This window comes from Phyllostomus discolor, chromosome 5 (assembly GCF_004126475.2).
Source record: "Phyllostomus discolor isolate MPI-MPIP mPhyDis1 chromosome 5, mPhyDis1.pri.v3, whole genome shotgun sequence".
In the NCBI taxonomy this organism is placed as follows: domain Eukaryota; kingdom Metazoa; phylum Chordata; class Mammalia; order Chiroptera; family Phyllostomidae; genus Phyllostomus; species Phyllostomus discolor.
In genome coordinates, this window is record NC_040907.2 from 20,179,604 (window position 1) to 20,286,307 (window position 106,704).

Here is a 106,704-nt window from a genome sequence, read left to right on the forward strand (position 1 = left end):
TTTTGTCTTTTAAATCTCTCCTGGATGTGGAGTTATTGTATCCTTTTCATTATTGTTGTTTTTTTTTTAATCCTCATCCGAGGATACGGTGTACCTGCCAATGTTCCAAACACCCGAACCACCTGGCCAGGGCTGGTTTCCATCCTGAATATTTATTTACCTGTGCCTTTTCTATTTTTATATAAATCAACCTGAGGGGTGTGACTGTTTTTATTCATCTTTTCTGAGAACTAACTTTTTGCTTCATTAATTCTCTCAATCGTATCTTTGTTTTCTTTTTAAAAACTTTTTGTTCTTATCGTCATTTCTTTGTCCTACATTCATTGGGTTTATTTCATTGTTCTCTTTTCTTTCCTAAGTTAGAGTAAGATACTGAAATTTTCAGCATCCCAATTTATAATTGCCTCAGAGGTAACCACCATTCTGACTTTCATCACCACAGATTGATTCTGCCTGCTTTTGAATTTCATGCAACCAAAATTACAGAATATTTTCTCTTTCTGACTTCTCTCACTCAGCATTCTGTGTGTGAGTTTCTCCTGTCTTGTTGCCTGTTACCATAGTTGTTTGTGTGTGACTTATTTTGATGTGCTGTATCCTATTGTATGAATATACAACTTATTTATCCCTTCAACTGGTGATGAATATTTAGGTCATTTCCGGAAGTGTGTCATTAAATTTCCACACATGTACAAATTGTTTGTTGTCACCAGTTCTTAATTGCTCTTTGCTCAGAGAGCCTGGTGTACATGACTGACTCTTGGCAGTAAGACTTGCCTTGTGGCCCGATACGTGGTCGGGTCAACGTTTGTCCTTGTGCCACGTATGCTTGGGAAGAGGGTGTTGGGTGCTGGCTTCTCCTTGTGTTAATAAATCAAGCTTGTTAATCGTGTTGCTCAAATCTTCCATATCTTTCTTATTTTTTCATTAGAAACATCAGTCAATAATGACGAGAGGTGTTTTGGACTATCTCACTTGAGACTGTGTATTGTCGATTTATTGTGATTACTCATGATTTGGTTTTCTGTACCATTTTACCTTCTGCTTTCTATTCATCCCACTTTCGCTCTGCTTCTTGCTGTCTTTTCTTGCAAGTGGACTGACTTTCTGTCTGACTACTGATGTGGAAGTCACTGACTCCGCTGCCCTGGCTCTCTTCTCAGAGTGCCTGCCCTGAAGGTTTGACAGCGCACGCTCAGCCAGGCCGGACCTCAGTGTCCCAGCCCTCCTTCCAAACACACGAGAACCTCGGGGCACTTGAACTCCAGGGGCTGCTGCCTGTCCCCTCGCATTCATTTCAGTCTGTCCTCGTAGCCTGCAGATTTGTCATTGTGATTGCTGTATCCTATAGTGTGTGTTTAGATTTATCTACGAGTTCGTCATTTTCTTTTCTCAAAAATCCTCGCATCTCGGACTTGTCTTCTTCGATCATTTTTCTTTCTTCAGAAGTACATACTTAGAAGTTCTTTTATTGAGGTTTGTTGGTGGTGATTTCAATTTTTTTTTAGTTTAGTGATCATTGTATCTGAGAGCTGGGGAGAGCCACTGGCCTGGAGCCACTTTAACACACTTCTGGGTCCCTGTTCGGTGTGGGAATCTCGGGTGCAGGTCCCCCGACTTGCTGTGGGCCCCACCGGTGCCCCTGATTTCTGTGCTGAGTATCTACTGCTAGATAGGCCTTCTCTCTGAACGTGGATCTTCGTAGAGATTTCACTCCTGGAAAACTAGCAGTAACATTTTTAAGTTATGGTTTTGTTTGTTTTTGTTTTTGTTTTTTGTAGCATCTGGTTCTTTTGGAGAGGGAGGGCTTTTCTGAGTCCCTGTCCACCATCCTACCGGAAGCGGACACCTTCTGGATGCGAGTTTGTATAGTTTCGCTCCTCTTGTGCGTATCCTTGAACAGTTAATAGTATTGTTTTGCCTGTTTTAGAACTTCATGTAATGCTATTATATGGTACATATCCTTCTGTCTTTTATGTTCCATATGATGTGTGAGCTTTGTCCATATTAACACACGGTACCTCGCTTGGACCCTGGCCCTCTTCCACGGGTTAAGAAGTCAATGCCCACCCTGACCCCCTCCCTCCCTCTTCTGAAGCATGGTCTGGGTCCCAGAACCCTGAATTCCCTTCACGCAAGGGCCCAGAATCTGTTTCTAAAGCCAGAGCAGTCATTTCCCTAGGGTTCCTCTCTGGGGGACCACGAAGCCACACACACTTAATCCTAAGGCGGGGACAGGGGTGCCTGTTTGTGACAGATGGGTAAGTGGACAGGGTTTGGACAAATGGGCTGAAGTGCCCACAGGCCTGCCCCTAATATTTATGAGGATCAAGGCAAGAGTAATCTGGAGGCTCAGGGCCCATCTCCTCCCATCTGGCTGCATCCCACACAGTGAGGGGCCTCCGTGTGTGCCTGACCTTTGCTGCAGGGGGACACGCTACCTTCATCATGCTGGACAGTAAGCAAGTCTGCCTCCTGCTCCAGAAGGAGACACTATGTTCTGAAGACAGTTGACATACATACAAACATCCTTGAAAAGACTGTTTTAAAAAAGTCCAATGTAAAAGGGCAGTTAGAGTCTCGGCAAGGCATCCAGAAATGCAGTAGACCCATGAAAATTTGCCTTTTAATATGAATCTTCTCAGTACTTTTACTGGTTTTTCTGTAGAATCTCTTAATTTTCTAGGTAGACAATCACATGATCTACAAATATAGGATGTTCATTTTGTTTTTTTTCCTTTTCAGTGGTTTATAGCATTTTTTTTCTTTTTCTTATTGCACAGGCTAGGAAATTCAACACATCTTTGAACAGAACCAGAGACAGTGAGCACCTTCTTTTTAGGTTTCTGCCATTAAACGGAATGCTTTTAGCTTTTACCATTAAGTTGTATGTTTACTGTAGGTTTTAGAAAGATACCCTTTATCACATATCACACTGAGAAAGTTCCCTCCTATTCCTAGTTTGCCAAGAACTTTTATGAACTGCTTAATTTTATCAAGTGCTTTTTCTCCATCTGTTTTTTAAAAATATTTATTTATTTATTTATTTATTTATTTATTTATTTATTTATTTATAGAGAGGGAGAGAAACATCAATGTGTAGTTACCTCTCACACACCCCACACTGGGGACCTGACCTGCAACCCAGGCATGTGCCCTAACAGGGACTCAAACCAGTGACCTCTTGGTTCACAGGCCGGCTCTCAATCCACTGAGCCACACCAGCCAGAGCTCTCCACCTGTTTTATATGACATTGGATTTTTGTGTCTTTTAATCTGTTAATATTGAGACATGACAATTTTCTAATGTGGAAATATTCTTGCATTCCTGGAATAAACCCAACTTGGTCATGATGCATTTAAAAATATATTTCTGTATTTGGTTTGATATTATTGACTTTGAGTCTACGTCCACAGTTGAGAATCGACCTAAGATCCTTCCGTCTTAAACTGCCCTTGGCTAGGTTGAGTATTAAGCTTCCACTAGCCACAGAATATGCGAGAGGTAGTTGTCCTTCATCTTCTATTATTTGGAGCAATCTGTGCAAGATATGAACAGCCTGCTTTCTGAGTGTGCACCTGAGCCCGAGGTCAGTTGTCACAGCCACATGCTGCCACAGTGGGGGTGGGGGGGGCTTGACCGAGACCAGGAGCCACTGCGTGTGAAACAAGCCAAATCATGTTCTCTAGCGGTTGGTGATGGCCGTAATGGAGTCTCACTTAGCAGATGCTTCAGCTCTTACCCTCAGCCAAGGCCTCCCCTTTACATCATCAACAATAAAAGTGGTATTTTATCTTCCATAATCAGTCTTTTACTTTATTTCCGAGCATGTCAGAATCAGGCTGTGGAGGAGAAGGGCTATTTAAAGGAGACCTCCTTGGAGGCCTAGACTGTCAGGTACACAGAAAAAGCTCAGGCAGTTGATTAGAGGGTAATTAACACAGTATTTAATTAAAGACATATTCCCCAAAGTATGATACGTGCGCCACTGCTGTGGATGATATTTGGTGTAAATAAAAAACACTCTGTTATCTTAGGAGTTATTTGTTTATTTTAATATAGATTAGGAAATATAACTACATAGTTGCAAACAATAAGAGATATAATTAGAACATCACACTTGCAACTTTACAAATGTAGTGTAAGACTAGGATAGTCAACTTAAAGAAAAATATTACCATAAGTAAATGTTAACACAGGTAATAAGAAGATATGGCAAAAATTGAGATGACGGCATGAGAATAACCAAAGTTTGGAAAATATTCAAATAAAACCCTATCTAGTGAATAAGAAACCAGCATCTGCCACCAACTTTTCCCAGCAAACACACACACACCAAGAAGACATAGAAAGGGGGAGAGATTAAAAATGAGAGAGAAATACTTTCCTAAGAAACTGAGTGATCTTTCTCAAAAGGACAGGGTGCCTACTCAGAATGGTGGTGTCTAGAGTAAATACCTCCTTATCTTGGCCCAGGGTGGACGGGGGTGGGGGGAGCATCTGCTTGCCTATCTGCACCCCGTTCACACACCCTAAAGCAAAGCTTGCTGGTTGACCTCCTCACTGGGTGAGCAAGCGTAAGGGCAAATTAAAGACATTTTCAGACATGCAAAGACTCAGAAAGCTTTCCCTCCTGCACTCCTTTAAAAAATGCTATTTGAAGATATACTCCAACAAAACAGGCCCAAAACCCAAGGAAGAGAAAGATAACAGATTCGTGAACCAGTGGAATTAACCCAGGAGTGCAATGAATAGAAATACCAGCGGTTCATAAAAACATCAGTCAAAATTAGAACAGGAAGTCAGAGGGTTTGGAGAAGAATGTTTTTAAGAAGAAAATGGGCTTCATTCAACCAATAATGTAATTAAGAAGCTGGAGGATTTTAATGACCTGATTTAAAAGGCATGTGTTTCTTTTCTCAAAAAGAAGAGAAAAGCAATGAGAAACTCCAGTGGGACAAAAAGTTGTATAAGAAAGGCAGGCTGCAAGTATGAACCAAATTAAAATTTAACATGGCTCTGAGTATTTGAGAGAACATAGGAAAATACACTTGAACTTGAGGCCTGAAACATTCCCCTATAAGCAGTAGCATTTAAACCATAAGATACAGTTCCTTCTCCATGGGTCTCAGAGTGCTAGTTAGCTCTGCAGAGAATAATGTTTACATAATCATAATTTTAAAACATTTTTTGGAAGATTTTAGTTCTTTTTAGAGAGAGGGGAGGGAGGGAGAAAAAGAGGGAGAAAAACATGAATGTGAGAGAGAAACATTGATTGGTTGCCTCTCACACGCCCCTGGGGACCTGGCCTGCAACCCAGTCACGTGTCCTAACCAGGAATCGAACCAGTGACCTTGTATTTCCTTTTATTTCACAGGCCAACGCTAAATCCACAGAGTTACACTATCCAGGGCTACATAACATAATTTTTTAAAACGATTGATTTTCAAGTTTTAAAATTCAGAGATAGACAACATGCAAAAACAGGACATTTTAATTATGTATACAAATGAGATGCAAATGAAATGACTTGTTGAGAAGAGTTAGGAGGAGGAAGGGCCAGGGGATAAAAGTGCTCTCATCTTACCCAGTAGGGAGTCAAGAGGTCGTGCTTTAAATTAAGGGCGCAAGAAAGAAGAGCAGGAAAACCCGTATCTATTCCAGTTCTGGAGGGAAGATCCCTTTGCTAAACTTCTCATCTTTCACAGCAGAAAATGTTGCCGGACACTGTTAGTTCAGTACCCACCTCTTCCGCTTCCTTTCGTCACTGAACCCTTACACATTTCACTGAGGCACAGAGCTATTCACACACACGCACGCACACACGCACACAGAGCTTTTTCCTGGCTTCCCTTGCAGCTCAGGCACTTTTCTAAGTGCTCTGGGCACACGTACTGAGGATGTGTGTCAGTTTCCTATTGCTGTTGTAATAATTACCACAAACTTAGTGGCTTAAAGCAACATAAATGTATTCCTTCATAATTCTGGAGGTTGGGAGTCTAAAATCAGTGTGTCGGCCAGGCTGCTTATTTCTGGGGACTTGGGAGAAATCACTTCCTGGCCTTTCTGGCCTCCAGGGGCCACCTGCCCCTTCGGCTCATCACTCCTCCCTCACACCCCTGTAATCTCTTGCTTCCACCTGACGTACCCTATCACGACTTGACTTCCTGCCTCCTCCTTAGAAGGATGCTCGTGATTATACTGGGCCCACCTGGGAACCACCGGCTACCATCCCCATCTCAAGACTCTTCCGGCTCTTATCGAAGCCGCAGCTGCTTCCACATCACTGCTGAGGTCAAAAAGCCCGGAGTGACAGTTTTCTTTGACGGTCACCATTCTATTTGCTTCACTGATCTGCAACATTTCAGGAAAAACAGGGTTTTTTTTTAAAAAGACTTCATCGCTTCTGCAGAGTCCTTTTTGCCATATAAAGTAACATTCACAGTTTCTAGCGGTTAGGACACAGACATCTTTGGGGGAACATGATTCCCCCTATCAGACTGGTCCCAAATTATCCTCATTTTACAGATCATGAAACTCAAGCACAGAGCAATTAAGCAGGCTGCCCAGGGTCACACAGCTCCTAACTGGCAGACACGTGATGTGTGCCGGGCCCTGTGCTCACAGCCGTGATACCCTTCTGTCCTGGCAGAATTCGGCTCCCTGACAATTGCAGAGCCACCTTGCTGGCCCTGGATGGTCTGAAGAGGAAAATAAACCTCCGTCTTTCTAAGCCACTGTCGTCAGGGGAGTCTTTATTACAGTAGCTGTATTCTGACACAGAAGTCAATAGCTACTCTACAAAACTAAAAATGATAATTTTACTTTATTTTATTTAGAGTGGCTTGAATCTTTTACAAGGAAAACATACTCTTAATTCATTTCAAATGTCTTTGAGTTGGAGGGCAGCAGGGCTGCCAACCCGCCCACATCGCACTCACTGGCTCAACCTTCCGTGCCCCGCTCTGCCTTCGGAATTCAGCCCAAGATCCTCAGTCCAGAGTCAAGGCCAGCCCTTCACCCGCCTTCCTGTTTCTCATTGCTCCTCCTCATGGGGGCACCCTCAGGCCAAACTAGCGTTTACTGTAGCCCCAGAGCCGCCCTTTGCCATGCCCACCCCTAGCCTTTGCTCATGCAGCCCCCTCAGGATTCCATGCCTGGAATCACACCCCGTCTTCCTCTCCCACTCCTGCCTAGCATGAGTCACTCAAAGCCCATCTGCGAACTCCTCTTCATCCCTCAAAACCCAGCCCAAGTTGCCTCTGGAACTTTTGTTCTGCTTCCCTTGGTCTTTGTCTGTCCTGCTGGAGATTTTCCTCAGATGTCTGGTGACCCAGGTCATAGCTAGAAACCCACCAGCACACACACACGCCTCCCAGGCAAGTCAGGCCTCTCCTCCTTTTCCTTCCGCTTGGGTGCTTCTGTTTCAAAATAAGCACACCGCATCATCATGTATTACTAATGTTGCTTATTATTTTATGATTTAGATCCTTAGCCGCCTCCTATACCTTATAAACTCGAAATAAAGGCAATACCAAATGACGAGATGAGCATAAGAATGTCTGACGAAGTCCTGATTCCTCGCATGGTATGAGCACTCTGAGTTTGAAACGGCATTAAATGGTTTTTACGATAGCACGTGCACGGACGTGTGAGCCTCTGCCTTCGGGTGCCCGGCACCTGCCGCCCTGCACACCTGCCGTTTGCATGAACCCTCACCCAGCTCGACGGGGCCGAGGCTCTTGTGGGTCCTGTCTTAGAACCAGTGAAAGGAGACACAGAGAGGCCGCACAAGAGCCTAATGGCTGATGTTAACAGATTTTCACAAACTTAGTGGCTTCAAACAACACAAATTTTTTCTCTTACATCCCCAGAGGTTCGAAGTCTAGAATGAGTATTATGAGGCTAAAGTCAAGGAATTGGCAAGGCCGCAACGCCTTTTAGAGGCTCTGGGACAGAATCTGCTCTTTGTCTTTTCCAGCTCTGAGACGTGCCCACACCCCTTGGCCTGTGGCCCCTTCCCTCACTGGCGTCATGGCAGCCCGGGCCCCACCCTCACGTCCTCTCGCTCACCCCCCTGCCTTCCTCTTACAAGGCCCCTATGATTACAGTGGGCCCCTGGGTGTAACCCTGGATAATCTCTACACCTCAGGATTTTTAACTTACCCACATCTGCAAAGTCCCGTTGGCCATGTGACATGTTCACAGGTCCCAGGGGTCAGGATGTAGACATCCTTGGGGGCCGTTACCCAGCCCACCACAGAAGTGAACTGACTAGTCCAAGATCACACAGCAGGAAGCGGCAGAGCCCGGAGTCTAACCCAGGCCTTTCCGGCCCCAAAGCCTGTGCCCCTGACCTCCTTTCAACACTAGATTAACAGACAGGAGCGATTGACTTGTTTTTGCTTTGGGTTCACACACACTATCATTGTTGGTCTCAGTCCCAACCTGCTCCCCGCCCCCGCCTGGCTCCACAGGCTCCCACCTTCATGCATTTCATATCCACCCCAAGCCAACTGCTTACATGGGGTCTCCCAGCCTAACCAGCAGGGCCCCCATCTCCACAGCCCACCTGCCAGTGTTTGTTGAATGAAGATCTGATTGGATGAAAAGACAGAAGACTGCTGTCTTCAGCCCCTTCCCTCTTGCCCCTCAGAATCCCCCTCTCCAGGCCCGTAGTCTAGTCACTGCTGGCCCCCCCCCCCCCCCCCAACACCGCTGTCTGCCTTCCACCTCTGTTCCTCTGAGAAGCACCTCTGCCCTGCCCAGGGACTTCCCATCCATTAGCAAGTTGAAAACCCAATTGCATTTCAATTACTCTAGTCCCAGCCAGACAGGGGTTACTGTAAGTCATGGTGGAATTGGAAGGGAGAGGGGATGGTACCTGGGGCCAGTGTGGGGCTGACACTCAGAGATGGATATGACAGGGATCTGTGGCTCAGAGGGTCAGGATTAGATCAACAAGAGGTCATGTGGCCACCGGGTGACAGGCAGCTCTGGCAAACCTCCCTGGGTGGAGGAGGAGCTGGCCTGGAGAAGGAGGACATGCGGTTCCTGGATCCCTCCATGGACTGGCACCTGCCAGGAGCACCCAGAGGCCGGTGCTGTGGGGCCCAAGGACCAAAACACCCCAGCTCCTGGTGGGTCTTCCGCAGCATCACTGCCCCTCCCCCACCCCAGGGCTCCAGGTCTCCTCTGAGCATACCCCTGGGTTCTCTCCCTTATGCAGTCCAGGCCGAAAACCTGGCTGAGCTCACCCTCAGGCCCAGAGGGACCTGGGGGAACAGAGCCCGGCCAGGGTCTGATAGGGGAGAAGGAAGGATCCACTGCCTCGGGGTAGAAGGAATCGTTCATGATGCTTTGTCCTGGGGAGCAGCCATCTCTGGGTACCAGGGGGTGAATGAAGGAAGGGTTTGGCAATGGGGTTCCTCCTTAAGGAGAGGTAGGAATTCTGTAAAAGCGGATATTGCGGGTGAGAGGGTGGATTCTCAGCCATGACTCCTTCCCCACACAGACACGTGCACCCCCATGTGTAAAGATTTGGGGGGACCTGGGGAGCCCCTTGCTCACTCCAGCCCAGGGTACATAACTCGTGCACCCTCGTGCATAGCTCTGATCTGTGGACTGGGTTCTAAGCCGGGCTGTGCTGGGCTCAGCTGGCGCCCTCCGCCCACGCAGACACACTCAGGCTGCACCTTCCGCATCACAGCTATACCTCGTTTGCTGCAGCTGGTCATTTGAGTGTCCTGCACCGCCTGCCTCCCATGCCCCACCCCCTGCAGCCCCCTCCCCAACCCCGACATAGCCAATAGTCGAGCAGCTCTAGATGCGGGGGACTAGTGTGGGGAGATCAGATGAGTCATCTCTGTGTGGGCAGACATACGAAGTCCACATACGCACACTCACAGAGCCGTGGACTCAAGGCATGCCCACGTTCCCACTCCCACCCTCACCAGGAGCACACCGGGAGGCCAAGGTTAGTCTAAGCCACAAACGCACATCGAGACACACAGAGACAGACACCTCCACACACACATTCCCTGCAAATGCAAACACCAACACACCAACACACCAACACACGGAGACCCAACTAGACGCATCCCAGCCAGGGAGACTCCTCAGTCATCAACCCAGAACCTGTCCCCGACCCATAGGCACCCTCAGAGGCACAAACACACACACACACAGGACTCCTCCAGGCACACACTCACAGCCCTTATTTAAACACAGACACACACGTATGCGCAAGCACAAGTGTGGGGACAGGTACACACACACACACACACCAGCCAGTCCTCTCTGGTGCTGCTTCGACTATCCCCCTACCTCGGCCAGCACCTTGGGCGGGCAGGACAGAGCTTTGCAACCAGAGGGACGCTGGGACACATCGTCCACGGCGCGCATGCCATGCCCTCCCGGACAGAGTCGGCCTGGGGGTTACCTTCACTCCTCCCCCTGCTCTGGAGAGGCGAAGGTTACTGGACAGTCCCCCTGTGCTGCCCGAGCACTCCTCCCACGCACTATGCGTAACAGCACCACCCCAGGTCCTTTGAAAGGGGGCTGTGGCTGCAACAGGGAAGATGGAGGTTACGTCTCAGGCATCACCTCCCAGGAGGGAGGGGCGAGTCTCCGAAGGTGAGAGAGGAGGGTGGCTCTGATGTGACAGGAAGCCCCTAACTTGAGGCAGGGGATGGCCAAGGTGACCGCCTGAGGCCCTGGAGGTCACCCTTCACCTCCCTGTGTTTCCGCAGAAGGCCTGACCCCCACACCTTTGCACCTGCTGTTTCCTCCACCTGGAATTCTCTTTGCTGTTACCACAATCCCCTTGCAGGGCTGTGTTCTCGTTCTTCAGGTCTCCATGAAGAGGGTCCTGCTCTGGGAAGCCTGTCCTGATGCTCTGGCTAGATCAATCTGTCCTTCTGCGCCCCATGCCCCCCTGCGCCCCCTCACAGCTCTCCTCACACCACAGAGGACTTGCCAGGCTGGGAGCCCGCCTGCCTCCCGCCGCCAGCCTGGGCACCTTTGTCGGGTGAGGAGGCTGAGGGACCTGGAGGGAAGTGCAGGCTCAAATCCGAGCTGTGGCTCTGCCGTGTGACCTTGGGCAAGTCGATGAAACAGTGAGTGCAGTGTTCTCATCAGTAAAATGGGGACAATAACAACCACCTTCGACTGATTAAATGAGATCATGCATGGCCAGGACGATACAAATGGCAGCTGTATTATTGTAGCTGATTGCCTGGCACGCTGCCTAGTAAAGGCTTGTTGAAGCAACCCGCTCTTCTGACTCCCAGCTTCTTGCCCCCACCTACCATCCCTGTCTTGGGAGGGGGAACGTAGGTATAAACAAAAAGGATGGGGTGGGGCAGATAGAATGGGGCTGGGCAGGGCCACAGGGCCCCTGGCATCGCTGGGGACTAGCAGCTGCAGTCGCAGCCAAAGCTTGGCCAGAGGCGGTGCAAGCGTCGTCCCTTCATCCCTGTAACCCACCTGTGCCATCCTCCTCCTCAGCTAGGTGACAGCGAGGAGGGGTGCAGCTGGCATCCCGTCTGCACTGTGACTCTCCGAAGCTGACCAGCAGGGCCCACGGGCACACAGTAGGTGTGCTCTGAATGCAGAGGCTGAAATGTTGAATGAATGCGAAAGGTATGAATGAACGGATGGACGCATGAATGGAAGTAGGATGGAAGCGTGAAGTGGGCGGCGAGGAGGAACCAGCATCTTCCTCCGCCCTCCGGGTCTCGGGTCTGGAAGCTGGGAGACGTGAAGAGGAGACCGGCTGGGGGGCTCCCCTCTCCGCCCTGCCCCTCCCGCCCCGGCTACCCCGCCCGGCGGCGCGCAGCCCAGCGATCCCGCGCCAGCCACAGCCCGCTTCGGAGCCACAGCACCCTCAGGAGCCCGGCCTTCGGGGCAGGGAGGCGAAGTCTCCGGTTCACTGTCCGGGGAATCAGCAACCGAGGACGCCGGCGTCCCGGAGCCAAGAGGTGCAGGGCAGGGCGTGGGGGACCCCAGGCCCAGGGTGGGGGTTTCAGACGACCCCTCGGCGAAAGCCAAGAGTCTCGGGAGATAATAACCTGGGCGCAGGGAAGCGGAGTCCCCAGGAGGCTTTCCTCCCGGCAGGCTCCTGCAAAACCCCTAAAGCCTCGCTCTCCCGTACCCCCGACCCGCCGCTCCACAGCCCCTCACAGCTCGGGAGGTGCAGGGAGGTCCCGCGCAGGGAGTGGGTCCGCCGACGCTCCGTGGGGTCTGAAGGAGTCCCCTCCCTCTCTCCCAGGGGTCTCCAGGGCCGGGCAACCTTCCTACACGAGTCCGGGGTCGTCCCTGCCCCGGCGGGGAGAAGGAGGGGTCTGAGCCAGAGTGGAGGGGCGGGGAGCGAGGCCGGATTTGTGAATGGAAGGAGCGTCGTGCGCACCGGCCGCCAGCGACCCCTGGCGGCCTGCGGGGGGCTTCGCGGCCCGGGGGTGTTCAAGAGGGGCTAGCCCGGGGGTTGAGCGGTCCCGCCCGCGGCTGGGCCTCGGGCTCTCTCCCCACTTCCAGAGACAGCGTCAGTTCCTCCCCGCACCCTTCCCCCACGGCGTGTGTGTCCCCACGGGGGAGGGTCTGGCAGCTCCGGTGGGCGGGCCTGTGTGTCTAAAGCCTCTCTTCACCTTTTTTTCAACCAAATATTCAGGCCTATGAACTGATATTTAGGGGAAAATATTTGCAATCGGATGACTTCCCCTCTCAAATCTGTGATGTTTGGTGGATCCAGACAGACCTGGAAGAGTAGCTCTGTGACCTTGAGCGAGGGATTCAACCTCTCTGAGCTTCCACCTCCTCCTCCGCAAAGCAGGGTTCTCTGATAATGGGGAGGCTAGCTTCCGGCGCCAGCTTCTGGGTAAAGCACTAGGCACGCCTGAGAGCCCATTACCCCCCACGGAGGTCCTGTGAGGTAGCTATGGTCATCACTCCATTGAATAGATGGGGAAACTGAGGCCGAACGGGGCGAGGTCTGTCCCTCTCCACTGTAACCCACAGCACAGAACTGTGAGAACTAAGAGGGAGTTTCTATGCAAATTTCCTGGCACTCTCCCTAATGTCTCCTTTCTTCCCCCTCCCTCCCTTCCTTCAGGAGCTTTGGGGCTGGAACCCCAAAAGACCTGGTTCAAGACTCCGGGCTCCTTGAGGGCAGTGGGCTGAGGCCCCCCTGGCCCAGCTCCCTCCCTCCCCAGAGCCCAGGATGCCCCTAGGCCTCCGCGGCTCCTGAGCTCATGGAGCCCTCGGGCACCCCAGGGACCCAGACGGGAGTCCCCACTGGCAGCAGGGACCCGTCCCCAGTGCCTCCCGACTACTACTACGAAGACGAGTTTCTCCAGTATTTGTGGCGAGATTATCTGTATCCGAAGCAATACGAGTGGGTTCTCATCGCAGCCTATGTGGCCGTGTTCCTCGTGGCCCTGGTGGGCAACACGCTGGGTAGGTTCCTGTGTCCCTGCGGGACTCCCCTGGTGACTGGCAGGAATCCTGGGCCTCGCCTCTCTCCCCTGCTCCCCAGCCTCCGCCCTGGGTCCCTGGGTAGAGTGGGGTGGGGGCTCGATGGGGGGGCATGGCTCTGCCACTGGCTTCCTCTCATCCCCACCCCGACCTGCAGTCTGCCTTGCCGTGTGGCGGAACCACCACATGAGGACCGTCACCAACTACTTCATCGTCAACCTGTCTCTGGCGGATGTGCTGGTGACAGCCATCTGCCTGCCAGCCAGCCTGCTGGTGGACATCACTGAGTCCTGGCTGTTCGGCCATGCCCTCTGCAAGGTCATCCCCTATCTACAGGTGAGCTCTGCCGGGTGCCCCTCATCACCCCGTTGTCATATCAAGTACAAAACCCCTGGCCTTACAGAAGTCTCAGTGACCCTCAGACTTGCCTTTCAGACAGGACATGGTGGCTCAGTCAGCACCTGTGTGGTGTCATCCTGTAGTGTCAGCAAGGGCAGGCCATCCAGCCCTACACTGGAGGCCACTGACACAGCCTCACATACTCATACAGACCCCCCCCCCCATCACACGTGCAGACACAGACAGCCACGTGCGGACACATGCACAGTCACCTCCAGGCACACGGCACACAGTGGAGGAGAGAGGCACAAGCGCACAGTGACAGACACAAATGCACACGAGGCCTGCTTCCTGATCCCAAGGGAGGCAGAGCTGAGAGGCCCTGCTGGAAAGTCTCTTCCCTGCCCCCACCCCTTGCCAGGGCCCTCCCAGCCCCCAGTGGGAATCAGGATGTTCAGGTGGGGTTGGGGTTTGGGTGGAAAGAAGGTGGCCTCGACCCCCTCCCTGTAACCCAGAGGGTGGGGGCTCTCCTGGAGGAGGTGCTCACCACAGACCTCAATGCATCCCTGCCTCCCAGAACCAGGGCTGTTTCCCAACAGCCTGGGGAAGGGATGGCCTCCCGGGGCAGAGAGAAATGCCTCTTGAAGTCCCCGCTGTTTTGAGGTTTTCCACTCAACTGATTAGCACTAGCAACCCCAAGAATAAAGACAGGCAGCAGAGAAAAATCACCCTGGGTGAGGTATTTAACCTTCCTGTGCCTCGGCTTCCTCATCTGTATCATGGGGTGAGAGTCCCCGCCCCATGGCGTGGTTGTGAGGGTCATGAGAATGAGAGTGTCTGGTGTGCAGGAAGTTCCGTGAGTGTAGGCTATTATCCCCAGCAGGGAACACCTACTCTGTGCTGGATCTCGAGCTGGACATTTTCTCTCCGTGGTTGCATTAATTTTTATGGGGCTCCCGCAGGTGAATGGTGTATTCCCACTCCGCAGGTGGGGCTGACAGGGTGAGCGATTTGCCCAAATCGACACGGCCAGTAAGTGGAGCCAGTGTGTGCACTGCACCTGGCTCCCAGCACCTCGGGGCTGTGGGCCCCTCACTCACTCCACGTCTCCGGGTGGCCCCCAAGAGGACTGACACGGTGTCTCCACGGGGCAGGCCGTGTCTGTGTCAGTGGCAGTGCTAACTCTCAGCTTCATCGCCCTGGACCGCTGGTATGCCATCTGCCACCCCCTGTTGTTCAAGAGCACCACCCGGCGTGCCCGCGGCTCCATCCTGGGGATCTGGGCTGTGTCGCTGGCTGTCATGGTGCCCCAGGCTGCTGTCATGGAATGCAGCAGCGTGCTGCCCGAGCTGGCCAACCGCACCCGGCTCTTCTCAGTCTGCGACGAACACTGGGCGGGTAGGTAATGGCGCCAGCCTTGGGCAGGCCCTCCTGGAGTGGGCACCTCTGGGACGCATTCCCGTGGGGCAGGCATCTGTCGGGACACCCAGGGGGAGCGTCTCCTGAGAGGACACTTCAGAGCGGGCACCTACCGAGGATACCTTCAGGGCGGGTCGCACCTCTAGTATATGTAGACTTCTGCTGGGGGTCCCTCCAGGATGGATGCCCTCAGACTGGGCAACTCCAGGGTCTCTCTGCCGTGGTGCCTAGAAGGGGCCCAGCTGCTTGCTTTGGCCCTAGCTGGGGCCGGGTGGCACTGCTAAGCAGGACAGGCTGGGGGCCCAACCTCTGCATCTCTTGGCCCCTGCAGATGACCTCTATCCCAAGATCTACCACAGTTGCTTCTTCATTGTCACCTACCTGGCCCCGCTGGGTCTCATGGCCATGGCGTATTTCCAGATCTTCCGCAAGCTCTGGGGTCGCCAGGTGAGGCCCACACTGGTGTCACTGTCTGGGCTGGGAGGGGATAGGGCACTGGTCGAAGGAGCAGACAGCCCTCTGCCTTCAGGACATGCCATCCTGGTTGCAACCACGGAGAGACAAGGCCCAGGGACTTTCAAACTCAAGGCCAAACATGCTAGAGCTGACCCCGGAACTGAAGAGTATCAGTAGCTGCCATTGACTATACCACGTACTTCCAGCTAGTCTTGCATCCTCTTAACCACCACGTATTACCCCCCAACTTGATACATGAGAAAACAGGCCCAGAGAGGCAAAGCAACTTCCCCACGCCCCTCAGCCAGGGAGGGGATGGTCAGGGACTCAAACCGAGATCGGTGGGATCCAGTGGTCAGTTCAATGCCGAGACGCCACGGCACCTCCCTGTTGCTTGCCAATCACGCACTTGGCTCACAATGTTTTCACAACTATCTCACCAAAGCAGCGATGTTACCAACTTTACAGATGCCGAGTAACGGCAACCAGCTTGCCACAGCCAGACAGCGGCAGAGCCTTTCTGGCTCCAGGGCCTGCTTGCTTTATTACGCACTGACCCACGGCCGGTTTTGTGGGATGTGTTGTGGGGCGGGGGCTGTGCAGAGGCCCTCGGCCCTGCAACAGTGAGCCCCGGGCCAGGGCCTGTGCAGCAAGAGCATGCAGGCCAGAGCGTGGGCAGCCCCGTGCCCACCAGCATGCGCACCTGCTCCTCACAGCCCCCGGTCAGAATGGCAGCAGTCCCTCTCCTCATCCAACAGGCAGGGAAACCAAGGCTCTGAAACAGAAAGTGAGCTGACCAAGGTCACATGGCTCATGAATGGCCGAGCTGGCCCTAGACCTCAAGTTTCCCGGACTCTAGCCTCATGCCCTCTGTCATGGGGTGATTCAGGTGTCCAGTGGTGGGAGAGGCTTCGAGGAAATCTGTGGCTGCTCCAGGAGCCTGGACCCATCACAGGCTGATGGGACCAAGCAAGGCCGGGACCTGTGCTCTGAGGCCCAGGCCCTTCCATGTGCTCACCTGCTCACCCCTCACCGAGCCTTCCCCACAGGCACGCATGGGCCAGGCGGAGGCACAACTCGCCCCCACCCTGCCCTCCCTCCCCCCACCCCGGCCATGGAGAGGGTGATCTGGGCACTGGGAGGATGCTACCAAGGATCCCCTGCCTCCCTGGGTTTCAGCTGCCTCAGCTGTCACTGAGGGCTGGTGACACCTTCCCCAAAGGCACACTGTGGGTGGTCTCTCAATGAGCTAATGGAAAATGAAGGTAGGTTGTTCACCCTCAGTCCAGAGTGTTGGTCTCTATCACGAATATTAGGTTCCTTCCTATTGCAAGGGTTTCTTCCCTTTGCCCCCCCTCTGCCAGCCCCGGGGTGCAGCCCGAAGTGGGTCCCAGCAAAGGGGACTGACCTCCCGCGGCGTTCCTCCCACCACCGCTGCCTGTGTCTCTGCTGGACAGATCCCCGGCACCACATCTGCCCTGGTGAGGAACTGGAAGCGGCCCTCAGACCAGTCGGGGGAGCAGGGGCAGGGCCAGGGCGCAGAGCCCCCGCCTCGGGCCCGGGCCTTCCTGGCCGAGGTGAAGCAGATGCGCGCTCGGAGGAAGACGGCCAAGATGCTGATGGTGGTGCTGCTGGTCTTTGCCCTCTGCTACCTGCCCATCAGCGTCCTCAATGTCCTTAAGAGGTGAGAGCACGCAGGGAGAGGTCCCGGGTGACGGGGTGGTGTGCGGTCAGAGGAAGGAGCTCTCTCTGCTTTGGAGGAAGACCTGGCTCCACCCCAAGGCAGGTCACTTCTCTTCTCCGAGCCTCAGTCTCCTCACCTGAGACATGTGAATATTGACAGCCCCGGCCTCCCAGGGCTACTGTGAAAACTCTTCTATCCAGCCGCTCAGGTGTCAGATGGGAGGGCTGGGAGCACAGACAGCCCGAAAAACAGAGTCCCCGCCACACGGACCACACGGGGTCCACTTCCGGGGGGGAGGAGGAATGAATATACATTAGAATGCCAGGCAGTGGTAACTGCTATGAAGACAATAAAACAGGGAACATAGGTAGGCAGTGACAATGACAGGGGCTGATAGGTTGTTTTAAAAAATCTTTTAAAAATATATAATGGGCTAAGAAAAAAAGCCTCTCTGAGGCAGTGACATTTGGCAGAGACTGCAGGGAGGGGCCGAGCCCGCAGGAGGAGGAGCAGGCTGCGTGTTGGGGGCCTCGGGGTGCAGGGGAAGAGCAAGACGGTCCCGGCGTGCCTCTGTACCGGGCCACTGCCCGGCTCAGCGATCGTGGGCCCGTCACCTGAGCTTCCTGTTTGAGGAAATGGACAGTGTTTGTGACTCACCGCATTGCCCTGAGGCCGGACGAGAACTCGATGGGGATCAGAGAGCAGGTGACTGCGCAGATGTGCCCCATGCCTGTGCCCAGGCACACCCGGGTCACACTCTGTGCTCAGGAACCCGAAACTGTGGTCAAGACCCCAGACCCAGAGGCCCGGGTGGGTGGAGGGGGCAGTGGGAGCCCCTGTACTTTACAGCCCTGCGTCTTGAGTTCTGTGAGCAACGCCGCATAAATACACACACGCACCTGCCCCATTTCTTTTCTTTTTTAAAAAGATTTTATCTCTATTTAGACAGAGGGGACGGAGAAAGAGAGGGAGAGAAACATCGATGTGAGAGAGAAACATCAATCTGTTGTTTCTCATAAGTGCCCCAACCGGGATCAAACCGGAAATCCAGGCCTGTGCCCCAACGGGGAATCGACCTGGCATCCCTTTGAGTTTGCGGGATGACTCCCTATCAACTGAGCCACACTGGTCGGAGCTGTCCCTTTTCTGACTGTCCTCCCCCTCCCGCTCCCAGGGTGTTCGGGATGTTCCGCCAAGCCAGCGACAGAGAAGCCGTCTACGCCTGCTTCACCTTCTCCCACTGGCTGGTGTACGCCAACAGCGCCGCCAACCCCATCATCTACAACTTCCTCAGCGGTGAGTGGGCGGGGCAGGCGCACTGACGGAGGGCAGCAGCTGTCCCCAGGACACCCGTCTCTCCACCCCCAATACAAGATGGTGGGGGGACCAGATAGGTGCTCCTTCCTGGGAATCCAGGCTCCACTCTGGTAACTCCCACTCAGGGGGAAGACGTAACCCCGCCCCCAGGAGCCCTGGTCTGAGCGGGAGGCCGGCCACACCCCCAGCTGTGGCCAAAGGAAACTGACCGGAACCTAGGCTCCAGTTTTGCAGATCATGCAGACCAGTGAGTGGGTGGGAAGGGCGGCAGCTAGGCGGGCTCACCTGCACCCCTGCCAGGTACATGCACCGCAGGGCCTCCCACCAGCCTGCCCAGTCAACACAGGCTCCTGTGGGAGCCAGGCCTGAGGGGTGACCGCAGAATGGAGGCATCCGGGCTAAGGGAGAGTGCCCGGCAGAGGCAGCCCGGCAGGGAGAGGGCTTCCCCATGCCCAGCTAGACACACACTGGCAGAGGGGCCAGAATTTGGGGTCTCTCACGAGGTCTGCCTCCTCCAGCACCAGCCCCACCACTGCCCTCTCTGGAAATCCGGCCCTCCTCCCTGCTATCCCACAGTTCCCCCCACTTCCCTCTACCTCCGTTTCAGGGTGGTCATGCCCCCACCCCCCAGCAGCCCAGCAACAGTGTGGCTCACCAGATCTCTGACTTGGACAAGGCCTGAAGAACAGTTCCAGCCCACTGTTCAAGCCTAGACACAAATGATCTTCAAGAAACGTTGAAAGGGGTCAGGGGTCAATATTACAACCCTCAGTGAGGCGCAAGAATTATTCAGCGAAGGCTGGCTAGGGGTTTCCAGCTCGGAGGAGAGAACAGGAGAGATGAGCTCTGCAGCAAAGGACACGCTACATTCCTCTCTTTGGTCTGCATTCACTGAGCGCCTACTGTGTGCATGGCCCTCTGCTGGGCACTGGGCAGCTGATAGGATGCTGGAACATGAAGTTTCAGTTCCAGATAAAATGTTTCCCTGCTCTCCTTTGGTTCAGCAGGGAGGCTGTGGTAGCCCTGCCCCCCCACCTCTCTCCCTCAAGGGTTTCGGTGTTAAAACCAGGCTGGGTTAGAACTTCTAGCTGGGTGACCTTGGGCAAGCCACCGTACCGCTGTGTGTCCCATCTCTGAAGTTAAGATGAAGGACCGCAGCTTCTCAGGGTGTTGAGGCACCCGGCACGGTGCCTGGTGTGAGGGCTGCTGGCATGTTCATTGCCACAGGACAGAAATGGGGACAGCCTAGGTGAGCCCCAGGCCACTCCACCTACTCGCCAAGGAGGGCAGAGGTGATCTGAGGCCCCTGAGCCAGACACCACGACTAGAGCCGCTGGGCTCAGCGCCAGAGTGCAGTCAAGGAATCAGATACAAATCGCATTTCTCCTGGGGAACCTGCTCCGGGGCCTCTGTCCTCTCTCCCTGGCGGTGACAGGGTGGCTCTGGGGCTCTCTCCCTCCAGCTCTGCCTTTCCCTCCTGGCCCCTCACAGGCAGCTTGGCTTGAGCTGCGTGGGCGTCCCCGGGCCCAAGGCCCCTTCTTGCTGCAGTATTTGTCTCCTTACGGCTGTGTCTTCTGTCTCCCAACCAAGGCAAATTCCGGGAGCAGTTTAAAGCCGCCTTCTCCTGCTGCCTGCCCGGCCTGGGTCCCCGTGGCTCTCTGAAGGCCCCCAGCCCCCGCTCCTCCGCCAGGCACAAGTCCTTGTCCTCGCAGAGTCGGTGTTCCGTCTCCAAAGTCTCAGAGCACGTGGTGCTGACCAGCGTCACCACAGTGCTTCCCTGAGCCAGGGCCACCCTGGCCGCTCCAGGGGGTGCAACCCGTCCCCTGCCCGGGTTGCTCCTCTGGCTCCTGGGGCCCAGCCCTGACTCCTTGTGGGGACTGCTGGATGCAGCGTGAGGCCAGGGCCCCTGCCCTGATTTTTCACCTGTTTGACTCCAGGCAAGTAATATCCCTTCTCTGAGCTGTGTCCCCTAAACAGGACTGATGTAGAAGGGTTAAGCAGGCACAAGAAAGTAGAAAGCTCTTTGTAAATGGTAGTGTTGTGGGCAAGATTATCACTGTACTCCTCTCACTGGGCTACACCTCACAGAGCATCCATCCCGGTCATGCGTCCAGAGCTTGGCTTTCTTCCCAAAGACCCCTCTCCTGCCCAGCCACAGGCCTCCCCGGAACCTGCTGGAAGGGCCCAGCAGCATCTCCATCTGGCCCAGTGGCTCCCCAACACCCAGGCTGCCCTCAGCCAGCCCTGCTCTGCCACCCGTGTAAGGAATCAGGGCTCAGCCTCCCCCGTCCCGGGTGGGAACACAGCCCCACCCCCACCAGGTGCCGAGTGCCCGCACCGCAGACTGGATCCCTTCGGCTGTGTGGTGTGATAAAACCATCTTCCTGTGACCACTTGGTGTGGAGGCCAGCAGCCCAGAGCAATTGTAATTAAAAGCCTGGCACTGAATGTTCTCTTTCCTTGTCATTGCACAAAATCTGTGCTGCTTAGGTGAGGAGCGAGGAAGGTGGGGAAGTCGGTGTGGGGGCAGCGAGGCAGCACTGGAGCGCTGTTGTCTGCTGACTGCTCCCACCTCCCAACCCCTGCGCTGGGTCCCAGGCGGGCTGTGCGCCAGGCCTCGGAGCACACGAGGTGCTGCTTCCTGAGGCGGTGCCAGTTCTCCGATGCCCAGGACCTCAGTTCTGGACACGGTTGTCTGCTCACGGGCCCAGGCAGGTGGGGGAGGGTGGGCAGACAGCGGAGTTAACAGGCTGCCTTACTAGTATCTTCACCTTCTCGGAAATCAGGGCTCGCATTTGTTCTCTGTGAACTCACAGAATAAAAAGAGAAAGCCACAGACTTGGCGAGATGTGCTTCGTCTGTCTGCCGCTGAGATGCTCAGGGGGCTGCCAGAGGCCCTGATCCTCGTTGCCAGAGCAGGAGGAACAGTCTGAATCACTGCTCTGCTGAGAGGAGCGAGACATCTGGCAGAGGCCAGCCTGCTGCGCGCACCGGCAGGACCCCTTAACCTGATTAATGAAGCTTCAGGTTCACTCTGACCTCACCCGGCAGAGGGCAGGAAGCAGGGCAAAACCCCGGTCCTGCCAGGAGCCCAGCCCAGGAGAGCGCAAGCGCCCCTCCTCGTAAGCACCACCAGGGCAGGTGTAAGGTGTGCTCCGTTGCCCTACTCTCCGGATGACTCACCAGCCCTGCTGTCATGGACATTTCCACAGACATGCAGGTATAGCCAGGTGGGCTGGCCCGGCCTGCCCATTTCACACTCGGTTGGCCTCAGGACCCAACGCTGTTGTCAGGTTTGCAGCCAGGCTCAGAGGTGCAGTGTGCAGAATGAGGGGTGAGGGCTGGCCCCAAGCTCAACCAACGTGCCCACAAGGACCAACCCAGGTCCTGGGCTCCCCAGCCCCAGCAGACCACAAGGCTGAGACCATGACAGGCACCGTTCTAAAGGTGGGTTTCCAGAGACGCTTGGCTCAGTGGCAACAAAGAAACAGCAGAAGCTTCCCCTAAGGGCGACAGTTGAACCCCGGGCCACAGTGAGGCTCAGGCCTCCACGTGGCAGACTCAGGTGAACTGCAGAAAATCCTGGGGAGGTGACCAGCGTGACAAGGGGAGAGGTGCTCAGCGAGGAGCCGCTGAAGAGCCCAGGAGGAACTGGGGGGGGGGAGTGTGGTGGCAGATCTCCAGGGGTCTAGTGGGTTGGCATGCAGAATGGGTTGCCTGGAAACACACTGAGCTCTTTGGCAATCATTGGAGGTTGTCAAGCAGAAGGTGTACTCACAGTGGGACCATGGAAGGGACTCCAGCTCTGGGTGGTGGCTGGCCTCTGGGAGCTGATTCCACACAGTTCCAAGGCCAGTCTGCAGAGGATGGGACTGACCTGCTGGGCCCGACAGCCGCTGGGCCTCAGGGAGCTGCAGAGCAGCCGGTTTCCCTCCCCAGCCAGCCTCGGCTTGGGGTCTGGAGTTCCTCCCATCACCGCAAAAGCATTATCACACTGTTACCCGTCACAAGGCCCCCCACCCCCGCCCCAAGAACCAGAACGGCTGGTGTCTTCGCTTTTGTCAGCTCGCGAGACACGCAGAGTGGACTGGCTACCACGCTGGCCGAACAGCAGCAGGCGGGCAGGGTCCGTGCTTGCTGACAGTGGGGGGAAAGCCGTGCAGCTCGTCCGGACGGCAGAACTAGGGCCTGAGATTAGGGAAAGGCCAGACTTCTGGGATGGCTGCTTCCGGCCCAGGATGCCACCCCTAAAGCTGTTATAAAACACACAGTCAGGTCCTCGGGCTGAGCCCAGCCCCCCACCTTCCAACTTCCCCCTAGTAAATGACAGCAGCCTCATGTCCCCCTATCCCCCCCTTGGCGGCTTCTTTCCGCATGGCGTGGCACATAGTATGCACTTACACATTTGCTGAATGAAAGAATAAATGGGCAACTGAATGGATGAGCATATAAGCCTGTAGCTGGGAAGGCAGAGTGGAGAATATGGGACAGAATTTTATCCTTTTATTGAAGCTTACAGTTTCACTGAACTTTTGGCCCCGAATGAAAAAAAAAAAAAAGACAAGAAAGGCATTGGCAGTGGGAGGTGGCATCTGTGCCCTGGGCACTGCAGCCAGGCGGAGCATGGTGGGTGGTGAGGGTCCCAGCCGCAGAGCACAGGAGCCTGGCCCACGATGCCCAGAGAACAGACCGCCCAAGCTCCCTGAGCAGGACAGCCCCCGGCAGCTAAAAGGTAACCCGCACAGACTTGTGGGCCTGGGGGGTGGAGTCCAGGCAGCTGGTCCCTTGGGCAAATCTCTTTCATTCCTGGTCAGAGTCCACGCTGAAGAGACTGGCTTCCTCTGACAGGACAGCGTGGGAGAGGGCACACAGCTGCTAATGATAAGAGGCCGAGGGACACCTACCGCTGGCGTCAGGGCACCGGGGAGAAAGCCAGAGGCTGGAGCCTGGCCAATTTACTTGGACAAACTCTGTTACAACAAGTGGCATCTCCTGTACCAAGGCTGTGCCACTTAAATGCTCAGGGCTGTAAGGACATTTAATTTCCAGTCCTCTCCTAGGTCAGGACCCTACCTGGGTAGCCTTGGCCCAAGACCCCACTATTTGGTGGCTGTGACACAGTCCTCTTTGGGGAGCAGTGCTGCGTCAGGCAAGGGAGAATCTTTTTCTACGAGGGGCAGGAAAAAACGAGAGGCCCACGGGCTCCTCCCACTCTGAAGAGCCAGGGGAGGTCCCCTGGAGCAGCCCACTTTCTACACCTGCTGGGTCATAGCAGCCGAGAAGCTGTCATGGTAACAAAGTCCTCGAAGCTGAGCCGGATGTTGCCCTGCACGGCTGTGTCCTTCTCCCGGAAGGCCTCGGTCAGCACCTGCAGCTGCGTGCACACCTGGATGAAGCGGTCCAGCTGCATGGCGGGATTGGCGGAGCGCGGGCAGTAGCGGGAGACCAGGAGCTGGGTGAACTGCGGGCTCAGGTTGTAGCCCATCTGGGACAGAGCTGGAGAGGAAGCACACAGAGCAGACACAAACCTGTCATGAGCACTGCCGTCGGCCAGCTCCACAGAGCACAGCACTTCAGGGGACTTTGGGGGAGTGACACCGAAGCAGGCAGGGGACAGAAGTCCCAAGGGCCTGTGCAGGGTGGCACAGTGCAACAGGGCTCTGTCTGGATGCTCCTCTGGGTGGGAGGGCCTCATCCCTCTTTCTCCAAATCTCCCTCACTGCCTGTTCAGGCAGGGGCCCCAGAAGGACACCGGGCCGCCCACGCTCACCTGACTCGCCTGCATCACGGAGAGAAGTCTGAGCCCCACTGAGCACCCTGACCGGAGCGGACAGCGGAGGCAGCCTGGCACAGGGGTCCGGAGGCCTGCTCTGGAGTCAGCACAGCCCCTCGGCGAGCTGCGGCAGCTCGCTCATCCTCTGACTTATCACTGCTAAGTGGGAACCATACCTACCTGGGGGATTCGGTAAGGACGAAAGATCACGCACGGCCCTTGGCACAGTGCCTGGCACGCACCAGGCACTCGGTAAGTGTTGCTCCAATACGTGAAATCATCCTCATCTCCCCGGGCGGGGCTGCCAGGCAGTTCCAAGGTTACAGCCTACGTGCCACCACCGATGTCCCGCCCCGAGAGGCTTCCTTCCTCCCTCCCAAATAATCCACCAGCCTAGCCTCGTCTCATTTCCCCCTGTGCTGGGTGCCCTGAGGACATGTTACGTAGATCAAGCCTCGGCTTTCTCATCCATAAAAGGACAATCGCAAGGAACCCTTCATCTAAGCAGGGGCTGGGGGGGGGGGAATGAATAATAAATAGTATCTATCAAGCAGGGAGAATGAATGATGTGACACATTAGAAGTCTTACTACAGTGGCTGGCACACAGCCAGTATTCATTAAGTATTAGTTTTGTTGTGATAATATCCCCCAATCCACGGCCTGGACAAGGGGCTGGGTTTGCTGGGGAACCATCTCCCTCCCAGGTGGCAAAGCTCCGTGTCAGGATCTCATGACCCCACTCACCACCCATCCTCCACAGTCAGAGCTGGAGGCAGACCTGGGACCGAGGCCTCAGGTCCCCCTCCCGGTCTGCCATACTTAGAGTGGTCTGGGTCCCAGCGTCGGGAGGGCACTCCCTTCTGGCAGAGACAGTAACAGAGGCCATCTTTCTGAGCCCCTGTATGGGGCTCTTTCCATTCTGCATGCTAGAAACCAGAGCAAAAAGAGTCCCCCAGACCCTGGGCTACGACATTTTCATCCCTGAGGCTCCCCGCGGGCCCGGCCTGTCTCACCCAGCACTGCCAGGGCTCCCAGCACCGGGAGTCCCACCCTGGTCCTGGACCCAGGTGTCCCCTTGCCCGGGGTCTTGGTTCAAAGCCCCAGCCAGGGCCCAGAAGGGGCGGGCAGCAGGCCTGTCCTATGGGCAGCGTTTTGCAGTGCCACTGGCATTTGGTGGTCAGAGGTGGGAGAAGAGCCCTTGCTCTCCCTTAGGGAGTCGAGAGACACTCTGTGCACCGCGTCCCTGCCACGGCCCTCACCTTGCTGCAGCTCTGTGTAGCTGATGGAGCCCGAGCGGTCTCGGTCGTACTGCTGGAAGAGGTTCTTCCACTGCTGGATGAACTTCCACAGGGCTGAGAAACCATAGACGTCGATGCGGCCTGACCTGGTCTTGTCAAACATGTCTTGGGGAGAAAGGAAAGGAGGGCAGGCTTCAGGACTGTGGGCCAAGGGTCCTCAGGTAGCCCTTCTCCGTGGAGGCAGCCCTTCTCCCCAGGCTCATGGAGCAGGAGACTCCACAGGCCCACAGCCCGCAGGCCCATACCCGAGACATACCCTCATCGAGTGCCACACCAGCCCCCTCCCTGCCCCCCTTTCCAGAACTGCATCTTCTCTGTGGGCTTGGCAGGTGACCCCCCCCACCCCCGCTGTCTCCTCCCGGAGCATGCAGTCCCATCCTGCAGAATGGGAAATGGAGTTGGCCTGCGACTCCGCAGGAACTAGAACTTGGGAAAGGATCTCGGGAGAAGAGCTCTCAGTCTAGATCTCACCTTGAACCCAGACCCCTGGCTGAAATCCTCCCTGGCCAAAAGATTTTCCCCCAGAATGGTCGCCCACCGGCCTGCTGTCAGCCCTCAGGGGGCCCTGCCCCCAGCCCCGCAGTACTCACTTATCATCATGAGGCACGTCTCGTCGTTGAACGAGGACCAGTTGGAGTTGACCAGGGCCTGCTTCAGCTCCTTGATGGAGATGTAGCCGCTGTGATCGGAGTCCACTGACTGGAACCAGGAGTAAGCCTCGGGGTCCACATTGGGTGGGGCGCCACCTGCAGGAAGGGCCAGTCCAAGTGCCGCCCTGACTACGGGCTGGCCCTGCCCACAGTCTCACGAACCCACCCCCGTCTCCCACCACCCAACACCCTGCCTCCGATGGAAGAGGACCTTCCGTGCACACTCCGGGGGTTCGGTCGCCCTCCACTCGGAATCCACCGGCTCTCCCTGCAGGGCTCCAGTCACCTCTCTACTGGGTTTGCAGTTTCTGAGGAACAAGGACCTGTCCAGCTGATTAAGAACTCTCTGAGCAGAGGGATTATCTCTTTCTCACAGACTGGAGACCCAAAAATGTTTGCTGGGCACCTAACACGCACAGCCCGGACACAAGTATTTAGAAGTCCCAGCAGCAGGGAGCCCAGAGGTGGGAACGGGGGCACACGGCCCTGGCACCCAGGAGAGCAGACAGTCTGTCAGGAGCTGCCAGAGGGCCGGCGACCACAGAGCTCCACCTCTCTTCCTTCCCCATCACCTCTGGTGTGCGACCGGTGCCCCCATCTGCCCCTGGAGACATCTCATCCCACACGTCCAGAGAGCTGCCCAAGTCTGTCAGTTCGCACTCAGGTACCTCCTCCCCTCTGGTTCCTCCTGCACCTGCCTGGGTTCACGCACCTGTCACCTGCACTGTTGTAACAAACCAAACGGCCTAGTCACACCGTCCGTACAGCCACTCTTGCCACCCTTCACCTGCTTTGAGTGATCTTCATAAAATGCAACTCTGTCCCCACCAATTTGCCCCACCTCAACTCAAAACCCTCCAAAGGCTCCCACTGCCTATAAAATAAAGTCCAGCATCCTTAAAATGGCACTCCAGGGGCTCCCAAATGGGGTCTGCTCCTGCCGACCTCTCCCACTCTGTCCCCACTGTCGTCCTCCCTCCTCTGGCCCAGCCCAGATGAAGCGTCCCGCTTGCTCTCACTGGCACCTGCACCTTCCCCCCCTGGGCCTCTACTCGCCCTGCTCCCTCCGCCTCCACCCCTGTCCAGCATGCGCTTCCTTGCACCCTTCAACACCCAAACGAAAGGCAGTTCCTTCCATAGAGCCTGCCTACTTCCCTGTCCCCGGAAAGGCCTTCTTGCCCTCTCCTTCTGCTCGTTCTCTTTTGCGGCCCTGCTCACTCCATGTCTTTAAACCGCCGTCCAGGTTAGACTTGGAGCCACCTGTGGGCAGGAGCCTAACTCACCTCTGAGTCCCCAGGGGCGGGCACAGGCCAGACACAGAAAGGGAAGGTGTTCGATTCATGGGAGGGTGGCCTCAGTTCGAGTCCCAGCCCTGGTTATTTAAATTCTCTATATATCAGTTCTCTTATTTATAAAATGAGGACACAACAGCATCTACTTCATCAATTGTGAAGATGTGCAAAAACCCTTAAATCAGCACCTGCCGAAATTTAAGCACTCTGTAACTGCTGGTTGTTAGCGCGGCTGCGGCCCAAACAGCTCTGTGTGCATGTGGCAGTGGACAGAGGAAAGGGTCATCACTTGGAGGGACGTGCAGAGTGAGCCGGAGTGCAGGGAAAGGCTGGCAGGTGAGTGCGGGGAAGCGCCGACTGTCTTAGGAAAAAGCCAGGGTTACAGGGCACTGCTAAACCTACTCAGCTGGCCACAGACAGGGCTCCTCCGCACGGGCAGTATCGGGACAGCCACGGGGACAGCTGTGGAGCCAGAAACCGCCGTCCCGCCCTGCCCCAACGGTGAGGCCAGGGGCTCTGCTGACCGAGGGACCATCTGACCGCCTTGAGTGGGGGACCAGGCAGACGCCACCATCCTTTCTGAAAGAGCAGCTCTGCCATGGGGAAGTGAGGGCCACAGCCCCTCCGGCTCTGGAAGCGAAGAGCTCCGACCCTTACTAGCCTGTGTGACTTTAGAGAAATTGTTTCATCTTCTGAATGCTAATCCCCCCATTTCTAAAATGGACCCACTTCCCAGGGTGGTTGTGACGACTAAATGAAGTAGCAGCGAAAGGGAGCTTTAGCAAAGGGCCTGCAACATGTGCGGTCCCGTTTCTGCAGAGTACGACAGAGTGGTGACACGGAGCAGAGCAGGCACGTGGCAGGGACACCGAGGGTGTTCCGAGTGCTCTGAGGGGTCTTGGGTTGCCGGGAGGAAGAAGCAATTCAGGTGAGGAGGCTGGAAAGGCCCTTTGGGTTTGGGGTGCCCTTAGGGCATCTCCTGTGGGCAGTGGGCACCTTTCCGGGTCAAACCTGTCTTACGGAGCAGTGGTGCTCCCACCTTAGATCCTGGATTCAGTGGGGCTGACGTGGGGCTTCAGGTGACCAATGCAGGTGACACATGGCTCATGCTTTAAGAAGCACTGCTCCAGGAGGCCACCAGCTGCCCAGGAGAGGAGGCCAAGGTGCCAGGTGAGGGAAAGCTACAGAGGGTGAGCAGCTAAGAGCCTGAGGCACAGCTCTGTTTCCTCTGCGGCCCCAGAGATTATCTCTGGCCTCAGGCCCCGGAGGAATAAGCCTCACAGCCAGGGGCTCCTTTCCTTGCAAAGACCTCCTGTAGGCTCAGAGACAAGATTTTAAAAGGATAAGGAAATCCAGCATGAAGCTGCTGAGCTGAAAGCAAACAGCCAGAAGCTCTGGGCTCTGACAAGATAAATGCCACTGCTCACGGTGTTTAGAACCCCCGCCCCCCCTTAATTGCACATCTCCCTCGGAGCCTCCCGCCTGGGTGTCTAGCTAAGATGCTACAGCACCATTCCCTGGAGGCCCGTCAGGTGCACCAGAGCGGTTCCAGGCTGCTCTCCTGCTGGCTCGGTCTCCCGGGAACAGCACAGCGTCTAAGAGGCTGCCTGAATGAATCCGGGAGGAAGCAGGGGACTGGGCACTCACCTTCCCTGACCCCCGTCTGAGACACTCAGAACTCTTCACTGAGCCCTCACGCAGGGGTCTCTGCCTGCCCTGAATCACCAAGCCCTGCCCCCAACCTCCCCCATCTTGTCCAGTACCCAACCTTTGGGATCTCTGCTGTTTACCCCGCCCCAAGCTCATCCCCTCATCCTGCCTGCCTCAGCATCTTTCACAGCATCTGCTGTTGCAATAAATGCGGAACACCTCTTTGCTAAGAATGCCCCAGTATGAGTCCTCTCACAGAATATTGTTTATTAAGCCCTTCCCTTGTGCCAGGCACTATTTTCACATTTACCTTCATGTTCTTATTTTTATTTCATCCCGACTAACCAGCTTGGGAGAGACAGTCACGATTTTTACAGATGCAAACACCAAGACTTAAAAAGGTAAAATAATCTGGTCTGTTCAGTAGGTAGTCTGATCTCAAAAGCCCCAGCTTTTAACAACTACACTATCTTGCTTTTCTACGCATATAATCAGTCTCCCTCACACAGAAATGGGACTCCCCCCCACGATGGACTGCGTCATTACCTGCCATTACTTGCCGAACTATGCCTGCACCTCCACCGCCTTCCCCGTGAGGGCACTGTACATCTGTCCCCTGACCAGCGGCCTGCAGGGCCCCTCCAGGCGAGGAGCATCCATCCCCATCCTATTGGCATGAGGCTGGACCAAGGGATGTGGTTTGGCCAATAGCATGTGAGTGGCAGAGATACAAAGTAATTGAAAGCAGAAGCTTTAAGAGGCGTCACGCATTCCTTCCTGCTGGGTCTCCTGCTCTTTTTTTTCCCCCTGCCGCAAGAACACACTTATCTCAAATAGGGGCTATTCCTCCAGCCTGGATCAGGCAAGAAAAGACATGTGGAGCAGAACCTCAGCAGCCAAAACCATAGCTGTCGGCATGTAAGCAAGACTAAATAACTGTGAGCAGGCAACAGAAATAAACGTTTGTGGTTGTGAGCCAAAGAGACTGTGGGGCTGTTGTTACCACCGCAAAGCTAACGAGCAGACTTCCATTCCGCCGATGGAAGCTGAAGGCAGAAGCGAGATGCTAAGGTGTCAGAGGCCAGGCTGCCCACACATCCACCCACAGGAAGGGCAAGAATGGGCCCTGGGTAACTCAGAACAAGGTCAGAGGCACCTGCAACCCCAAACCCTACTTACCTGGAGGAGGTCCCTGTCCATAAGGCCCAGGATGCTGGGCACCATAGGAATTTGGAGGCGGCTGACCGTAGGGGCCCCCTGGGGCCATACCACCATATGGTCCTCCTGGAGCTCCAGAGGGGAGCCCTCCAGGGTTGGGGTGTCCATAAGGCCCTCCAGGGGCAGGACCTCCTCCATAACCACCACCAGGGGGTACCCCGCTGCCATACTGCCCTCCACCAGGGTAGTAGCTACCCGGAGGAGCTCCAGGTGCTTGTCCTCCAGCTCCCGGGCAGCCCTGCAAGAAGAGCAAAATACCAGTCAGAATGGTAAGGCCAGAAAGTAGTCACAGTACGGCACCTGACAGCTATAAACATGGCCACCGTCATTCGTTCAGCTGCTCCTACAGGCAAGGCTGGAACCATGGCCCCATTACTCAGATGGGGAGCCCCAGGTTTCTAGAGATACAACCTACTCAAGGTCGTAACGCCAATGACCTACAGTCAAGGCTGGAACCCTACCCTCCCGACTCCCCTTCCCTGCACCCCAAGGGGGCTCCCCAAGGGCTGCGATCATGTCTGGTTTGCCATTTTATCCCCAGCCCCCAGTGAGAAATGGATGCTCAGTAAACATTTATTGTACGAATGAATAGGCCAACGAATCAAACAGAATTCCAATCCTCACCCCGTGGTACCCCATCCCTATCTGTAAATCCACAGTACAGAAGTGACCCTCTTTTGTCACAGACGATGTGTCCACTGCATGGAGTCATCCTTAGCGTGCCCCTCACCCTACTCTACTCCTGATGCAAAAACACTTCCCCATCCTCTGTGGGACAGTCAGGCTAGACCCTATTCCTAAGGCAGCGAAGTACAATGGTTAAGAGACAAAAAGATCAGTTCAAGTTCAGGTTCTGCCACTTACTAACTGGTCTAAGGACTTACCCTCTCTCAGCCTGCCTACCTCCCAGGCTGGTGTGTGAAAGGAATGACACCAGTCGCATGAAGCACTTAGAAACAGATCTTGGCACAGAGTAAGGACTTGATAGACACTATTAATCACAGCACTCTTCTATGGAGCAGAAACTCAAGTCTAGGAAAACCATACACAGACAGTGGAGGGGCTGGGGCCAGAACCCAGGTCTCCTGGCTGCTAAGCCCAGGCCATTTGTACATTAGGGCATATGGGGGTGGCGGGGGGTGGGGGAGCATTCCCTCTCTTGTCCGTGTTCTCACGCTTCTAGCCAGGGATCCCTGGGGCTCAGAGTGTTCGGCTCCAACTCCTTAAATGGCCAGCAAAGGGCCTGGCAGACCACAGCTCCAACCCACCTGTAGACAGGCTGAGCTCAAGGGCACGGAGAGCAGCTGAGCCCGGCCCTGAGGACTGTGAGGAGGGTAACACCTAGCCAAGTTCTACATCAGCCTGCAAGGCACACCAATGGACTAGCCATTGAGAACCTAGACTTTCTCCTTTTATTGTGTCTGACAGTTTCTGGGACAGTGGTCCTCAGGGCTGAGGACAAACTCACACTTTGTCTAATGGGGGTCTGCTTGCTTAAGGACGGGAGGCTTCTGGGGGAGGACCGAAGCAGACCCTCCGCCTTCCCCACGCAGCATCATGGGAGCTCTTCCACCCTGGAAGCGGCCAGGGCTAAGACTGTAGCCAGACCCCCTCCCGGGCAATGAAGTCACAGGCAAATCTCAATTCAAAACTCTGCTCTCACCAGCTGAGTTCATGACCATAGGCCAACGGCTTAATCTCTCTGACCTTGTTGCTTTGCAAGTAAAATATAACAATCCCTTTCTCAATGAGTTGCAGATTATAACAAATAAACACAGCAGAATTTTGTTGGTTTAATTTTGAGCTGAAGAATCTTTTGACAAAGCAAGATTTTAAAAACTGATGCAAGTAAGTTGCTCTGGCTGAAGCAAAGTGGGGGGTCCAGAGCCCTGACTGCGAGGGACCCCTCCCTTGCTAGACTGTGAGGAAGCTCTGCAGAATGGTCACTGGCCCAAAAGACAGTTTGAAAACCATTACCATAAGAAAAAAAAAGTTCTTACAACAGTGTCTGGCATAAAGGAAATGATCAATAAATCATAGCAGCCACTGTTATTGTATTATTATTATCAGAAAAGTCCTGGGCCAGGAAAGCTGGGTGGGGGGCATGGAGGGGGCACTTCAGGAGAGGGAAAAGTTCTGAAGGAGCTCACAGTTAACAGGAGAGGTACGGAGCTACTCTGTAACACCTAACAAGCCAGCGCAAGGAAACAGGTGTTTACAATGGACGCCTAAGCCACGTGCCACGGGGTCACAAAGGAGATGGCGTGAAATCAGGGAGGGTTCCCATAAGAAAGCAGCATTTGGGCTGAGACCTGAATGACAAAGATAACCAAGGGAACTGGAGAGGTGTAATGGAAAGGTGCTCAGCACGCCAGTCACCTAACTGAACCCCTTCAGCTTACAGATGGGGACATCAAGGCCAAGAAAGGGGAAGGAACTTGCCACGTGGCACTGTGAGTTGGAGGCAGAGGCAGAGCTGGATCACTCTGCACCCACACCCCAGTCTGGTGACCCCACTGCTGCCTGCTCCGGCATTCTTCCCTTAAGCGCTAGGGAACGGATTCCGGTGCTGCGGGGCAGAAGGGGGGGTGGGGACTCTGCAGAGGAGAGTCTGGGCACAAAGAGCAGGCTGAACACGGAGCCAGGAAGCAGCTGCCCCACAATAAGCCCTGTGAACAAAGCCATAAAGTGCATCCGGCCTAGGGCACCCTGGGAAATGCCCCCAGGCCAACAAGGAAGGTGCACCAGCCTGACCTTCCCTATCAAGGCCTAGGGGCCTGGTGCAGCCCGGCAGCAACCAACCCTTTCCTCTCCGTCCCACACTAATGACGACCCGTGTGTAGTTTACAGAGCACTTTCACACACACACACACACACACTACTGGCAGCATCCTGCCAATGATCCTCTACAGAAGAAAGAAAGCAGTGGGCCCATTTTCACATAGAGAAACTGAGGTACACGCCTGTTAAAAGACTTCACTAGGCAAACCTTTCGGAGCGACAAGGTTTGCTCCGAAACCTTGTGCTGGGCTCTGTGCTAGGCTTGGGGGCACAAAACTAAGCAGGATCTGTCCTCGAGGAGCCCACAGATGACGACGGTGCAGTCTGATCAGTGCCGCCAGGTCAGATTAAGGAGGCATGGGCAGAGAAACTTGTTCTGCTTACTGAATGAGAAATAAGCAGTAACATGAATAAATGTATGAAGTGGGTCAAGGAAGGCTTCCTGGAGGAGGCAGGGGTGCTACTGGAGTTGGCAGTGAAGGATGCGAGGGCCTTCTCTAAAAGGAAGGCAGAGAAGGACATTCCAGACAGAAGGGAGGAGAGAGACAAAGGCACGGACCTATGAGCAAGCATGGAGTGGGGAAGGAATACAGTGAAAGGAAGGGGGCAGGGGCAAGAACTCAGAAAGGCAGACTCTTCACACCCTCCTTGTCCAGGCACCTCTGCTGCTGCACTTCAGTTGGCTGGTGAGTTACTGGCGTCTTATACAGTGTCTGTCCGTGGTCTCCTCCGCGCAGCAGTGAGCTCCCCGGGGGCAGACACTGGGCTCATTCATCACGATACCCCAGGGTCCTGCGCAGTGCCTGGCACCTGCAAGCCTCCATAAATATCTGAACAAATGAATACCACTCTAAAGAGTTTGGGCTCGATGCTGGAGGAAACAGAGCGCCATAGAAGGGTTTCCAATAGGGGAGGAACATGTTCGGAGAATTAACCGGCAGCGGCGTGGAGGGATGAGCTAGGGGAGGCGGCAGCAGGCTAGGTGCCGGGCAAGCAGGGCCCGAGCCAGACAGCAGACTTGGAGCTGCAGAAAACAGGATGAATTCTGAAGCTATTTCAGAGACAGACTAGACATGACTTGGCAACTAATTAGGTTAGGGAAGAGCTGGAGGGAGGAGGAGTGAGGAAAGGGAAATGTTTGGAATGACGCAGGTTTCTAGCTGCACCAGAATAGGAAGGGAGTGGGGCCACCCAGCGGGCCGAGTCCGGGCTGGGGAAGACAGTCCCAGGGCCGCCGAGTTGTCAGTAAAGGTCTGACTCAGAAACGAAAACCTGAGCCCCTGACGGAGGTTCTTTTATACTACTCCCTGCTGCCAACCTTTCTGAGAGCTTTTCCAAGAGAATTTTATACTGATAAACACAGGATGACAAAAGGGAAAAAAAAAGAGATGAGTTCAGTAACCCTGGTTTCCAAAGCATTACAGAAACACTGGGGTGCGGGGGGGAGAGGGGCAGTTAACATTTTATCCGGGCTCTGCTAAATGCTTCTGGTTCAACCTGCTCTCACTGACCCTCCATCCCGTAATGCGTCGTCCCCATTTCACAGATGGGAAACTGAAGGTGCAGAGAGTTTTAACACTGTGCCTATGGTGACACCGCTGGAAGAGGTGAGGTGGGATTCAAATCAGGGTCTGCACGGCTCCACCACACTGCTCTCTCCTGTGGGTTTGCTCTGTAAATGAGTGGGTGGCTACCTTGTGTGGTACCAGGATTGTCCTAAATATATCTGTCAAGTGTGATGGATTTCTACAGCAGAGCGGGGAGAAGGGGGAGGGCTGGATTAGTGCTCGTTCTGAGGCTCCAGGCCCAGTCACCAGGGAGACTCAGAAGAATCTTATCCTTTCCTCACCTCTGCTCCTAGAGCCCAATCTGAAAGCTGCAGTATTGTGAGAGACCCCAAAGGCCCTACAGCCTAACCTCTCAGTCAGTTTGGAATCTCTGGAATCTCTGTATTCCTCCAAGTGGTGGGGAGTTTCACCCACCCCAAGTAATCTACTCAGAAAGTCCTATATGTTCTTCTGGCTCTGAGGACTCATTCTTCTACCTCCAAAACCCCTGAGAGTCTTGGAGGGGTCAAAGGTTGGTCCCCGCCAAGTCCTGCTGGGGAAGAGAGCAGACTGCATTGCCGAGACAGCCTGTGCTCCAGAGCTGCTCCTCAAGTGCCTGCTGGGGCGTGGGGGCGTGGGGGTGGGGACTAGCGCCCATTCCAAGAGGTTAAACAATCACAAGACAGAGGAGTGGCTGGGACGTTCACCAGCAGAGTCTCCTAAAATATTAAAGGCCAGAAATTGGCAGCAAATAACAAGTGCGCCAAGAGCTATCCCAGGATTTCAATGACCATGTCTGTGCGGACACTCCAGAGGTGCCACCCTTCCCTCCAGCTTCACCTCACCTGAGCTGCAGACCCACGCATCCAACACCTCCTGGGCCTCCCCCCCAAATCTATGCCTCTCTGCGTCCCCATCTCAGTGAATGGGAACCTCCTCTTTCCTCCCCTCTGACAGATACCTCGATGAAGCACCAAGTGTTCTCACCTCTGCCTCCCCAGTGCTTCTCAAACCACTTTCGCCGGGTCACCGTCCTCTCACCTAGAGTAGCTCAGTAGCTCTGCAAGGGCGCTCCCTGCCTCCAGTCACTCCACTTCGACCCGTTCTCCCAGCACCCTGTGGTGATGGCTCCAAAGTGCAGGTGGAAGACACCTCGGCAGCAGTTCCCTCACTGCCCTTAGGATGTAGTCCACACTCTTCAGAAAAGCATCCGATCCTTGCTTACCTATCTCGTCTCATTTGTTTCCCCTTCCCTCCTCTTCACAGCACGTGGACTGATCTCCTTCAGGCCTGTGCGCACACTAGTCCCTCCCCTGGAACACCATGCCTTTCTCCACCCAGATACATCCTACTGAAGATTCCATTTGGGGCTTAAATGCCACCTCCTTCAGGAAACCTTCCTCCCCCTGAGACTGAGTCAGGTGTGTGTACCTTACACTTACTCCCATTTACCGCTCACTGCACTGACCCTGCAATGTACACGTCCGTTTCACTCTGCCACTTGGATACTTACTATAGGCCAATACATCATAGCAAGCACTTTACATGGACCATCTCATTTAACCTTTACAGTAACTCTTGAGTTAGGTACCCTTACAACCCCATTTTACAGAAGGGGAAACTGAGCCTCAGACTTTCTAAGAAATTTCTGCAAGGAAATGGCAGAGCAGGAATTTGAAGCCAAATCTCTCTGGCCTCAGAGACAGCTCTTAAGCACTGAAACACATCAGGCTGGCTCCCCCACAGGATCAAAGGGCACCTGAGTTTTATTACCGCCACACCCAGCACGTGCTCGAGAGCCCTGGGGCCAGAGGCAGTAGAAAATTAACAGTTTGGACTCCTAACAATAAGCTGGAATCCTCCAGGGCTCTGTAATAGGTGTAGGAAGGTAACTGCTAAGCCCTTGGATGCTTTAAAACAATGTGTTTCCTTTCTTGGGGCATCATGGGCCAAGAGCTGAACGAGACAAGGGTATGAGGGGGGAATGAAAGCATTTCTCCTACTCCAGACACATTTCTCTCTGTGCCCCTTTGCAACATTTCCCTGAGCAGAAGTCCAAGTGGCACTGCATGACAAGAGCGGTTGCAGCAGCAAGAGCCAGGCCACCTCGCACTGGCACACACTATGCACTAGCATCGTGCCAAGCTCCTCACAGGTCTTATCGTATTTCATCCTCCTGTTAGCCCTATGAAGTATCAGTCCTCTCTTTCAACAAGCAGGAAACGGAGGCACCCAGCCCTTAGATAATCTGTCCAAGGACATACACCTAAGTAGCAGGATTAGGATTCTAGCCTCATTCTGTCTAATCCGGAAGTGCAGGCTCTTGATTTCTATGTCACTTCTTCTAGGACGCATACAAATTGCCTCCAGAAGCTCATTAAAATGTAGAACTCTTCCCAGGTGCAGAGCAGGTCTAAGGCGGAACCCCCACATGTGCCTGTTTAACAAGCTCCAAGGTAATTCTGATGCAGACCATCCACTGAGAAACAATGCACTGTGGCAATGTTTACAGAAACTCTGCTTCTCAGGAATATTAGTGTTACCAAAAAATTGACAAGACATAAAAAAAAGGGGGGGATGGAGTGGGGGGAGGGAGGTCCTATAGTTAAATCAGTTTAAGAAATACTGCACAACCTATCCCTTTCTGGCATATTTACAATGTATATTAACAAATTAAAAATTCTGAGGTGCCCCTTGGTGAGTTTATTCAGCTCTATTTCACAGAGTATTCTCCAAACTTATTTAACAGCAGAATCCTCCTCCATTAGCAATACCTGTCGATATTTCACAAGACTCAGAGACTGGAACGGAGCTTGGGCAACACTGCTAGGTTATGCTTCCTCTTAACCCCAGCCGACGGTGGCCTCTCCCTTTCCTACCTCTAAGTATGCAATGGAAGGTGTTTAAATTCTAGCCCTGGCCTCATCCTCTCGCTCACTACGGATGGCTTTGGGCAAGCCACTTTAACCTCTTTGGGCTGTTTCCTCAGTCTTAAACTGGGGGTAATACTCCCTGATGGCATGTCTGCAGGGCCTTCGTGATTGACATAATGGAGGTCCAAATACTGTGCCTCAAAACTGTACAGGGCTGCACTCCCTCCAAGGGTTCTTGCCCCATCTTTTGGCATGTTAACTACATTCCACGAAGCACTTTGTAACATCCCATATGATCTTGTTCAACAATTTTTCTCGCGTGGGTTTTATCTCCTGAATTAGTGTGATCTTGGGTAACTCGGGAGCTCTCTCTGGGTTCAGTTTCCTCCTGTTAAAATGAAGGGACTATTTGGAGGGCTCTCCCAACTCTGACCTTCTAGGAGTCTAATGAAAATCAAAATACTACAAGGTTATGCCTGTCACATTCTGAGTAGTACCGAATGGCTTACAGGCATCACTTCGTTGCTCTTCAGAACAGCTCTATCAGGCAGTCCCTTTTATTTGACCGTTTTACTTCGGTTCAGAAAGGCAAAATACCTGACTCAAAGGTTCACAACTATTTAGGTGATGAGGCCGAGGTGTGAACCTTCCTCTGACTCCAAACTGTACTTAATCACTCAATCATTCCACCATCCAACGAAAGAGTCTGGCCACAGAACCACCTTGCGGTGGTGTTCTTGGCTGGAACAAAATGGGTCGGCAAGTGGAGAAGCAGCATTTGCTGACAGCTCTGGGGTCTGCTGCCTAACTGCCTGGTGATTTCAAATCCTGTGTCTTCTCTGGGTTTCTCTTTTCCTACATATGAAATGGAAGTGTTGGACTACGCAGTCAAGCTCACTGGTGGGGCCAGCTAAAACCAAAGATTCTCTTGATTATTTCCAAGCAGTACGTCATGAGTCTGTTTTTATCCGACGCCCCCAATGATACCGGAGGACCGAGGCTGTAAACCTTGTGTTGGCGCTGATGACTCCACCCCGGGGTCCTGCGGGAGCCTTGCAAATGCATGCGGCCCAAGCCAAACCCGACCTGAGTCTGTGGGGTCAGAGATCCCCAAAACCTTGCGTGCGCAACGTCAAAGGGGGCGCGACGCGACCTCCCAGACGTTTAGTCCTGGGTGACGTGAGACGGGCGCGACCGACCACCCCTTTTCCCTTCTCACTCGCCCGAGACCCCGCGGAAGCCAGCCTCAGCGCCGGAGGGATAGGGAGAACGCAGAGAGAAAGCAAAGCCGAGGTTCTGGACCTGGGCTTGCCGAGGACACTGCATGGATTCGCCCGCCCCTCACATACTCACCTGCCCGTAGGGATAGCTGGCCATGGCGACTCTGACGTCACCCAGCGGCGAAGGGCCGGGCTTCCCGGTTTCAAACCCGCCCCCGCCTGGGCCTGGGGACAGCCCCGCTTTTGATTGAATACCGTGTCTGTCAATCCTGGACGCGGGGATTGACGGAAGTGACGTTAGGAAGGTGGCCGGTACCTCCCGGAAAGGGGAGGGGCTAAGGGTCGGATGGGGGTTTCCGGAAGTTTTGTTCGCTCCTCCCTTTCCTACGTTATAGTGGGCCCCAGAGTGGTCAGGTCTGGGGATTTAGTGAAGCCCTTGGGTGAGCTGTTGCGGCGGTGGCCATGTTTTAACCTGGCAAGTGGGACACGTGACAGTGGCCTAGTTGCTGTCTTCGCTCCAAGTTTCCGCCGGGAGGTGTACGCAGGGGGTTACGATGACAACTAGGAACTGACCGAGGCCGCCTGGAAAGGAAGAAGGCAATGGCTGAAGTACTTCGCTCTGATGTCAAGGCACCGTGTTCCAATTAGTAGCTTTGGAATGGGATCTGTGGTCTTCAGAGAGGAAAATTCCAAACTGGCATAGTGGGAGAGGAAAATTAGATTATACGGAGCCTCTTTTTTCCTAAGTAGGGAAACGAGTTCTAAAGAGGCAGTGGTTTACCCTATTTCAGTATGAGAGAGGCAGAGTGTGGCCTACAATTGGGGTTAGTATGTCAACCGGTGGCCATTGGTACCAATTCACTGCCAACAAGAATTCCCAATTTGGGGTGCAGGGAAGGGGGACATTTTATTCATGGCTGTGAGAACTGTAGAGCTGCAGAACAGCTCTGGGGCCAAGCCCCTCTCTAGTTGGACAGCTCTGTTCTGCTCCTGGATGGTGTGCTGTGCACTACACTGGTCCGCTTTGTTCTGTACCAGTTTGCCTCATGCTGCTCTCCCAAGACGTAGTGTTTGGTGTTTCATTTCAACTAGGGGGGACATAACTTTCACTCTGAAATGGGAAGGGAAGATGTGCTTCCAAAGCCAGAGAAGAGCTGGCTCATATGGACAGAGGTCTCCACCTCCTCCCTGGTCCCTGATAGGTCTGTCCTCATGCAAATGAGGGCTCCAAATCATTGCAGTGTGATTGGCCCAAAAGGCACTGTCCTGAGTGGTCAGAAGAGAATTCCTCTGATTGGTCAGAGCTGCACAGTTTTGATTGGATGGGGAAACCCTCAATCTTATTGGTTGAAGTGGGATTCCAGGAAACCTTTGTGAGGGCTAGCTTAGAGGACAGAGGCAATTTAGTGCAGGTGTTTCTGGGAAGTGAAGTTTGCATGAGATAGTGCAAAAAAGGCTGCTAGCTTCTGCCTGCCTTTATTTTTTTATTGGTTTGAGAGGGGGAGGAGGGGATGGGGAGAGAGAGAAATACATCAATTTGTTGTTCCACTTATTTATGCATTCATAGGTTGATTCTTGTATGTGCCTTGACTGGGGATTGAACATGCAACCTTGGCGTATTGGGACAATGCTCTAACCAACTGAGTGACCCAGCCAGGGCCTAAGCTCTACTTTTTTATTTGATCCCAGTTAGCTGCCAGGAACCCTTCCTAGTAGGTGTCTTTTTTTTTTTTTTTTTCAGTGTTCACAAATGGATGTCCAGTTCTCAGCAGGGAAGTCTTGATTAGTCCCCAAAGTAGGTCAGATCCTGGTTACTAAGTGACTTCATAGTCGTGTACTAAATTGCCACTTGATGGTTCAGGCTCTACACTTGTTGGCACACTTATCTGATTAATTTGTTAAATTCTTCCATATGGGCACAGATTGTGTCTGGGTTTGCTTGTCATTATATCCTCAGTACCTGACCCAGTGCCTGACACTGCATTTTTTAAAAAATAAATCAAGTGAATAGTGTTACGAGGCGTTACCCATTCCAGCCCATCTATCTAGCCAGGCACTTGCCAGAATCACAGTGCTGATCATGCTGCTTGCCGGCTGGACAGCCTCCTCTCCAACTGCAACATAAGCCCACCCTCTCCCTTCTGGCACTCCAAGCCCTTCACAGTTTGGCCCAGCCTCGCCTCTCCTATCTAACATCTTACGGGCCTGTCTCTCTTCCACTCTTGTACTCCTGGGACCAGTCTCACCGTGCAGCACTCTTGCTTTGGAGTGGACTATTGATTATACCACTTTCTAACTGGATGACCTTGGGTAAGTTATTTAACCTCTCTGAGCCTCGGTTTCCCCAGCTGTCAGAAACAAATATGTGGAGATTTGACAAAGGAGTTTACTGCACCTGCTTTTGTCCAGACCTTTGCTCAAACCACTCCTGTCAGCGGACCAGCATCCCTTCCATTGCCAGCGCTTCACAGCTCAGTTCCGATCCCGTTGTCCATCCTCTCACATTCCCCCCAGAGTTAGCTCCTGAGTTAGCCTCTCTCTTGCCTGCCTCCCTTTGTCCTTGGTACTGTTGCTGCTACATTCCAGCTGGCCTTGCATGAGTTCTCTTTGGTATTTTCCCCCAAACCCATTCTTCTCCTTCATCTCAGAAAATCCACCCAGTCTCTCAGGCCAAAAAAGCCAACGAGCATTCTTGCGTGGCCTTTGTGTCTCCACATACTATTCCACCTCCATTTGCTTGGGTTCAAAAATAGACTCACATCTGCTCTTTTTCCCGTTTTCAAGATCAACCTAGTCAAAGATACCATCGTCTGTGGCCTGGATCATTACAATAGCCTCCTGACCACAGCCTCTCTGCTTTCACTCTTTCCCCACACTCTATTCTTTTTTTAAAAAAATCCTCGCCCGAGGATGTGTTTATTGATTTTAGAGAGAAAAGAATGGGAGAGGAGAGAGAGAGAGAAACATCAGTGTGGGAGAAACATGGATTAGTTGCCTCCTGTACATGCCCTGACCAGGGATTTAACCTGCAACCTTTTGGTGTATGGAATGATGCTCCAACCAACTGAACCATATGGCCAGGGCCCCCACACTCTGTACTTCAAAGAGCAGCCAGAGTGATTGTCTTAAATGTAAATGATATCATGTTATTCCTGGGATTAAACCCCTCCAGAGGTTGTCCATAACTCTTATGATAACATGTAAGCACACCCTTATGAACTTCACGGCCTTCTACCACCTGTCTACGTCTCCAGCCACACTTCCTGCCATTGCTGGCCTCAGTTCTCTCCCGCCGTGCTGGCCTGGTCTTCACCCCTGGAACATACCGAGATCATTCCCACCTCCAGATTTTTGGATTAGCTCTTCTGTCTGGAACGTTCTTCCCTTGACTCTTCACTGGTGGTTCAGATTATCACCTCCTTGTGGGAACATTCCTTAACACCACATCTAAAGTAGCACTGCTTGCTGCCTTCATTCTTGTCATCCATCACAGCATTGTGTCTCTTTTTTTTTGCATAGTTGTCACTATTCGAATTGTTCTCTTTAAAGTTTATGTGTCGATTGTAGGACTGTCCTTTTCTTCTTCACTTCTCTATCCCCGGTACCTAGAACAGCACCTGCCATGAATTCGATAAATGTTAGTAGTAGTTGTAGTAGTAGTAATTCTATTCTGTATTGAATGCTACTAGGTACCAGATTTTGTGGTACATACAATGCGTTGTTTCATTTTCACCACAATCTTTTAAGATACTCTGACCCATTTATAATGAGAAGAGGCTAAGTGATTTTTCTGCTACCGAAAAGATAAATGGAGAAGTAGGGATTTGAACCCAGTCCACAATCTTTTAACTGCTCAGCACTTAGTATTTTGTAGGTCCTGTCTTCTTTCCCTTTGTAACGCAGCCCCCTCCCAGTCCAAAAAAAATAGGTGGAATCGAACTCAAAATCTCAGAAAGGAAGAAGTCCTGCAGTCTGGGCTAAAGGTCAAGGGACATTTGCCGGCAGAGAGAATAGTGACAACTGGCGGAATGTGATACATGCTCATTGTATTCTGCAAGCATGTTAACCTACCGAGTTCCCATCACTTGCCAAGCTCTGTCTGGGTGCAGAGGATTAAACTCCTAAGAGAATTTCATGCCTGAGCTCCTTCTGCCCAGCAAAGGGCTCTGAGGAGAAAATGGTCTGTTGGACGCCTGTGCTGTCTGGGTGCAAAGCCATCCAAGCCATCTCTCGGGCTGTCAGAAACCAGCCAAAGCCAAGTCCAGGGCCGTGCCTCTGAGGACCTGCAGCAGGCCCAGGTGTGTTTATTTTGGAGACAGATGGATAAAAAGGAGATCAGAATCTTCCAAACACTGAAAAACAATCAACTCATTTCCAAAACCTCAACTACCTGAATTAGACAGAGGAGGGTGGGGCGGTTCCTGTTATTGTTTCAGCTCCGAGCCCAAGAAGAACACTTGGATTCCAGCCCTTTGTCAGAGCACAGAGCACTTTCCTGAGTGCATGGAAGCCCTGTGGTTGACCCGTTAGAGGTGAGGCAGAGCATAGCAATGGAAGGCCCGGCCACTGGAAAATATCTCCTCCCCGGGGACACATCCCTCCCCACAGGCGTCCTGGCTCAGCACCGAGCTCCAGTATTGCTTACTGAGAAGGAAGACTGACACTCACCTAATTATTATGGAATTAATTCTCTTTGATTCCGACTACAGCCAGTTCGAAATTTAAATTCCAATTCGATGCGGTGGATGAGAGGGTGATTATCTGCAGCTTTCCCTTGAACTGACAGAAAAAGGAGGACAGCAGACGTGGCATCCTGGCCATACTGCCCTTCCGTTCTGGAATCATGTGGAGAGTGCACTGATAACGTAATTTATTCCCATAAACTACTCAGAACAACAAAAAGACTTAGTCTGTTAACACACCATGTGTGAAGAGTCTAAATGGATTCTGTTAAATTCTGCAGATGAGAGAGTGTGACAAAAAGGAAGATTTAAATCCCAGAAGGCATCACGTTTTGGGATTTTCCCCTGCAGAATGAATAGGCAGCAGCCTTTCTCCATCCCACAGAGCACGGGTTTCTCAGTCCATTCTTCGCACCGCCATCCGTGGACTCCACCTTAGGCAAATCTGATTCGACACACCCTCGCAGCGCAAGCTCGCTTACCACGTCTCCCTGCTCCCTCTCCACATTCCAGCCACACCGCCCTGCCTCTCACCACTCGGTGCACTGTGCTCAGTCGTGTCTGGACCTCGGCACGCGTCCCCCTCTGCCTACATCGATCTCTGTCTAGACGCAGTTCGGTCCCTCAGCTCGGTGCTCCCCTGCTGCCTGCCGCTGCCCCATCATCTCCCACTTCATTGTAATTGCTTGTTTAACTGTCTGCTCTCCCCACAGACACTGCGGGAGCAGGGACCATATCTGTCTAGTTTGCCTCTGAATCCCTAGACAGCTCCTGGCACAAAATAGAGAGAGGAAATGGACTCATCCAGTGAGACTTGGCCAATCTCGGTGATCTGTGTGTTGCCTTAAAAGCCTGAAACACACTGAGAAATGGAGACAAAAGACTAACAGGGGCAGGAATGCGAGAAAGCTGCTCCGGAAGGCGTGAAAGGCATGCGCCCCTCCTTCCTTTCTCTTCAGCTTACTCGGTTCCTGAACTTATGAGCAAAATGCCCGGATTTTTTTTTTCTGACTATGGTAACAGAAGAGACTATAAATTCTGTTTTTCAACTTTCCATCTGGTTCTTCATGGTCCAAAAAAATACAGCAATTTCAAACTCCAGGAAGATGAGAACTCTAATCATGAAAGCTTAAACCTAGCCTGTCACCAAGTGTCCTAAGGGTGGTGTGAATTTGACTCAAGAACAAAGGGGAAGAAAGGATCACTTACCCTGCAAGGATCGGTGCCCGAGTGGTCTTCAAATGTTTCCTCATGGCGACTTTCCCCTGTGGCCTTCAAAGCCAGCCTGCCCGACCGGCAGCTGGTCCTTGCCTCTTTCTTTCTTTCTACCGGTGCCAACGGGCTCCTTGTCATGCGGCTCATCACCAGTTAGCACTTCACAGAAGGGGCCGAGAGAGGGCAGCAGGCTGTCCAAGGGGGCACTTCAACATCTGCCCTCATCCACGGTCCAACACTGGCTGCTACTTCAGTGCCGAGGTGATGGGTTTGCTTTTTAACATCTTATGTTAGAACCAGGGTTAACTAAGAACTGCCCAGGAGAGAGAAAATGGGAATGGACTCCTCCTATACCCTAAAAACATCACACGAGACACGCGGGCACGCTCGGGAGCCGGCCCTATTTCATTCCCCCCGCCACGGCACTCCTCTGCTCCCGGCAGGAAAAAATAATAGGGCAAAGTTTCTGAAAAGCCACCCACAGGCGGGTCTCCTACTATTTGGGGCCAAACTAGAGAAGGGAATCTTTTTAAAGAGATTTTATTTATTTATTTTTAGAGAGAGGGGAAGAGAAGGAGAAAGAGAAACATCAATGTGTGGTTGCCTCTCGCACACCCCGCAGTGAGGACCTGGCCTGCAACCCAGGCTTGTGCCCTGGCTGGGAATCAAACCAGCGACCCTTTGGTTCGCAGACTGGCACTCAATCTGCTGAGCCACACCAGCCAGGGCTGGAGAAGGGAATTTTCAGAACTGCTGGAAACACCAGCTCTGGAGAGATCTGACAGTTTGAAGGCTTTGAGCAATTTGGATAAGAATCTGGACCCCGGGTGTACTTCTGAGCCTGCTCTGGGATCCCTTTGAAGTTTATCCAATTTGGATAAGCCTTCCAAAAAGCTGGGGCCAGTAAAAAGACTTTTTTTGGAAGTCCCTCTGGACGTGCCCTGTTGCTTTCTCACAGGGCTGCCAGCCCGTCAGAACAGGGATCTGACGAGTAGAGAAAGGGAAACTTGGGATGGAATGTTTCAGTAGTATTCGACTTACTTTTTCTCCTTCCTAGCCTTTTTACATACTGAAGAGACAGGAGCGAGATCGCCGGAACTCCAGTAGGCTCTGAGGACCCTTTGATCCGATCTAAACTTAGATTTTTAGATCCAATCAGGGCTTGCCTAACGACCCTTTGGTGCGGATGCAACCTGTTTCCGAAAGCCCAGAAACCTGTCAGAATAACAGTAACAAAAGCTGCCATCTGCAGTCCAGGAGAGCTGGCGGCAGGGCCGTGAGTCCATCCAGGCAGGAGGCTCTGTCTCACTTCCCAGAGAAGCACTCCCTTGTTGCCCAGACCAGGGGCTGGAGCCTCTCCTTCCTCTATTTTTATGGGCTTTTTAATCACAGAATTACTGGAGCAGCGAGGAGACACTGAGTGCTGGGAGGTGCTGCCGGGAGGGTGAACACACCTCAGCGCTGGGTGGCGTTTCCCAGGGTGCAGCCTGGGTTAGCTTTGGGTCACACTCAAGAAATGGAAAGAGTGGAAAGAGTAGGTGGCGTACCAAACACTGTTTTCTCCAGGAAAGCAACTAAAAAGGGCCTTTATGAGCAGGGCCTTCAAACCCGCTTTTGGCTCACTGCAGGGACAGGCTCCATGACGCCCCTTCTCCAACTCTGAGAAGTGTGCTGGGAAGGACAGGACACAGGGTCCAGAGGACAAGGGACAGCTCAGAAGCAGCTGGAGAGCTGAGCTGGGCACACTGGATACAGCAGCATCCCACAGCTCCCCCACTTGACCGCAGACCATGAGGGGGGATGCCCTTTTGGACCCTGGGACCACATGACAAAGGAGGACGACAGGGAGGGAGATCGGGGGCGGCATCAGAGAAACCCCACTGGAACTGGGACTACAGAGTTTTGGTTTTTTATTTATTGATAAAAAAATATTAATAGCAATTAAAAAACGAAACATTCACAACCCATCACATTTGTTCCCAAAGGAGTCCTTCATCTGCCGGAGACGGTGATTTCAGCCGAAAGGGCCCTTCATGTTTTTCATGGGCGGGTACTGCTGCTCCATGGGCATGGCCCCGAAGCAGTCCGCCGGGCTGCACTGGCCAGCCTTGCCCGGCGGGCCCGTGGGGCCCGGGGGTCCAGGGATGCCAGGAATGCCTTGTTGGCCCATCGGTCCGGTTGCGCCCATCTTGCCATACCCCGGGGGACCCTGAGGACCTAGGGCGGGAAGAGCCAGAAAAGGAGAATCAGGAGATCCAGACTTAAGGAAAGCAGAAATCATGGTCATGGTCAAAAATACCTCACATGTGATAAATGCTTCTCGGGTCACAACATGTCCTCATGAAGATGCGATCAGACCCTTACATTAATTTAACAATAACAGAGCTTACACTAATTAACAATAACAGAACTACTGGCTGGCTTGACTGAGCCCAGCACACGGCCGAGTGCTTTGTATGCATCATCCATTGAATCTGCACCACAGCTCCGTGACGATGACACTGTCATCCCACTTTGTACGTGAGGACACAGGCTCAGCGAGGTGGCGCATGTGGCGCAAGTGGTGAACTAGGTCTCAGAGCCAGGCCAGCAGGCATCGGTCATTCCCTTCCAGGCCACATAGCCTGGGTTAAGTGACCTGGTCAAGGTCGTACAGCCGGCGAGATGCCAAGCAGGACTTGGACTCACAGTCCCTGGCCCCATGGCATCCGGCTCTATCCCACTGCGTCAGGCTAGCCCAGTTTAGGACTTGAGGGCCGGCACTGGGTCTTTCACTCCTCACACACATGCCCTAGCGGACTGTCTTGCACAGTCACTTTACTGTAAACGTCGGCTGATCAGCCTGTAGGTATTTGAGGGTCCACACAACGGTGTTGTGCAAGGAGCACAAACAAAGGAGGTCTCAGCTGCTCTAGATTCATGGTCTTAAATGCTGGCTCTTCCTACCTGGGGGGCCGGGGAGGCCATTTTCTCCTGCGATGCCAACACCAGCGTCTCCCTTCTCACCTTTGGTACCAGGCAATCCTAGGACAAGAGAAATAAAATAAGAAGTCCTATTCCTGAGAGAAAAATGGCACACCCACTCGGATTATTAGAAACACATACACGTGCACAAATGTGTGCACAGCCAGCCTCGTACAGTGCTCACGTGTGCCCCGAAGAACCACGTGTGCGCTTCGGGAGCTGGAGGGCAGGTTTACCTCTCATTCCCGGCAGGCCCTGCCGTCCTTCCCTGCCAATCTGCCCAGGGAGCCCAGGTGACCCTGGAGCGCCTGGCCGGCCGGGAGCACCATCCTTCCCTGGGGGCCCTGGTCGTCCGGGAGCTGCCGCCACCTCCACAGGGAACTGAATCCTGGAGGTGTAGTAAGCCATCCTCTCTGCAAGAAAAGACAGGGACGGGTCAGAGGGCACCCTGGGGACTCGCAATGACCACAGATGATGCAGAAAGGCGGTCAGCATGGAGTCCAGAGCAGCCTTTCTTCAGAGGGACCTGGTCAGAGCCAGGACCATGGGGGTTGATCCAAGGGGCCTCCCGTGCCCTGGCCTCCACGGTGACCCTTCTGAAGCGCAGATCTAATTACAGTGGCTCTTTTCTCCAGCACCTTCCATTGGTTCACCGCTGGCTTCAGATGCGAGTCCAGGCTCCTGGCTGGACACCTGAGGCCTGCTCCCCATCACGACGTCCAGCCCCCTATGGACAGGGTGCCTGCTTCCCCCAGGCCCTAGCATGTCAGTGCTGGACCGGCACACGAACAGGAAAGTGAGCTTCAAATGAAACCGCAGCAGCCGTCTTACGGTTGCTGCTCGCCCTACTATTTAGAGCTCACTTCATGCAGACTCATTTGATGTCAGTTTTCTTGTCTGTCTCCTTTGCTCCAGTGGGGGCTTGGGGAGGGCAGGAGGGAACCATTTTATCTCTGCACAGAGCAGGTGACAAGAAACATCTGAAGTCTTACTGAACATGTGCCTGAAAGGTGGGGGTAGGATGGGAGGAGAGGGGGTAGGACATTGAGCCTGAAGGAAAAGGAGGCCAGGACAGGGCGGAGAAGCAGCTGGAAGGGCAAGCAGCACCCGGTGCCACCCAGCAGCCGCCAATTACCATCAAACATTTTAATGATCTCTTGTCTGATGAATCTCTTGATTTCATCGTAATTCACCATGTCTCCCTGAGGATAGAGAAGAAAGCCTGCCTCAATTACACTTCCCAACCTCCCCTGGGAATAACTTTAATGGAAATAAAGGACGGGAGGGAAACAAAGGTCCCAGGAGCCACCCACAGATACTTAATCTTAACCGCCGCCCCGGGAATGGTCCAAACCATTTTGTGCATCGGTGTATTTCTGGGGAGAGGGTCCTGACCCCTGCACCCTCTCACATATAGTAAGAGCCACTCGTATGGGAATCATGCTCTTTCCTGCAGAATGGCAGCAAGAGGCTCCAAAACAGTCCATGCCCCGCCCTGCATGTCCAGACAGTGTCCGTGGCTGCCAGCCTCCCCTTACCATGGAGCCAGGAGCCCCGGGCAATCCGGGGTTCCCTGTAGGCCCTGGAGATCCAGGATGGCCTCTCTCTCCTGCAGGACCTGGTGGCCCAACAGGCCCCATGGGGCCACTCTTGCCAGGCCCACCAGGCATGCCAGCTCTTCCTTTCTCTCCTGCCTGGCCCTTCTGTCCTGAAGGTCCTGGATCGCCCTGCAAGGACAGGAAGTCACAGTCCAGCACTGCCAAGTACTGTCAAGTCTCCCCCGTGATGCCTCAGCATCTGCCCCTCTCTCCAGCCTGCAGCCAGGCCCCCAGCATCTCCCTCTGGGCTGCGGCCCCGGCATCCTGACGGGTTGCCCACCTCACTGCCAGGACAGTCTCTGTGGAAGAAGACAGCTCTGCTGGCGTTACTCTCTGCTTAGAAATTCTGACAGTTCCCAACTTCTCCCCGAATGAAGGCCTAACTCTTGGGCCATGCATTGGAGACCATTCACGATGCGGTCCCGACCACCTCTTCTCCCGTCTCACTCCACACGTCAGAGGTTACACTGCTTGGATTGGGCCGTACCCTCTCAGTCCTCCCCGCCTGGATGCCCTTCCCCTCCTCCGGACCCAGTGCACTACCCTACCCAGCTGAAATGTTCCTGGTTTTGTTTTTGTTTTTTTTTTTCCAATTTTTTTCTCTCTTTTTTTATTGTTGTTCAACTATAGTTGTCTCTATCTCCCTCCCACCACTCCCCCTGATCCCAGCCATCCCCACCTCCCACCCTCAATCCTACCCCCCTTTGGTTTTGTCCATGTGTCCTTTACACATGTTCCTTGACGACCCTTCCTCCCCTCCCCCATGATCCCCTCCCACTTCCCTTCTGGTTACTGTCAGTTTGTTCCGTATTTCAATGTCTCTGGTTATATTTTGCTTGTTTGTTTTGTTGACTAGGTTCCACTTATAGGTGAGATCATATGGGATTTGTCTTTCACCGCCTGACTTATTTCACTCAGCATAATGCTCTCCGGGTGCATCCATGCTGTCGGGAAGGGTAGGAGCTGAAATGTTCCTGTTTTTTGTGCAGCTTCCCTGACTCCCACGCTGAGCTGAGCATGCCTCCCTCTGATCCCTCAGTGCTGTGTCTCATTTTCAGTAAAACCCACCACACTCTAGTGTAAGTGTGACTGGACTAAGTGAGCACCTCTTGTTCGGGGACCTCTTTTTACCCAAGGCAAGGACAGAGGGCCTGGCATGGAAGCAAGATCAAACAGATGCTTGCAGAATGAATGAATGAATGAATGAGTCGATCAATCAGTCAACCAATCAATGAGAGAATGAATTTGAAACTTCCATTCCCCCAATGACAGCTAAGAATCCTGGAACAGTGCCATGTGAGAAGTGTTCAGAGATGAGGTTGTTCCAGGCTCTGCCCACTTTGTCCCCCTGTGTGTCCCTTTCCCGTGTGTCCCCTCCATGGCTAAAGTCGTAGCTGGGGGCCAGGCTTAACCAACTCATGAGCTTTTCCTCTCAAACCCACTCAGCGCCCACTCACCTTTGGACCAGGGGATCCATGGAATCCCTGTTTTCCAGGCGGTCCCTAGAGGAAAGCAAATGTCAGGGATCAAGTCTACGCAGCATCTCCAAGCCACCCAGGGGAGGCATGTCCCCTGAAAGGATCACCGTCCACAGCCTCAGGCCCCTGCGCTGGGTCTAGTGGGCTCCGTATGAGAAAGGACAAGAGCCTCCCTGTTAACAGGATGGTGGACAGCTGGAAAGGAAACTGGTGTCCCCCATGGCATGGAGATGTATTATTATGTTGGGTCTCTTGTTACAGACAAAAAGAGGTGAGCCCTGGCTGGCGTGGCTCAGCGGATTGAGCGCTGGCCAGCAAACCAAAGGGTCGCCGGCTTGATCCGCAGCCAGGTCCCCAGATGCAGCTGTACGAGAGGCAACCGATTGATGTTTCTTTCCCTCTCTTTCTCCTTCACTTCTCTCTCTCTCTCAAAAAAGAGGTGAGAATTTAGAATAAAAGAGCCAATCTGTGGCACACTGGGGGGGCCTGGCAAGCACTGGCGCCCAGGAAATGTGTGTTTGGAATTTATTTTTACTATTGTCTCTTTTTGATCAGACACATGGTTTAAAAAAATAATGAAAAACAAGTCCCGCTCCCATCCCCACGCCCTGCAGCCCAGCTCCTCTCCCCCGAGCGACACGGGCACGGTGCCCCATGTATAATCTGTCCCGGGACAGTCTGCGTGCTGGGAGGGTGACTGAGTGGACGAGGAGGGGCCAGGGCAGGGCCAGGAGCGCGAAGTGGCACTCCCACGGGAAGAGGACAAGTCAGCACAAACAGTACCTCTTTGCCGGCCGCACCATCCGCACCAGGCTCACCCTGGGAAGTAAGAGCAATAAAGATGCCATGAGTGCCAATCCAGCTTGACGTCACATGCTTTGCTTGGCCCACCCAGCGTGCCCAGCCCCCATTCCAGTGATGGGTCATGGCCCTCCCCCTCCCTCTGGGACACTCTGGCCACAGGCATGGAAACTTAGAATTCTGCCCCACACTCCTGTCTTGTCCCAGAGTCCCTCACTTGCCACACTTGACAGCTCCAGGCTCCTCCCGCCCCCGCCCACTGAGCCCTACTAGGAAGAGCCGACCACACCTCTCTGCCTGAGACCCAGCATCCTGCAGTCTCTGGTTCTGAGTGTATGTTACATGTTTGTTGAATGAAGGTGTGAACTGCAGATCTGGTCAGGTGAGCCTGCTCCCTCCCTAGGACAGGAGAGGCACCCTCCTGGGCCCCACCCGCCCACTTCTGGTGGGTGCTGGGGAAGAGGAATTGCAAGGCAACCTGGCAGATTCATCCAGGGGTCCCGGAGGCTCCTGAGCCTGCAGGCAGGGAAGGGGAGGGACGGAGGGACCTGCCTGCCCACAGTCCCTGGCAGGAGTGCGAGGGAGTGGCAGGTGAGACTTGGCCCTCTTGGCACATGGGCTGACCAGGATGTACAGCTCACTCTGCTGGGGTCATACCCGCCCCAGTCTAGGGCCCCAGCCCCAGGGTCATGGCTATCGCTCCTCAGAAGAAAGTCTGCTTTGCTGGAAAGTGCTGTGACATGCAGGCTGGGAGACCTGGCTTTCTGCCTCAGCTCCGCCCACTGACTTTCTTCCCTGAGACTGACTGTCGGCCCACCTCACCGGTTCGCCCGTCTGGGACCTTTGGGAGAGGGAGTACGGCAGCGTGTCTGACTCGAAAGTTCTGGCATCAGACAGGCTGTCCCACTCACCAGCTGTGTGCCTCTGGACACCCTGCTTAACCTTGCCAGACTTTGGTTTCCTCGTCTGTACAATGGGGACAATCGGACCGACTAAATAAGGTTGCAGTACAGATGAAACGACAGATGCCATGCCCTTGGTTCTTCATTCAACACATTATCAGTGGTTTCCGAGTCGCTGAGAAAGCTTCATTCAGTAATAGCGCTGTGTTTCTAATTCCTGACATTTACACATTTCCTGTGGTCACCCACAAGCTCGCTGCGGAGGGGCGGGGCCAAGTGTCCCCTGCCGGACACCGCGTGGAGGGAGCTCTACCTGCGTCTCTGGCACGTGGTCAGCAGCAGCGGCCTGCTGTGCAGTGGGCACAGCGGTGCCTGCTGACTGAGCTTGTCCCTCCTTCCGAACATGATGGGATCCTCAGAACAAGCTCATGCTGCCCTTTTCCATGCAAACAGCCCCTCCTTCCCAGGAGCCCCCGCACGTGCAGTGCAGCGCTCAACTGACAAAGCCAGCGGGCCCTTTCCCCTGGGGCGGCGCCTGAGCAGGCGGGTCTTACCGGAGGGCCGGGGTGTCCAGGTGGGCCAGGCTGGCCCGGGAGGCCTGACAGGCCCCTTTCCCCAGTGGCTCCCCGGTCTCCCTTTGGGCCCTGGAGAAAAGGGAGGATGGTGAGAAGGGAGGGGAGGGACAAAAATGAACCCCACAAAGCCAGGGGCAGACGCTGTGTGCCAGGGACCACACCCACCAACCCCCAGGCCCCACAGGGGGAGCTGGTGCCTCCTGAACTGGAGACGGGACCCTGGGATGGCCCGTGGCCCTCTCCAAGGCCTTCAGCACATGCCGGCGGGGGAGGCCTCTGGAGGCAAGAGAGGCTGACCAGAAAAAGAGAGGGATGGGGACAAGCTATTCTCCATCCCCCAAGCTCCCTCCAAAAGGAGCCCAGAGCAGAGCAGGGCCAAATTCCTGGTGTGGGGGAGGGGAGGATTGGGGGCGCCTGTCACTCACCACTGCAGAAATCCCAGCTGGGCCTGGCTGGCCTGGAGGCCCCGCTGGTCCCTAAAGAGAAACAAAGTCAGTGGGTTGAAAAGAATCTCTCGTAACAAGGCCTCCGGGAGGTGTGGGGGGACGACAGCAGGAACAAGCCCTAACCTTCATCCTAAATCCTCCTTCCCTCTGGGTGTTGCACTTGAGCTTCTGCTAAAAGATTTGTGACAGAGCTGAGGCCTGGGGGTCCCTACGCTCATGGGCCCCTGGTGCCAGCCGCTCATGCAGTGGTACATCCGGGGCTGTGCTGAGGGGATGATCAGGGAGCAAAGGGGTTACCCACTCTGAGGGAGTTAACCACATCATTGGCTTAGGTGTCTTCCAAGCCCCACCCCCACCCCCCGCCTGCCTTCTGTGGAGGTGAAGAGCAGAAGTGGGGGTCCTCACAGCAGGGTGTGAGGGGCAGGGGCTCAGCACCGACCCCAGGCCTCCCGGTCTCCTGCAGCCTCCCTACCACGGGAGGACGGCAACTTGAACATGAACACGCAGGAGTGCTCCTGCCCTGCCTGGGCTGGCCCTTGCCCAAAGGCCCCCCCCAGACATCTGCAGCTGAGAAACAGCTCCAATGTCGCCTCCCTGAACAGAGCCACCAGAGCTACCCAGGGCTCCCAGGGCACACATCTCTCTCAGAGCGCACTCCCCGCACTCTCCCACATGGCACGTTCTGGGGGCGTGGTCTCTGCTCCACTCTTCTGAAGTCTCCTGGACAGGAATGTCCAGCACTGAGGCTGGCACACAGCAGGGGGCGGGGCTGGGCAGACAGAGGAGGGAAGAGGGACCTTATATCCCCCTTGTCCCTAGCCCCTGAATGAGTCTCCAGTGGGGACACAATTCAGAGTGTGTGACTCCTCCCTCCATCTGTAATGTGAGGGGGTCTGAGCTGGACCTTCGGTCCCCAGCCGGAGGCCTTTGGACCCCTTGAGATCTCTAAAAATAGTGATGAAGGCCCGTGAGTTCTGTTTCTTGGTTGGTCATGAACTATTTTTAACACTTCCCAAAGCCTGCAGCTCTACAGCCCGCCACAGTAGGGCTGCAATAAAATGCCAGTGCCTTTATTTGCTTTGCTCGGGAACCCCACCAGCTCGGCGCCTTCACACTGATCAAAGGCGCCCATTGGCCGTCATCTACGCTGCTGATGAGTGAGGTAGATGGAAAATCCATTATTGCTTAGTAAATATCCTCTTCGACCTCAGTAAATAGACCACCCACTGATGTACAACCCAACACAGGAGTCACCCTCGATTGCCCTCTTTCCACTCCTCCCTGCCTCCCCGCCCCATGCAGGTCACTAGCAGGACCGCTGCCTCTAATCACACGCCTGGTCTGGGCACTGCTGCCCCGCTCCACCTGTGGCCCCCATCCCATCTGCATCATGTCCTTTCCAAGCTCAGTTTCCCTGTGCCCACTCCCATCCTCCTTGAACTCCACTCCAGCCAAGCTGATCTCGGGCTCCCCAAATATACAAGCCCCTCTGGGTATCAGGTGCTTTGCACCATCTGCTTTCCTCCCCCCTCCCCACCCCCGACCTGGAGGCTCTTCCCCAGGGCTGCTGGACAACTGGCTCCTTCTTGTCAAAGGTTCCTCTGGAGTCACCTCTGGTCCCCCCACCTCCTGTGACACCACATCACTTCCACGTGAGTTTGCTTGTTGTGCCTGCACAGAAGTTCTGGGATCGGGGGACCGTGTCTATCTTCCCCGCCGCCTTAGTCCTGAGCTTGGAACCACGCCTGGCGTGGAGCAGGTGCCCAGTAATTATTTGTTGAATAACTGAATGACCTTTGTTTGATAAGTAAATTCAAAGGGACCCAGAAAATAGGAAAATGGCAAAAAGCCTGGGAACCGCTGGACTGGGTGAGCCCAAAGCCCCGTGGAGCTCTGCGCAGCTGAGGGCTGCTCCCGGGGTCAGGGGGTCGCCAGCTGGCCCACGGGCACCCGGCTCCAAAGGAACCCTCACTCCCCTAGGGGCAGAGACAGAAACAGCGAACTCACAGCGTGGCCAGGGGGGCCGGGTCTTCCCTGGGGTCCCATGGCACCAGGCTCACCCTGCAGGAGTCAGAAGGGAAAAAGAAAAGACAGAGAAACAGAATCACACACCCGAGGATGTTGGGTGGAGCCTGAGTGGAGCAGGTGGAACGCCAACGGTCCAGGGAGCCGAGCCGAGCCCCGGGCTCCAGGCATAAGCCTTCCGGGGCCCGGGGCACCAGCCCTGCCCGTGAGTACAAGGGCCAGACAGAGCCCCCAGCCCGGGACATCCAGTCCATGGAAAGGGGAACCGTTACAACCCTTAAGAGGAGGGAGAAAGACAAGGCGTGCCATGCTGGGCAAAACCTCCCCCAAGGCCCAGGAGAGAAGACAGCTGCTTTGCTGGCGAGCGAGAGGAAGCGGCTGCATCCCAGGTCGGCAGAGCCCAGAGGCTGTCGGAAGGCAGCAGGTGCAGATCCCCAGCCCTTACCTCAGCCCCGGGCCGGCCGCTGCTCCCTGGAGGACCTGGCTGTCCACAGTCGCCCTGAAAGAGAGAGGGAACTGGAGCTGCCAGACTGCCACCTGGCTCCTCCCCACCCCACGCTGACCCCACCCCAGAGGGGTCTGGCCACTTGCCCCAGCTCTGGCCCGAGGCCCTCTGAGACCCTCAGCCTGGTAGACGGGGGAAGCCCTGACCCGGTCTACCAGGCACCGGCGGCCTCAGGAGGTTTGGGCGTTGGGATGGCATCTCAGCCCAGGATCAGGTGGTACGTCCAGTCTGTCTGGGGTGCCGCATTTGCCTGGGGTCAGGCGTGGAGAAGAGCCAAGAAAACCTGCTTGGCAGAGGTCACCAGGCCCTTACCTTTGGTCCTGGAAGGCCAGGAAGTCCTGGTTTCCCCTTGAAACCCTGGGAAAAAAGCAGGGAGTTGCCACATCCCTTGCCTCCACCAGAGGCCCCTTCCCATCGTCCTTCAGGTTAAACAAACCAGACCAACCTACGGAGGATCCGAGCTACCCCACACACCACGGCAGAGCTAGGCTGGCTCAGCTTTGGCACCTCCCGGCTCCCAGCTCCTCCCTGCAGCTCAACTTACCGGGGGTCCCATGAGTCCGGGTGGGCCAGCGACACCGGGGTCTCCCTAGGGAAAGAGCAGGGGCATTGAGCCAGGAGCTCTGTCCAGCTTGTACCCAACTCATTCACCAATGTTTCTCCCTTCTCCAGCCCCTCCCCCAGCTGCCCCAGGACGGAGGGAGGTCCTGTGGGGCAGTGGGAAGACTCCCAGCTGGGCTCAGCCTCTGACTGGCTGTGGCCCCTGCATGAATCCTACCCCCCTCTCTGGACCTCAGGTTTCCTTCTTTTGGGTACAGAATGGGGTTGCCCTGGATGCTCTGCCCTTTGCCGTGGCCCCATCCCTTTCAGATGCCCCAGCAAAATCAGACCCAAGGGGCCAGGCTGGCTCAAGTCCATCCACATCTGCAACCTGGTTTCTTATGACATTAGCCTAGTTGGGTCCCTTGGGTTAATGTGTCTACTCAAAAGCTGGGAGCATTGGTTCCAGACAGCAGGAGCTGCAGATGGGGCTGGAATCCAGGTCCCCTATGTCACTGTGACCACCCAGCCCACCCTGCCTGGGTGAGCAGGCTCTGAGCCAGGTATCCAACACAAGTGGGGCCCCAAGGGACACTAGTTCCTTTAGCTGTCTGAGTTTCTGGACAGGAATTTACTCATGTCACTGCCCTGCCTTCGGAAAGGCCTGGCTCATCCAAGGGGGCTAAGGCTACCAGGAGAACTGGGACACCACGGCACTCTGGTGCCATCAGGGAGGTGGGGTGTGGTGAGAGGCAGGCCGAGGGAAGGTGTGGGCGCCCCCGACAGAGATGGGGGCCGCTTCAGTTCCCTTCATCGGGGCTCCCTCGACTTTGGCTCTTAGAGAAGGAAGGGAGCACCCTCCCTGCCCATCGTCTCACCCTCAAGCCAGGCTTGCCGTCCTTTCCATCCAGACCGTCCAGGCCGGCAGGGCCCTGGAAACAGGAAAAGGCATTTCCACACGACCGTGCTGGAACCCTCAGAGCAGTGAGGCCTCACCTGGCCCCCCAGCCTCTCCGCCCCTCACCCAACTCCCCGCCCTACCGAATGCACATGCGCACACACGCATGCACCTGTGCATACATGCACACATAACCCACGCCCGCCAGGCTAAGGGGGCACACACTTACCTGAATTCCGGGAGGCCCTGGTGGTCCAGGGGGCCCAGGCATGCCTGATGGACCTCGAATCCCTTCGCTGCCCTGGAAGCAAGCCCCCAGCAGAGTCAGCAGGGCCTCAGCCCACGCCGGAGACGCGGCCCTGGGCCACCCTGCGGCGACTGCTGCGGGTTGGGGTGGCTGGCTTCCGCCCCCAGTTCTGCTCTGGATCGCGCAGCTGTCCTCCACACAGCACTCCCCCAAGGGGGTCTGTCTTCATCCGCACGGCATTCCCCACTGCTCCACGAGGAAGGGGCAGAGCCGGAGAAGTCCAGCATCCTCTCCAGGGCTGACCAGGGGCTGGCACGGTGGGCGCTCAGTAGCGGGTGCGAACTGAGGTGTTCACCTCACATCGGCCCCAGCAAGGCACCCAGTGCTGTATAGCCTCCGCCTCTCCCAGGTGAGAAGGGGGTCCCCTTTCTCGAGGAGCTCAGAGGCTCACAGTCAGGGGCAACGCAAGAGTCCCTGTGCGCTGCGGAAATAAGGGGCTACAGGAGCTCAGAGGACGGAGAAGCTCCCTCTGGCCAGGGCCAAGGGAAATGTCATCAAAGTGTCACCGGATGCTAGACTCTGAAGGGCGTCCGAGGTCTGGGCAGGTGGCGAGGGGGAGCAGGGCACGCCAAGGGAACCTCAGAGAAGGCAAGGCAGGGACTCAGAAGTGGTTACACGCCTGGCCCAGCCACCATGTCTCGGGAGCCCATGTGATGGGTGGGAGAGGAGGCTGGAGGCGTTGGGGCCTGGGTGGCTGTGGGCCCTGCACACCATGCTCAACATTATTGAAAAGACGGGTATTTTCAAATAGTTCTTCTCAGCCCCCTGGGGGGCGCCTGGGGCACAAAGCAGGGCCCCGAGGGGCGACTCAGGGACGCCCTACCCTTGCTTTAGCCAGAGAAGCTCCACTTGTATCTGTTTTATAGACTGAGGGTTTGCATGAGCTCCTGTGCAATGGGACTGGAGGACTACAAAACACAGTGGAAACACTGCTACGGGCTCGGGCTCGGGGGAGCCATTAACATTTCAAAGAAGGGGAGTGATGAGAACAGCCCTTTGAATTAGAGTGTTTATGGGAGAAGGGGGTAGGCAGGCGTCCCTGTGAGGAGGGCTGCTGCCTTCTCCAGTGCAGAGGGGGTGGCTGCCCTGGAGCAGCGGCTGTGAGGTGGTCAAGGGGAAGGGGTCTAGCTGGAAATGACTCAGAGGGGGATGGAAAAAAAAGAGCTTGGGCTGGCATTGCAATGCCACCAGCCACCAGGAGGGGTCAGCCCAGCCCCAGAAACATGTCAGCTCCATTGGGAATGGGGAGGAACCGCTGGCCAGAGGTTTGGGGTTGTCTGCAATGACCTGCCTAAGGTGAGCAGGCAGCCCTGGAGTGCAGAGCCAGCACACAGGGCTCTGGCAGCAGCTGCCACCCAGGTCCCTCCCAGAGAAGGGCCAGGAGGTGGCCTCCACCACGGCTGGTGGGCCCTGGTTCTGGAAGCAGCCTGGGGGCTCTGCTTGGCTGGGAGGGAAGTCGCGGCTTTACCTTCCACCTTGCTACATGCCCCGGCCTCCGGGACTCATTTCCTTACTTGAACGGAGAGTGCTTAGACCAAGAGAAGCCCCTCAGGAAGTCATTTCTGCTGTGCCGTGTGGGCTCCCCAACGAAAGAGGGTCCCCGTGTGGGTGCTCGCAGTGCATCCTGGGCCTCATCACACCACCCAGCTGTTGCATCCACAAAGCCCAGCGATTGGGCTGAGACAGGAATGTCAGCCCTCCCCACACCAGGGCAGTTTCGCAAGCCAAACCTGGGGGAAGCCAGTGTGGGGGCTCCCCAGGCTGCTGCCCCCTCCCACCCTTGTCACTAGGTCACTCTCTGGGCCCCTGGGGACAACACCTCCAGGCTAGCCTCTTCCTGCTCTTGTCAGACCCAGAAGGCAAATGCCACAGCTCTTCCCGCTGTGGGGATTCCCAGGCTCCCAGTGTGGGCACGCTTCCCCCACCTCAGCTCCCCGCCTTCCCCTGGAGGAGATGAAGCTGGCCTTGGCAGCCTGTCACATCCTAGCCACCCAGCTCTCACTGCGCCCCTCTGCCTCCTCCCTCCCACCCTCCCCCATCAGGCAGAGACCTGGCCTCAGGCTGGCAGGTGTTCTGGGCCCATCCCTAGCAACCCACTGGCTTGCTAGCAGGGGAGGTGCTGGGGCCACCCTGGAGGGCTCCCATCCCCCTCCCTCAGTGTGATGGAGGCAGTTCCTGAGCCCCCAAAGGCTTGCTGCCGGGGGTGAAGCAGAGGGTGGGAGCCAAACAGCTCAGATCTGGGACTGTGGCCAACACGGGGTCTGCTCACCTTTTCCGCTGGGGGTCCCGGTGGGCCCGGTGCTCCTGCTTTGCCTGGGAATCCAGGGGGACCCTGTGAACAGAGGACCAGGCAGGAATGAACGTGGGGCTGCAGCGGGGGGGAGCTCCCCTCCTTCTTCCTGCTGCCTGTGCTTTCCCGTTGTTGATGCTTTCTAGAAACACCACCCAGGAGCACCGAGTCCACTGGCCTGATGGGCTGGGGCCCACCCAGGAGGCCCTGCTCTCCAGGCCCTGGCTCCTGGCATCAGGCCTGGCCACCCAGGCTGTTCCTCTCGTGCCCCTTCCCTCCCCTCCGCGGGCCCATCCTGCTGAGTCTGGCCTGGCCAGGCCCGCCCCCCTCCCAGACGGGATCACATCGGACAGAGCTGGCCTTGCGCCTCCACTCACCGGGGGGCCCGGAAAGCCTGGCTGGCCTTGAAATCCCTGCGGGAAGAAGGGAAGGACAGTTTGCTGTGCTGCCCCTTCTGTCCTACCTGGCCGGCAGGTAGAAAGAGGGACAGGACAATATTGCTTCTAGACATGGGGCCTTGCCTTCCACTCGGCCCAAGGTGGCCAGCAGGTGAGGCCTGGGCATGAGGTCGGGGGTTACAACTCGAGGTAGATTGGGGCTGGGAGGCCAGTGCTGGTTTACCCTCCACCAATGAGATGACCCTACTCCTCCCACCCCACCCCCGCTTCCCCCCAACCATCCGCTGCAGTCAGGATGGCTAGCCGCGTCCTAGTTGCCACTCACCTGGTCACCCTTCTCACCCGAGCTCCCTTGGGGTCCTCTCTCTCCTCGGGGACCCTGTCATCACAGAGGACAATGCAGCTGGAACTCGACCTTCCTGCCTCAGATACCGGGGCAGCACCAGGACCCGGGGTCTCCAGGTCCACATTTCCTGCCCCTCCCTTACTCACCGCTGGGCCTGGGGGACCTGGGAGGCCTTCAGAGCCTGGTGGGCCCTGGAGACAAAAAAAAGAGGGCAAAATTGATCACTCTGACTGGAGGACGTGGGCAGCAAGAGGACGGGGCAGAGGACGGGGCATGGCGCAGAGGCAGGAGGTGCGGGGGGAGGCCCCTCTAGGCCAGCAGGACTCCTCCCCGTGGTCTCTTTAGGCTTCCCCTCTCTTGTCTGAGCTACTGGACTAGCCTCTTCACTAGTCCTGCCCACTCCTGGCTCCCTGCAGTCCAGCCAGCCACCGGCTGCCCTCCCTTCTTCAGCGTAGCTTGGACTGTAACACTCTTGCTTCAGAACCTCCCATGGCTCCCCGCTGCCACCTGAATGGGGATCACGCTGGCCACCAGCGCCAGGTGGGAGGCATTCTGTGATCTGGTACCGACCCCCCACCCCTCCCCATTCACTTCCCTCCCCCTTTCGTACCGTCTGCCTTGCTCGGTCAGCCCACTGTGTCCTGAGACACCCCCCACACCCACACCCTGGGCCTTCGCACAACTGTACCCTCCACTACAACGCCCTCCACTGTATGAGTGCCCTGATCCCACCTGGGTCTCTCAAATCAGTAGATCATCAGACGGCTCAAAGCTGTCCCTTCAGCGGCCCCAGCCATGGTCTCTCCCTCTGGGATTCCCCAGTACAGACAGCCACGTGCCCCTCCCCCACTTCATTTGGGACTGAGCTCAAACAGGTTGCCTCCTCAGAGACCTCCCTGGCCTTCCGCGTAACAGTCCTGCACGCCGCTCCAGCCCCTCTCCTAATTTTTCCTTTGGTCTTATCTCTCATTATTTGTATGTGTTTATTTATTCATCTGTTCCCTGCCTCCCCCACTGGAATGTAAACTCCGAGAGGGCAGGGGACTCAATCACAGGTTCTACTCACCACGGTGCCCCCAGAGCCTGGCGGGGGACCAGCAGGCCCGTGAGAAATATTTGTTATTGAATAAACACACGGCGGGGCCTCGCTGACATGGGTGAGGGGGGCGGTAAGGCTAAGGTTTGGGTGGTTTTTCACAGGAAGACTCGGGTTGCAGGCAGGCTGCACCCTAAGTCACTAACTAGCTGCAGGGCCCTGGGTGAGCCATGCATGCCACCTCAAGAGCCTCAGGGTCCTGGTCTGACAACAGCCTGGGTCCTGCACGCAGCGCAGGCCTGGCTCTGCAAAGGGTGGGCCTGGGCTTGTGCGCGTGCAGCCGGCCAGGTGGCCGAGTGGGGTCTAGATCCCAGGCCTGGGCCTCTCTGCCCACCCCGGTCAGCCTGCCTTTGCTGGGGTGGGAGTGGGGGTGTCTCCGGCCAGCTGACTCCTGGCCCCCCTCCCCTTGGCAGCCCGAGGCCTTTGGCTCCATGAATCCTGCTGAGGTTCTCCTCACAGCTCTGGCCCCCAGCCTGTGCTGACTGCTTGAGATGCAGCTGGAGTGACTCAGGGGGCAGGGAAGCAGCAGTCGTGTGCCCGCCTCACAGGCTTCTGGGAAGATCTCGGTGGCGGCGGTGGGGGCGGCAGGCAGGGACGGGCTCTGTTTGAAGCCCTGCTCCCGCCCCCGCGCTGGGCTGCGACACAGACTCACCGATTCTCCCTTCTCTCCCGAGGGCCCAGCGTAGCCTCGCTCCCCCTTGCTGCCCTGAGAAGTGAGCAAGGAGAGAGGAATTAGCCCCACGGCCTGCTTGTCACGGCACTAATGAGAGGGGTGGAGCCTGCGGCCTTACACGACTGCCTGCCTGCGGGAGAGAGGTGGGCTGCTCCTTGCCTGCCACCATGGTCCTCAGTGGAAAAGGGGACACACCCACCCAGCAGGCTCCTGTGTGGGGCCGCACCTCCGTGCTGTCCCTCCAACTCTCTCAACAGCCCCCTCCCCCAGGCAGATCTTGGTCTTGCCGGGCCTCGGCCTCCCAGGGTGCTCTGAGGGTCTGGCCCTCAATGTGCAGCGACAGCAGTGAGCCCCCAAAGCGAAGTGGTGGCACCACGCCATACTGCCAAGGGGGCTTCCGGGGCGGGGGCTGTGCATGGACGGCCTGGCAGAGGCGTGGGCCGAGACGCTCGGAAAGGAAGGAGCTGCTGAGGGATGCCCAAGCCCCGTCCTGCCCTGCCCACCGCCCTAAGGCTCCAGCACCCCCCGAGCCAGTGCCTCTCACTCACAGGCAGTCCTGGTGGGCCCATGGCGCCTGGGTAGCCAGGTTGTCCGGGAGCACCCTGCAAAGAAAGGTAGACGTGATCGGCCCCCTGACATTTCTATTCCCCTTCCTGGGAGAAAGGGTGGCCAAAGCCAGCGTGCCTGGAGCCGCCATTCCGCAGGCACCCGCCCAGGTCAGCCACCACCAAGGGCCGTTTCCCCGAGGCCCAGGTTCGCTGGGTCTCGACTGCCACCGAGACCCTGGGAGCTGAGCCAGAGGCGCGGACCCAGAGCAGGGGGCCCAGAGCAGGGGCTGACAGGGGCCAGGGAGAGGGAGGAGCAGGGACCTGCTAGAGCTGCAGGGAGAACGGAGAGCAGCCCCCAGGGACATCTGCGGAAACCAGGGGACAGGGGTGTTTGCCCCTCACAGGGAGATGGGCCTCCTTGGAGCCTGAGGTGGCATGGAGACCCCCATACTGAGAGAATCAAGGCCGGGGGGGCGAGAGTTTCAAAAGCTGGGGTCCACCTCCCATCTTCCATGCAGCAGCCACCCTGGGCCCCCCCCCCCGTCTCCCCAGGGTTCTTTATCTATCCCCGCCCCCCCACCCCCCGCTGGCCGCCTCTTACCGGCTCCCCCTTCTCCCCCGTCAGGCCCCTGAGGCCTCGCTCTCCTTGAAGACCCTTGGAGAGAAAAATCATGAGCAACTGCAGGAGACGGCCTTCCCTACCCTGCCCCTGCCCCCTGCCCCTGCCACGCAGCCCTCCGTGTCCTTTCTGGGCAAAGATGGGGGCTGCTGGTGGCCCTCTAGGGTGCCCAGCGAGGTGTCCATAGGGTGTGTGTCCTGGGAGGGTGACTGTCATCTGCGGGTGCCTCTCAGAAGCACAGCCCCCAAGACAGGTGACTACAGAGACATGTCCCCCAAGGTGGGTGACTCCCAGAGGGCACCTCTGAGGCAGGTGACTGTCGCTAGTGTGCCCTACTACAGTAACTGGGCGTGCCTTCCAGAGGGTGACACATGTGTGCTCCATCTGTGATGGCAACGGTCAGGAGAGGTGTCCCTAGAGTGATGCTCGCACTAAAATGTACCGCTGGGCACCCAACACTTACCTGTCCGAGTCCCCCTCCCTCCCCCAGTCAAAATCACCTTCTTTTGGGGACACAGGGGAGAGACATGGGAAGGCTGCCTCCAGAGCAGTCCCTGTCACTTTTCGGGGTAGAAAGGGATAGCACTGTCAATCAAGGCCGGAGCTCCCACCCCAGCTCCTCGCCCTGCCCTTCGCATGTTCGCCGCGGCAGGAAGGGGCCATGTCCGTCCCTCCCCCATCGTGCCCACGAGAGGCGGCGCCCAAACCTTTCCACAACACAAGACAGATGGCTAGACGGACAGATGGCCCCTTCACCCAAGCAAGCAGGAACAGACACGGTCCGGCCAGGTGGAGGGCGTGGGGACAGATGGAACTGCGACAAGGAGGGGCCCGGCTCCCCGGGCCCGCGCCACCAGGCCGGGGAGGAGGGGAGCCAGGCCCCGGGAGCACACAGTCTGACACCCGGTGGGTTAGTTTCCATGACCCAGAGCAAAGTGAGGATGAGGATGGTTCAAACACACTTGTGGCGATGATGAAGGCGGAGGAATTAAGGACGCCTGGCAGAAGGAGCAGACCAAGATGCCGAGAACAGAGGGGCAGGGGCCCCGACTCTCAGAAACCCCACTGGCTGGCACCACATGTCCAGCCTTGGAGCAGACTGGGACTGGAGCCAAGGAGGAGGAGAGGAAGAGGAGGAAGCCGAGAGTTTCCTCCAGGACGCTGGGAGAGGTGCAGGCACTGGCACCTTCTGGTCCCCGGGGTGCCTCCGGACAGCCCTGCCGAGCAGCAGGGCGGCGAACCTGTGCCAGCCTGCACTGTGAAGCCCTCAAGCGTTGGCATCTCTGCCAGGCTCAGCGCCAGGCGCCTGGCAGGGCCCCAAGAACGACTTTCAGCAAATCTTCAGTGAACACCAAAGGTGGGAGAAGCGGGAGGCAGAAATGAGAAGGGAGGAACAGAGAGGGCCCCTAGAGGCACTGGCTTAAAATAAGCATGTGAAATAGATCCAGAGGACGTGTGGAGAGTGATGTGCGGTTGTGGGAGAGAAAAGGGAAACAAAAGCGATGGGGGTGGGGTGGGGGAGGGCGGTGATGAGAGAAAGAAAGCAGAAGAAGTGGGAGAAGGGGAAACGACCAGAGGGCGGACACTGGGGAGATGCCCAAGCTGCTGGGACCTCGGGGAGCCCGTGTCGTTAGCCACCATGCCTGCAGGGGGACAACGACAAGCGAACATGGAGGATGGAGGTGAGGCCACGACAGGGAAGGAGACAAGCAAAAGCCACAGAGACCTGGCTGGTGGGGGGAGGGGAGGTGGAGCGGCACTAGGTTCTTACAGGCAATCCGGGGGAGCCAACGGCACCAGGAAAACCTGGGGGGCCCTGGTGGGAGAAACAGGCAGGTCACATCTCACAAGCTCAGTCTCTCTGGGGCACAGTCTGGGGCTGAGGGGTCGTGGGAGAGGTCACGGGAATATTTCAAGGCAGCTGGAAAAGAGGCTCCTTGGAAGTCTTGGCCCAGAGACGCACACTCCTCCCCTTGGCTCCAGGGAGAGTGGCTCCGCCATCAGCAGAGATGAGGAACAGCCCCCAGAGTCAAGCGGCCCTTCCCAAGTCTTCCCGGGTCTAGCTGAGCCCCTGTGCTGGGGCGGAAGCCCCTCCCGCCTGTTACCTGACCTCCGAGCCCGCAGGTGGGTGGCTCCTGCTCCTAAGATAGTTCCCACCAGCCTTTTTTCTCCAAAGAAAGCGTTTTCAGTTCTCCCAGCCTTTTCTAATCACTTCTATTCTCCTGCCATATCAACACCACAGAGGACTCCAGGGGGATGCCCCTCGTCTGGCCTTCGGAGGCTTGTCCTAGAGGTGGCCCTACAGAGCAGGGCAGGGCAGCTCCACCTCAGCCCCTGGCCCCTGGAGGGACTGGTGTCATGGGGCAGAGAGGTCTGGCCAGGCTGCCCCATGCTTCCCTGGCTGCAGAGAGCAAGAGCCAGCAGCCTCGGTGCCCCCCTGCCTAGGCCAGCCTGGGTCCCTTATGCAAAACACAGCAGGGATGGGGGTGGGGAAACACAGATGCACCCTGGAGGCCTCCTCTAAGCAGGACCATGGGCAGAGCAGCAGATGCCCAGGGGTCCGGTGGCGGGAGTCCACGGTCCCCATAGACACTCTGCCGAGAGAAAGGAGCGGGCGGTGGAAGTTTCCTCTTTCTGCCCCACGCAGCTTCCTGGACGCATGGCAGCAAAATGGTTTTCAAGCACTAGGACCCTTCTGAGAGCTTCTCAAACAGGCCAGGAGACCCCGGATACTTACAATGGGGCCTGGAGGACCCGGGGAGCCCCTCGTGCCGGGCGGACCCTGCAAAGGAAGCCAAGGGAAACGGATGAAGAGGCTCAGGCCCCACAGAGCCCGGGGTCTCAGCAGCCCCCCTGGCTCGCCACGGCCGGAGTCTGCAGGCAGCTGATGTCAGAGCTGGGTGTGAAAGCTGATGTCAGACCTTGCATTCAGTTCACTGAATCAGCCAACGCATGTCTATTGAGCAGCTATACTGTGTACCAGGCGCCGGTTCAGGTGCTGGGGACACAGCAATAAACAGAACACAGGAACCTGCGCCTCGTGGTGCTTACACTTCACGGGGAGGCGGGCGGTAACAGACAGAGCGGGGGCTGGCACGTAGCTGGCGCTTGGTAGGTGCCTGCGGAATGCTCTTAACTGAAGGAAATACACAGCATGTCAGACGGCGACGAGCATGATGCAGACAGAGGCGGCAGCTAGGCCCGGGAGGGAGGAGGAGGCCCGAGAGCGGCGAGGAGGCCAGCTTGCGAGCAGAACAGTGAGGTCAGAGCAGTCAGGGGCGCCAGCTGACCTGAGCCCTCGGGGGCCCCTGCAGGACTCCCAAGAGACAGGGAGCCCCTGGAGGGCCCGATGACACTGGACGGCAATGGAACTGCCCTTGGGAACTAGGGGCCGCTGTGAGGACGAGGGCCCAGCCCCCGGTCTTACCTCTTCTCCTCTCTGGCCGGGCAGTCCTGGAGGACCGGGCAGGCCGGGGCTCCCAGCACAGCCCGGGTCGCCCTCGCTGTTGTCTCCCTGGAGCGGAGGGAGATGGTGGGAGTGAGCAGGCAGGGGCCTTCCCTGTGGGGCTCATTGTGGGTGGGGGGGACGTGGAGGGGGGAAGCGAAGGCCCACTCACCCGGGCCTCCTCAGCTCGGGGGCGCTCCCGCTCTATGAAGCACTGTGAAGGACAACGAGAGGCTCTGTCGGGTGCTGCCACGGGGGGCTTTCCCTGCACCAAGGCTGCCCCTGAGCCCAGCCTCTTACCCGGGCACAGTTGTCAAGGCCTGGCACGCCAGGGATGCCCTGGTCTCCCTTCTCCCCTTTCTGCAGGAGGGCCACTGGGCGGGCCGTCTGCCTCTGGACACAGTCCCCGCAGAGGCTCTGAGGAGGGGAGGGTGACGCGGGTCTGAGGTGGCCGGGAAGGGCCACATGGAAGAACCCCGCCTGGACTCAGCCTGTGCACCCTGCCTGGCCAGCAGCCCTCGCACACCCTCTCCCCCTCCCCAGCCACATCCCTGAGGCAGCTCCGCTCCATCCTCAGGGGACACAGTCCCAACACTGGCTTTGAGTTTCCTCCAAGAAGCAGCACTGGTGGGCCCCGCCAAAGCCACTTTCCAGACAGGCAGGCGTGTGGGAAGAGGCAGAGGGGCCCACGGAGGGACCATCTGTCCTGGTTGTTCCTGCAACCTGCACCCACTGTGAGGACGCGCCACGAGGGTTTAGGCTGAAAAGGCCGCTCCCAACAGCTTCTGCGGGAGCAGGGGAAGCAGCTGCAGGAGCTGCCAGGCCTTTTGCAGACGCCCTCGGGGGTGGAGTCTGCCTTCTGTCCCCAGCAGGTCCCAGCAGGTCCCAGCGGTCAGAGATGCCCAGTCCACTGGGCCCAGCAGTCTTCTCGACAAGAAGGTCTTCCCCTTCCCTGGGGGTTTTAACCTCTGTGGGTCACAGAGCCCTCTGAGAGTTTGATGAAAGCGATGCATCCTCTTCCCCCCCAAAATAAAACCCACTAGTAAAAAAAGTAGACTATAGTCTCAGAGGACTGGGGAGCCTGGGGTCTCTATGCATGGGCTGGTAGGGTGTCCGTGAATCCCTGGGCAGGAGCCCCTGCTCCACCCTCACTGTTCCCTGTACAGCCTGGTGCCACAGCTGTCACTTACTCAGCACCCACCTGCCAGTCATCGTAATAGGCCTGTGCACATTACCGCACTGGACCCTGACAGCCAGTGAGGCAGGTCATCTTAGCAGCGTTGTGGAGATAAGAAAGCCCACATCCAGAGAGACAGCGTGACTTGTCCACAGTACTGGGGAGCTTGGACTAAACCCTGGCTTGTCTGAGGCCAGAGCTGGTGTTCAGTCCACAGGCCCAGGCTTCCTCTGGGCTGTGCATGCATGTGGTGGCGGGGGCTCCTGGTCTGCACTCCCTGGGGTGCCCTCTGACCCCTCTCCAGACAGCTGCTCGGGGCCCTCTGCAGAGCACTTGGTTAAGAAGCCCTCAGAAGAAGTGCTGCGCGGGGAAACGCTAAGCCCTGCATGAGCCTCGCATCGCTTGCCCAGGGGCGGGACTCAGGAGCCCAGGCTGCCGGAAGCCCGGGGCAGAGGAGCTGGGGTTTCATTGCCGCAACCCCACTGTGCTCTGACACGTAACCACTGCCAGGAGGCTCACCTGGCCTCAGGCTGCTTCTGGAGACGTCTGCCGTCTGGGGCAGCGATTTTCAATCAGTGGGATGCAGGAATGTTTAAAATCTGCAACACCTGACTAAATAGTCAGGGGCACTGACCTCTTTCCCCTTAAGAGTGGCAAACAAAAAAAGACAACAGCCAACACAACAATAGCTGTCCGGTGTGAATGAATCAAAATCATACCTATCTGTATGTCAGATCAGCAAGAATGTATCTCTTGGTGCGCTGCACAATTTTAAAATTAGTTTTTGTGTCATGAGGTGAAAAAGGTTGAAAATCTCTTGGGCTAGGGCAGGATCAGGGCAGGTGCACCCCCATGCCGTCCTGACCCAGTGGGGAGGTAGGACATCCAGGGCACTGACTAGTGCTAGAAGGTGGCAGGACAGGGGGCTCTGGTGGCCAAAGCTTGGGAGGGACCCCCGAGGATGCTGAGCTGGAGGAGGGAAAAGTTCAGGTCTCATCTCCAGAGGCGACTGAGCAAGGAAGGGCTGTGTCACCGTTGGTTCCCAAGGGGCAATCTCAGCCCAGCTTGAGAGGCCAGACCAAGCTACGCCCTTGGGTGTGAGCTTGACACTGTCTGCTGCCCCCACACAGGTTGACTCTGCCTCCGGGCTCCAAGTCCCCTTGCACCTCTAGAATTGCTTCTGGAATCCCCTCTCCTTCCTCGATTCTTCCTGGATTGACCAGAAGATGGCTGAAGCCTTCTCCAAGGCCCCCACCCAGTCTTACCATAGAATGCAACCTGGGCGGGCAGGCCTGAGATCCCCCCAGTGCACTTGCACCCTCCCGGCTCTGCTCTGGGTGCTGCTGGGCCCTGGCCTGGTGTGACCAGGGGTGGTAGAGGGCCTCACTGGCTTTGGGATTGGAGCTGCCAATCGCATCCACCATGTGGGCACCTTCTCAGGGTTCCTTCAAACAGGGTCCTTTCAGCAGGCATCGCCTGAGGGTTAGTTAGGAGCTAGACCTTCTTATACACGCACGGAGCCCACGTTGCCCACAAACAGCTCCATCTGCAGCTCTCTGCCGCCCCCGCCAGTCCCCGCCCCTCCCTTTTACCCTCTTACCTGAAGGAGGTGCTGTTCAATGGGTAAGGACCCCTGCAAGAGACAGATGGGAGGGCTCAGGTAGGGGAGGGAAAGGGGAGGAGAATTATGGCATCGGGTGGAGCCTTGGGAAGCCACGTGCCATCCAGGCTTCTCCCAGCCTCCGAAGAGGGGTCCCCCCACTAATGCCACTGCAGCTCAGGGCGCTGGCCTGGCAAGCTCAGCCCTGGGAAGGCAGCTGGACAGTGAGTCCTGACCAGTACCTACCAGTTCTGCAGGCAGCCCGGGCTGTCCCGGCAAACCATTGTTTCCAGGCACTCCCTGCAGCCAAGAAGAGATGCCAGTGAGTGGACTCCGCTCTCTAGCCCACAGGGCTCCCTGCTTCATTCCCACCACCCCCGTTGCCTCTTCCCCTCGTCCTGCAAAGCTGAACCCATAGTCTTAGCTTGAAATCTCCAGATGTGTTCATAGGGTGACCCCCCAACCCAGTCTGACAGGGTGTTTTTTCTCCACAGGTTACCGGAAGTCAGAAACTAGGCACAGGGTCTTCTACATAGTACGTAACCATTGCTTCTTCCTGTGCTAAGTCCTTTTCCTACATTTTCTCATTGAATCGTCACAATTCTATTGGTGAACTAGGTGTTATCTCCATCTTAAAAACAGAACAAGAGAGGGTGAGTAACTGCCCACGGTCACAGGGCGAGCAAGGCACAGAGGTGAGGTTCAGACTGAGGCCACTGGCTTCAACACCCCTCGCAACCACGACGCCAGCATTGCTTCTCAAAAGACCCTCCCAGGGACACTCACAAACGCAGCAAGGTGGAGCCTGGGGAGTCAGACCTAGTTAGGCGCCCATTCCTGCTACCTGTGTAATGTTTAGCAGGTTTTGTGGAGAAGAAACAATCTCTGTGCCTCAGTTTCCTTACCTATAACACAGGGTTAGTTGACAGTGAGGTTTAAAAGGAGACCAGAGCTGGAAGGAGCTTAGTGCACAGCCTGGCATGCAGAATGCTCACAGGAAGGCTTTGCCCCAAACTCTCTGCCCCCATGACAGACTCCCAGTGTGCACATGCATATGAAATGCCCCATGGAAGCAGGGCACACGCTCGCCTTTGAGTCCCCAGTGCCCAACGGGGAGGAGGCATGCATGAAATACGTGTGGAGCGGGCGCACCCCGGCTCACCCTGCTCTCCCGGCACGGGATTTCCTTGGCCGGGACTGAGAGCCGGCCGCCCTTCAGGTCCCAGCTCCCAGCGAGAGAACATGCACCTTCTGCCACCAGCCCACCCGCTTTCAGGCCAGGCTCCACCAGGCCTGGGTCAGACCCCGTGTCAGCCCTGCTGCCTCCTCTCACACCACCACTGTGCCATCGCCCAGCCCTGCTCATTCTGTGTCCTAAAGGAGTTCACGGGGTGAGGAGCCTAGAACAGTGCCTTGGGAAGGGAAAAACACCTTGAACGTGTTCATTGTAATTATGCCCTAAATTCTTATTCACCCCCCTGCTCCACTCTGCATTGCCCATGTGTTAGTTCAAGCCTGATTTTCTGTGATTTTTTTCCCCGCCTCCCAGAACTAAAACACCCACCTATTGTTCTACTGCAGCTGTGAACAGCTGTTAGCTCGCTGTCTACTAGCTCTCTAGCCTTGGGCACATTTCTTAAGCCCTGTGCCTCAGTCTCCTCTCCCGTGAAATGGGTGAGGCTTGCATGACATAACCAAGCAGTGGCCTTGGGCCAGTAAGTGCCGTGTGTCTCTGAGCCAGTCTCTGTACACGAAGGAGGAGCTGCAGCAGACGACGCGGCCTGGGAGGCAGGATCTGTGCCCTGCCTGGCACAGGGCAGCTGCCTGTCAGAGGCAGCCTCAGCCTGGTCCCCAGCGCTGGCGCTGGCAGAGGACTCTGGTGCCTGGGACCACCAGGCCCAGCAGTCACTGCTCTCTGCCTCATTCCCCCAGCATGTCTTGGCACGGCTCACACTGCATCAGCGTGAGCTGGTTAACGGATCACTTTGAAACGACTGCCGTGCTTCCCAAGCAAACTGCAAGCTCCCTGCAGACAGATTCCTGTTTCCTGGCAGGAGTGCAGCAGGAAGCCCCGGTACTTGGGAAACGTGCAGCTGCCCCTGGGGGCCCAGAGTTGGCTCCACTTCTGCCTCTGGATGAGACAGGGAACTGTGATCAGAGTGGAGACTCCCATCAGCAACGGGGGTGTGTGTGCGAGCATGAGTGTAACACCTCCCAATCACCAGAGCCGTGGGGAATACAGTTCATAAAAAGCTTCCCTGTGATTCTGCCCTCCTTCTTCAGGTGAAAATCACCTTTCCAGGAGCTGAGAGCCAGACACATGGCAGCCACAGTCTGTGCCTCCTAGGAGCCCTGGGAAACACGGCCTGCTGTGCAGGCCACTGGGGAGCTGTCCTGAAGGGCGGCACGGGAGAGAAATGCTCTGCACGGGGAAGCACAGTCCAGTGCCGCCAGCTCCCAGCGGGGTGACCTCAGCCAAGGTTCTTCCCTCTCAGAGCCCTGCTTTGCCCAGCTGCGGCTTACAGATACACCACCTTCCTACTAACATTGATGTAAGGCTCCAATGAACGAGAGAATGGATGTAAAATAACAACAGTAGTTGTCATCGTAATGATAGTGAATGCCTTCTAAGCACCTACCATGTGCCAGGCACCGTTCTATACACTTTGCATGCATTAGCTTGTTTGAAATTCACAATAGCCCCATGAGGTACACGCGGTAATTATCTGCACTTAACAGATGAAGGGCTGGAGACAAAGAGAGGGTATGTAACTGGGCCAGCATCACACAGCTAGCACGTAGCACAGCTGGGATTCAAAGTCAGGCTGCCAGGCTCTGGGACAAACACTAGTTGCCCTGCGGCGGGATCTCAACTCTAGCCGCTCTCTCCTCACTATCGCTGGCCTCCTCGCCGGAGGGGGCTCATTGCATTCCCCGCTCCGGCCTTCGCACCTGCTGCTTCCTGTCAGGAATACTCTCCCGTGAGAAAAAAGCAGAACGAGGCTCACTCCTCATATTCTTTAAGTCTCAATTCAAATGTTACCTTCTGTTCAACACTTTCCCCACATCTCTTCCCTGCCTTCCTCCCGTTTTCCATTCCCACTCCCTACGTTATCTTTCTCCTTAGCATGTATCATCTCCTGACATACTATATTCCATTTATATTTATTTTGCTCATTGTCTGTCCCTCCGACTAGAAAGCAAACTCCAAGAGAAGAGGGATTTTTAATTCCGTCTGTTGTTTTATCACCAGCATCTAAAAAAACCAAAAACCAAAAACAGTCCCTGGAAAATGGCAGGTGTGCAAGAAACAGGTGGAGCTCTGCACCAGTGTAAGAAATGTTTTATCTGACCCAGATTCTGGGTTCCTGTCAGCTGGCCAAGGCCTGGGCCTGGCATGGGTGTCAGTAGGGTGACTGGGCTAGGGCACAACAGGACATTCCTTGAAAAAAGCCCGGGAGCGCTCACAGCCTGCCCCAGGGGTCAGCGGGCCCTCCATAGCACCCTTGGGAGCAGGAGCACAGAGGAGTGAGAAATGACAGGTGTGCGTGCTCGGGGGCGGGGCGGGGGAGCAGCACACCCTGGGGTCCAGCACAGAGCATGCGCCTTGCCTTCCAAACTCATTCTACCCCCATTCACCTGCAGCCCTGGCACCCCAGGGGGGCCTGGTGGTCCGGGAACTCCTGGGGGACCCTGCGGGAGAGAAGAGATAGTCAGACCCAGAAGAAAGCGCTGCCCCGTTGCTGGGGGCAGCCGTGGGAGGGCGCGCAAGCCGGGAGGCACTGGCGGACAAGAGAAGAAACAGAGGAGACAAGCGACACACACCTGCGGGCCCGGCTGCCAGGAGCTGCCCATCCAAAGTCCCGGAGCACCCTGGGTGGGAGTGGGGGTCGCAAAAGGGGAGAGGTTACAGGCAACGTCCACACCAAGCGCAGGGCTGCGTGGGGAGGCAGCTGGCTGGGGCGCAAAGCCCTGCGGGGCTTTTGTGTGTTGGGCTGTGGCGGGAGGCCAGGCCTCTCCCCCTGGCTGGGGGGAGGGCGCTCAGCGCCACTTACCGGCATGCCAGAGAAGACAGGGTCTCCTCGGGGGGGACAGGAGCACTCCCCGGGCTCGCCCTGGAAAGACAAGGGCCTTTGTCAGAGGAGAGCATGGATGGGGGACCTTCTGGAAACTGGCAGCTGGGAGGTGGCACAGGCACATGGGATGGAGAGGCCAGGGCTCACGTCTAGGACCTGCCTCTTACGATTGTGCACTTGGGCAGCCTGTTCGACCCCTTGAACCTGAGTCTCCTTATCTGTAAGGCGGGGGTAGTAACGCCGAATGCACAGACTGCCACGAAGATGGAACAGACCAGTGTACGCAGAGCTCCCGCCCCGGGGGGAGTCACTCAGCAGACAAGGGCTGCTGCTCTGCCTGCATTTCCAGTTTCACCGCCATCTGCTGCAGCCCAGGTGTTCTCACCTCCAGTGCAGCCACAGCCCCGCCTGCCGGGCCCTCCTCTCCTGGTCCCTCTCATCTCTGCCCTTTCACCGCTAGTCCTTCCCCACCTAGTCCCTGTCCCCTGACTCGGCGCCCACGTCCACTCAAAAATGCAGCTGTCCCCTGCCCAGTGTGGGGGGATCTTGGAACTCTTGGGTCTCCTGGGATCCTGATAGAGCCCTGGGTCAGCACCCAGGTAAAGTGAGGAGCATTCGGAGCTCCTGCTCCCTGGGACCAGTGAGCTGGGAAGGCAAGGAGACCAGGCTGGTCCCCATTCTCCAGGCCAGGGCCACTAGCATGTGCATAGGTTCCCTTGGGTGGACTGTAGGGACTGCTAATTTCCCCCGAGAGATGGGACTTACCTTCTCTCCCTGAGATCCTTTCTCACCCTGCAGGGGAAGAACACAGGAAGATGAGTGGGTCAGGGCATGGAGGCAGGGCCAGCTGTGGCTTCCTGCAGCCTTGAGACGCTGTACTCACGGGCATCCCTCTGGCTCCCGGAAGTCCAGTCTGTCCTTGCTGCCCATCAGGTCCCTTAACAGAGAGAGAGCCCAGGATCAGTGGTTGACACTACACAGCGGCCAGCCATCAGCCTGCCTGCAGGGAGGGCCATGGGACAAAGAGAAGCAGTGCCAGGCCCCCCTGGAGCCGCATCCCGGTGCCCCGTTCTGGAGGACGAGACTGAGACGCAGGGGACGGGGGAGGAAGAAGGAGGAAGAAGCCTGGCATTCCCTGATCACCATCTGAGTGTCACACTGCAGGCCGAGCGCCCATCAGAGAATGCTGGCTGGCATCCTCGGCCCCACCCCCAGGGCCGTGCTGCTCTGTTTTACAGGTGAGGACACTGAGGCGGAAGGGGGTTTTGTGACAGACCCAACAGTTGCGACCGCGCCAGGCCTGTGCGGCTGGAGCCCCAGTCCTCCCCTTCGCCCTTCGGTGCTGGGCGCACATCCTCTCTGTCACAAAGGTCATGTCTCAGGCTGTTTATTGCAGCTCCTGTTCTATCAACAAGAAACAGGAAGCTCTGGGAGGCTGGCACTCGCCCAAGGTCACAGCTCGTGAGTTGGGGCCAGGGCTGGGGAGCCTCCTGGATGCGATGCAGGCTGGGGGAGGCCAGCCCAGCCACATGGGCATTCTGACTGCTGCCGTCCTGGGGGACGTGCCGCCCTCACACATGGGACCGGAGGCTCCCCAAGGACGAGGAGCACCTTCACCTTGGCCTCTGCTTTACCCCGGGAGTCCCTGGGACGGGCAGGGAGGGACTGTGAGAGTCAGCTCTGCGGGGCAGTGCAGACTGGCCGTAGGGACCTGGGCAAGCCCCTGGGCCCCGTGGGCCTCACAGCACCCTCAAAGGAATCCACCAGTGATTTCCAAACCGGGGCTGGAATTTCTCTAGGGATCCATAAATGCCAAAAAGTTACGGTTCATGGGGCTGTTTTCTACACTGCCAGAAGCCCGTGAAAAATTTCTACCATTTGTCCACAACCTGGCATGGCCCCGGCTGGCTGAACGGTGACATTTTTTCGAATTAGGCCAGAATTATATCACCTTGCAAAATTCTAGAGGGTTCCTGTGAAGCTGAGTGTCACACAGGTCTTTGATGAATGAAAACGAGGAAATGCATTTAATATTTCTTAACTGATGCAATTAGCTCCATAAACACAGCTTTCAGGACACGGGACTCATCAGTGGGACGATGATAAAGGGGGGCCTTCGTGGGCTGGACGTATTGCTGGCCGGGGCGGATCTGTGCCGTCCAGCACGGTAGCCTGTAGCCACATGGGGCTATTTCGATTTAAATGAATTTTAAAATTGCTTTAAAATCCTCACCCAAGGATAAGTGTGTTGATTTTTAGAGAGAGAGGAAGAGAGGACGAGAGAGAGAAACATCAGTGTGAGAGAGAGATCCATTGGTTGCCTCTGGTACGTGTCTCGACTGGGGATCGAACCCACAACCTTTCGGTGTATGGGGTGACACCCCAACCGAGCCACCAGGTCAGGGCTGAATTTGTTAAAATTAAATGAAATGTAAATTTTAGTTCCTCAGTCACACTAGCTACACCGCGAGTGCTCGACAGCCACCTGTGGCTGGTGGCTACCGTCTCCGGCAGCGGGAACAGAGTGCTTCCATCCTCATAGGGAGTCCCACTGGGCAGCACTGGTTTAAACGACCCCCGACTACACCGAGGCCTGAAGCGGGGGCGGGGGAGTTCACACAGGGGCTTCGAGTCAGACAGAGCTGGGTTCAAGTCCTGGCTCTGCCTCCTCGCGCTCGGGAGTTCAGTTTCCTTGTCTGGGAAACAGCGTGAATCAATAGGGCCATTCCCTCACAGAGCGGTTGCGAGGATGGAATGATCCCTGTTTGTTTGGAGCTCAGCACAGGACCTCGGCACAGTTGCTGCGCAGGAAACGATGGTGATCGGTACTGCCCTCGCTCAGGTGGTCCTCCTCCGCCTCCGAGTCTGGGCTGAGCGGAGGCCTCTCTGCTCCCATTCCCCACGCTGCCAGGGGACAGGCGGGGGCAGCCCCGTGCCCTCTTCCCAGCAGCAATGCCCTGGGTCCCAGCAACAGCCCCAGCATGGAGCACAGAGAGGACCCTTACCGGAGGCCCGGAGACACTGGCACCAGGAAGTCCCATGGGTCCAACGGCTCCTTTCACCCCCGGAGGTCCCTGCGGAAGAGGGCACAGAGGTTGCAGGGGCAATCAGGCAGGTGAGACACGTCAGGCCAGGTCTTGGGCAGCTCTCTGACGGGCATCACTCGGTTCCCATGTCCCCTGCTCCCGATGCCAGGCCTCGCCGAAGCACTGCAGGCCTAGTGCCTGAGGAGGCGGAGGCTCACCTTGGTACCCTTCTCTCCAGCAGGGCCAGGTGGTCCTCGAGGTCCCGGGAACCCCTGCAGATGGAAGCACGGCTAGTTATCCCTTATCCTAGAGTAGCCCCTCCCCCTGCCAGCCCCCTCCAGGCCCAAGGCAGACGTACCTGAATGCCAGGCAAACCCTGGGCTCCAGGTTCCCCCTGCAAGTCAGAGAAGGCAGACTGGGCCACACCCGTCCAAGCCAACCTGCCCCCTGGCCCTGCCCCACTGGCAGACCTGGTCTGTGGTGGGTTGTCTGCCAGCCCTCAGAAGAACACCCCAAGAGGACCCTGAGGGTCAGAGAGGCAGGGGTCAAAGCCAAGATCCTGGACAGAAGCAAGGCTAAGGCTGCTGCACAACTCTACCCCAGAGCGGTGCCCTGGAGCATGTGGGGGAGGGCAGAGCTTTGTGGTTTTCCGGGTAGATGGGAGTGGACAGCTGACCAGTGGCAGTGTTGTTGGGGGAAGGGGTCAGCGGGCAGGCAAAGGGGAGGCTCCAGACTCACCTGGGGCCCCTGGGCTCCTATTCCTGGAGGCCCCGGCTCTCCCTGAAGAGACAGAAGGACATCCTTGGCTTGAGAGCCCCCCTGACACTTGACCACTCCCACAGCCCCTCCTCCTTAACCTCCTCCACCGTTTCTCCCTACTCCATAGCTAGTCTCCATCCCCCACTGCAGCCGACTGCCCCAGGTATCTCCCCACCCCACCCCCACCCACACACACCTGCATCTCAGGTCCCCCATGCTCACACCTACCTGTACGCCCTTCAGTCCTGGGGGCCCTTGAACTCCTGGGAGACCAGGCTGGCCCTAGAAGACACAGATGGCCCATGGGTCCCACAGAGGAAAGGGGGAGAGAGGGGAAGCCCAGGCAGGAAAGGACCAGAAGGCAGGCAGCCCAAACTCACCGGTTTCCCAGGCCGGCCCACGCCTTCTGGGCCTGGCTCTCCTTTGGGGCCTGGCTTTCCAGGCAGTCCCACCGCGTCAGTCAACGCCCCCTGCAGGCTGGGGCAGGCCGTGCAGCCATCACCCTAGTCAGAGATGGGCATAGCCAGGAGTGGGTGAGCCAGGCCAGCAGTCTGGCCAGCAGGAGGCATGAAAAAGGGAGGGGGGTCTTTGTGCCCCTCTGAGAGCTCTGCCCCTCTGCTGCCCCCGCCTCAGCCTGGGAGATCAAATCAGACACCTGGCCCTCCTGGCTCTCCTCCTGCCTCAGGGGAGAGCGGAGGCGCCTCCACCCAGCACTTCTGATGTCCTGGGAGGCCTGCAGCCCAGCCCCACAGCCTCCCCCGCTCATACCCTGTGGTCTGACTGCTTTTTGTTCATGCAACAAGCTGCCCCGCCTGACTGACCTTCTCTCCTTTTGGCCCCATGGGGCCCCGAACCCCAGGCTCTCCCGACAGTCCCGGCTGCCCCGAGGTGCCAGGCGTTCCAGGATCTCCTGGATTTCCTGCGTCACCCTGTAAGGAGTAGGGATCAAGGAGGGCAGAGGTGACCCATGGGCGGGCAGGCTGCCCTCTTGGGACCTGCAGGTACTCAGAGCCCATTGCTGGGTCTGGAGGTCTGGGGACTGGGCAGAGAGAAGAGAGTGGGCACGGGGCAACCAGCAAAAGGAGGCGGAGAGAGCATCCGAGAAGGGGAGGTGCCCGCCCAGGCCCATTGAGGCTTTCTCACCTTCTGCCCCTTCAGGCCACGCTCTCCAGCCTTGCCCTGAGGAGAAAGCATTGGCAGCACCCGCTCACTCACACCAGACACCCCTAAGTGGCCGATGCTGTGCGAGGCCCAGGAAATGCAACAGCGTACAAAACAGACCCAAGTCTCTGCTCTCAGTTACTGTGTGGATTCAGAGAAAAGATTTGAGCCAGACTCCTGCCTGGGTGACCCTAGGCAAGTTCCTTAACCTGTCCGTGCCTCGATGTCCTCATCCGCCAAGTGGGGATGACCAAATAGCACAGGCATCTCCGCGGCAGGGCTCTAGAGAGGTTAGATGAGCTGATGCCGGGCCGCAGGGTCGGCGGGCTGTGTGCACCGTCAGCGTTTGCTGCTGCTGGTGGAGCAGCAACAAGAACAGCCACCACAGCGGTAACTACCATTCCCTGAGCACCGACTGCGTGGCTAAGTGCTTCATGCATGTGATTCCCCTGCTGTACCCGCTGTGCACAGGGAACAGGCACAGAGAGGAAAAGGGACTTGCTCGAGTCCAAAACCTGGTAAAAGGGAGACTGTACTTTGAACCCAGGCCTGGCTGGCCCCAGGCTGGGACGCTCTCTGCACACCCTGCCATCCTGTGTCCCAAGGTAAAGGGCAGACGCCTGTCAGGACAGCTCTCTCTGGGGACAATGGCCCTACCCCTCCATGCACTGCCACCTACTCCCCACTGCCCAGGGAGCCAAGAGACCCAGGTGGGGTCCCTAGTCTCTTTTAAGCCCCATCTGCACCACTCCCTCCCGGCCCCACCAGAGGCCCTGGGACTCACCTGTTTTCCCGGCAGGCCGAAGCCGGGAGGCCCAGGCTCTCCCTTTGCTCCAGGAGGGCCAGGCAAGGCCAGCACATGGCTGTCCCTGTTCTGAGGCTCGGACGGAGCTGAACATGGCTCACAAGGCTCCCCCTGCCAAGCAAGGACAGAGGGCTGGGCTCCCCAGGCCAGGACTGGAATCTGGGGAGTGTACCCGGGCCTGAGAGATGGCACGTCTACTGGGCAAGGGATATCTCAGGAGAGGTTGCGGAAGAATAGGTAAGAAAGGAAGGTAAGGGCCAAGTCATCAGGGGTCTTGACGCCATGCTAAGGGCTCAGCTATGACCCCAGACACTGGGGAGGCTCGGAGAGTCTGAAGGAGAGCAAGACAAGTGCGTGTCAGGGAAGTCAGCCCAGGCTGTGGTGCAGGGGATGTCTCCATCCTCACCTTCTCCCCTTTGATGCCGGTGGGTCCCACGGGCCCTGGTGGTCCCTGTGTGATTAAAACAAAATGTGTGATGCCCGGCATCTGCCCGGGCCATGCTGAGGCACCGTCCGGCCTGTCATCTCCCCAGCAGTGGGCAGCAGCTCCCTGCTTGTCCTTTCCCGGAGCTGTGGCCCTCCCGAGCACACTTGCACTTACCGAACTGCCAGCCGGCCCCGCCTCCCCGAAATCACCCTGGGATCAAAGCAGAGAACGTAAGGTCAAATGGGGCTGCAAAGCTCTATTTGAGAAATGACAGGTATGGTTTGCTTGGTAGAGCCGAGTCTGAACATATATTTCAGAGTTTCTCGCACTTGAATACTCCTACACCCACAAAACCCCTTGTCTGAGTCATGCTGCACTGCGAGTTCAGTGCTGTGATTTGTCTCCAGTGCAACCAGAAATACAAATGTTAACACGGCCTCTGCAGTTGAGGGAGCCAGCTGAGAGGTGAAGATTACAGAATCTCGAGCCAGGCTTCCTGGGCTCGCATCCCACTTCTGCGCACAAGCACCCATGTGACTCTGTGCAGTTTACTGGGCCTTGCTGAGCCTCTGTTTTCTCAGCTGTAAAATGGGAACAATGAAGCCTCTGCCCCATGTGGTTGTAAGGGGAGGAAACGAATTAATACACGTGCAGGCGCTTGGCACAGTGCCCTGCACGTAATAAGTAGTAAAGAAGTGTTAGTATTATTATATTAGTATAAGGCCATACTGAATGTGCTTAATTGTTTTAGATTACCAATACATTCAAAATACAACATTAAGGAATTTTCTTGGAAAACACGAGGGCTCTCAGAAATAAATGCGTCGACTCCAGTTTGTAACACGTTGATGAATTTGCTTCACTGTGAATGTGAGGCTTGATCTCTCATCTGTATTGTCCCTATTGCCCACCCGGGGCCCTCTCCCCTGTCTCCCTGCTAAGAGGCCCTGGTGTCCCCGACATGTGACCCAGGTCTCACCTTCTCTCCTTTCAGCCCCACTGGCCCTGGAGCCCCAACTTCCCCCTGAAAAGCAATCAAGCCACAGTTACAGCATCTTCCAGTCCCATCCTTCCTGGACTCCATGGGCCCCAGTGTCCACCCAGAAAAAGAATTGCAGCTCAGAATTACAAATCCCTCTGCCCTGCAGGTAGCCAGACTGTTGTTTCTGTTATATGGCTGGGCACTCAGACGTTCTGAGAGGCAGTTCTGGGGCAGTCACCCGGGGCAGTGTGGGAATGGAGGAGGGACCAGGGTGCGAGCCTGGGACACCTGCCTCAGCGCCTCCCTCCCGGTCTTGGCCTTGAGATGCAGGGGCCTGGGGAACCAGGGAGGCCACCAGGGAGCAAGGGTGGGCTGGGCTGGGCTGTGCTATGGGGAAGCAGTCACTCACCCGGGGGCCAGGCAAACCAAAGGCAGGGGGGCCCATGCCCTCTTTGACCCCTGTAGAAGGCCCGAGATGCTGGGCCCCCACAGCTGCGCTGCAGGACAAACAGGACTCGCCCTGGGGAAGAAAGGGAAGGGATCAGAAAGGCTTCTAATAGTCAGAGGAGAGCAGCCAGGTGACTGGGGTCCCCTCACCTTCTCTCCTTTTTGGCCTTGGATTCCGCGGTCTCCCTGCAGAGAGAAAAGGTATACGGGCTGAGGCTGGGCATGTTGGGTTGCCCCAAACTTCCTGGATGTGTATGGGGACAGCAATGTCACACGCCACAAACACCCGAGGGTTCTAGGTCGTTGAAGGTCAGGAACACCCCAGAGCCAGAGCTGGTCAAGCCACGTGACAGATGGAGGCGATGAAGCCAGGCTAGGCTATCCCGCCAGAGGGCTGCTCTACATACCCGATCACCTTTTCGTCCAGCAGCTCCCAGGCCCTCCTAAAAGAGAGAGTCTGTGAGGGAGCGGGGTGGGAGTCCAGGCTGGAACCCTAACCTAGCACTGCCCACTCCTCTCCATCACCCCTGGCCAACACCCAGCCCCAAGTGGAGGGCACAGGCTTGCTCACTGTAAGGGTTGGCTCCACACCAGCTTCCCCAAAAGGCATTTTAGCAGTTCCTCAGGAACCCTGGGAAGTTGCCATGGAGACCTGGGGTGGCTTTCTAGCCCAGTCCTAAACTCTGTGGTTTAGCCCCTACCCATTGAGCTAAGTGCCCAGACTCTCTGTCCATAATCTCTCTATGGTCCTAAGACGTACCCAGCCTCTCTGCCCAACACCTCTATGATCAACCCCCACTGGTTTTTGCAGGGTCCCTCCGGGGCTACCCTAGGCACTCACCCTGGCTGGTGCAGGATCACCCGGTTCCCCCTTGGGCCCTGGTCTTCCAGGGAGCCCCACGAAGTTCTGGAACCCTTCAGGCAGCGTTGGACACACTTCACAGGGGTCACCCTAGCGTAACAAAAGGACCACAAATGGACAAGATGGGGCTGAGACCCGGGGCAGACTAGGAGCTGTAGACTTGGGTGGGCCAGCGCCTTAGCCCCAGCATCAGAGTGGACAGCAAGGACACTGGAGGGGTTTTTGGTTCAACTGACTCGTTCATTCAACTAATGATTCCTGGACATCAAGACACTGCACCTCGCCGCCAGCCACAGAGCATTGTGTCCCATGTACAGATGTGGAAGCTTGCCACGGGCATAAACCACATGTGGCTGAGGCGGGGCTTGAACCTGGCTGTGCAACTCCCCAGCCAGGCTCTTTATCTGACGATCGCCATGCTCACGTAGTAACAACGCAGGGGTGGGGGCCCCCTAAGGAAGGTCAGCACCCTTGGCCACTGGGCCCTTGATGCTTAGTGTCACCTCCAGAGAAGGGCTCCACCCCTTACCGCAACCTGGGGTACCCCGGCCAGGGACTCACCTTTTCTCCCTTCAGCCCCGGCACCCCTGGCTTCCCCTGCAGGAGAAACAGTGGGCATTAGCAGCCAGGGCAGAGGGACTGGTACGCCAAGGGAGGGCCCGAGGACCTAGCCCCCACTTCTGGGGGCCATGGTAGGGTGGCCTTGGACGGGATGGGCCACCCCCTCCCCAGCCCCACCGAATTGGAGTCACTCACAGGTTTCCCGCCTGGGCCCTCCTTTCCCGGCACCCCGGAGCTGCCCTGTGGTCAGAAGAAGGGTTAAGGGGGAGGCTGCTGGCTGGGACCTCAGCCCATTCACCCCTTCCCCATCCAGCCCCCTCTCTGGACAGCAGGATAATCTCTGCCAAACCTCCCACCTCCTCTTGGTCTGTTTGCTGAGCAAAGGCTCCCTTCCTGTGGCCTGCCCTCCGTTCTACCACAAGCCCTTCTGGTTGCAAAGAAAGGGAGGACATGAGGCCTCTGCGCCCCCTTCCCCGGGGTGGTGGGTCGGAAAGTGGTCTGGGTGACGCCGGAGGAACCACAGCAGACCGGCAAACATTCCCAGGGCTCCCTGCTCACAAAGGCACAAGGCCCTGCAGTGAGCTGGGCCCTCCAGTGCGGGCCCCTCTGGTTGCTACCAGACGTCGTGGGCCTGCGCTTCCCCAGGCCTGGACCCCAGCCTCCTCAGACGAACGCCTGGCCCCTTCCCCCACCACATGCCCACCACCCAGGCTGCCCCCAGCCCCACTCTTCTGTCTCCTTCTGCAGAGCAGGGGGCTCCCCGACATGTCCTCGCTCTAGCTTGTGCTTACCTTGTCTCCTTTAGGGCCTGGTGGGCCACCCGGGTCCCCCTGAGTGCAGAAACAGAGTCAGGTAGAGGCTTCCCAGGGGCCTCAAACTGCAGAGAGGTCTACTCTACTCTACTCTAGCCGCTTCCCCCAAACAGGACCCTAGGCCTGGCCTCCCCACCCCTGGCCTGGCAGGAGAGTGTCTCTGAAGAAAGATGGCAGGAGGGGCAAGGGGTACTCACCGGAGTCCCAGGGAGTCCTATCCCGGGGGGCCCGGGTCGGCCGGGCGGCCCGGGCTCTCCCGCAAGCCCCTCAGGCCCGACAAAGCCAGGGTCTCCCTGGTCAGACGTGACGAGAGTGTGAGAGAGCTGCCACCTCCGCCCAGCGCCCACTCCCCGCCCCACAGCACCCACAACGCACCTTCTGTCCTTTGGGCCCCATGACACAGATCTCTCCGGGCCGTCCCTGTGGGGGCACAAGGCTTGGCACCTCCCCAGGGTACAGGCCCACCGCCCACCCAGCTGTCCCTCCCCAAAGCCAGGCTCCACCCAGTGCCCCGAGGTCATCAAAGGTCAGCCCCAGAAAATTAGAGGTCGGAGGCTCTTAGGCTGGGAGTCAGGAAGCCCCCTCCTTGCTGTGACTCCTTGCACAGCCCCCCCGCCCCCCAGGTCTCCATTGTCCGAGTGAGGGAATCAGAGTGGACTCTGGCGGTTAAACTGGACATTCTGACATCCCTGCCAAGGGATGCGTGGTTGTGGTGCGGAGGGGCCCCAGCGTCACACGCACATCTCGGCCTGGCTTTCCCGTAGAGCCCTTGATGCCTCCGTCTCCCCTCTCTCCTTTCTGGCCCTGCGGAAGGTGGAGACAGAGTGGCCGGGGTTGAGGGAAAGGCTGGGAAGAGCCAGGGCAGCTCCATCTGGGGAGAGACAACTGCCTTCTAGACCCACAGTGTCGGCCTCCCCTGGGTTAAAGGGCTTCGGTCACCGCAGGAAGGCAGACAACAGGAAGGACTCCCAAGCCAGCCAGACCACCACTCTGGGGTCTGTGGCATCCCCCTCTAGGTCTGATGGGAATGTTGGAGGGTATTGCCAACTCTGTGCCCAATGTCACCTCCCTCCTCAACTCTGTAGGGCCCACGGGCCCCTCTGGCACCCACCCCTCCAGATCCAGGCCCATTACCTTCTGGCCTGTGGAGCCCGGGGGTCCTGAGGGTCCCTGAGATAAGTTGGAGACACAAAAGAAGGGGTGATAAAACAGAGGGAGGCTGGGGCCCAGGGCCCCCTGCCCCTGCCCTATCCCTGGCCCCACACTCACCAAGGCTCCTGACACCCCCTTCTCTCCCTTCGGGCCTTCCGAACACTGAGCAGGGAGATAAGGTGTTGAGAGGGGCCCAGGGTCACCCCACGGGCTGCCAAGGGCGCAGCCCCTCCCCCAGGGCTGACCCCACACTGGCCCTGGAGTAGGCCTCGCCTCTGGGTCTTACCTGAAGCGGGGCATCCGGAGAGATTCGGACACAGTCATTGCCCTGCGGGTAGGGAGCAAGGGGTCAGGGGTGGGACCTCCTAGCGGAGTCACCCTAGACCTATATGGAGAGGATGGGCCAAGGAATTCCACAGTCTAGGTGCCCCTAGAAAATAGAGATTTCCACACACTAACCCCTAGAAAGACCCTGGCCCTCATCCCTCCTCTGGGCCAGGCCGCCAGTTTCCAGCTGAAATGGAGAGATGATGGTTCTCATCCCAGCCCAGCCCAGCCCACCCCAGGGCAAAGCTGGGAAGGGCTCTGCCACCGGCACGGCTGGGACTTACCCGGGCTCCCTTCTCTCCCTTGGGGCCTGATGGACCAGGCAGGCCCTGCTCACCTTTCCCTCCCTGTGGGTGAGACCAAAACAGGTGCTGGGACCACAGGGGGCACATGGGAGCCTCCCCAGTCTGACCTCCTCCACCCGTCCACCCCACGTGGGTGTGTAAACGAGCACAACCCCACCCCAACCCCCACCACGCACACGGCACATGGATCCCATATGCATTCAACCCAGGCCACAAGGCTGTATCTGGCAATCTATAGTCTCACGCCTAGGGTGTCTCTCTCCCCACACCCCTGCTCCAGCACACCAGCTTGCACACAGCACACCCAGGGGTGCAGGGGCACGTGCACGGATGCAAACGTGGAGCAGCAGAAACCTGTGATGGTGACTGTCAGGCTGCCTGAGTTCAAATCCTGCCCCCACTAGGTTACTCTAGTCATGTGACCTCTCTGAGCCAAAGATTCTCCATCAAGAAAATGGGGTTCGTGTCAGCACCTACCTCAGGTGTGGTGCTGCAGGAAGTGTGCTCAGCACAGAGCCTGGCACTCAGCCAGCACTCACATGAAGGTGGCCGCAAGGGTTATATCACACACTCGGGCAGGCAGAAGTTCGCATCCGCATGCACACAGTCTGCCCCCCCCCCACAGGCTCTGTGGTCTGGTCGAGCGCATGGGTTCAGCCCTCAGTACCACTAGAGTAGGCTGCACACGTGCCAACATGTGTCCGGAGATGCATGCAGCCACGTGCACATGCAATCACTCTGACACACCCGGTCACACACACGGGCACAGCCGGGTCTCGGCTTTCCCTGAAGTGAAATGATGGCACCCAGCCCACTGGATGCTTGAGGGGCTTGGGGAGGTCACAGGCGAGCATACACATGGCCCAGGGCCTGAGGGGCAGCAGGGCCTCTGGAAAGGGCAGTTAGTTCTTAATGTCCTTACTCACACCCACTCTTTCCAGCACACACACGTGTAGCCACCACACACGCAGACAGGCTCAGGCAGCCCTGAGAGGAGCACAGCCCCGGGGTCACATGCTGCAGGATGGGCTGGGACCCAGGAAAAGGGCAGGAGTGTCCTGCTCTCCAGCTGGGACTGACCTTGAGGCCAGAGGGACCAATTGTAACCTGAGGGGACAGAGGAGACAGCATTACACCTCAGGGAGAGAAAGGAAACCAGGGGTCCAGAGAGAACAAGGTCACACAGCGTGGTGGCAGGACCAGCAGGCTGAATCCCGGCCACTGCTGGCCTCCGGGGCCAACCAGCAGGCTGACTTTGTGCCCCAAGGCTGTCAAACTTGCGGAGGGGTCTAACCCACCTTCTCCAAACCTGCCTGGCTTTGACTAGCTCCTCCCCTCAGCTGCTAGGATAACATGGCTGTCCGGTTGCCATGGTAACCCCAGTATATCTGGGGACTGCCAGAAGTATCAGATCTGGTGGGGGACTGAATGGTAACGGAGGCGGTCAGCAGAGGGGAGTACTTCTGATAGCCTCCGAGGGTCTTGGAACCCAGGGGAGCTGAGGCTGTAGCCTTTGTGGGCCAATGTGACTTGTCATCTGGGAATGCCAGGCACTGATAAAGGGGTGACTCATGCTGCCTATGGAAGAGACACAGCTGGGCGCCAGCTGGGCTTGCACTGAGCCCCTCTCCCTCATCCTTCTGGACCCCAGAGGGAGGGTGGGCCAGGGCCAGCTAGAGAGGGATAGGAGGGGAGCCCTTGTACCAATATGTGTTTGGGGGGCCAGTGCTGGGCTGCGTCACCCTGAGCCCTTCCTCTCTCTAAAGATGGTGTGTGACGCCGCCCTCAAGCAAAGTGGGCCCGCGTCCCTGGGGAGTGCAGAGCTGGGTCCTGATCCTCCCGGCCACCAGCCTGTCCCCAATCTAGCCTGGGTCCAAATACACCGCCCAGACCCCAGGCATGAGGCCCCTTCCATGCAGCCCTGGCTTGCTGAGGGTGGGGGTGGGGGTCAGGCCCAGCTCTGGGGGATGGGCAGGGAGGGAGTGCAAAAGTGCACAAAGACCCCCTTGTCCTTAACGAGGAAGCTGCCATGCAAACCTCTAAGCAACGCCCAGGCCCAGCCAGCGCCGACCCCCAGCCAGCGCCCATCCCACCCCGCACATCTTCTGTTCACTCACATTGCTTTCCCGGGCACCGTGGGCACAGGGTGGGCACTGAAAGGGAAGAACAGGCCAGAAGGTCAACACTGACAGCCCAGGACCAGCCCTCCCCACCCATTCCTCCCCATACACACCAAGCACACAGAACATCACGTATGTTCTGGGTGGAGTCCGAGAGAGCATGAAGATAGGAATCCTATCCAACAAGCCTCACCCCTGAATTCCTACCCACCCAGAGCCAAGCCATCTCTCAGATGAGGAAACTGAGGCCCAGAGAGGAAGAGCAGTGGCCACTGGGTCACAGAGCAAGTCCAAGCAAAACAAGGCCGAGAACCCGGGGTCCCACGGCCAAGGTCTGGGCTCTCCTCATGATTTCCATGGCCACTTGCTGTCGACTCAGCCAGTGTCCAGGGCTAAACCCTACCCCCGACCCCTTAAGGAGAGGCTCGGGGCAGACAAGGCCCAGTGTTGAGCCCCCGAGGAATGCTGGGAGCTGTGTAGCCACTCCACACGCCCACGCCCGGGCTCTGGTGCCCCAAAGCCTTATCCAAAGGGCTCACGCTGGCACCTCTTCCACCGAGCTCTTTTTGCCAGTCTAAATGGGAGGCTTACCTCATCGGGGGCTATCTCCTGGTGGGCCTGGGAAGAGGGAGGGCACGGGGATGGACAGGGAATGGAGAGGATGAAGAACTGCTTCTAACACCCCTGCCCGAGAACCACCAGGGGCGGGTGCCCTCCACCGTGCCAGGTACTGTGCTGTCTCGCTCCCATTCCCCCTTCCTTCTCAAGGGGGTGTCCACGTGTCTGAGCCCCGTCCAGGAGACGGGGCCAGGGGGGAGGGGTGGGCAGGCGCGAAGAGTGTGGGAGTAGAGTCTCTTATGCAAGGAGTTTGCAGAGGGCATGGAGGGCAGACCGAGGGCACCGTGGGCTCCTACCCCCCCCCCCACCGTCTCTACCTTTGTTCCCCTTTCCGCACTCTGTCTGATTCTTCCCGGCAGCTGGGCATCCACCTAGGCAGACAGAGTAGAGGGGAGTTTTTGAGGAGGGGCAGTTCTGGGACCCCCGCACTGGAAAGGGGCACTCAGGCAGGGGCACGAGCCCCAGGGACCCCTTCAGCCTGGCATCTGGCACCTCCCATGGCGTCAAGAGCCTGTTCAGGCCCCTGGCATCCCACAGACTCCCCCTCCTCCTTTTCCCTCCACCCACGTGATGTCGGAGAAAACAAGACCATGAATCAATGAGATCCTGTGTTCCTGCAGCCAAAGGCTGGGCATGATGCCCAGTGGGCAGGGAGGGTGCCCAGGCAGGGGGTGGGGCTAAGAGAGGAATTGGGCTTCCCTGTTACCCCTAAAGAACCTGAAAATGAGCAGGGCAGCTGGCCATGGTGCTGGGCACAGAACCAGCCCGGCATTGGCCAGGGTTGGGCCCAGGAGAGCGAACAAGCCCCAAGGGAGGCAGTGTGGCCTGGCCCCCTGTCCCGGGTATCCCTGTCCTGGAGAAATTGCCTTTGGGCACAAGCCTCACCCTGCCCTCACCAGAAGGGCCTGGGGTGGCGTCAGTGAGGGTCTGGGTGGTGCCAGAGCTAGATAGGCATGGCTCTTACTGCCACAGGCAGGCAGGCGAGCGGGCACAGGGCCAACCAGTGGGCTGTCTCTGCCTCCCTAAACCCTATAGTATGGATACACCAACAGGCGGGGCTTCCGGTGCCCTCCATACCCCAGGCACAACCGACCCCAGGGACAGACTTCAGCAAGGTCGGGTGAGGGGTGGCCTCACGTCGCCTGCCTGTGCCCGTGTCTGTCTGCCCTGCCCACCCACCTTGCTGGTTTGAGGCTCCTCCAGGCAGAAGCAGCGGGTGTAGACCTTGCCCTCAGTCTGTGGATTGATTTCGATGAGCTCGTTGCTCTGGGTGTCCCGACGGGCCTTGGAGGTCTCTGGAGGGCACTGCCCAGGGTGGGGAAGGGCTGGATTCAGTACAGAAGGCAGACCGCACCCCCCACCCTAAGATCTCTAGGCATCTCTTCTTGATCCCCACCTCCGGCCCACTGTGCCCCTGGGTACTGTCCCAACCCTGCTCCCCCCAGCTGTGCTGGGGCCAGGCCACTCACCCCTCCTGGTAGAATCTCACAGCAGCCCTCCTCGAGCACGAGTTCCGGGTCACAGTAGATGTGCGCCTGCTGAAGGTCAAACTGCAGGGGACACACAAGTCATTGTCACTTCATTGTAGCAAGTAGCTCTGTGTCCCGGCCCCCAGTGAGGCACAGAGGTGGCTCTACCCTGGGAGTTTCTGATCCGGCCAGGGAGGCCACCAGGAATGTAGCTGTCACCAAGAGGAAAGCAAACTGCTCGTGCAGGAAAGAGGGAAGGAGGGAGCAATGTTCACCGTGGCCCAGAGAAACAGGGAAGGAAGAGGCTCCATCCCACCTGGGCTTGAAGGACCACTAGCTAGTCAACAGATGGTACACAAGGAAAAGCATTCCGGGCGGAGGTCACAGCACAGGCAAAGGCACGGAGGCGGGAAAGGGCTAGGTGAGGTGGCCGACGAGAGCGGCACCGACCAGAGCTGCATGGGGAGAGGTGGGGGACGATGGTGCTGCGGACATTTGCAGGGACCAGATCACAAAGGGCCTTGAACCCTGGGTTCATACGTTTAGGCTGCATCTGGAAGGCAGTGAGGAGCTGTGAGAGGATTCTGAGCAAGGGGAGGACCCAGGCAGAAACAGATTCCAGGGAGCTCACTCAGGCTCCCAGAAAGCGGGAGCAGAGGCCAGAGCCCGACCTAGCACTCACCGAGACGGGCTTGGCCTGCTCAGCGTCCAAGCCCAGAAAGACGTGGCCCACGGGCCGAATGGGCCTCCGGGGCCCCAGGGGCTGGGAGGAGGCTGAGGTGCAGTCCACATGCACAGAGGCCACACGTTCCGCCACGCTCAGCTGCAGCTTGTGCCAACGCAGGTCAAAGAGCTGGGGCACCGAGAAGATGCAGGACACGAAGTCGCCGTCGTGGCTCCGGGCCCGGAGCTCCAGGCTCTGCTCTTGGCTGTTGACTTCCAGAGAAATCTGTGTGGAATTGGGGAAGGTGCAGGACGGAGAATCAGAGCCCCACGGCCAGAGCGTGGCAAAGTTAAGGGCCCTGGAGCTCATTTCCCAGGATGGGAAACTGAGGCCCTGAAAGGAGAGAACCCTGCCTGGGGTCACAGAGCAGTGCATCCTTCCAGAATGAGGGAGATGCTGGTGGGCGGGCCCCGGGGGTGGGGGGGCAGAGAGGCCCCAGAAATCCCAAGCGGGCACAGAAGCTGGGCTGGACTGGTACCTCACTCGGCCCCAAGAGCAACGGGGGTGGGAGTGGGGCTCACCTGTGGGTACCCATCTCCATCGGTCACTTGAAACAAATACCACGTGTTCCGGCAGGTGTGTTTCTTCAGCAACACGGTCAGCACCAGGGCAAACTCATCGGGGAGACCCTGAGGGAACACACGTCTGGGGACAGAGCAGGGAAGGTGCCTAAGGCTGGGGAAGGGACCACTGCTGCCACCCTGGGCCCTCGGGACCGTTGAACCTACACAAGCGAAGTGCAGGCCCGCACGTCCAAACCAACGCACAGCTGCACACATCCATCCACTCTACAGACATCCCCTGAGTGCCCACTATGTGCCAGGTGGGGGTCTGGCTGCTGGGGGTGGCAACAGAGGGACCATAGACAAGGTGCCTGCTCGTCATGGAGGCTTCGAGTCTGACAGGGAGGGGCTGGGGGAGCAAGCCATAAACAAAGAATCCCCAGAGTGATATTTCGCCATCTCCTAACATTGGTGGCAAGTGCTTCCCAGGGATTCAGGATGTCCTGGGGAGAATAACTGGGTGCAGGGGGGGGAATAGGAGAAGAGACACTGGAAAAAGATGACAAGGGGTCAGTAGGACCAGAGGAGCAGGAAAGAAAGAGAATCATCTTGGGAGATGAAGCTGGAGAGGTAAGCAGGGGCCAGAACACCCAGGCACTTGCGGGAACTTGGACTGCACACATAAGAACACACATGCGAGCACACACATATACACACAGACCCGTGCCAGGCTCCCACCCCCGTCCTGGGGTCCTCATGGTGTCCACAGGATGCAGGCCTGTCCCCAACCACTGTGAGCCAGAGACAGAGGAGGGACACAGTGTGGGCCTGCCAGGCGCCTCCTCTGTGCCCGCCTTGCAGGCCCTGGGAGCAGGGACGGGGGGCAGGATGGAATGACCCGTAGATGCTGGTAGGCTCAGCACCCTAACATCCAGAGCCGCTGGTGAGTGGGGCTGCGGTCAGTGTTGACCCCCAGCGGCCACTTCGGGGCCTTTACCGTGTGGGCTGGGTGAGTGGGGCTGCCCCCAGTCGCAGGATGAGGGGCCCATTGGGGTTGCGGATCTTCTTGATGGCCGACGTCTTCATGAGGCTGAGTCGGCGGATGAGGTTGAAGCCTTCGGGGGAGACACCAGGTGAAGAGCTCAGCTGGGCAGATGAGGAGGGGCACAGGCCACTCCGGGGAAAAGTTGGGAGGGGACAACGGGACCAGATGGGCACTCACCGGTCACATTGCCCGATAAGTCACTTCTATGTTCCAACTTGAGTCCTTCCTGCTGCGAAGGTGGGCACTGCTCACCTGGAGAAAACATTGGTGGCGGGGCACTTGGCAGGCTCAGCCTGAGGGAGCTGCACAGCCGGGCTCTTGGGGATCTGGGAAGGGGCTTACAGTCCCCACTCTGGACCTTTAGCCAGGCCATGCCTTGGACCAGCTGTCACCTCTTGCCTTCTGACCCTGGCCACCCTGGGAGCCAGGAAGAGCCCCCAGCAAGCCCCCAGGAAGCCCCCAGGAAGAGCTCCCCATCTGTATAGATGGGGAGACTGAGGCCCAGAGACTGAGGCCTAGCCCAAGGCTGGGAAGGGAGTCCACAGTAGACCAGGATGAGTATGCCTAGAACCCGAATCCCCCAAGATCCCACGTCAGGGGCCAAGCCAGCAACAGAGAGAACGAAAGAAACCCCGGGAGGCCCCAGAACTCAGTGGGGAGATGTGTACATGCGTGTGTTCCCTTCATGACATGCACCCCCGCTGGGGGCAGAGCACTACAGCGGAAGGAGACGTCGGGTCAGGCACACTGGTGTTACACACAAGCCCATGCACGTCTCTGAGCATGCGTGAGCTGGGGATGCTCGTGCCACCAAGGACACCATATGCAGCCGGTATAAGTATTCTCAGCGATGGGTTGGGGCACACTTCTCACATCCGAAGCAGAAAAGCAGGCCAGAGAACAGACTGACTTTTCACCTGTACCGCCACCTTGTGAAACGGCAAAAAGAGACTAAAGGCCTAAGTGGACCACAAGCTCAAGGGAACCACCATGCCCTTGAGGCTCCAGATAGGGTCTATTAAAGAGGTAAAGGCCCCTGGAGAAGAGGATAGCTTAATTCAGGTCCCCAGAACCCTGCAGGGATGGGTGGGCACCATAGGCCTGACTGAGCAGAAGTGTTGGGAGAGCTGTCCCAACAGCAGAGAGAGAGGCTACAGGCGCCAAGGCCTTGCCACCAGTGCAGATGTGGTAGCCGGGACAAGGCAGTGAATCCAGCTCCTAGAAGCTGGGCTTTGGACTCCCCGGCTGCCCAGCTGGAGGACGGATCCTGGATCCCTAGGCACGGTGACTCCACTGGAGTGCCCCTCCTCTCCCAGGTCTGCCCAGAAAGATTATCACCGCAGCAGCAGCAGCAGTGGGTGACTCAGCCCGTGGCAATGGGCCCAGATTCCTTACAGATGTTGAAATTCTCTACTCCATCCCCCAGGGAACACGGTGAGGGAAAGGAGAGCAAGGCACATGTGTACACATGCAGAAACACACATGTACACACAACTCGGGCAGTCACATGCACCCAGGTGCTTACCCCTCCTGCATCGGCACGCTGGTTTTTCTGCCTCCTTTGGCTGGATTTGGGTTCTAGGAGTTCTATTTCTACTCAGCTAGGAGACTAAGCTATCGAGCCCAGAGGGCACCCAGCAGGGCAGGGCAAGCTGCCCGGTCAACTTCCTCTGGCTTTGGGCCTTGGAAAGCTTCACCCTCTGTCTCATCCAGTGTCTGGGCCTCAAGGCGGGCCCTTTATCTGGGATCCAGGGCCAGCCTTGGCGGAAAAATAACACATTGGCTGGAGGATGGATTATCCACCTTGAAAAGGACTGGAGGGGCCTGGGCCTCTTTCAGGACGCAGCTTTCTCTCACGGGGATTGCTAACCGCCTGCTCCTCCCTAGCCCACTGGCCCCGCCAGCACTCTGTGCACAGGGTGGGTTTGCATATTAGGGAAGGGGGGTTGTCACCTCACACACAGACACAGGAAAAGGTGCAGATGCGGAGAGAGGCCCAGAGATAAACAAATGTGCAGACAGAAACACACACACACGTGCGCGTGTGCTTGTTCACGTCACACAGGCTCACATGGACAAACACCGCAGGCCACCCTGAGTCCAGCCCCCAGACTCTCCTATAAATGGCCACATGGCCCAGGCACATGGTCACATAGGTGCCTAGGACCTGGCACCTCAGGGAGCCAGTCACGGGCCTGTGGCACCCTGATCTTCGGGCCTCGTCTCACCTGTACTCGCCGCGTGACTGCAGGTGGCCCAGAAACCAAGCAGCCATAGGCCTGGGGCCCAAGGTGCCCACATCCTGCTTCAGAGAAGTCGGCCAGAGCCACAGCACCTGAAAATCACAGAAACCAGGAAGGTGGATTCCTGAGCTCCCACAGCACAGTTCCACAGGTGGGCAAACAGCAGCCAGCCCCCGGGGCCCAAGCCCTGGCACTGGGGTGGCAGGAGGTCTGGTCAGGCATCAGAACCTCTTAGAGGCCCAACCACAGGCTTTGGGCTATGATTTGGGCCTGGGTGACATTCAAAATATTTAACCACCAGCATGGCGTGGACACCAACCAGCCAGAGCAGAATGCGGGCTGGAGCACTGACAGCCCAGGTGGCAGCTGGCTGTGCCGGTGAAGAGTTGCTGGGCTGAGGAGAGACCTAGAGGGTCCTACAAGGCCAGATCCATTGGGACAGTGAGGGGGCTTGAGGCAGAGGCCATTTATCAACCTGTGTGTTGTACTCATAGACACTAGCCTGGTACCTGGCTAGCTGTGCCCAGCTCAGGCAGGAGGCCCTGCCAGGCACCCACAAGGTCAGGGGCTGATGACTGGGCTGAGACTCCCGGCAGGCATCGCAGTGGGTATGTGCACCAAGCAAGCTTCCCCCACCAGTACAGTTGGGGGGACAGCTGGTCACCGGGGCTCAGGACCCCGTTGCCAAGCTCCAGTGCTGATGGATGCTCATCTTTTAGTTTTATTAAACCCTGGATGGATGGACCCAGATAAGTCAATGCAGACTCAGCAAGCAGCCACACAGCCATGCATCATCCAGCCTCCCCTGAGACAGGCAGCTTGCACGCACACACATGGAGTCATGCATGTGTCAGCACGACACACAGTTATGTACAGGCACACAAACACAGAGACACATATATGCCAGTGTATGCATACAAGCCTACCTGCACACAGGCACACTCACAAAGATCCATGTTCACTAATATACCCAGACACAAGAGCTTGCACACACACACGTGCGCATAGCTAGCCTATGAATGGCCTTCCTGCTGGGAAGTTCTTATGCAAGTCTGACCTCATTCCTTCCAGCTGTAATGGAATTCTATTTCTCCTCCCTCAGCCCTGGATAGAGAATGAGAACAGAAAGGAATCCCTCACCTCAATATTTTGGAGATAGGACCCTAACCCCCTTCTTCTTGGGGCAAAACTCTTCCCCACCTTCTTCATCATCCCCCACACTGGGAGGGAGCGCATCCCATCTCTCAAACCCTATCCTGGCCTCTCCTTCCTGCCAGTCAGCGGAAGAGCTGCCAACTGTTCGAGACACGTGAGTGCGTGTGGAGGCGTGAACATTGATATGCTTGTATCCCCTTCCTGCTCCTGATCTCTGGCTTCCACTCCTCTGTCCCCAGCCAGAGCAGGGCTTACAGGGATGGATGGAAGAAGCCTCCAAGGAGATGACCCTATCCCATTACAAAGGCACAGATTTGGGGGCAGGGAGAGTCAGAACTGGAATGGAATTTAGAGCTCATCCCCCTGCAGACAAGGCGATTGAGATCCAGAGAGGGAAAGCCATTTACCCCAGGTCACACAGCAAGTGGGGCAGAAGGGATACTCAGCCCAGAGCCTGGAGGCAGCCCACTCCACCCCCCACTTATCGTGGCTGGAGATCCCCCTACCTCACTTAGTAATCCAGGCAGCTCAGTGCAGCCAGCCAGAGGGAGCAGGGCCTGGGTTCCTCAGGCCCGTAGGAAATCCTCCGTCACTTCTGGTTGTCCTCAGGCCCCCAGCGTCACAGGTCCTAAGCTTTGGGGGCTGAAGGCTGCCCGGCGAGGCGCGCAAGCCTGCCGCCAGGATTACCGGCCACTCCACTCCGGGTGGGGGAAAAGGGGGAGGTTCCAGGGGGCTGGGGACTAGCCAGGGCTGCTAATGGAACACAGCTGGACCCGCCCGCCAGGCAGGAGGAGGGCGGGAGAGCCAGGAGGGGGCTCTGCATCGGCACAGGAGGCGGCGGACAGACTCACAGCCCCGTTCCTGGCCTGGCCGTCCTCCCAGGCCCGCCCTCCCAGTTCCCGCCAGGTGAGCCAGTCAGCCAGCAAGGCGGGACCCTGCGTGCCCAGAGCTGCCCTACGAGGGGGCTCTGGGAGCAGGCGGGTGGGCGGGGAGGCCGGCCCTTTAAGGGCCAGGCCTGGAGCTGGAAGGGCCTCCCCTCTGCCACCCCCTTCCCCTTCCCAGGCTGGGCCTCCAGATGGCTGGGGTAAGGGGTGGAGACCCTCCTCCCCAGTTCTGTGGCACCCGTGACGTGGCTGTTGCCCAAGCCTTTTTGGTCAGCTTTTTCCTGTTTCTGAGCCTGACTTCCAGCTAGTGTTTCTAGGTTTGTCTGAATTGGGGAGAGGGTGCAGGCCCTTGAAGGAAGCGAGGGTGTGTGTGTGTGTGTGTGTGTGTGTGTGTGTGTATTAACCCCTTCTGCTCTGGTCCCTTTCCCTTATTCCCCCTTACTCCAGGAGATGAGAAGGGCTCCGGTCCCTGTCCTCTGCTCTGTGGCTCAAACATGCTGTTGAACTCGGACTCCGTTTTCGCATCTGGAATGCAGAGTAATGACCGATATACCATACAGGGTCGTTGTGAGCAGGAGAGGAGCCAGAGTCTGTAAAAATGCTTACTGCAGGGTTTGGCTCAAAAGAGGAGCTTGGTCAATATTCACTGCTATAGTCATTATTATTGCAAACCCCGCAGGAGGTGGGGGCGGGGCAGGGGGGGGTGACACTGGGATTCAAGCCGATACCCAGCGATGGAGAGGCGTTGCTTTATAGTCCGGATCCAGGAAAGCAAGAGGAATTGAGGGTGGATGAGAGGTTAGACTCCTGAGGAGAAAAGAGCAGGTCACGCATCCAGTCTGTCCAGAGGCAGGGGAGTCATCAAGGTGACCCTCCCCAGGGTCTCCCGCTGGAGGTAGCAAATTTGGGAGCAGCAAAGCTGAAGAGCTACAAAGAAGTAGGTTTAAGAGGCCCATGAGTGGGAGGAATGGGTGTTGGGGTGAGAGGCAGCGACTGGAGTGCTCTGGTTTGGGGGGGCTTCCGGTAGAAGCAACATGGTGGAGACCTGGCCCTATGGCCCCATCTAACCCGCCTCCGGAGCCAGAGGCGCTGAGTCAGCGGAAACCCCAACCACGGCCATGAAGGCGCCTCCATTGTGGTCCCTGCATGGAGCCAGCCCAGATGTGGCTACGACCGTGGTAGAGCCTGGGAATCGCTGAGCTCAGCATGTGGGAAGCAGAGGGGGTGGAGCTTTCTGCGTGCTCTGGCCCCAGGGGTGGGTAGGCATGGGCCCAGCCTGGCCACAGGCGGCTGCCCCAGTGGTGGGCACTTGGGAAATAATAGGCAACACAGCTAGGTTAGGCTCCTTTTACCCTCGAAACCACCCCAGCAGGGAGAATTCAATTCTTATCCCCACTTTACAGATGGGGAAACCAGGAACACGAGAAAACTGCAGCTCGCCCAGCGTCACGTGGTTAGTGGGTAGTTGGACAGGGACCCGCACCCGGCTTAGCCTGGACTCACAGCACAAGTTCTTGACCATCATGCCATCCTGGGCAACTCACACCCCAGACTCTCCCAGGCTGCAGGGGAGATCTGGACCCAGAACTGGAGGGTCCTGAGAAGGAGGAGCCTGAATACCTTCCGACAGCACCCCAAGGTGCTCACCAAAACAGTCAGGCCCGGGGTGCATGCTGAACCTGGATACACCATCACAGACACAGCCCAGAGGTGTGCTCGTGCCCCTCCCGCCCTCTGACATGTAGGCACATACCTCCGGAAGTGTGCGGTCAGATACGCTCTCTCACGACACGTGTGTGCAGACTCCACGTGTATAGGTAGGCACTTATAGTCACGCAGACACATGTACACACAGGACACTCCTCACCATAAACAGACACACCGAGACACAAACTCAAACCCAGGTGCCTCATTCTCAGAACTCACACGCACAGCTCTGCACACTCAAACGTGTGCATGCACAAAATACAGGCAGAATACATACCTGTGCCCACAGGCACAATGATGCATATGAGCAAGCAGAGAAACCTGCAGACCTCCAGCACACACACAGGCAGCCGTACAGACACAGGTGGCTCTCACAGAAACCCCCACTTGCACACACACACATGCACACACACACACACGTGTGCATGCAGCAAGGCTGACACATTACATTCTCTCAGCCCCAGGAAGCCCTGCACGCCAGCGAGCAGGGCATCCCCTGGGGCTGGGCTCATCGCCCTCACCCCAGATGCATTGCCACGAGGTAATCAACACTGCTAATCGCCAACAGCTGCCCTGGAGCCCGCCTGCCACTGCCGGGTGGGGCTACCAAGGCCTCCTGGGCCTGGGGTAGAAGGCCCAGATGTCCATAGTGCCCACAGGCCAACCCACTCTTCCACCCCAGCTGGCCACTGGGGAATTCCTGCCTGGCAGCGGCAGCCCCTGGGGCTGGGGGAAAGTGAGGAGCCAGACCATGGAGGGTCTGGTCCCGAAACAGGCCTAGGAGCCCCAGGCAGCCAAGCAGAGCTGATCTGAACCCCACGTGCACACGGACACACCTGGACCCTCACGCATGTGCACACACACACAAACTCACGGGCATATTGCACATTCAAAATAGCCCTCGTGATGATTTCCCCACAGATCTCTTTCTCCCTGTCTACCTCATTCTAGCAACAATTCATTTGGATGTTCGGTCTGAAGACCTAGTCATCACTGGCTCCTTTCTTTCCTCTACCACCCCCACTAGTCTATCAGTCCTACCCCAAAACACAGCTTGCATCCACCCACTTCTTCCCACCCTCACCCAAACCACCACCCTCTCTCGCCCCAATTGTGCAGGAGTCCCCAACCCCCAATTCCCACCAAGACCTTTCCAAGCCCAAAGCTGTTGATTGCACTCTCCTGCTTCAACCTCCTGGGTCTCATTTCACCCACAAACCAAAATCTTCCCCTTGGCTTTACCAAGTCCTCCATGATCTGGCCTCTGCCTTCCCATCTCACCCCAGACACACATCTCACCCCAGTCGCTGTGGCCCCACTGGCTTCTTTCTCGGTCCTGAATTTGCCAAGCTGGTTTTCCCCGCTGGGCTTTTGCACCGACTCTTCCCTCTTCTGGAAGGATCTGCTCCTGACCCTTGCTAGGCTGGCTCTTTGACAGGCTTCACCTCATCAGTCACCCACCCAGAGTGGCCTTCCCAGACCGCCAAATCAAGAGGAGCCCCGAGTCACTTCCCATCACAGGACTCTGTTTCAAATCCCCGCACAACTCTGGCACGTGTGTGTTTGTGTATTGTCCTCCAGCAGTGAGCAAGAGGCTCCACAAGGGCCCTGTCCACCGGGCCTTACTGCCCTTCCGAGGAGCCCGGCACCCCACAGGCATCCACTGGGGAGTCAGTGGACCGGTGGACATGAGCACTGTCCACTGTCTGAGCTCAGACACAGACAGGCACCCACTGGAAGTGTGACGTGCAAGCACAAACGTGAGCACACATGTGTGCAGAGACACACAAGTGCACACCGCTTCTGGGTCACAGAGCAGAGGCTGAGACCAGAGGGCCAAGGCGTCTCTGCACCTCCTCTGGTCTCTCTCCAGGCGTCTTCTTGGCCCGTCTCCTTCCGACACCGATGTCCTCTCACTGCCCCGTCTTCTGGTCTCTGCGTCCATGTCAGACCTCGGGCTCTCCAGCTCTTCCTCCCTCCCTGCGCTCTGGCTCCTCTCCAGCACTCTCCTGCCTCTGGCTCTCTGTTTCTAGCTCCTGTCCCCCATTTCCGGATCCGAGTCTCTAACTCTGCATCCCTCTCTCTCTCAGTGTCCGGCCTTTGTCTTTTGCTCACACTTCCTGTGTCAGTACCTCCCTGTCTCCTGTGTCTGCTTACCTCTGAGCTTCTTTGTTCTCTGCTTCTCTCCACCGTGCCTCTGTCTCTGCTTGTGTCTCATGTCCCTGTTCCTGGCTCCATACCTCTGACTCTCTGACTCCGTCTCCCATCCTCCCTCCTCCCCTCCCCTCCCCCTCCTGGCCCTACATCAGCGCTGCCACCACGTCTCATGGCTGTCAGCCTCCCTGTGGCAGGGAGACCCATCATTCACCTCTGATGGCAGCTTTACAGTCTCAGCGGGCAGGCTGGTATGCCAGTCCACTGGGGCCCACCTCCGCTGCAGGGCCATGGTGAGCTCTGCACCCCTGGCCCAGGCAACTTCGGCCTCGGCAACATTTTTAAAAGCCCAACCAGGGTGTCTTACTTCAGTAGCTCATGGCGTCAGGCACCTGCCGGGTCTGGTCGCCATGGCGCTCCTGGAGAGGCAAGCCCAGACTCAGGTGGGCACTGCTGTGGGTGTGGCAATGGCCAGGCAGGCGGACACCGGAGGGAGGAGGGAGAACACTACAGGCCTTCTGGGCATCAGTGTGGTTGTCCCCTGGCTCTGCCCACCTGTTCTGAGAGATCTGTGGAGAGGTTACAGGCACTGGAGCCCTGGATTCCAGTCCTACCCCCACCCCCAAACCAGGGCCCAGCCTCCCCACCATGAGGTAAACGGTAGGACCCCATGTGTACATGCCCGGCGTGTTAAGCACCTAAAAGCACTTTGCCTGATTACCTCGGTAGTTCTCCACAGAGGCAGTTTTGCTCCCCAGGGGGCATTTGGCAATGTCTGAAGACACCTGTAGTTGTCACAACTTGGGGGAGGGGCTCCTGGCACCCCGAGGGTAGAGACCAGGGACACTGCCAACCATCTGGCACTGCACGAGGGAGCCCCCACAGTGCAGAATTATCTGGCCCAAAATGTCAATAGTGCAAGGCGGAGAAACCCTGCTCTGCCCGAAAGGGAAGGTTCTGCGCCTCAGAACTCCCACACTCGCTCACCTCCTTTCAACTCCTAATCGGCCTCTGTCCAGGGGTGGGGGCCGTGGGAGGACAGGAGAGTTTGATCCTGGCTCTGCCTTTAATGACAGTCCCTCGCATCCACTGAGCCCTTCCAAAGGGCTGGCTGGCACCACGCACAGAGGAACATGTTTTCATCTCACAGCGGCCATAGGGGGTCCCGGCACTCTTTCGATCCCCGTTCTGAGCATGAGGAGGTGGACAGAGAGAAGGCGAGTCCTCGACTCCAGGCCCCACACACAGCTGGCAAGGACGGGGCCGGATTGGAAGTGGTCATCTGGGGGCAGACCCACAGGGCAGAGTCCTCCCTGGGAAAGAGCCCACACAGCGGAGGTCTGGGCAAGTCCTCTCCCTTCTCTGAGCCTTTATTTTTCCATCTGTCAGACAGGACCTACTCTCTCATCTAACCCGGCAACAATTCTAGGAGGCAGGTTCTGTTATCACCCCCTCTTCACAGGCTAGAAAGGCAAAGGCTCAAGATTTAAGTCTCAAGGTCATAGGGCTGGGCGGTAGTGCAGCAGGGATTTAAACTCAGCTCTGCCTGACGCAAGGGCCCGTGATCTTAAACGAGTCACCCGTAGCCCCCAAGTACTATAAAGCAGTAGAGCCTAAGTTCTGGAGCTCAGAGGGCTTAAACACAGGTTGCCAGGCTGCACCCCAGAGCTGCTGATTCAGTGGTTTGCTTTTTCAACGAGTTCCTGAGCAATGCTGCTGCTGGTATTGCTGCTGCTGCTGGCCCAGGCACTGCATTTGAGAACCCCTGCAGTAGAACGTGGTGTTAAGTCTCCTGTACCTGTGTTCAAATCCAGCCTCTGGCTCTCTTGATAACTTTGAGGTACTGCTTAACCTCTTCCTCTGAAAAGCAGACATGACAGTGATATCTATGGCTTAGGGTCTGCTGACAGGATTAAAGGAGGCGCCGACAAAGGGAAAGACCCTCTCATGGAGCGGGCACCTGGTAAATGCTCGCCTGCATAAAGATCCCCAACACAGGGAGCGCCCCCTTTCCCCAGACAGACTGGAAACTCCCAGAAGACAAAGGATGAAAGCTTCCCCTTCCCCTGACTACCAGCCACCTCCCCAGCCCACACAAAGCAGTGCACAGAAATGCCATCTCAGAGCAGGCAGAGGACGGGCAGTGGGACGAGGCCCACACCTGCCGACGCATCCACGGGGCCTCTGCTGCGTGCGCTGCAGCATGGGGCCTGCAGAGCTGGGGGAGGGCAGAGCACAGGCTGCGCTGAGCACACCTCCAGCCTTCCTCAAGGCCCTGCCCCACCCCCAGTGATTCCCTGGGGGGCCGCAGGTTGGGTAGTGGAGCTTGGGGCCCCCTTCCATCTCTTTGGCTACCAACAACTCAAGTCAGTCCTGATGTGACGTGGGACCTTTAGCAAATCCCTAGGCCTCTCTGGGTCTTAGTTTCTTCACCTGAAATCAAACAAGAACTCAGCATAGTGGCTGAGGGTGGGGGCTTCAGCCCCAGAATGACTGGGTTCAAACCCCACCTCAACCACTTACTGGCTAATCACGTCACCTCTTGGAGTGAGTTTCATTTTCCTTGGTGGTGAAACGGAACTGTCCACAGCTCGCACGGATGCTGTGAGGGCTACTTGAGATGATGCATATAAAGTGCTGAGCACGGTTCCTGGAACTCAGCAGATGCCAGCTCCTGCATCCACACGATGAGAAAGCGTAGCCTCCCCACCACAACACAGGCAATTTGTTGGCAGGCTTCCCTCCCCACCTGCCCCCTACCCCAACCTTCAGTTTTGAGACTGTCTTAACCTTCCTTACCACTAGGGGGTGCGAGAAAGGCAGTTGGGAACAGTTTCCCAGAAGGGGTAAATCTGAACAGAAGCTTGGAAGTGGGTGGGGTGTAATCAGTTATCAGCCACTGATTTATTTGAGCGTCTTTGTGCCCTGCTAGACCACACACCATGGGAAGAACTGCTTTTGCTACCATTTTATCCCCAGAGCCCATGGCAGGCACTAGGCACTTGATAAATACTTGGTGGATGAATGAAAGAAGGAGCTCAGCTCTTTTCAAGGAGGAACCCTGCTCTACGGAGGGCAAGCCAAGGGCTGTCCTGGGTGAGGTGTGGTGAGGAGGGGAGCATTCTGGGCCTCCCGGATTCTTTCCTTGCATGTAGGAGACTGAGACAGTTGGACTCGTAATTTCTACAAATCCTGGACTCTCAGCTCCGATGGCTGCCCAGCCCCAGCCCCTCCCAGCGGTGCCCCAGGCTGGGCTGGGGAGGCCTGACAAGCCAGCTGGAAAGGGAGGCTGAGAGACAGAGAGGTCAGGGTGCAAACCCACCTTTTTCATCAAGGCAGAAATAAAATCAAAGTTCTGAGCCTGTTTGATCCTGGCTCTCCTACTTCCTGGCTTTGTTCTCTGAGGCAAATTCCTTCCCTTTTCCGAGTCCTGAGTTTCCATATCTGTAAAATGGGGTGGTAATAACACCTAACCACATGGAATCTGGGGGAGGAGTAAAGGAGGTAATGTGAAACTAAGCCCAGCTCACAGTAGCTGCTCAAAAGTGTTCATTATTATTTTGGGGGCAGGGGTAAGTAATCCCCCATGGACTTTTACCCTGCACCTCACACCCACATTCATCTCTGAGTCCTCCTGCCCCCCTTGATTGTTTACAAGCTGATTTCCGGTAGCTTTGAGAGGTCAATGACATTTCCGACATATAAGACAGGGCTTCCCCCCCCCAACACAAAGTGACCTAAGTAGCAAGTAATATGTAAAGAAATAAAACCACCTGGAGTATTGTCAGCCTTGACCATTCGGAAAAGGTCTGACACGGGCGCTTCCACAGGAGAGGACAGGTGGTTGAAGGTAGGAAGAAAGAGCTTGGGACTGAGGACTAGGGTTCAAGGCCAGGGTCTGCCTTGAAGCATTATTTACCTTGAGGGGGGTCCCGTTCCCCTTGGCAAAAAGGGAAAGCTTACCCTGGGGACCCTTGAGCCCCTTCTGTTCCTAAGTTTGACGGTGACTAACTAGCCAAGCTGGGATTGAGCCCAGATGTACTGTAACTCCCAATCTGCCCCGGCTGCTTTTTAAAAAAATAACTTTAAGCCCTGGCTGACGTAGCTCAGTGGATTGAGCGCGGGCTTCGAACCAAAGCATTGCAGGTTCGATTCCCATTCAGGGCACATGCTTGGGTTGCAGGCCATGGCCCCCAGCAACCGCACATTGATATTTCTCTCTCTCTCTTTCTCCCTCCCTTCCCTCTCTAAAAATAAATAAATAAATAAAATCTTTAAAAAGAGAGAGAAGGGTCTTTTCTTTAAAAAAATAAAATAAAAATAAAAAAATAACTTTAACTGGCAGTACAATCCGAAGCATCTCTCATTAGCCTCATTTTAAAGGTGCATGGGTGTCTTCCTCAACTTGAGCTCTTTAGGGCAAGACAACAGGCCCTAAGAAGCAGCTTGCTAAGAAGCAGAGCTGGAATTTGAATCTCCGCTGCGTGAGATGCCCCTTCCTCTCTTTGGGACTCAGTTTACTCTTCTGTAGAATGGGGATATTAGCTGCAGAATTTCTGAGATCCAAGTTGGGACATTTTGTTCCTCCAAGCCTAGGTCCCCACCCAGAGAACAGCCCCCTGGGCCTGGGCGGGCTACAGAGGCAGGTATAGACGTGATTGTCCCGCTGAAGAAGAGGGGTGGAGGGGGCGGGGGTTGCTGTAAGCAGCCACGAGACACACAAAAACAACTAAATAAATCAGGGCCAGGAACTCCTAATCCTTCCTGGCTGTGGCTGCTACTGCTCAGCTCACCGGCCTGGGCCCCCGTGGCCTGGCCTGCTCCCTGGCGACATGGCACAGCCCAGAGCGCAGAGTCGGGCCAACAGAAGGAGGCCTGGCCGTCACGGCAGCCCGCGCTCCGGAGAAGGCGGAATGCCCTCCCTGCAGGGTGACTCAGGCCTCCCAGATCCCCTCCTGGGTGGGCATGTTCCACTCCTTGGTCTATTTTTAGAGCAGGCTCCAGGCCTGAGCACCGAGGGGCAGGGAAGGGGGACCTCGTGAGGGACCCGGGCACCGGAGCAGCTCCTCCAGCCAACTGTCTAAGAGAACGGGAGCAGTTGAGGTGAGAGTGGGGAATCGCAGGGTTGAGGTGCAGGCCCAGAGACTGCGTCCGTAACCCCTTTTCCCTGCCTTTCCTCAAGGCCTGGCAGTTCCAGGGAGCTGGGCGCGGCCTCCCGAGAAACCACGTCTGTTAAGTGCAGCCAGACAGTCGGTCTGTCCGGCTATTGAACCGGGGGGGCCAAAGTGGGTGGGGCTCCCAAGCGACCTAAGAAGCTTGTGGGTGGAAACCCGAGGAAGTTTCCAGGGTCTGGGGATCCGGACCCCACCCCGCCGCTAGCCACGCCCCTGGCCTGCCCAGGGCCGTACCCATTGCCCGGGTGCTTTCCCTGACTCCACCGCCCCCCCCCCCCCGTAGTCTGGCTCCGCCCAGCTCTGTCCAACCCTGGATCTTGATCCCAAAGTCTGGACATCTAGGGCACTGGGGCTGGGCCTGCCTCTGGGGCCTGGGCCAGAAGGGAGAGGAACGGGAGCCTCCTCCCCCATCGTGGGGTGGGGGAGAAGGAGAGAAGGAGAGCGTCGGCGGGAGCGGGGGTGGGGGTAACAATGGCGCCGTTGACAGGCAGGCCTCTAGGCTGAGGATGCATCTGTGGGAGCCGGGCGGTCTTCCAGGTTTTCTAAGCCGCGGTGGCCGAGGCATCCCCCGAGCGGCATCCCCCGAGCAGGGAGACAGCCCTGTATACACCCACACAGAGCGGCACACGGAGGCCCCTGGGGCAGAGGTGTCTGGGCTAATGCCGCTACTACTAGACCCTAGAGGCTAAGGTCACAGTCCTGCAGTGTGGGGACAGCTGATGGCCCCAAATACGTGGGCTCGCCTGGAGAATTCAGGGAGGCGGGGTTAAGGAGGCCCAAGTGGAGGCCCATCCCACTAGGGGTAAGGGGCGGAGGACGGGAGGAGGAGCTGGTCTCCCAGCACCAGCCCTCCATCTAGTGGGAAGTTTAGGAATCTCGGGATGCAGAGGTGGGGTGGTGGGAGGGATCCATTGCACCCCAATCCTTTTTTTCCCTGGATGTCTCGCTGGCACCTACGCACCACCATCCTGCTCCGTCTGCTCCATCTCAGGGATTCACCCACATAGCCATTTGAAGGTCTGTCCCCGCCCCGCCAATCTACCCCAACCGCAAGTCCTGTCCCTTCCTCCTCATGCTTACCTATGGACC

The 106,704-nt window shown here is 56.8% G+C and overlaps 3 protein-coding genes and 1 non-coding gene across 11 annotated transcripts; 2 read left to right on the forward strand and 2 right to left on the reverse strand.

Annotated features, from left to right (window-relative positions):
* Window positions 1-6,250: 6,250 nt before the first annotated feature.
* LOC114498292 lies at window positions 6,251-6,380 on the forward strand. Its single transcript, XR_003684728.1, has one exon. It is a non-coding gene; the product is annotated as a small nucleolar RNA SNORA16B/SNORA16A family (small nucleolar RNA).
* Window positions 6,381-11,208: 4,828 nt separating this feature from the next.
* Window positions 11,209-22,666, forward strand: HCRTR1 (hypocretin receptor 1). Its single transcript, XM_028513485.2, has 8 exons — window positions 11,209-11,982; window positions 13,110-13,453; window positions 13,629-13,807; window positions 14,965-15,208; window positions 15,561-15,676; window positions 17,143-17,369; window positions 18,544-18,665; window positions 20,277-22,666. Exons 2-8 carry the CDS (start codon window positions 13,249-13,251, stop codon window positions 20,465-20,467), a joined length of 1,284 nt encoding a protein of 427 aa, XP_028369286.1. The 5' UTR covers window positions 11,209-11,982; window positions 13,110-13,248; the 3' UTR covers window positions 20,468-22,666.
* Window positions 22,667-23,160: 494 nt separating this feature from the next.
* On the reverse strand, window positions 23,161-39,261 carry PEF1 (penta-EF-hand domain containing 1). The gene is made up of 5 exons (XM_028513669.2): window positions 39,123-39,261; window positions 30,530-30,806; window positions 26,349-26,504; window positions 25,720-25,863; window positions 23,161-24,182 (listed from the first exon to the last, which is right to left on the reverse strand). The coding sequence occupies exons 1-5, from the start codon at window positions 39,144-39,146 to the stop codon at window positions 23,953-23,955; spliced, it is 831 nt and encodes a 276-aa protein (XP_028369470.1). The 5' UTR covers window positions 39,147-39,261; the 3' UTR covers window positions 23,161-23,952.
* Window positions 39,262-46,779: 7,518 nt separating this feature from the next.
* Window positions 46,780-96,883, reverse strand: COL16A1 (collagen type XVI alpha 1 chain). 8 transcript variants are annotated; one of them, XM_036025676.1, is made up of 73 exons: window positions 96,203-96,882; window positions 95,599-95,645; window positions 94,527-94,633; window positions 92,476-92,550; window positions 92,251-92,368; window positions 91,272-91,395; window positions 90,709-90,975; window positions 90,027-90,107; window positions 89,737-89,862; window positions 88,875-88,928; window positions 88,531-88,557; window positions 87,937-87,972; window positions 86,900-86,926; window positions 85,799-85,861; window positions 85,474-85,515; window positions 85,305-85,349; window positions 85,170-85,205; window positions 84,777-84,839; window positions 84,411-84,455; window positions 84,233-84,328; window positions 84,015-84,053; window positions 83,419-83,463; window positions 83,224-83,259; window positions 82,642-82,752; window positions 82,208-82,243; window positions 81,951-81,986; window positions 81,763-81,873; window positions 81,351-81,395; window positions 80,546-80,581; window positions 80,351-80,395; window positions 79,924-80,055; window positions 79,122-79,157; window positions 78,800-78,907; window positions 78,359-78,481; window positions 78,207-78,260; window positions 77,958-77,999; window positions 77,578-77,613; window positions 77,438-77,491; window positions 77,199-77,267; window positions 75,077-75,130; window positions 74,959-74,985; window positions 74,173-74,232; window positions 73,943-73,990; window positions 73,757-73,810; window positions 70,364-70,417; window positions 70,118-70,150; window positions 67,641-67,757; window positions 67,513-67,554; window positions 67,323-67,409; window positions 66,633-66,677; window positions 65,667-65,711; window positions 63,878-63,931; window positions 63,277-63,330; window positions 62,708-62,761; window positions 61,106-61,150; window positions 60,939-60,992; window positions 60,593-60,628; window positions 60,195-60,257; window positions 57,848-57,919; window positions 57,599-57,652; window positions 56,725-56,769; window positions 56,493-56,537; window positions 56,121-56,174; window positions 55,658-55,711; window positions 53,630-53,680; window positions 53,184-53,273; window positions 51,710-51,745; window positions 50,906-50,950; window positions 49,389-49,577; window positions 48,986-49,052; window positions 48,087-48,263; window positions 47,833-47,910; window positions 46,780-47,103 (listed from the first exon to the last, which is right to left on the reverse strand). In XM_036025676.1, the coding sequence occupies exons 3-73, from the start codon at window positions 94,597-94,599 to the stop codon at window positions 46,901-46,903; spliced, it is 4,878 nt and encodes a 1,625-aa protein (XP_035881569.1). In that variant the 5' UTR covers window positions 94,600-94,633; window positions 95,599-95,645; window positions 96,203-96,882; the 3' UTR covers window positions 46,780-46,900. The 8 variants fall into 8 exon arrangements, with proteins under 8 accessions (XP_035881569.1, XP_035881568.1, XP_035881570.1 ...); XM_036025675.1 differs by lacking the exon at window positions 95,599-95,645 and having other exon boundaries at window positions 96,182-96,882; XM_036025677.1 differs by lacking the exons at window positions 88,531-88,557; window positions 95,599-95,645 and having other exon boundaries at window positions 96,182-96,882.
* Window positions 96,884-106,704: the final 9,821 nt, after the last annotated feature.

Excerpts from the sequence above, each read along its gene's own strand:
- HCRTR1 (XM_028513485.2), top strand. The coding sequence starts at position 13,249 with ATGGAGCCCTCGGGCACCCCAGGGACCCAGACGGGAGTCCCCACTGGC. Across the intron at positions 13,454-13,628 it reads CCTGGTGGGCAACACGCTGG|TCTGCCTTGCCGTGTGGCGG; the intron begins GTAGGTTCCTGT and ends CCCGACCTGCAG. Across the intron at positions 15,209-15,560 it reads CTGCGACGAACACTGGGCGG|ATGACCTCTATCCCAAGATC; the intron begins GTAGGTAATGGC and ends TGGCCCCTGCAG.
- PEF1 (XM_028513669.2), bottom strand. The coding sequence starts at position 39,146 with ATGGCCAGCTATCCCTACGGGCAG. Across the intron at positions 30,807-39,122 it reads CCAGCTATCCCTACGGGCAG|GGCTGCCCGGGAGCTGGAGG; the intron begins GTGAGTATGTGA and ends CTCTTCTTGCAG. Across the intron at positions 24,183-25,719 it reads CTACACAGAGCTGCAGCAAG|CTCTGTCCCAGATGGGCTAC; the intron begins GTGAGGGCCGTG and ends CTTCCTCTCCAG.
- COL16A1 (XM_036025676.1), bottom strand. The coding sequence starts at position 94,599 with ATGTGGGCACCTTGGGCCCCAGGCCTATGGCTGCTTGGTTTCTGGGCC. Across the intron at positions 73,811-73,942 it reads CCTGGCAGCCGGGCCCGCAG|GGTCCCCCAGGAGTTCCCGG; the intron begins GTGTGTGTCGCT and ends TCTCTCCCGCAG. Across the intron at positions 56,175-56,492 it reads CTGGCCTTCCAGGACCAAAG|GGCGACTGTGGACAGCCAGG; the intron begins GTAAGGGCCTGG and ends TCTCTCTTTCAG.